This window comes from Lygodium microphyllum, chromosome 5 (assembly GCF_053477565.2).
Source record: "Lygodium microphyllum isolate KBCC chromosome 5, Lygodium_microphyllum_v1.1.10, whole genome shotgun sequence".
Classification (NCBI taxonomy): Eukaryota; Viridiplantae; Streptophyta; class Polypodiopsida; order Schizaeales; family Lygodiaceae; genus Lygodium; species Lygodium microphyllum.
Window position 1 is genome coordinate 150,519,623 of NC_141139.1, and position 144,179 is coordinate 150,663,801.

A 144,179-nucleotide genomic window follows, 5' to 3' on the forward strand; every position below is an offset into this window, starting at 1 on the left:
GGTTTGGATAGAAGATTACATGTTCACAAACACGTACAAGAGAGTTTAAACTATTGTGGCATGTACCATGTCGTAATACAATTAACAAACAAATGAGTTCATGCATCTATTCACAATGGGCCGGTAACACAAAGGTGTCGCGTAAATCCGTCCATTTTTTTTCGGAATCTATTTCGAGAAATCTAGATGGACCTTGTCGAACTGTTGCTCCAGCTCCTTCAAGTACCACTTTGAACCACTGCACATCGAATAGTATCATGGAGAAGCTACGGTAATCCACCATAACAATACTTTGCAAGTTTCCAAAATACTCCATCTCATCTATAACTGTGTTTGGATCCGTTGCTCGTCGCTGGCTCTCCTGCTCGAACCTTGCCATGATACCACAGTCCATTGTGGAGCGCATTTTGTCAATACGCTCCACGCGAAAATGCCATCAGCGCGACCACGCTGCGCTATATATTTTGTACTATACATCGAAACATTCAAATTAGTTGTCGCATATAAAATATAGATACGACAAATCCTAAACACCTCATCACCTTTGGAGTACATCTCCTCGAGAATTCCCAATCCTCCATTGAGACCTCTGCCCCTTCGCGAGATGTTACGGTCAAAGCTCCATGCAACCATTGCGTTGACATGAACCGCGGCATCTCCTCCATGCCCTCGAGATATCGAATCAGTCAATGATGCGTACTACGTCAAAATTCAGATCACGCTTCCTCTCGATCTTGCCTAGAGATCTGGTACTTGGCGAGCCACATCTCCATAGAGGCATGGTGCAACATATAAAAGCGATTCACCTTCTCCTCCATTGCAGCATCCATTCTTTTTTCTACCCCATTTCTAACCACCACATCTCCGGTCAGTCTATCATCGTCCTTCAATGAGACCATAGCATTTTGTTGTCTAGATCCACAGTTGGTAGCCATTGTGAAATACGCACTAGCGCCGCAGACACCAACCAACCTTCATCCATGCTACCTTCTGGCCGAGCTCGTTGTCGCACAAAGCCTTTTAGGGTTTTCATGAAGCGCTCCAAGAAGAACATCCATTGCATATGGACATGTCCAGCAATCTCCACTTCATCTACAAGATGCACAAGAAGGTGGATTTGTATCGTGAGCATGCTGGTAGGCAGGTATTTCTCAAAGAGACAGACCGTCTACACTACTCCCCACCTCGCGGATTCAATAGAGAACGTCCTAATCTCCTTCTATGAGATCCATTGCACCAAAGTTGACAACCTGTAAATGGCCTCGCATATTTCTGGAGTAAGGCATCCTGCGATCGCGATCGATAGTACAAACTGCCACAAATGAGAAAGCATTATGAACAATGGCTACACTCCAAATAGCAAAATGCGCACGCCAATTACAATCCATTCATAGTACAAACTTGACATATCTTATGCTAGTCATGGGATTTTAGCCTTGATAATTGGTCGTCTTTAGAAAATGCAGACTTGAGAGAATGCATCATACCTGTCGAAGTGCGGATAGACTTGACTACTTGCTTCACGATGTGCTCTTCTTTAGTGGACAAAACCCAAGGAGTGCGAGGTAGCTGCACGCGACCATCAGCACTCGACTACGGCCAAAGCGCCTCCATCTTGCCTACATCCTTCAAATCCATTCGTGCCCCTATAGTGTCTCTCTTTCTTGTGATGTGGTTCCATAGCAAGTTGCCCATATTCTTAAAAATATGCATGGGATCCAACAAGTGGTTGACCTGTAAGTGGGTCCAATACGGCAACTCGTAGAAAACTGAGAACCACCGCATTCCGTTTGGATGTGACTCCGCGTGGACCATTTTCGGCTCGTACCAGCTTGCGGCATTCATACGTATTGGAGGTCGTCCAAGGAAACCTTCCCTGAGTTCATGACCCTCTGGCAAGAAAGCGGCGTGTCCTTGATATACCATCTTCTTCATGGTTTGTGACCTTTGGGAGTCTAATCGTGGCCCACACAATGGACATGCATGATAACTTGAGGTAACCAGACCTGTTCCAACACCACAACCCAGTGAATACAAGTTTGAACGAGATAAAATATAGATATTACCAACGAGAATGGAAGCCTATTTACCTGAGCACTCTCTGAATCCCAAAAAGTCATGCATCGTCCATATGAGAATGGCTCGAATATTGGTGGACCGTCGACCATCATGCTTGCTCATATCTTGCACGGTGACCCCCTTCTCCCACAAAATCTTAAGCTCATCGACTAATGAACGAAGATACACGTTCATATTTTTGACATAGTAGCGATCGGGGACAAGTAAGCTAAGGATGATATGTCCTTTCTTCGTAGAAAGCCATAGAGGGATATTGTAGTTGACAAGGACTATAGGCCACACATTGTAAGAAGTTGAGCGCAGACCGAATGGGTTCACACCATCCATTGCAAGACCGAGCTGAAGATTCCTTGGCTCTCGGGTAAAGCCTGGGAAGGTAGAGTCAATGTGACTCCATGCGCGTAAATCTGCTGATATTCGTTAAACTCCATCCGTGGACCTATTCTGTGCATGCCACGTTGTCAAGCTCGCCATGCTGGACGTACGAAACATGTGGTTTATGCGGGGGATAAGCGAAAAGTGTCTAAGAACTTTTTGAGGGATGGTTTGCCCTTGCAAGTCCTGTCAATACCTGTTAGCATCACACTTTGGACATGTCTCCACAGTCTCGTATTCTCCTCGAAACAGTATGCAATCGTTGATACATGCATGGATGTTATTGTAGTCCATGCCAAGCTTTCGTAAAACATGTCGTGCATCATCACGAGACTCAGGCATGGTATTTGCACGTGGTAATATATGATATTTCAATAACCTGAAAAAAATCATAAAATACCTTAAACAGCACAAATGTTTTTAATAATAGTGCCGAAAAGAAATCAACGAAGCGTATGTACAAGGTACCTGAACAACTCGGCCACACTCGCATTGCTCCACCCGTATTTTGCTTGCACACTTAAGAGTGCAAGCAGTGTCTTCAGGCGAGATACTCGGCACCCACCATCATATAATGGTATGGATGCTTCCTCTCTAAGCGGATCAGAAGTCTCGACATCCATGGGAATCAATGCATCGATCATTGCCTCCATCTCAGGCTCCAAGATTGTAGGTAGGTCTAGAAGGCTACCTGTCTCCTCTAGCATTGACGGTATAGATTGGCCTTGCAAGTGGTGGATTGGCTCATGCACTCCATCCATCGCATGCCCACGAACTCTTCTAATTGGCCTCAAAGGGTGCACTCCTCCTTGGGACGAGACGTCACCTCCCTAGATAGAAAATTTGCTAGCCAGACCCAATCTTATTGTACATGGTATTCAATTAGCTTGCGAGTACAATGCATGATTGATATTAACTTTTCTTACCGTTTGCTGAAAATCTGCAATTGCTTGATCAATGATCTCAGATTGAAACTCGCCAAATCGTCGTACGTGTTCTATAGACAATCGATGTTTTCGTCTAATTGCCAGCTTGCATTGAGAGCAAGGACATGGGACACGCTGATTAAGATACGCCTCGCGATCTTGAACAACAGGACCTTCATCGTTTTCCATTTTGTCTAGTTACGATAAACAATTTATTTTTGTTATCATTTTTTCTTTCTTTCTTAAATTGTTCTCATCTCCTTCCATCTATCTCTTTTTTTTTTCTTTCTTAATTTGTTATCCTCTCCTTCCATCTCTCTCTCTTTTTCTACGTTATGACTATGACCACGACCACGACTACGACTACGACCACAACCACGACAACAACCACGACCATGACCACGACCACGACCACGATGACCATGACCACGACCACTACGACCACGACTACGACCACGACCACGACCACGACCACTATGACCATGACCACGACCACGACCATGACTACCACTACTTATATAGAGATGAAGAGACAGACAAGAGTTAGGGAGAGAGTAAAGTTAGAGAAGAATAGGAGAGAAGTGAGAGAGGTAGAAATAAAATTGCACTCACTGAGAATAGAATTGGCGATTCACCTCATCTTCTCTCCATCATCAATAGAATTCTCCTTTACTATTTACAACTCACCCACCTTCTCTCCACACTATTGCACACTACAATCTCTATGAGGGCATGAGATTGGGATCTCCACAGATACCAAAGCATGATCTCTAGCTTGATGGTTGCATATATACTACTACTACTCATGGAATAAACCTTAAAATAGTTATTATGCTCAAATGTATGCTTGTTAGAGCAGAAATTTGTTCCTAAGACTATTCTAAGGAAGAAAGAGGGTTAATGATAAAAGAGTGTCCTTCCTTGTAAGTGATTTTATATTATACTTTTTAATTAAAATTGATAGTTGAAGATGAGTTTCCTAAGAGATATTGTGGTGATGCTGTTTTAGTTTTGCGAAGTATATGAATGATACTGTTTTAGTTTTTGTATTTGTCTTCTTAAGAAAAGATTGATTTTTATGGAATATCCAAAGTTATTTTTGGATTTACATTATGAAAAATGAATGTTTTTTTAACTGATAGGCTGATTGTCTTCGTTGTATACTTGCGTGGTGGAGGCTAGGACAAGCCCCATGTATGAGAGATCTCTTTGTAGAAAGAACATTATGCTAGGAGGCACAAGTGTGCTAGGGTTCTCTAGCCATATATTCCTTAGGTTTATTGAGGATCGGCCTAACCCCTATGAGCCTAGGATGAGCTTATTGTAAGGTCTTATTTCCTTTTCTCTCTTTCTCTCCCTCTCTCACCCTCACCCTCTCTTTCTCTCTTTTCCTATTAGGTTTAATGATTTTTCTCTCTTTTTCTCTCTCCTCTCCCTCTCTCATTTCCTTTTCTCTCTTTCTCTCCCTCCCTCACCCTCACCCTCTTTTTCTCTCTTTCCCTATTAGGTTTAATGATTTTTTTCTCTTTTTTTCTCTCCTCTCCCTCTCTTTTTTTTCTCTCTCCTCTCCCTCTCTCATTTCCTCTCCCTCCCTCACCCTCACCCTCTCTTTCTCTCTTTCCCTATTAGGTTTAATAAATTTTCTCTCTTTTTCTCTCTCCTCTCTCTCTCTCTCATTTCTTTTTCTCTCTCCTCTCCCTCTCTCATTTCCTCTCCCTCTCTCACCCTCACCCTCTCTTTCTCTCTTTCCCTATTATGTTTAACATCTTTTCTCTCTTTTTCTCTCTCCTCTCATTCTCTCATTTTTTCTCTCTCCTCTCCCTCTCTCACTTCTTCTCACTCCCTCTCCCTCTCCCTCTCCTTCTCCCTCTCTCATTTCCCTATTATGTTTAATGTCTCCCTCTCCCTCTCTCATTTCCTCTCCCTCCCTCTCCCTCCCCCTCTCTTTCTCTCTCCCTCCCTCCCCCTCTCCCTCCCTCTTCCTTTTCCATTTCCTCCCCCTCTCCCTCTCTTTCTCTCTCTCTCCCTCCTTCTCCCTCTCCCATTTCCTCCCTCTCCCTCCCTCTCTCTCATTTTCCTATTATGTTTAATGTCTCCCACCCTCTTCTTTTCCCATTTCCTCCCCCTCTCCCTCTCGCTCTCTTTCTCTCTCTCCCTCTCTCTCATTTTCCTATTATGTTTAATGTCTCCCTCCCTCTCCCTCTCCCTCTCTCATTTCCCTATTATGTTTAATGTCTCCCTCTCTCATTTCCTCTCCCTCCCCCTCTCTTTCTCTCTCCCTCCCTCTTCCTTTCCCATTTCCTCCCCCTCCCCCTCTCCCTCTCTTTCTCTCTCTCTCTCTCTCTCCCTCTCCCTCTCTCATTTCCTCTCCCTCCCTCTCCCTCTCCCTCTCTTTCTCTCTCATTTCCTCTCCCTCTCTCAATATACACAAATTATACAAAAAACAAGTAAAAGAGAGAGATAATGCACTCTCCCTCCCTCTCCCTCTCTCATTTCCTCCCTCTCCCTCTCTTTCTCTCTCATTTCCTCTCCCTCTCTCAATATACACAAATTATACAAAAAACAAGTAAAAGAGAGAGAGAATGCACTCACCGTAAAGACTGGAAGAAGGGTTTGGCGGCTCCTCTTTGCCCTCCGTACACCTCCTCCTCTTCTTCACGAATAGCGGCAACGGCAGCAGTGAGAAGCCTTCTTTCTCTCTTTCTCTCTCTCTCTCAGCAAGGCGGTCGCTCTCCCTCTCACTCTCTTTCATGAATGTGCGAAATGAAACGCACTCGGGTTTCGGCCCACGTTTTTTTGCTCTAGGTACGGTCGCTATTAGCGATGCAAATAGCGACGCCTCTATTTGTCATCGCTAATCAACGTCACTATGGCATGATATCCTTGTAGTGTGTGTTTGGCTAAATTGTGGAGATGTGAGACTCAAGTGCAAGGATTAGTTTTGTTTGGTAAACATTGTTGTCGGAATGGAAAAGTAATGTTGCCACTGTTGCAACATCCACCGCAGCCACCATTGCATGATTTGTTGCATGGTATACATCCTCAAAGTAGAGTATTTAAGAATAATATATGAGCTTATAATAGTGCTCTTGCATTTGTGTCACTTGGTGCCAATGTTGATGAGTTGTTATCTGTTGCGGGGAATTCTTATATCTTTAGAGTGCATGGCTCCATTTATCATCGTATAGGCCCTCTGCTTCCTAATGTGCAACGACAGGAACAACCAAGATTTGCACAACTTTATGTTTATGATATTAAGCATGAGTTATCTAATCGATTGGGTGTTATGTCTAATTTATTGCCAAATTTACTTGGGGAGCTTCAATCTATGATGATTCAACATAATGTATATGCGCAAGCTTTTAGATCCGTGGGTATACAATAGTAAAATAAGCCCTTGCATGATTTAAGAATGACTATTTTTGGCATTTAGTAGGCTAATAAACAATACTCAACTCCAATGTCAATTGAAGTTGCAGCTATCATGCTAGGACAAGGCGATGAGAATAGTCTTGATCATCGAGATATACATGTTTATAGTCGAGATGGATGATGTATTGCTATTTCGAACTTGCATAGGGCATATATGCCAATACTATATGTTCTTCTTTTTCCTATGGGTGATGATGGTTGGCATGTAAAGGTGCCTTATAGCAATTTTAATATTCCAGTTAATGTACATGAATAGTCTAATAAGGAATGTGTTACTCATATGCAATTTTATGCATTTTGATTATACAAGTGCATGAGGACATTGAGGTTTGCATAATGTGTGGTGGTCGATTGTTGCAACAGTTTATTGTTGATGCTTATTGTAGTGTAGAGCAATGTAGGTTGGCTTGGTGTTGTCAGAATCAATCAATTTTACGCTCGAAATTTATAAAGACTTGGCAAATATGATGGGATTGATGGATAATGGGCCATTACAAGTTATTGGTGCCTCTATTGGTAAAAGGGTGGTTTTGCCATCTTCTTTTACTAGTGGGCCAAGGCACATGTATCAATTGTATCAAGATGCCATGGATATAGTACGGAGTAAGGGAAAATCAGATCTCTTTATAACAATGACACATACTCCAAAGTGGTTAGAGATAACTCATGCTTTGTTGCATGAACATACTACTTATGATCGTCCTGATTTGACTGCTCGGGTCTTTCATAAAAAACATGCTGATATGATGCATATATTGTTGAAAAGGAATTTGTTTGGAAATGTTGCAAGCTATGTTAGTGTGATTGAGTTTCAAAAGCGAGGGTTGCCACATTCTCATACTTTGTTGATTTTGGAGCACCCATTTAAACCCTCTTAAGCATGCCATTATGATAGGTTTGTTTGTGCTGTTTTTCTTGATAAAGCAAGGTTTTCAGCTTTGTTTGAAACTATCTCAAAGTGCAATGTCCATGGTCCTTGCAGTGTGCTGAATCCCAAGAGCCCTTGCATGCGTGATGGTTAATGCACTAAAAATTTTCCTCAGAGGTTTGTGAATGTGACAACTGTTGATAGCTGTGGCCATCCTATTTATAAAAGACGTGATGCCAAGAGGCATATTCCACGGTGGATTCCATGAGGTTTTGCAGTGGATTCCGTAAAACTATATTTGTTTGTTGGGGCTCGTATACAATGTGGATTCCTTGTGCGAGAAGTTGACGGGGATGCCAATCCTTTTCGGGCGTCAGATTAATTTAATGTGCACGTGGGTGGTTTTGCAAAATACATATTTAAATTAATGAACGTTTATGAGTTTAGAGTCCACTTGTATTAAATTAAGGTTAGGACAGAGTTCCAACCTATTTATTTATTTTGTAGCTAAAGATTGCTAGGCATTCACTTTTGTCGATTTAATTTTATTATTTTCTAACAATTGTGAATGCTTTAGTTGATATGTAGAGAAGGCGGCGATAGCGTTGGGAAGCATTGGGCGATAGCATATATTCAGATTACCTAGAAATTATCATTTTTAATGGGCGCATGCCTTATCATTAAATGTGTGGTGCTAATATTTATTTAGGGGCGCTTATTTATTAAAGCGCTTGACAAATATTTATTATTTTGCAAACACAAAAGCCAAAGCATACTAATTATAAATTTGGGCTATTTTTTAGCTTGGAGATTAATAAATTTATAAATCCATGCCTTGTGGAGCGCTCACACAAGGCATAGGGAGAGATTGTACCCAATTTGTCTTTTTACTTCATATCGTGCAAACTCTCTTCTTGCTTTTATGAAGTTCATGTAGAGTTATTTGTTCTTGGTGACTTTCCGATGCTCACTACGCACGCATCCAACATCCGATTTATGCGCCAATGGTATCAGAGAGAAGTTGAGATCAAGGGCTTCTAATCGCTTACCATCTCACGCGAAGACGAAGCTCCTAGAACAAACGATCTCTACAAGCTGTCTCGCGACGAGCTGGCAATACCATTGTATTCCTAACATGAAGAACCCCCTGCTATGCTGTCTGATCTCGAAGAACCACTCTTTGGTGACGGAGGACCACTTCCCAAGCTCCTTTGTCAACACCTTTTTCTCAAAAAAACAGAGAAGAAGAAGATTAAGCTTGGAATTTTTAAAAAAGCTTTATAAGCTTAAAAAGACTTAGGAGCTTCCAATTTCAATCGTCAGCGGCGGCGGCAGAAGGATATACTAACAAGCGACGAATTCGGCGCCAACATACCGCCGTCTTGTAGGTTGACTTGACGATTTGGTTAAGCTTTTTATGAAAAAGCTTAAGTTTAAGGTTTTAAGCTTAGAATAAAGCTTAAGGATTTTACTCTTAAATCTCCTGCATAGTGGAAGTTCACACAGAACCAACCCTGAACCTGTTTTGCACCTTCAATAAGTCTCTGTTCATACATGTACCGTGACAAAGTCAATTTCCAAAAAGTAGACTATCAAACATAGTCTATTTCTCGAAGAAGATCGACATCAATTATCGCAACTGTAAAAAAGTAACATCGCAAAAAGCCATTTTTTAAATTAAAAAAAGCAAGCCTTCTAAACCCAAACTTGAGCTACGCTCATCCCTCTAACAAGATTTCGAGTGTGTGAGGTTGTTTGAGATTTTGCAGGATGTCCGATCAAACCATGGAAGATTTTATAGTCGAAGGTGATTTATCGGAACCAACAATGGAGCAAAAATTGGACATAATTATGATGTAACTTCAAGAGGAACGAAGAGCACGTCAAACTTTGCAAGCACAACTAGCAACACTTCAACAATCCACTATTAATCAAGATGGAGCACAACTCAAAGATGTTGTACGATGTACGATCGATCCGACACTCAAAGCACAATCTCTCAAGAAAGAAGCCAAGATAAGTAAAAGAAATTTCAAATTCCATACTTTTAATGGGCTACGTGATGAAAAAACTGTTCTCACTTTTATCAATTAGTTTGATGATTATTTTCATGAAGAGCAATATGTTGAGAAAGATAAACTCAAATATATCACTAACCATTTAGTGGACAGAGCATTGTTATGGTGGACTGTTTTCCACAAGAGTATTGATTGTCCTACTACCTGGGAGGTCTTTCAAAAGAATTTTTTGCAGGATTTTCTTCCACCTCAATTCCATGAAAAAGCAATCAAACAATGGGATCTTCTGTAACAAAGAGATAGTGAATCCATATCGCAATACACTGAGCATTTTTGAAGTGCCTTACTACAACTTCGAATGCTTGAAGATGTTTCTGAAAAAGCAATCAAACAATGGGATCTTTTATAACAAAGAGATAGTGAATCCATATCGCAACACACTGAGCATTTTTGGAGTGCCTTACTATAACTTCGAATGCTTGAAGATGTTTCTGAGGCGATCCACAAGCGCAAGTATATGTCTGGTTTGCTTGGTCACTTATATGCGGAAGTGAACATGTTCAAGCCAAAGACTTTGGAGGATGCGATTTCTTTGGCCCATGATATTGAAGACAAAATTTATGGATGAGAAAAGAAACCACAATAATTTTCAATTAACGATAACTTTGGTACAAAGCAATTTAATTCTAACTTTCGAAGATTCAATCAAAATTGCTTTGCTCCTTCTTCTTTCCATAAATCTTGGACACGATCCCCTGCTTTACCATCAAACACAAATTCAAATCCTAAGCCTTCTCTCCAACCGAATCCCAACATACCCAAACTTCGAGCCATTACCAATAATGTTTCCAAAGCAAAATCTATAGTTTGCTACAAGTATCAACAACCTGGACACTTAGCAATAAACTGTCAATCCAAGAAGCCAACTGTTCACATCAACTACTTGGGAGCGACTGAAGACGAAGACCATGAAGAAATGCCAGATTTCATGGAAGAAGATGACGATAACGTTACTACTTCAGATATTTTACCAAGTATGCCAAATCTTCATTCATTATTAACAATAAAATGTATTGTGCATGGTTACAAAAAGATTGTTTTACATGATGATGGGAGTAAACATGATTTTATTTCTGCAAAGTTAGTAAAATAATTGAACTTATATATTGTTCCAACTCATTATCGCATAAAAGCTACATTCTTGGGCACTAGATACAATTGTACACAAGAAGTTCATGATTTAGAAATTAAAATTGGCGATTGTGTTAAGCGCAGAAATTTATTGGTTGTGCCTTTGCAAGCTAGTGATATTATTTTAGGAATGCCTTGGCGTCACAAATATAATCCCGACATAGAATATTCCACACATTCAATGAAAATTCATTCTAACAGAAAACAAATCACATTACATGGAACGCATACCTTTGATAATTTGCCATTGCTTAGTCACACACATGCTAAACGTGCATTGAGAAAAGGTAGCAAATCATACTTAGTATGGGTGAATGAAATTGAAGCTAAGGAAAATCATATGCATCCTAGGCACGCACAATTTCTTTCACAATTTAAAGATCATTTTGCTATTGATTTACCCCTTGGTTTACCACCTACACATCCCAAAGATCATAAAATAGATTTAATCCTAGGTTCTCGACCACCATGTAAAGCACCTTATAGACACAATCAAATTGAATAGAAAGAAATCCAAGCACAAGTTGAAGAACTATTAATCCAAGGACTTATTAGGCCCAGTAGTTCTCCTTTTGATGCACTTGTCCTATTACTTAAGAAGAAAAATAATACCTATAAGATATGCATTGACTATCTTGTCATAAACAAGATCACTGTTAAGAATAGATATCCAATCCCTAGGGTAGATGACCTCATGGATAAACTACAAGAAGCCACTATTTTTAGCAAGATAGATCTCAAATTTGGATATAATCAAGTATGATTAGATACACGTGACATTTTCAAAACTACATTTAGAACTCAGTTTGGTCATTATGAATTCCTTGTTATGCCTTTTGGTTTGACTAATGCACTAGCTATATTCAATAGTATGATGAATCGAATATTTTTGAAGTATCAACATTGTGTAATTGTTTTCTTTGATGACATATTCGTTTTCAGTAAAAATGAGAATGGGCATTATGAACATTTATCTTTGGTTTTCAAATTATTGAAAGAGAATCAATTGTATGCTAACCTTGAAAAGAGTGAATTTTTCCAAACCCACATTGAATACTTAGGACATATTGTTTCTTCTTATGGTATTCAAGTTGATCCTAAAAAGATAGAAGTAAATTTGAATTGATCAATCCCTAAAAATGTGCATGAGTTACGTTCTTTCTTAGGTCTTGCTAGCTTTTACAAAAATTTTGTGAGAAAATTTTCATTACTTGCATTACCTTTGACAAATTTGTTAAAGAAAGGCGTTGTATATCATTGGTCTGATAATCAACAAAAGTCTTTTGATTTATTGAAACATGCTTTAACACATGCCCATGTTTTACAATTACATGATTTTAATCGACCATTCTTTTTAGTAGTCATCACTTATGCTAGCAGATTAGGAATAGGAGCTATCCTTATGCAAGATTCACATCCCATAGCCTATTCTAGTTGCAAACTTAAACCCTCTGAACTGAAGTATTCTACTTATGATAAAGAATTGTCAACTATAGTACAAGCTTTACGTCAATGGAAACACTATCTAATGGGATCTGAATTCATGATCAAAACTGACCAACAAAGTATCAAACATATCCTTAATCAGCCATAAATCTCTGACCGTCATATTAAATGGATTGCTTTCATTCAAAGTTTTCATCGACTTATCCAATATCAACATGGAAAAGAGAATGTTGTTGCCGATGCATTAAGTAGAAGACCAAGTATCCATAATATTTCCATTATATCTTTTGATTCCCTTAACCTTATGAACGATACCTATGACCATGACCCCAGTTTTCATACTGCTTGGAATAAATTAGTTGCTAATAACTGGATTCCAATTAATTCTTTGTCTTATTCTGATGGATTTATGTTTTATGAGAAAAGATTTTATGTCACTGTTCCATTTAGATCATTTGTGTTGCACGAAATTCATTATCCCCCATATTAAGGCCATAGAGATATTGTTTCTAATTTAAGAACATTGGTTGAAGATTTTTACTAGCCATAAATGGAATCTAATGTTTTTAACTTTATTTCTGAGTATTTAATTTGTCAAAGAGTCAAGCGACACCATGGTAAGCAATATGGTTTGTTAATGCCTTTATCAATTCTTGAACGACCATGAGAACATATTTCAATGGATTTTATAACTGGTTTGCCTAACACACAAGCTAATCATGATATGATTATAGATCGATTTAGCAAACAAGCATATTTCCTACCATGCAAGAGAACATTAACTACATCTCAAGCTGCACAATTGTTTTTGAAAATTGTTTTCATTGACCGTGGTTTGCCAACAATTATTGTTTCAAATCGTGATTCTAGATTCTATGATAATTTTTGGACTACTTTGTTTGCTAATTTAGGTACTAATATTGATTTCTCATCTGCATTTCATCTTGAAACTAATGGGCAAACAAAAGCTACTAACAGTACAATTCTAGATATTTTGAGTGCATACACAATTTCAAAACCACAAACATAGGATACACACTCGCATTTACTTCAATTTGCATGCAATAATACACCACACACGGCTACACAAAAAGCATCTTTTGAAATCATTTATAGATATAGATTGCCTACACTTGTTACATCATTGTTAAACAAAGTAAAAGCTACTGATGATATTGCCAATACTCATGCTACTATTTTTGTTGCCAATATGCATGCTGATGATATTGTCAATACACATGCTACTATTTTTGTTGAAGTTAATGATATAATTACGAAAGCCCAGCAATCGTACACTAAACAAGCTAATAAGAAAAGAAAAACCATGAGTTTCAATGTTGATAGTTATATTTGGTTACACATTGAAAATCGAAGATTGCAAAGTGTTAAAAAACATCCTATTGTTAAACTAGCACCTAGATTTTATGGACCTTTCAAAATCATTCACAAAATCAATGACAAAGCATTTAATTAGAACTACCCCAACACTGGAAAATTCATAATACTTTTCATATCAGTTTGTTACGACCTTTTAGAGGCGAATTACCTGTTCACCTTGTCTATGAAAAGTCTCATTTATTAGAAGAAGAAACAGAAATCCTTGAATCTGAAACTATTCTAGACACTGACTTTATGATTGCTAGAACTGGTCGTAGATATTCCAGATATTTGGTTAAGTTTAAAAATCATCCTGTTAAAGAAGCTTAATGGACGCACGCCTGCGACCTAAGTACTAATCCACACTGCTCACTCCACATTGAGCTAATAACAATTGAGGACCATTGATATCCCACCCCATGGGTATAATGCCAAGAGGCATATTCCACAGTGGATTCCGTGAGGTTTTGCGATGGATTTCGTAAAACTATATTTATTTGCCGAGGCTTGTACACAAAGTGGATTCCTTGTGTGAGAAGTTGATGGGGATGCCTGTCCTTTCCGGACGTCAGATTAATTTAATGTGCACGTGGGTGATTCTGTAAAATACATATTTAAATAAATGGACATTTATGAGTTTAGAGTGCACTCGTATTAAATTAAGATTATGACAGAGTTCCAACATATTTATTTATTTTGTAGCTAAAGACTGCTAGGTATTCACTTTTGTTGGTTTAATTTTATTACTTTCTAACAATTATGAATGGTTCAGTTGATGTGTAGAGCAGACAACGGTGGAGTTGGGAAGCACTGGACGATAGCGTGTATTCAGATTACCTAAAAGAAATTATCATTTTTGATGGGCGCACGCCTTATCATTAAAGGCATGGCACTAATATTTATTTAGATGCGCTTGGCAAACATTTATTATTTTGTATGCGCATAGGCGCTCGGTTTAAATATTTTATTATTGGACATTGTATTTGGACACAATCCAATTTTTAGAATGTCCAACCACTTTATTCTTTATTTGGGCAAAAGCAAACACAAAAGCCAAAGCATGCTAATTGTAAAATTGGGCTATTTTTTAGCTTGGAGATTAATAAATTTATAAATGCATGCCTTGTGGAGCAGTCACACAAGGCATGGGGGGAGATTGTATCCAATTTTTCTTTTTGCTTCATGTCGTGCAAACTCTCTTCTTGCCTTTATGAAGTTTATGTAGAGTTCTTTGTTCTTGGGGACCTTCCGGCACTCACTACTATGCACACATTCAACATCCGATTTGTGCACGAAGACGGGATGATAGAAACATAGTCACAATAAAGGGTAATACTATTGATAATCGATGGATTGTTCCATACAATCCTTCTTAAGTAAGAAATACAATACACATATAAATGTTGAGGTATACTCAACAGTGGCAACTGTTAAGTATTTGTATAAGTATATATACAAGGGACATGATCGTGCAACCATTAAGTTTTCTATTGGAAGCTGAGGGTTGAATGGTACAAGCATCTGTGAAGTGAACGAGATCGAGAGTTATTTAGATGCATGATATATTTTTGCTTTAGAAGCGTGTTGGTGAATATATGACTATTCATTGCACAATGAGAAGCATGATATATAACAATTGCAGGTGCACTTGCCCAGTGAGAATTGTGTGATGTTTCGGGATACAGACAATATATCAAATGTTATGCAAAATGAAGATGTTAAGAAAACCACTCTTACAGAGTGGTTTGCATGCAATCATGTTCATCCAGAGGCTTGAGCTATTCGCTATCAAGACTTCTTAGTGTATTGGGTATGGAATGCACAACGAAAGGTGTGGACAAAGAGAAAGCGTGGAGATACATATGATCAAATATATTTTATGCCACCTACATGTGGTGAGCATTATTACTTGCGAATGCTCTCAACAGTGTCTCACAGATGTACGTCTTTGGAGAATTTGTGTACTGTTGGCAATGTGATGTACAATACTTTTAAGGAAGCTTGCATTGCAAAGGGCATATTGGAGGGTGATGATGAGTATACTATGTGCTTGGGAGAAGCTGCCTTTGTACAGATTGGTGCCTAGTTACGTGTTTTGTTTGTTGCAATTTTGGTCTTTTGTGAGCTTGGTCAACTTTGGGATAGGTTTATGGCACTAATGGTAGAGGATATTTTGTATAAATTGCAGCTAGAGCACACACATGTATCTTCTGCAATTCTGCACCAAGAGGCATCAAATAAGCCTTTATTGCATCTTCATGACATTTTACGGCAACATGGGCGAAGATTGTCTGACTTTGATGGATTGCTAGAACATAGATTCTTAGTTGTATGCTAACCCTCTTTTAGAAGATGAATATGCATATGATATACTAGAGCAACATAGAGTTTATCTTTCTATGGAGGCAATGTTGAATGACAGACAGAGAGTTACATATACTACAATTATGGATGCTATTGGTGCAAACTCTAGGGATGTTTTTTTTTTTTGGATAGTCCTGGTGGGTCTGGGAAGACATTTATTTATAAGTGTTTGCTTGCCAGGCTATGCAATGATCGCCATATAGCATTGGTAGTGGCATCATCCGGCATTGTTGCTTTGCTTCTACAAGGTGGCCGTACCGCTCACTCGAGGTTTAAAATTCCATTGGATCTAAGTAATCAATCCACCTGTAATATTCCTGTTCAGAGTGATCTTGCTCAACTATTGAGATAGTCAAGCCTTATTTTGTGAGATGAGGCTCCCATGATGCATATGTATGCATTTGAGGTAGCTGATATAACTTTAAGGGATATTATGAGTTGTGATAAACCATTTGGTGGAAATGTCACTTTATTTAGAGGTGATTTTAGACAAATCCTATCTGTCGTGATGAAGGGCTCTCGTGAAGATATTCTTAATGTGACACTATGTTACTCTCATTTATAGTAGTGTGTTAAGGTGCTAAGGTTGTATGGGAATATGTGGACGTCAACCGTTGGTGATGTAATCGATAATGGGTTTATTGGTTGGATTTAAGGGATAGGGGATGGAGTGGGTATTACAGAGAATTGTGATAAGTTACATATTCCATCTGGCATGGTATTAAAAGGACACTTTTATTGAAACTGATGAACATTGTATACAAGGATGTGTTTCAAAAGATGCAATAAGGTGTATTGATTTTTTGGAGAGTGCAATGGTATGCTTGCTTTTTTACAGGGATGTATCCATTTATAATTGATAGCTTCATAGTCACTACTTGGCTCATATGTGAAATGGCCTTTATGCCACGTTCAGTTGGCATATACTCAATAGTAACTAATTATTTTCTACACTGTATTTAAGTGTTTACTCCACTTTTGCAGATGTCCACTCCAAGTTGGGGCTATTATCCAGCTTCTGGAGTATCAGAAGGAACTACAATGTATCTTACGTGCAGTAACAACGCATGATATTATAAGAAAAACGCTTGCAAGGGTCATTGAGCTTTTATATGATGACGTTAATATAGAGATTTTACTTCTAGTTTTTATTGAGGTGGTGCATTGTGGATATACTCTGTGTTTTTGAATGCATATGGGTGAAGTTGAATAGGATAAGAAGTTTCGACGATCTCACATCGATAGAATACCAAGGGGGTGGCCGACGTATGAATTTAAAGACCTCGGTTACTTTGTGATGCTACATCAAGCTATGACAATGCTTACTGAGTGGTTTGTGGGTGTTAGGCCAATTATTGTTATTCTAAAGTTAAGTAATCTTTGTCAATCATTAGACGCATTTACGTTTACATTATGGCTTTCTGAAATTTTAGGTGCAAGAAAGAGAGGAAAGACTGTCATGTCCCCTATAGCATCACCAAGGCGAGAAGTGGCAACAGGACTTGCTTCACCTAACCATGTTGTGTTGAAGAATGTAAAATTTCCTTGTGTTTCCTCGAAGAAAAGAAAGCTCTGTTTTGGTTAGGCTCCTTGTGAAATTTTTGATTTTTTTGTTTGCATTGGCGTAATCTCTGGAACAAACTTTGGTTTCAGACTCTACTTAATCTATGTGCATTATTAATATTGAGAGTTTTTTTGTAATGCTTGGATATACTTAGACTTTGTAATTGTGACATCCAAGGATAATATAGAGGTACTTCTAACTATTGCACAAAGCAAGTATGGATACAAGTTTACAAGTTTAGTGCATGGTCATTGCACATATATATGCGTGTTTGTACACCTACGTACAAATGCATTTTTAGCCTTTTATACATGCATATACGAGAGAGAGGGGAAAAGAGAGAGAGTGTGTGTGTGAAAGGAGGGGGAGAGATGGAGGGGTTGGGGGTAAAGGAGAGGGGTAAGAAAGGGGAGGGAGAGGGAGATGTGAAAAAGGGGGCGAAAAGAAGAGATAGAGGTTGGAGAGGGAGAAGAGAGATGAAAAGGGAGGAGGGAACGAGGATATATGTGTGTGTGTGTGTGAGAGAGAGAGAGAGAGAGAGAGAGAGAGAGAGAGAGAGAGAGAGTAAAAAAAGAGGGAGAGATGCAAAAGTGGTGTGAGGGGTTGCAAATAGAGGAGAGGGATAAACAAGGGGAGGGAGGGAGAGGTGAAAAGGAGGGGAGAGAGGAAGTGATGGGTGTTGGAGAGAGAGAGAGAGAGAGAGAGAGGTAACATATATGTGAGAAAATTCACAAAGAGGAGAGATGTGAAAAGGGTGGGGAGAGAGAGAGATTGGCAATAAATAGTAAGATAGATTCAAAAAAGAAACGACTGCTTACACTCGTGCAAAAGAAGAATATATGTTCATGCTATGGTTGTGCAATGGAAGCAAATTATATGGTGTTTTACACTCAAGGATGGCAAAATTACTATGCAATAAGGAAGTTCATTTCCCTGTTGCCTCGCTTTGCCACAAAGCGAGATAGTGTTCCTTGCGCGAAAAGGAAAGCTAGTATACAAAATATAGAAACTTCCGAGATCGAAAAATGTTTTGTGTGAGCGAAGGCTTTGGGGCTCGGGTGGCTTCGTGGATACCTTTTCCCGCGTTTGTAGACTCCACACTAAGGTACTAAATAGAAACTAGGTACTTAGCCACGCCACTTCTTCTTCTTCTTCTTCTCCGGCTTCGTTCTTCTACGGTTCATCCCATCACGTCAGTAGCAGCCATGTACATCAAGTCGGTAAGCTTCTTCCCTCTTCTCTCTGTGCACTCGTCCCTAATACATTCAGCAAACAATCTTGATAGTTAGTTGCGATGAATAATCTGCTCATCGAGGCCTAGTATTGAACGTCTTTGTCCCAAAATTGTCAGGAGATACCCTCACTCATGCTAAATAGGCTTAAATCCCTGCAGGCCAAATTTCTCGTCCTTGTTCCGAGTTTTGATTGTTTTGATCTTTGGTTGTTTTATTTAAAATTGTGACTGCTTTAATTTTGATTATTGCGGCATTATATATAAGAGCTCCATGGCCGCCTCCTGGAGAGGAAGATTTCCCGCTTCGGTCATCTTTACAGACGTTCTCTATATTTGGCACAAGGGCTTTGTAAATTACGCCTCGATAAGAATGGAATTCAAGTCTGCAGCATTCATTATGGGGCTACTTAGATGGCTGCATTGAACCTATAGACCTCACATATTGGTTAGCAAACTTTTGACACAACCTTGTACAAACATCCAAGAAGATGCGAACCAGCAGATTGCAACGTTTTTGACGACACTGAGGTTAGGACCGATCGCCCAAAGGAACATAATCTAATTGGAGGATTGCTGTTGCGGTCCCAGCAAATCCAACCTTCAAGGAGTGACACCATAAGAACCATGAATAAACTCCATGCACGAGGAAGTGGAATATCTCTACCACGGTCATTGGAGATACTTGAGCTTTACCACCAGCCTCAAGCCTTAAACATCTAGGCTGTTGCTTTTGAAACTGTTGTAGGGCCAATCCAAACAGATGGATTTAACTTGTAATATCTGATTGAATGTAGGCGAGCTCATTAAAAATGGCTAAATATTGGGGGGCTCGATTAAATTGTTAAGGTTCATGGTCCTAAACTATGTAGAAATGGGAGATGAAGATAGACTCTATAGACATAGTGCTTCCCCCTCTCTCTCTCTCTCTTTCTCTGTGTGTGTGTGTGTGTGTGTGTGTGTGTGTGTGTGTGGGAACACACACATACTGGTGCAGCGGTGGCCCCAGCCAAGCCATCATTATCAACACATGGGTGACATCTTGCATGTTTGAACTTGGCAAACCGTTGGATTAGTGTAGATTGTTAAGTTTATCCCTGACTTAGTCTTAGAAGTGTGATAGAAAATTAAGGAAGCCAAGGAGGAATTTAATTTGTTCAAAGGAAGTGTATCAAAGCATTTTGTTATCACATTCCATCTTATCAAAGAAAATGAATTATCCAACTGGAGAGGGTGAGAATGTGGAGCAGAAGAACAACAAGAACACGGAGAGAGAAGGGAAGAAAGAGACTGATACAAACACAAAAAATAGAAGGAAAGAATTGCATTGATTTGAATAGAGTGCTCAATACGAAGTAGACTGATCAATTGCTGCATGCAGCCCAAAGCATAAGTGAGGGCACCGGATCAGGCTGATGATGGGGAACGTGCCAAATGATGGAGAGAGTGCTGAATCTGCAAGTGCTGAAGCTAGAATGACCAGCCAAGTGTGGGGAGGGGCTGCTTAAATAGCAGCCCCTCAAAAACTAGCTGATTGCTGTCTAAAGATGCCAAAAAACTGGCCAACCAACATTTACTGCTGGTTATACCTGCCCAAAACTGCAAAAATACTGACTGGGTGGCTGCAATTAGTGCAGCTGCCTGCTGAAACCTGATCTCCAGCAGTCTATAGTATGAACATGCCAGTGGCAGCATAAAATCAAAGTGCACTAGCTGGAAATGAAGGACAGACAGTGTGAACATGCTAAGCAGTCTAAAATTGAAACACACTCAGATAGAAAGGCTGGAAACAGTCAGAGCTCTTACGTCTCCATCAGGCTTCAATGGAGTTCATGATCGGGAGATGACAACAGGAAATAAAAGAGGCTAACACCCCATTTGAGACCTTGGGGTGTGTCTGAAGACCTAGATACCTCATATGATGAAGCACGGAAACTTGAGACAAGGGGCTTTGTGAAGGTATCTATTGGATTGTCCTTTGTGGGATGATAGAGCGTTGCTTGTTTGGATTTTAAGATCCACTCCCATACATATTGGTATTGAACCTTTGTGGTTCCTACCTACTTTCTTTAGCATTTGGTTATCCATGTTTAGTTCTGTGGGTCTTGTTTGTGAAAGCCAATCTCCCCCAACATCGGGTAGATCCAAGTTGCCTCATGAATAGTAGAGTAGAGGGCACGAAGGCCTATATGATACTTAATCTTTGTAGAAGATAATGCAACGGTAGGTTGCTTCTCATTGCTGCACTAGATAGTTCCCAATCTAGGGGAGAGGGCAAAACCTATAGTGGAGCCTCGACACATCTCCAACCCAATTTGAGTCACTCCAATGTGCCGGAGTGGCTTCTCCATCGTACATGATCCCATAGGATCTAGTTGCTTGTAAATAGCACAAGATGCGCAAAGCGGCTTTTCAGTGAGCTTTCAAACGAGTCTTTATAAAAGACAACAAAAGTGTTGCCACATAGGAGATGTCAGGCCTTGTACGAATGAGGTAGATCAATGAGTGAAGAAGGCACTTGTAATGAGTGGCATTTGGAAGGTGATCACTTGTGATAGATAGTTTAGAATTTGGGTCCATGAGGCAGGAAATGGGCTTCTAGTGGTCCATATCAAACTTTGAAAGAAGCTCAAAGATGTATCTTTGCTGGAAAATGTAGATGCCCTATGCCATTTGATAGATCTCAAGATCGAGAAAGAAGTGGAGGACGCCCAAAATTGTCATATCAAACTTTTGTTGAAGTATCTATGGTATTTGATCCACCCCTTGTGAGTTGCTACGTGTAATGTTCAAATTATCCACATAAAGGATTACCAAGACACAAAGCTAGTCCACACATCGATAGTAAAGGTTGGGGTCATGGTTTGATTGTCAAAAGCCACTTTGAAGGAAGAACCTATCAATACGGTATTGTCAAGCCCTAGGAGCTTGCTTGAGGCCATAGAGTGCCTTCTATAAGTGGTAGACATGGTCCTCCTTTCTAGGCACATTGAAATTTGGAGATTGATTTTCATAAATCTTCTCCTATAAGATGCCATTTAGGAAGGTGGGCTGAATGTCCATTTGGTAAATAGGCCAATGATGGTGGGCCGCAAGAGCCAAGATAGCCCAAATAGGAGATATGTGGGCCATCAAAGTGAAAGTCTTTGAATAATCTAATCTTGGCCTCTTTCCAAAGTCCTTGGAAACAAGTTTAGCTTTGTGCTTGTCCAAGGTGCTAGCAATCAGGTATTTGGTCTTATAGAGCCACGTTAACCTATTGTTGAGAAGCCACTTCTTCTGTGTATCTACCTCAATTAGGGTTTTGCATGGACAGCCCCAAAAAGGGTTGGTGCCCTCATTCTGGGCACTTTATCAGTGGGTGCCCAGTCATTGGTGCACCACCCTAGACAACATAGGGTGCCTCTTCATTCATTCCACGCCATCACCCACACTCTTCCTAGCTCTTCTTCTGTCATCAGACACCCTTCCCTTCTCTCTCTAGTCTCTCCCATGCTACTCACATCTCTTTTTGGAGGACATTGCAGTTCGAGGTTCGTGGCTGTCTACTCCATCTTTTCTCTCTCTTTGGGCGACATCAACATTTGTGTTATTTTTGCTTTATGGAAAATGCTTGAACCTTATATGTATTGCCATAAATGAAAGTAACAAAATAATTTGCTCCACCTAATGACTTATAGGGCATAGGACCACATATATCGAATGAAAAAGAGCCAATGGTTCATCCATGCGTGTCATACCAGACTTTTTATGCAGATTATGTATCTGCCTACCATATAAACAATGGTCACAAGACTCAAAGAACTTATAGTCAAGGGGTAGAAGATACTGCAAAGTGATAAATATTTTCATTCTTTTCAAGGATATATGCCTAAGGCAACAAGACTCAAAGCACTTATAGTCAAGGGGTGGAAGATACTGCAAATCGATAAGTATTTTCATTTCTTTCAAGGACATATGCCTAAGGTGACGATGTCAAAGAGATACATGTGGAACTACATCCATATTAGTTTTTGTAGCCCCAAGTACCTACATTTTGTTAGAGCTGGACATTCCCTGGACAGGCAAGTGCAACAGGTACAATAGGCGGTAGCAGGTACAGTAGGCGGTCCATGTGGCAGTTGACACATGCCAAGTCGGGGACCTGACACATGTCAGGTCGGGCGGGTAGACTGTAGTCGGGATTGCCTAGTCGAACAATTTTTTTGTCTAGTTGGCTGCATTTAATGTAGGGGACCTGTTATTTCTAGCCCATTATTGCTGGCCCATATATTGGGCACGTTCTTCACATTCTCAATTAGTTGTGCTCTTAGTTTTTAGGCTGCAAATCAAGGAGATTGCCCTTGGGGTTGACAGAGAGGGAGATCTTTGAGGTAGAGACATACATAGACATTCTCTTTGCGCTTTGTATATATTTGCATCCTTATATAGCATTCTTCATTGTAGATTTTCTGCGTTTCATTGTTGTCTTTCTCTCTCTCTCTCTCTCTCTCTTCTCTTTCTGTTCACTCTTTGTCTTGGTCATTTGCTTCCGCACTACTTCACTTTGACATGGTATTAGAGCATTGAACGATTGACCTAGGGAGGAGCTACCTGAAGAGGAGATTTCAGCACGACACAAGGCTATGTTTTCAGCATTCAACGGCAAGCAAGAGAGTTGTGCATTAGAATAAGGCTGAGGTGACCATGGGCGTGTGAGAAAGGAGAAGATTTGCTGAAGTTGTTGCTGGCTTTTGCTGTTAGAGAAGGGAGAATGCTGCGTTTTGGGTTGTTAAGTACATATTTTACCTTTTCATTGCCTCTAGTAGGTGAAGGAGTGGGATGAGTGGTGAAGAGCCCTAGCAGGTTGCATTCTCACAGTTAGAGGAGACTGCTTTTTGTGTTTTGTGCATGCATTGTTGGTGCAGATGCCTTCTGAGATTGAGATAGAGTTTCAGGCGATCATGGACCGGAAGGTGTTCGTGTTACTGGCTCGTCCATCAGATCACCGCATCTGGCAGATCATGATGCTTGCCATTTTAGGGTCCTATGATTTAGCGGAGCTTGTTATGGAGGCTATTCATCGTTCTTCTTTACGAGACGAGTCTAGATTCTCTTCCAGTGATAAGGTGGAGTTGGCAAAGGCTCAGGCACATTGGGATAAACTCAATGCTTGTATCCGCTCGCTTTTATTTCTCTCATGCACCACAGCTGTTCTCTCTCATATTGAGCATTTGATGGTGGCTCGGGAGATATGGTTGGAGCTTGATCAGATGTACAATCATATGACCGTCACGAAACGAGTTTCTCTGGAAGTGCAAATGAGGACCATGAGTATCACCAAGTCATATTCTATGCGGGAGCATATTAATAAGCTGAAGCAGCTTCAGATGCAAGCACAAAATGCAAGAAAGGTAATCGCTTCTGAAGACATGGCGATAACTCTTCTTTCATAGTTACCACCTCGTTTCAATGGCTTTTATTTCGCCTTGATTGCTTCAGGGCAGTTCGATACTCTTTGGTGGGAAGAGTTGGTTTCTATGGTCTTCGACCAAGAGGAGTAGTTGAAAGGGACAAATGCTTTTAAATCTCAGACTTTGGTTTGTCAATCCTCTCAAAAGAAGGGAAAGGACCAAAAGAAGAACAAATCCAAGGACAAAGAAAAGGAGTCCACTTGTCATATTTGTGGCAAGACAAGTTAGTGGAAGAAGGATTGCCTCGACAAGGAGAAGAAGGATAAGGAAAAGAAGGAGAAATCTTCAAAGGATTCCAAAGTGGTGGTTGCTTCCTCACCAACTGCTTTCTTGCACTTGGAGGTGGTTGAGGAATCAATTTTGATGGCTTTTGATGCTGCGTTAACGGTCCCATACACTCAGGAGTCGATTGTTGACAGTGGTGCCTCATGGCACATGACTCCTTCAGTAGGTGTTACTCATTTGCGGCCTTCGCATGGCCAGATTCTCATTGGTGATAGTTCGTTTATTCCTATTTAGGGATGTGGTGACATGCATCTTATTCTAGATGGGCGAGGTGGTGCCCATACATTTGAGGTGCTGTATGTGCCAGCCTTGGGATACCATCTACTTTTGATGCACAAGATTTGTGTCCTCGGCCTTTTGGTTGAATTTGATGTGGATTCTTTTCGGATTCTTAATCTTGGATTGAGACAAGTTATTTCTTTAGGATATGAGGAGAATGTGGCCTATAAGTTTCGGTCTTCTTCTGCCTTGACTTCTCTTCTTCTTACCTCTTGAACTTAGTTCGAGCTTTGGCATGCTCGGTTTGGCCACCTCAACTATGATTACCTTTGGAAGGTGTTAAGGGGAGTTGATCTTGGTATGGCGCTATTAGGGCAACTTAATGAGGTCAATCTTTGTGGACCGATGAGGATGGAGTCTCTTTGTGGGAGCTTGTATTTCATGCTGATTGTGGATGATTATAGTAGGATGACATGGGCTTATTTCTTGAAGTTGAAGTCAGAGGCTTTCTCCACCTTTAAGGATTGGTTGCTCTTTGAGGAGAATTGATCGGGCTGGAAATTGAAGACCTTATGATCGGATAAGGGCGGAGAATTTGTTTCTAATGAGCTTGCTCGTTTTTGTGCAAATCGTGGTATTATCTATAATGGGTAGCATTTGCCAAAGGAGAATTGAAACGAGCTGTAGCCTTCCAATTTGGGTCCATAGGAGTCGTAAGAGACTTGTATCCCTCCATCTCACACGTAGTCAAGAGCTCTTGTACATATCATTGCTGGAAAATAAAGATTCCCCTTGGAGTTTGATAGTTTTCTTGGCTTAGAAAGAAGTGAAGAAGTCCCGTATCTGTCATCTCAAACTTCTCATGAAGTATTGCCTTCGTCTGCTCGACCATTTTGTGAAAAAGACGCGGGATCTAGAGCATGGCAATGGCTATGGTTGAAGATTAAGCTCATGATGACATAGACAAGACTTAACCTGTTACACAAATAAATTAGGTTCCAAGATTGAGACTTGGACTCATAAACACAATCTTGTGTATAAGACTGACAATAACCAAGACACTAACTGAAATGGGAAAGTATCATGATATTGCATTCATCATATATATGTGTGAAAGTGGTAGTCAAGTACAATGCTTTATAGTTGGATGGGTAGCAGTTTCCCTTTCTGTGCATATGGGATTCAGTCTGCCTGCATGTCCTAAGCCCAAAACTGCCTCATACAAAGAGGCCACAGTGGGTGTGATTGTAAATCTCAACACCCCTCCTCAATCACAACCAGAAAGTAAAAAGTGTGTAAAGGCTTTAGTGAAAGCAACACCTGCAAAGTGTGGGCACACCATAAACATGGCAAAACACTAAAGGCTGTCGCAGAAAAGGCTAAGTGTGGGTACCACAAACATGATAGACATCCAGAGGCTGTAACAGGGGCCTCACAAAGTGTATAGAGGCTGTAGTACAAGGCTACATGAGGAGTTTACAAGCTTATGTCAGAAGTATTAGGGCTAGGCATTACAAGGCTAAAAAGTCTAGTAAAAAATTGGGTCAAGGACCGTCAGGTCCTTGCAGTTTTCAGCATTTCTTTTGACATAGATATTCAATTCATTGCAGGTCTTCTTGTCGATGTAGTCTAGCTTGATCTTGTACTTATTCTTCACTTTGCTTGCCGCTTCAGTGTCCACCAGCTTGATATTTTTGTCCTCTTCTTCTAGGTTTTCATGGTCTTCTTCTTTATTGACTTTGCTTGCATTAGTTGCATTAGTCTTCATGTTCATGTCCCCCTCAAGCAAAGGTATCATCATCTTTGAGGCTGCGGAAATGACTTCAAACTCTTACACTATCTTCAAGGTAGGAGGCATTTCTTCAAATAGTGATAGCACTTGAATGCTCACATCTCCATCATTCCTTGCAAGTAAGACAAGCACATCTTCTATGTGTTTGAAATGAGCAACAAGAGTAATGTTACTCTTCGAACAAGATATCCATTTAAAATTCTTCATGCTTGACACTCTCATTAGTGAGGATCAGCGTAAAAAGGCTAAGAGTAACCAGCAATGACCTGATCTCGAGTGTGTCAAAAGACACAAGATAGTAGTGTGAAGACACACTTTGTATGTAGTATCAAGAGATACTATGATGATTGTTGCTTATACTCTTGTTGAACTTGAGTGCTTCTATCCTTCCAAATCCAAATCTTCTCTTGAAGTTGAGCTTGCTAAACCTTCAGATGTGAATGGTTAGATGCTTGAGTGTTGCAACAGATCTTTGAGTGGCAAAGATTGAGCTAAGAGAATGTAGTGAAAAATGAGCTCAATGAAGAACTTGGTGTTGATGTTGTCTTCAAATCTTCCAAAGTCTTCACAAATTTCCCTCCTTAATGAGCAATCCTTGTTGGAATCTTCAAATCAGAGTGGTAGTAACTTCAGTGTACCAAGAGGAGTGAGAAAATGAAGAAAATTGAAGCTTTTTGAGAAGTTGGCTATGGAGTCTGCATTAGGGTTTTTGGGGGCAGCCTGGTTTTTTAGCTCGTGTGAATTGGATACTTGATCATTTTTAAAACTTTTTATGTGGGAATGAAGCTTGTCTCATGGGCTACCAAAGCCCCATAGTGGCACACTGAATCGCGGCCTGCTGCATGCAGCGCGCCAGCAGTATGAACAGCAGCGGGCGCAATTCTGGACAGCGCAGCAAATTTCGTCAATGCTGCAACATGCAATAGCCAATGTTTCACTTTGAGATGCCAGAGAGGAGCCTCCTGAGTAGAGAAGGAGGTCCACAGAAGAAATCATGGGCTGATATGGCCTGTAGAGTAAGATATAGAAGCTCCAAGTGCTGTGGGTCCTGTTTGGCTATGGCTGCCAAACAGTGACTATGGGTTTCAAGTGAGAAATTGGAGTCATACACTCACATGAGCTGGACGAAGATGAAGAGGAGTTGAGAGGAGTGAAGGGAGAGCTAGGCCAGGCTCAATTGAGCTCTGATACCATGTGAAAAAGACGCGGGATCTAGAGCACGAAAGTGGCTATGGTGGATTGAAGATGAAGATTAAGCTCATGATGACATAGACAAGACTTAACTTGTTACACAAGTGAATTAGGTTCCAAGATTGAGACTTGGACTCATAAACACAATCTTGTGTATAAGATTGACAATGACCAAGACACTAACTGAAATGGAAAAGCATCATGATATTGCATTCATCATATGTAGTCAAGTACAATGCTTTATAGTTGTTGGATGGGTAGCAGTTTTCCTTTCTGTGCATATGGGATTTAGTTTGCCTGCATGTTCTAAGCCCAGAACTGCCTCATACAAAGAGACCACAGTGGGTGTGATTGTAAATCTCAACACATTTGAGTATGGTTACTTGTCACAATCAAGTCGTCCACATAAAGGACAAACAATACATGACCTCCACCTGAGGTGTGAACGTAAATATGGGGGTTGGCCGTGGAAGGCCGATACCCGATTTCTCTTGGAGGAACGAGTCAATCTTTTCATTCCAAGCATGGGGAGCTTGTTTAAGGTCATAGAGAGCCTTTCTCAGCCTGTACACCTTACCATCACTGTGATACTTAGTCTTGAAGACCCATTTGACTTCAATGATCATTTTATCTAAGTGCCATTTCTCTCAATTGACTTCAGCTTCTACTTCATCGCTCTGTGCTAATGAGCATGTTGTAAAGCCTTCTTTATGGAGGTGGGCTCTCGATCTTGCATGACACGAGTCATTAAACGGTAATTAGTGTAAACAAGCTCGGTGTGGTGTGCTTGGTTCCTCCAAGAACGTTGCGGGCCATCTTGCAAGTTTGGATCCTCTCAATCCTTGCATCACGAAGAGTGTCATGAGCCCAATGAGGAGAAGGCCGGATCTTGCCTTGTTGCTTTCCATTTGCTGAAGTTTATGGAAGGTCCACCGACAGCTAGGGAGCAATCAATGAATTTGGTGGTTGAGAACTGAGCTCCTCATTTGAAGAAGAGTCCTCAAGAGGCACAGGTTGTAGAGGAACAGTTGCTCGCGCCTAGCTATCATTGGGATCTCCAAGAATAGGGTGTTCCTCAGCGCCTTTGAGATTGGAACTTCCACGAACCGGACATCACGACTCGTATAGACATCCCGCTTAACGGGATTATACAATTAGTAGCCTTGAGACAGTGAGCTATAGCCCTTGTCTTTTAGAAGCCGCTTCAAATTTGTCATTCTATGTTTTCGGGATGCGAACATAGGCATCATATCCAAAAACCCTAAAATAAGAAACATCTAGCTCAGACCCAAAATATGCCTTCTTAAAGGGTCATACTAACAATAGCGGAAGTAAGGGATCGATTAAGGATGTGAACTGCAGTAGCCATAACCTTCATCAATAGACATTGAGGTGTTTGATGATGCTCCATCATGGTACGAGCCATCTTAATTACACTACGATTCTTCCTCTTCGATATGCCATTCTCTTGAGGGGTGTGTGTATTGGCAAAACTCTTTGTGAATACCACGATCTGCACAAAAACGAGCAAGCTTATTAGAAACAAATTCTCCGCCCTTATCCGATCGTAAGGTCTTCAGTTTCCGGCCCAATTGTTTTTACTCAAAGAGGAACCAATCCTTAAAGTTGGAGAAGGCCTTCGATTTCAATTTCAAGAAATAAGTCCATGCCATCCTATTGTAATCATCCACAATCAGCATGAAATATAAGCTCCCGCGAAGGGACTCCGTTCTCCCAATTGGTTTTCCTCAAAGAGCAACCAATCCTTAAAGTTGGAGAAAGCCTTTGACTTCAGCTTCAAGAAATAAGTCGATGTCATCTTGCTGTAATCATCCACAATCATCATGAAATACAAGCTCTCGTGAAGGGACTTCGTCCTCATTGGTTCACAAAAATTGGTAAAAACAAGCTCCAAGGGTGCTAAAGATTGCTTTGAAGGCTTGCTGGGATGATCACGAGTCTGCTTCCCATGGATGTAGGATACACAAGGTTGCTGGCTCACCACAATATCTGGCTTTCCTCAAACTCAGTTTGAGTTTTGGCATGCCAAACCTCACCCATCTAGAATAAGATGCATGTCACCTTGTCCTTGAATAGGAATAGATGAACTATCACCAATGAGAATCTAGCCATGCGAAGGCCGCAAATGAGCAACACCTGCCAAAGGAGTCATGTGCTGTGAGGTACTACTGTCAATAATTCACTCCAGTGGATGGGGCTGTCAATGCAACATCAGAAGCCGTTGGTCGATTCATCAACCATCTCCAAGTGGAGGAAAGCAGTTGATGAGGGAGCAGCCACTGCTTCGGAATCCTTTGAAGATTTCTCCTTCTTCTCCTTGTCCTTCTTCTCTTTGTCGGGGCAATCCTTCTTCTAGTGACTTGTCTTGCCACAGATGGACTCATTTTCTTTGTCCTTCTTGGATTTGTCCTTCTCCTCCTCCTTTTGGTCGTTCCCCTTCTTTTGAGAAGACTAACCGACCAAGGCCTCGGATTTAGAAGCATTGGTTCCTTTCAACTGCTCCTCTTGGTCCAGGACCATGGGAACCAACTCTTCTCACTGAAGAGTCTCAAATCGCGGTGAAGCAATCAAGGCAAAATAAAAGGCACTGAAACGGGGTTGTAACTGTGAAAGAAGAGTTATTGCCATGTCTTTAGAAGTGATTACCTTCCCTGCTTTTTGTACCTGCATCTAAAGTTGCCTTAGCTTGTTAATTTCCCTCGCATAGAATATGACTTGGTGACACTCATGGTCCTCATTGGCATTTCCAGAGAAACTCGTTTCATGATGGTCATACGATTGTATATCTAATCAAGCTCCAGCCATATCTCCCAAGCTACCATCAAATGCTCAATATGAGAGAGAATAGGTGTGGTGCATGCGAGAAATAAAAATGAGCGGATGTGAGCATAGAGTTTATTCCAATGCGCATGAGCCTTTGCCAACTCCACCTTATCACTGGAAGAGAGTCTGGACTCGTCTCATGAAGAAGGACGATGAATAGCCTTCGTAACAAGCTCTGCCAAATCATAGAACTCCAAAATGGCAAGCATTATGACCCGTTAGATGCGGTAATTCTTGCCATCAAGCTTTTGATCTGATGGAAAAGCCGATAACACGAGCATCTTTTGGTCTATGACCACTTGAAACTTTGTCTCAGCTTCTAAAGACATCTTCACCTACAATGCTTGCACAAAACACAAAAAACAGCCCACTCTAATTGTGAAAATACAGCATGCTAGGGCTCTTCACCGCTCGTCCTGATCCTTCTTCACCGGCGACAGAGGCAATGAAAAGGTGAAATCTGCACTTGAAGGTCCAAAACACAATCTTTTTCCTTCTCTAACAGCAAAAGAAACAGTAGTAGCTTCAACAAATCTTCTCCTTTCTTGCAACCCCACGCTCGCCTTAGCCTTGTTCTAATGCGCAGCCCTCCTACTCGCCCTTGAACACTGAAAACGTGGCCTTGTGTCTGGTTGAAATCTCCTCTTTAGGTAGGTCCACCCTAGGTCACCACCCTAGGTCAATCCTTCAATGCTTTGATACCATGTTAGAGTGAATCAATGCAGAAGCGAATGACCAAGACAAAGAGTGAACAGAGAGAGAGAGAGAGAGAGAGAGAGAGAGAGAGAGAGAGAGAGAGAGAGAGAATCTGCAGTGAAGAATGCTGTATAAGGGTGTAGATATATACATGGGTGCAGAGACAATGTTTGCGTATGTCTCCACCTCTAAGATCTCTCTCTCAAGTGAATCCTGAGGGCAGTCTCCATGGTTTGTAGCCTGAAAATTGAGAGCACAACTAACCGAGAATGTGAAGATTGAGGCCAATAAATATGCCAGCAATAATGGTGAGAAATAAGAGGTCGGTTGCAGCTACATTAAATGCAGCCAATTGGAAAAAAAAATTGTGTTGGTAGCAAGTATAGCAGGTGGTCCATGTGGTAGCTGACATGCTAGATCAGGCAGGCAGGGATTGTTCAGCTGGACAATTGTTGGCCCATTTATTGGCCCCGGTCTTTGCATTCTTAGTCAGTTGTGCACTTAGTTTTCAGGCTGCAAACCGTGGAGATTGCCCTCGGGGTTCATGGAGAGTGAGATCTTTAAGGTGGAGACATACGTAGACATTCTCTTTGCACCCATGTATATATCTGCATCCTTGTACAACATTCTTCACTGCAAATTTTCTGTGTTTCATTGTTACTTTCTCTCTCTCTCTCTCTCTCTCTCGCTGTGTTCAGTCTTTGTCTTGGTCATTTGCTTCTGCACTGCTTGTGACACATTTTTTGGTTGATAGGCTTTCACAAGCTGTGTTTACCCTCTAAGTGGCTGCCCCTTCATCTGGTGATCTCCATCTCATCAGGCGTTAGCTCACACAGGCCTTTGGCATCTACATTTGCAGCCTTGGCCGCCTCTTGGCATTTGAGGACTGCGCTTTGTTCCCTCGACAACTGGTGATCATTTTCTTCCTCCTTGATGGCATCAGAGGACTGCGATGTTGCTCTCTCCAGAGCTGTTGTTCACCATCAATATACATCTTTAATAGCCCATTGGCGGGAGGATTGCATTTTGCTCCCTTCACTGTGCAGATTCCCCATAGATGCTGCTGATTGATTTAGATAGGACAATGCAGTCATCTTTTGAGATTTGACTTTGTTGTATTAGCGTTTCTTCACATAGCATGATTTAGATTTTCATCATCTTGTTCTTGTGCTTTTGAGTTTCTATTTGTTAGTAGTCATGTTTGTCATGCCTTGTCATCTCTTGGCTGTGAGCCTCTTAGTCTGAGTTAGACCAAGACTTTAGGAGCTTTGACTTGTCTATCACTTGTTTTGACGGAGGAGGTAGCTCATTCTAGAGCACTTAGTTTATTACATTTCAGTGCATTTTTCTCTCTAGTTAGGATGTTTTGCGTATTTCTCGGGGCAGTTTCTACGTTCTTCAGCTTGCCTCACCTGTTGGACGTTGCTTACCCTTTTTGGGTTTTTTTTGAGCATTTTTGGCATTTTTACCAGCATTAAATTCTGGTCAGATATATTTTTGGCCCCAAATTTCAAGTCGGCCAGTTTTTGGGTTTTTTGGCTATTTATAGCCATTTCCCATTTGGCAGTCAGATATATTATCATCTTCCCTCCTTCCTTTGCAGGTGCACACTCCGACTTTGTCTTCAGCTTGCCTCACCTGTTGGACATTGCCCACCCTTTTTAGGTTTTTTTTGAGCATTTTTGGTATTTTTACCAGCATTAAATGCTGGTGGGATATATTTTTAGCCCCAAATTTCAAGTTGGCCAGTTTTTGGGTTTTTTGGCTATTTATAGCCATTTCCCATTTGGCAGTCAGATATATTATCATCTTCCCTCCTTCCTTTGTAGGTGCACACTTCGACTTTGTCATCTTCCTTTGTCTTCGGTGCTGTCGTCATCATTAGCCTGATCTGGTGCCCTCATTGATCAGTCCTTTTGTATTCAGCATTTGTTCCTTGTTCAATGTAGGGTTCTTTTCTTATTCTCTTGAAGATTGTCTCTCTCTCTCTCTCTCTCTCTCTCCCTTTGTGTTCGAGTTCCTTCTTTCGTTGTGCACTCTTACATGGTATCAAAGTATGGTATTTGAGAGCCACACAGAGTTCATGAGGCCATCCACATTTGTGTTTGCTGAAAATGCAAGCTCCTAGTAGCTATTGGCAAGTGCATCTGGTGCTCAAATGTCATCATTTGGAGGTAGGCAATTGCTTTTAGACTTGTAGCATCAACATCTGGCATCAAGTGTCAACATCTAGCATCAGGCGACATTAAGTCCATCATTGTTCTGCTCAAAATGCAACCTACGGGGTGGAGGTGATTGTTTATTGGCCAAGGCGATTCCTTCTGTAGTCACACACAACCTTTCAGGAGCAAGCGACAACATTCACATCAGCGTTTTTGGTGCTCCCGCATCCTTCGTGAACAATCGATAGCATTTCTCCCTCAGGTAGACCTTCTACGACGAGATTTGCATCTTGTAGCCGATTCCTCTCGTTTCAAGTCTATCCATAGCCAAACACAACTTGTGGGTGTTTTGCAGGTATATATGAAGATGTCTTATCAACAATTCTTTGTTGACTTAGAGGATGAGATATTTGTTCCTTTCTTTGAGAGATGGAGAGATTTTCGAGCTAGTTCACACGATGAGTAGAGGTCACCTAGCCCGTTTGAATGAGATTCCTCTCTTTCCTGTTCTCTCCATGTTTCACTGAAGGCCTGTTCTGCTAGCCTTCATATGCCATTCATGGCACCCTCTATACAGGTGCCAGTACTCCTTTCTTTGCCTAAAGAAGACCGGCTTGATGGTTCCACCTACTCGCTTTGGTTATGTAAGGTGGAGTGTATTCTTGGTACCTTTGATCTTTGGGAGTTCATTACCCACTCTATTCCCCGTCTAGTGGAGGATCCCACAGTTGGATCATCGATGGATCATGTGGCCTTTTGGGATCGGCTCAATTCTAGAGCTCGATCTTCCTCTTTATGAGCATATGCGATTCTATCCTAGTGCATGTGTGTAGGTTATGCAAAGTAGCGAAAGTGTGGACAAACCTTGCCTCTTTGTACCATTAGAAGATATTTACCCATTGGATTACTCCTGAGAAGAAATTATGGATGCTCGCTGTTGATGATTCTCCTTTCATGAAGGATCATATCAATAGGTTGGAGGATATAAGGGATGAGCTTGTATCCCTTGGCAGGATGATCTCTTTAGAGGATATGACTATGATTCTTCAGAGGATATGGCTATGATTCTTGTAACTCAATTGCCATCTCCTCGATTTGATGTCTTCTACCCTAGCCTTCTTATATCGAGGACGCATGAGAAGCTTCTATGGGAGGAACTTGCTCCACTTGTTTTGGAGCATGACGAGTGCTCCAAAAAGGTGGCTAGTGGATCCACCTCCACCAAAGCTTATGTTGTAGGTTTGGGAGGGGGGATGAAGAAGAAAGGGAAGTCAACGGCTAAAAGATAGAAGAGTTGTTCAGGCTTTGACTCCAACTTGGAGAAGCCTAAATGCCTATATTGTGGGCAGGGGACACATCTAGAGGATAAATGTTGGAAGAAGTACCCTCACCTTCGTTCGGGAGTAAAGGATGGAGCTAATGTATCCGAGCCTTCTACCTCTACTCTAATAGTTACCCATGAGTCAATGTTCATTCATATTGTTGACTTGGAGAAGCCTTCTTCAGTGGTTGCCTCATCTTCTGAGAGGCCTTGGCTGGTTGATAGTGGAGCTTCTAGTCATATGACTCCACGAGGTGATTTATTGTAGGATCTATGCCCTTCTGAGGGTTTAGTCATTGTTGGTGACATTGTTTTGGTGCCTATTTGTGGTGTTGGCACCTTGTCTTTATTTCCCGACCACGCGTCGAGCTCCCTTTAAGAGGCCCTTTATGTTTTAGATTTGGGCTTTCCACTCCTCTCAGTTTATGGCCTTACTAGGCTTGGTACCTGGGTTGTCTTCATCGAGCAGGCCGTTTGTATCGAGGATTCTTCTATAGGGGCTGTTATCGCAACAAGTTGGCAGGAGACTGGGCTTTATAGGATCCATTCCCCTTTTCTTGTGCAGGGTCCTTTGAGGCAGTTATCTATTGCTATACTTGTTCTTGCATGTGCACCATCTTTTTCACAAGTTCTTTCCCATCCCCCACCCTCTCCTCCAGTGGTTCCCTCGTATCCCCATCCCTTTCAGAGGGGGAAGATCTTGGTGATGCGGTTGCGGCTTTCCTCGCCCCTAGTGTTTCAGAGGGGGACTTCCCAGGATCATGAGGAGCTTCTTCATCGGTAGTTTTCATCGACGGACTTCATCGACGTTGGCATTCCTCTTGCCACCCTAGGATCTATTTCTCCCTTGACCTTTTGCCACATCTAGGATCAAGAGGGGGTGTTAGCAATCTTGTTTGTCATGCCTTGTCATCTCCTGCCTGTGAGCCTTAGTTTGAGTCAAACGAGGGCTTTAGGAGTTCTGACCTGTCTATTACTTGTTTTGATGGAGGAGGTAGGTCATTCTAGAGCACTTAGTTTATTGCATTTTAGTGCATTTTCTCCTCCAGTCGGGATGTTTTGTGCATTTCTTGGGGCAATTTCTACATTCTTTAGCTTGCCTCACTTGCTGGACATTGTCCATCCTTTCGGGATTTTTTTGAGCATTTTTGGCATTTTTACTAGCATTAAATGTTGGTTGGCCATATTTTTGGCCCCAGATTTCAGGTTGGCTAGTTTTTGGGTTTTTTGGCTATTTATAGCCATTCCCACTTGGCAGTTAGATATATTATCATCTTTCCTCCTTCCTTTGCAGGTGCATACTCCGAGTCCGTCATCTTCCTCCGTCTTCGATCAGCCTGATTTGGTGCCCTTATTGATGCTATGGGTTGCATGCAGGGACTGATCAATCCTCCTTTTGTATTCAGCATTTGTTCCTTGTTCAGTGCATGTTTCTTTTATTATTCTCTTGCACATTTTCTCTCTCTCTCTCTCTCTCTCTCTCTCTCTCTCTGTGTTCGAGTTCCTTCTTCTGTTGCACATTCTCACACTCTTTCCCCTTAGTGTTTGCCGTACACATTATGTTTCTCTTGTAAACCCTACCCTCTCTCTGTATCGTCGTATATTTTGACATGGTATCAGAGCATACCTATTATTCTGACACGTATCACTTTACACTTACCTGGACTTGGAACCAACTCCCAAGTCTCATTATGCTCGATGGACTCTAGCTCCTCTTGCATAGCACATTGCCAAACATCTTGTGCCAGAGTCTCTTTAGTGGTAGTAGGTGTGAGAGTGCGCTGTGGAAAAAGGAATACGAACACGGAGGGAGAGAGAGAGAGAAAGCAGAAAATAAGGAAGAGAAATCTGCACTGACTGAAATGAATGTTGAATACAAACGGGAAGGCGGAAGGAGACTGATCAGTCCCTGCATGCAGCCCACAGCGTCAGTGAGGGCACCAGATCAGGCTGATGATGATGGCAGCACCACCACGGGGAAGGAGTGTCGGAATTTGCAAGAAGACAAGTGATCAAGTGGGGAGGGGGGCTGCCTATAAGTAGGCAAAAGAACAAACCCTAAAAATGCCCTAAAATGGGCACCCCACATCAGTGACCAAAAAAGTGGCCGGGCAGCCAGTGGCTGCCCACTAAAAGAGGCCAAAAAGAAATGCACACAAATAACAGCAACACATAAACAGCCAGAGCTCCTCTGTCTCTTGCCAGACTCTGACAGGAGCTCACAACCACAAGGCCCGATACTCAGCCTCTGTAGAAGAAAGTGCCACAGTAGGCTGCTTCTTGCTGCTCCAAGAGACAGCACCGGATCCAAGGGTGAAAGCATAACCTGTAGTGGATCGTCTCGAACCCACATCACCTGCCCAATCAGAATCACTCAAGCCAGAAAGAGTAATCCCATCTCCATACATGATCCCGTAGGATCGAGTCCCCTGTAAATACCGAAGAACACGCAAGGCTGCCCTCCAGTGATCCGGTGTAGGAGTCTTCATAAAAGAAGACAACAAAGCCACCACAAAAGAGATATCCGGCCTAGTGTGAATAAGCCAGATAAGAGAGCCAACAAGGCACCGGTAACGAGTGGCATCTGTAAGGGGGACTCCATCTGCCAAAATCTTGGACTCAGGGTCCATGGGGCATGAAATAGGACGACTCTCGGCCACACCAAACTCCGAAAGAAGCTCGGAGATGTACCTGTGCTACGAGATAAAGATGCCCTGTGCCATCTGATAGATCTCCAGACCAAGAAAGAAGTGAAGGATCCCTAGATCCGTCATGTCAAACTCCTGCCGTAGAATAGCCCGAGTATGCTCCACCTGTTGAGTGTCGCTCCCTGTAATAATAAGATCATCTACATACAAGATAAGCAAAACACAAAGAGAACCCACAACCCTAAAGTAGAGGTTGGGGTCATGATCGGAGCGCTGAAAACCACTCTGTAGAAAGAAGCGGTCAATCCGTTGGTACCAAGCACGAGAAGCCTGCTTCAGGCCATAAAGGGCCTTCTGCATCCTGTAGACATGATCCTTCTTCCCTTGCATAAGAAAACTAGGAGGCTGTGAAACATAGATCTCCTCCTCAAGGACGCCATTCAGAAAGGCTAACTTGACGTCCATGTGATAAATAGGCCAACGGTGGTAAGCTGCAAGAGCCAAAATAACTCGAATGGTAGACATCCGAGCTGTAGGAGCAAAAGTCTCAAAGTAGTCCAAACCTGCTCTCTATGCAAAACCCTTGGCAACAAGCCTAGCTTTATGCTTGTCCAAGGAGCCATCTGCAAGATACTTGGTCTTAAAGACCCATTTCACACCTATCACCTTCCGTTTCTTGGGACGTGGAACAAGCTCCCAAGTATGGTTCCGCTCGATGGAATCGAGCTCTGCCTGCATAGCTTGTCTCCAAATATCCTGTGCAAGAGCCTCCTCCATGGTGGAAGGCTCTGAATCCTGAAGAATCTGAGACATAAGAGCATAGTTCACACAGAGTGAACTATCCCGCTGGGCCTGTAAACGGGCGGATCTGCGTGGACTTGTAGAAGAAGCAAGAAAGTGAGTAACACCTGAATCCTGCAGAAGCTGGCGATACCACAAAGGAATCCTAAGAGACTCCTCTTGCTGCCAGGGAGACCGAGTAGTCTCCGGAACCTGTAAAGCACCTGTCTTTGAGAGGGACTCCCCCTCACCAAGGGAAGGTAGATCCTCCTCATCGGAAGAAGGCTCCCCATCGGATGGCGGTGGATCCCTAGAAGACTCTGGAGGGGAGATTGAAGGGGTGGAAGAACTCGAAGAAGAAGGAGTCACATCCGCCAAAGGGGGAGGGGAAGCCGAAGTAGAAGGAGGAATGGGAGGGGGAGGAGTTGATGAAGAAGGAGGGGTGCTAAGAGGTATCCTGGAAGGAAGAGAAGGGAGAGAAGGTTGGGGGGGGAGTTCCATCGATGTCGAAGAAGCACCTGAAATAGAACCATCAATCGGAGCGTCGGAGGCCGAAGCCTCATCAAAGATCACATCTTTGCTCACCTCAATCTTCTGTGTTGTCGGGTCGTAGAGCCGATATCCCCTTGCTGCTGCTTCTTCTTGCCGCCACCTGTACCTGCAGTAAAAGCCTTGGTGGAGCCACTGGCTCCCACCTCTTTGAGTCGCTCGTCATGCTCCAAGACAAGCGGGGAAAGTTCCTCCGATAGGAGTTTCTCGCGGGTCCTCGAGGTGATGAGGCTGGTGTAGAAGACATCATATCGGGGTGATGGCAGTGAGAATCATCGCCATATCCTTAGACGATATCACATGACCAAGAGAGGCTAGCTTGCCTCGCATGTCCATCTTTGTGATGTGCTCCTTCATAGAAGAAGAATCATCAAGACTGAGCATCCGCAACTTCTTCTCCAAAGAAATCTTGTGGGCAAACATCTTATGCTGATACAAAGACGCAAGCTTCTTCCACACTTCCGCCGTGGTCTTTAACCTGTGAACATGTACAAGAATCGAGTCATGAAGGCAACACGGTCCATAGAGTTGAGCCTATCCCACAAGGCAGCACGGTCCATAGAGGCTCCATCTGACGAATCTACGGGGGGACGGTCGATGGGTGAAGAAACAAGCTCCCAGAGGTCGAATGTATCGAGTATGCACCCCACCTTGCACGATCAGAGGGAGTAGTTGGAACCATCCAACTTATCTTCCTTCGGAAAGGAAGGGAGAATAGGCACCTGTATAGAGGGAATCAAGGAAGGCATCCGGACATCTGAAGCAGTCTTCACGGATGGAACCTTCATGGTAGATGGAACCCTCTGAGATGCATGGACTGAAGAGGGACGAGTGCGAGGAGTCTCCTTTCGTCATTGAAATGCCTGATAATCCCATCTCCGCTCAGAGGAATGATGAGAGAGGAGCTCATCCTCTGAGTCGTCAAAGCCTGAAAACTGGTAAGACATCTTCCAATCTGCAAAACACCAAACACCAAAGAAAACCTTGCCGATGCCGAAGAATGACTAGCAGTATGGTCACCAATCACCAAAACGCAGGCTGGGGAGGCCTAGTGACACCCGGAGCTGCAAAACGCAAGGTTGTCTGATGAATATCACCAAGACAGAAGCTGCCAGCACCAAAACGCAGCCTGGGAATAGGTCGCCAGCAAGAGAAGAGCCGCGTGGAGATGGAACGACAGCCAGATCAGCAAGGCGCAGGCTGGAGGAGTGTCGCCCAGCTGTAGGAGTGGCCGCCCTGATTGAAAACGCAAGTAGAAAGAGGTTGTTGATGACGTGGCAGCCACTGGAGAAGGCGCCAGCAGCAAATGCAAAGATTTGGGACCTCCTGGAAGGGCCGCCTTGGCTGTTGGGGATGACGCCAGCAGCAAATGCAAAGTTGTCTCCCGCGTAAATCTCAGCTCCGTGTACTCTCCTTCGGCTCTGATACCATGTGAGAGTGCGTTGCGGAAGAAGGAATACGAACACGGAGAGAGAGAGAGAGAGAGAGAGAGAGAGAGAGAGAGAGAGAGAGAGAGCAGAAAATAAGGAAGAGAAATCTGCACTGACTGAAATGAATGCTGAATACAAACGGGAAGGTGGAAGGAGACTGATCAGTCCTTGCACGCAGCCCACAGTGTCAGTGAGGGCCCCAGATCAGGCTGATGATGATGGCAGCACCACCATGGGGGAGAAGGAGTGTCGGAATCTGCAAGAAGATAAGTGATCAAGTGGGGAGGGGGACTGCCTATAAGTAGGCAAAATAACAAACCCTAAAAATGCCCTAAAATGGGCGCCCCACATCAGTGACCAAAAAAGTGGCCGGGCAGCCAGTGGATGCCCACTAAAAGAGGCCAAAAAGAAATGCACACAAATAACAGCAACACATATAAACTGCCAGAGCTCCTCTGTCTCCTGCTAGACTCTGACAGGAGCTCACAACTAGGAGATGACAGACTGAGAATGAAATAGAGCAGGCTAACAGTAGGCTCTCTATCCTCCAAGATTCGTCATGTGGGGAATTGTAAAGAAATACTTGTCTATAGATAACAAACACAATGGTAGGACGAAGCATAGATTGATAAAAGAACTTAGTCAGGTTAGGGTAACTTAGAGACAAGGAACATTGAAGATGAATGAAGAATAATGTACAATGCTCATGTAATAAACACACTATATAGGTCAATATAAAGCGTCGAACTCTGGTGTCTAGGATGGGGCAAAGAGTGTTAGTTGGAGAGAGAGTCATCCTCTGACAGATCTTGAAATGCAGTAGACAATATCTGTATGTGATGAGCAGCAGCAAACATAGATCAGGGTGATGAACCTGTTCGAATTAGGCTGATCATAGGCAATAGCAGTAGGGTGGGATGTACAGAGTGAAGACGGGCAGTGTGGCAACCAAAATGCAGGTTTGGCAGCAAAAGACAAATCAGCTTGTAGTGGCAGCAGCACCTGAGGAGAGAGATGTCGGGTGGCTGAGCAGAAAGCTACAAATGTAGTCTTTTGGTTGTGATGTTGGTGGCTATTCGTATCATTAGAGTCGGGCTGATCAGGATGGCAGCAACAAATAGGATCAAACACAGGTTTGAAAGAGCTCCAAAATGTAGTAATTGTTAGCCTGTCTATGTTAGTCATGTCAATTTGTCATCTCCTGGTTGTGAGCTCTTGTCAGAGTTTGACAGAGACATAGGAGCTTTGGCAGTTTTAGGTGCGCATTTCCTTCAATTGTTGGCTTTCTATGTGCATTCCTAGGTCAGTTTTTGCGTTTCCCAGTTTGGTAGCTGGCTCTACCTTCCGGACATTGTCCTTGCCATCCAAGATTTTTCTGTAGCCCCATGATATTTTTTTGGCATTTCTCCAGTGGGACCATCATTTAATGCTGGTTGGCCAGCATTTGTTGCACCTACTAGTGCAGGTCGGCCAGTTTTTGGCATTGTTGGCTATTTATAATCTGCCTCCCTACTTGGTAGACACACACTCCTCTAGTCTTCGTTCTATCATATGTAGGTGCATATTGTGGCACTCCGTGCTTGGTGCTGCTATCGTCATCAGTGTGATCTGCGGCATTGGTTTTTGATACCAACAAGTAAAGGTTCGAATCTCACTGATGCTGTGGGCTGCGTGCAGGGACTGATCAGTCGATGCCCTTTGTATTAGCATTCTTCTTTAGTCAGTGTAGTAATCTTCCTATATCTTCTGCGCTCTCTCTCTCTCTCTCTCTTCCCCTTCCCCCCCCCCCCCCTCCTCCTCCTCCTCTGTTTCTCTTTGTGTTTGTCTCTCTTCTGTTGCGCACGCTCACATGGTATCATCCCCTAAGTGAGGATACAGTTTGGAGATTTCTTGCAGAGGAGTAGGTGATCTCTCACTGAGGAGCAGTCCAGTTCCTAAAACACAAGTTTTCAAGCTTGTGTTTGCTGAAAACGCAGCCTTTCCAGGAGGTTTTGTGCAAAGTTGATTGCATTTGGTAGCTAGGTGACACAATTTGTGGCTTGTGATACCTTTAGGAGGCCAGGCAACAACTTTTAAATGTGGGCGATTGCTTCTAAGCATCAAGTGGCCCCTCTCTCATAGCGTTTTGTTGAAACACAAATTTTTTGGTGGTGGCGACAATTTCTTGGTATAGGCAACATCCTTTTGATGGCAAGCAACAACATTCTATGTGCAGGTGGCACATCTACATCCACTATAGTTGATTGCTTCATGTCTTCCGTGTTGTTTCCATCAAAACCTAGTCTTCTGGGTGATTGTAGGATCGAAGATGTCTTATCGATTTACAAGATTTGATGACTTAGAGGAGGAGCTTCTTTCTAGAGACTCTTTTGAGTGGAGATGCGATTATCGCGACTATTGTTGGCAGGAGGAGTCTCCCATTCGCACCCGTCCCCCTCCTATTTATCTGTCATAGAAGGATACATCCGAAGTGAAGATGCTGTCCTTGATACCCTCAATGCAGGTGCTTGTTTTACCTTATTTATCCAAAGAAGACAAACTGGATGGTTCAAACTATTCATTGTGGTCGTGTAAGGTGGAGTGCATACTCAACACCTTCGATCTTTGCAAGCTTGTTTTTGATCCTATTCCCTGTCCTAAGGAGGATCCCATAGTTGGGACCTCTATGGATTGTGCAACTCGTGGGATTGGCTCAACTCTTGAGCAAGATCCTTTCTCTTTATGAGTTTGCAAGATTTTGTCCTTGTGCATGTTCGCAGGTTGAAGATTGCGGTGGAAGTATGGAAGAAGCTTGCGTCTTTGTATCAACACAAGGGGTTTGCCCACAAGAAATCCCTTAAGAAGTTGCGGATGCTCAGTATTGATGGCTCCTCTTCCATGAAGGAGCATATCACTAAGATGGAGGACATGAGGGGCAAGCTTGCCTCTCTCGGTCGGATGATATCCTTTGAAGACATGGAGATGATTTGTTTGACTCAGTTGCCATCTCCTTTGTTCGTTGTCCTCTACATGAGTCTTATCACAACAAGAACGTGTGAGACACTCTTATGGGAGGAGCTTTCACCACTTGTCTTGGAGCATGACGAGTGACTCAGAGATGTTGGAGCCAATAGTTTTGGCTTTACCAAGTCATTTATTGTAGGTACAAGTGGAGGGAAGAACATAGTTGCACTCGTATATCGTAGGGTATTGTTCGTACAATATGATTTGTATCGTATGGTACCGCACATATTTGTGCAGTTTCGTATGAAAAAATGGGCCTTTCTTGGCCACTGTCTGCCGTGTCTCCCCATGCTCTATGTGTTTTGTTTGTGTGTGTCTCCTGTGTGGCACTTTTGGGGAGGTGGGAAGCCTTGGATACTTCAGCCCACTCCCTTTTCCACCTATACATTCCATCTAGCTAGCAACCTTGTTTGATTGTTGACCCCACTTTGATTGTTTGACCCTTCTCTCATCTACAAAAGGTGCTCCTCTCCTCCATGCTTCCACACCAATTCAGCAAGCATCTGCCATTCTCATCTACCTCTCTTGGATCTTGAATTGATTTGTGATTTGTGAAGCTCTAGCCTCTTACTCTCTCCTCTTTCAAGCACCCTATTAAGGCTCAAGGCTCAAGCCTCTCCCATCCCCTCTCTCTCATTCTTACTCTTTCAAATTTATCCCAACCATCTCCCTTTCTTTCAAGTTTCAATAGTCAAGGCTCAAGCATCTCACTCTCCCTCCCTCCCCCTCTCTCTCACTCTCCTACGTGCCTCTCCATTCATCATTAGCACCATGACTCATGAGAAGCACGAGGCCTTTAATTTGCACGCGATCCATATGAAGAAGGACACAAAGAACAACTTCCACCATTGGATGTGCAAGTATTATGGGAAGTGCTATACAAGTGGTGCAACTTAGCTTCTCCAACATCTTTCCAAGATGGGGGATAAGTTGCTCCATGCAAGAAAAAAGCTCAAAACATTGCGGATGAGATTCTCGCCAAGTTGAGAGGGGGATCTAGAAGAGGAGGAAGTGGCGTATCGGCATCAACTCCTATGCCTACAAATGAGGAAGCATTGAATGTGGGCGTATCTTCAACCGATCATTGGTGGTGGGGGCTGCACATCCGCATCATCCGGCTCTTGCAAGAGACAAAGAGTGGAGGTTCATGCGGCACCGGAGAGACAATCCTCTCTCTCTCAAGCTCTCGGTCATGTGCGTGGATCGGTTGCCTTTCTTAGAGAAAGGCAGTGACTTGCGGATATTGAAATTGCACGCACGGTGATTGAGTGCAATGCTGCATTCAATGTCCTAAAGCAAGAGCAATGAAAGAAGATGGTAAAAGCCATTGCTAATATGGGTGTCATGGGGACGTGAAATTTTGAGATGCTTTAATTTTGCTAGTAACATTTGATTAAGTTATTAATCAAATGTGCAAGGTTGTTTAGCACATGTGATGCACACGGCAGTTATTTCATGGAAACGGGCCAAGGACTCCGAGGATGCAGTGGGTGTTAAAGGCAAAAGTTGTGTTAAGTTATACCAACTGGATTTTGGTGGTCAGTTGGTGCCAGGTTGGACCCTAGGACAATTGTTTGGCCATTAAGTGTCAGCGGTGACACTAGGGACTAGCATTAATTAATTAATTAATGCTAGTCTAAGGGTCAATAGAGGTTGGGAACTACTCCAAGTTGCAAATGGCCTAGCCAATTTCATTATAGATGGGTATGTTTAATTTTGGACAGGGTCAAAAGGGCTGAAATTAATTTTCAGAATTAATTAGTTCTGAAAAATTAATTTAATGGCTGAAAATGCATTAGGAAGGCTGCCACTTGGCAAAACTTTCCCATGCAACTAGGGAGAAGGCTGTTGGAGGATGGTGGAAGCTGAAATGCAGCCATTTTGAGCTTGGTGGAGGGGGAGGAGGTGATCAAATTTGGTTTTGAGAGGCGACGACGACTGATCGAGCGCCGTGACAAGACAGGGGGCAGCACGTTTTCTCTTCCTCCTCAAGAGAGGCGACGGTAGAAAAGGAAGGCTCGCCAGCTGAGCTGAGCTGATGTTTTATCTCCCTTTTGAAGCTGTTGGTGCCATCAGATTTGTCATCAGAGCTACAAATCAAAAGATACATTTTAGCTGATTTTCTCTCTCTCTACAACATTCTCTCATCTCCTCTAGTCTATGCTCAAGCATTCTCAGTAATTCTCAGCCATTGGTAGCAGAGTACAGCCAAATTTGGTGTACAACAGAGAGTTTACTGCTGTAAACCCTAAATTACAGTAGTAATTAGGGTTTAGCAGCCACCTTGGGACCCATGCCATTAGTCAAAGGCATTGTACACTGAAATCATCACCGGAAATTCGTGGAATTGTGAGGATTTCAGATGCCAGCCCATCTATTGTGAATTTGGGGCAGCATTTGACCAGTTGGGGTTCCATTAGAGCAAGTCTTGGGTGAAAATCAAGGGTTAATTTGCTCGAATGCTTTGCTGATTATTGGAACAGCAAGGGGCTTTTGAATCAGCCAAGGAGATCGTGAAATCTTGGCTTGTAATTTATCCATTAGCAATTGAAATTAAAGAAATACTGAAAGGGGTGCCAGTTTTGGAGCCGACAAGGTGTCCACTGTCCAAGTTTATGAAGGTAAAGTGAGCATTTTAGTTTATGTTCATTTGCTGATTGTTGTAATTAAGTGCTTAATTAAGTTAAACCACCCTATCCGAGAAGATAGGTTGGTTGCAGTGGATCCATGTGAAGGATGGACTAGTGTCACATAAAACGATATGAGGACGAAAAAGATTGATGAAGAGAAGGAGAGGATTGATAGAGTTCGTGATCCTACTCAGGTTGCATGGATAAAATATTGTTGCTCCATTCTCATTGACTGATGGAGTGATTGTAAAAAACGGGGCATCATCAACATACTCATCTCATGTCCACTTGTCACTTACTTTTTGTAGGCCATAGATATTGGCAAGAGGGGGAGGAAAATGACGGGCGCATTCATCTATTGTCACATTCGGTAAGCTATCATTGAGGTATACATTGCCTTTTAAATTTGTTTTAGTGTCTTTCATTATAATTTATGCATAACTATCTTTCTCTCTATTCTCTCTAATGTCTATCTCGATTTTCTATTTTTCCCCAATCCCCATCTCTCTTTATTTTTGAATCTTGAAAGTTGAAACTTGAAAGGCTCAACTCTCTCTCTCTCTCTCTCTCTCTCTCTCTCTCTCTCTCTCTCTCTCTCTAACATCCAAGTATTGTTACTTGTAATTTGTGGTTGTAGGTGGGCCCCTCGAATGTTGTGCAAGTTGTTATTGACAATGCATCGAATTATCAATGCATGGGCCGTTTGCTTGAGGCCGAGTTTTCCACGATTGTGTGGACTCCATGTGCAAGTCATTATTTGGACTTGCTCATGTAGGACATTGGAAAGTTGAAGTGGGTGAAGAGGGTGGTCTGCAAAGCTACATTAGTTGTCACCTTCTTCACGGTAAAGGTAAAGGTGCTTGCGATGTATCGTGAGCATAGCATGCTCGAGTTGAAGATGTGAGAGTGCGCTGCGGAAGAGGAAATACGAACACGGAGGAAGAGAGAGAGAGAAAGCAGAAAATAAGGAAGAGAAATCTGCACTGATTGAAATGAATGCTGAATACACTGAAATGGACTGATTAGTCCCTGCACGCAGCGCACAGCGTCAGTGAGGGCACCAGATCAGGCTGATGATGATGGCAGCACCACCACGGGGGAGAAGGAGTGTCGGAATCTGCAAGAAGACAAGTGATCAAGTGGGGAGGAGGGCTGCCTATAAATAGGCAAAGGACAAACCCTAACCCTAACCCTAAAATGGGTGCAAACCCTAAAAATGCCCTAAAATGGACGCCCCACAACAGTGACCAAAAAGTGGCCGGGCAGCCAGTGGCTGCCCACTAAAAGAGGCCGAAAAGAAATACACATCCTAAGACAGCCAATCAAGAGTGACTAGCCTCCCCCATCATAACACATGACAGACATGTCAGAGCTCCTAATGTCCTCGTCTGACTCAGACTGAGGCTCACAGGCAGGAGATGACAAGGCATGACAAACATGACTGCTAACACCCCCTCTCAGATCCTGGATGTGGCTGAAGGCCGAAGAGGAAATAGATCCTGGGGTGGCAAGAGGAATGCCAATGTCGATGAAGTCCGTCGATGTAGACTGCCGCTGAAGGAGCTCCTCACGATCTTGGGAATCCCCCTCTAAAACACTAGGGGCCAGGGAATCCACAGCTGCATCACCGAGATCGTCCCCCTCTGAAAGAGATGGGGGGTACGAGGGAACCACCGGAGGAGAAGGTGGGGGATGGGAAGGAACCTGTGGAATAGAAGGTGCACAAGCGGGAACGGGTGTAGCAATAGACTGCCGCGGAGGACCTTGCATCAAAGAAGGGGAATGGAGCCTGTAAAGCCCGCTCTCTTGCCAACCTGTAGATAAGACAGCTCCTGTAAGAGAATCCTTAATAACAACGGCATGCTCGGTGAAGATCACTCGTGTGCCAAGCCTTGTAAGACCATAAACTGAGAGGAGGGGAAGGCCCAAATCCGAAACATGTAGGGCTTGTGAAAAGGAGCTCGAAGGTCGGTCGGTAAACAAAGGCAATGTGCCAACACCACTAATAGGCATCGATAAAATGTCACTAACAGTGACTGAACCCTCTGATGGACGGAGATCCTGTAACAAATCACCTCGGGGAGTCATATGACTCGAAGCACCACTGTCCACTAACCAAGGCTGTGCAGAAGACACTGCAGCCACGGAAGAAGGATCCTCCTCCAAAGCATGGATATGAAGGAACACTGACTCATGGGTAACAACGGGTGTAGAGGTAGAAGAAGGCTCCGATGTAGATCCACCCTTCGCTCGTGGACGAAGGTGAGGATACTTCTTTCAGCATTTCTCCTCTGGATGTGTCCCTTTTCCACAGTGTGGGCACTTCGGTCTCTCTGAATCTGAGTCAGAGCCTGAAGAACTGTCCTTCTTCGTAGCCTTTGACTTCGTCTTCTTCTTCTTCTGTCCTCTCGAACCTGCAACAAAGGCTCTAGTGGAGTTAGATCCACTAGCACTGACCTCTCTGAGTCGCTCGTCATGCTCCAAGACAAGCGGGGATAGCTCCTCCCATAGAAGCTTCTCACGGGTCCTCGATGTAAGAAGGCTGGTGTAGAAGACATCAAACCGAGGCGATGGCAGCTGAGTCAAAAGAATCATAGCCATGTCTTCAGAAGATATCGTCCGACCGAGGGATGCAAGCTCATCCCTCATATCCTGTAATCTGTTGATGTGGTCCTTCATGGAAGGACTATCATCAATAGCGAGCATCCGCAACTTCTTTTCGAGAGATATCCGGTGGGCAAACGTCTTCTGTTGATAGAGAGACGCGAGCTTTCTCCACACGTCTGTTGCAGTCTTCAACCTGTGAACATGAACAAGGACAGAATCGTGCAAACTCAGAAAGAGGAAATATTTGGCTCTAGAATCAAGCCGATCCCATAAGGCTGCACGATCCATAGATATCCCATCTGCGGGATCCACCTTAGGCCGGGGAATAGGAACAGAAACAAGCTCCCAAAGATCGAAGGAGTCCAAGATACACTCCACCTTGCAAGACCACAGAGAAAAGTTGGAGCCATCCAACCAGTCCTCTTTGGGCAGCTGAGGAAGTACGGGTACTTGTACAGGGGGTACCAAAGGCTGCATCGTCGGCCCACTGGAAGGGGATCGCCGAGATACATGAATAGAAGGGGGACGGGAAAGAGGAATAGACTCCGGACGACGGTCCTCGTGATAAAAATCACGCCTCCGTTCAGATGAGTGTCGAGACAAAAGCTCATCATCTGAGTCATCAAAGCCCGTAAACTGATGAGAAGACATCTTCGATATCTGCAAACACCAAAACACAACAAGGGAAGGTTGCCGGTGCCAAAACACAAACACCAGAAGCTCCTGAGCTGGCCGCCTTGCACAGAACGTAAGGATGATGTCAAACGCAAATGCTAACGATGCAATCACCATAGAAAAACAGCCTCCTGCCTCAAAACGCCAGTAAGGAAGATGTCGCCCAGCTGTTGGGAAAGCCGCCTGGCTGAAAATGCAAGCAGGAAGAGGTTGATGATGACGTGGCAGCCAGTAGAGAAGGCGCCAGCAGCAAACGCAAATATTTGGGACCTCCTGGAAGGGCCGCCTTGGCTGTTGGGGATGACGCCAGCAGCAAACGCAAAGATGTGACACCAAAACAGGCCGCCTTGATCAAGAAGATGGTGCAGAAGGTGATGCCTCAGCTGTTGGAGACGTCTTGACCAGCAAACGCAAAGTTGTGGGTGTTCTCCCGCGTAAATCTCAGGTCCGTGTACTCTCCTTCGGCTCTGATACCATGTGAGAGTGCGCTGCGGAAGAGGGAATACGAACACGGAGGGGGAGAGAGAGAGAAAGCAGAAAATAAGGAAGAGAAATCTGCACTGACTGAAATGAATGCTGAATACACTGAAATGGACTGATCAGTCCCTACACGCAGCCCACAGCGTCAGTGAGGGCACCAGATCAGGCTGATGATGATGGCAGCACCACCACGGGGGAGAAGGAGTGTCGGAATCTGCAAGAAGACAAGTGATCAAGTGGGGAGGGGGGCTGCCTATAAATAGGCAAAGGACAAACCCTAACCCTAACCCTAAAACGGGCGCAAACCCTAAAATGGGCGCAAACCCTAAAAATGCCCTAAAACGGGCGCCCCACAACAGTGACCAAAAAGTGGCCGGGCAGCCAGTGGCTGCCCACTAAAAGAGGCCAAAAAGATATACACATCCTAAGACAGCCAATCAAGAGTGACTAGCCTCCCCCATCATAACACATGACAAACATGTCAGAGCTCCTAATGTCCTCGACTGACTCAGACTGAGGCTCACAGGCAGGAGATGACAAGGCATGACAAACATGACTGCTAACAGAAGAAGCCTTCTTTGACTCGGTTTGCTTGTATGTGGTTGTTACTTGAGCACCTTTATGAGGTGTGGTCTGCGTTAGTGGTGTCCACTCTATGGAATGAGTGGGATGATCCGTGACAGAGGAGGCTAAAGCCATGCAGTGCTTGTGCCTTAATGAGCAGTTTTGGCAGAAAGTCCATGTCGTTGTCATTTTTGTGACTCCCTTTTATAGGGTGATACGCATGAGTGATTGTGAGGGGTTCACCATGGACCTTCTCATTTACTTCTTTTGAGTAGCATTGGTGGAGGCATGTGATTGCACGGTGATCCCATCCATGGTTTAGTGGCATTGGAACATCCAGTCTAAACAAAGTTCATGTGCATGTCCTAGTGAGCTTGCCAAAGTAGCCCATGAGTTGATAAAGATCGAGCATCAAGGCTTATGAGATAGTAGAGTTCACATCCTGAGTACTTTTCCAAACTGTATCACTAGAATGTACCTTCAACAATAACAATATGCTATGTGAAAACCATGTGGTTCTCTAAACTATAACAAAAAATAGCTTAAAACCTAAATCAGAAACATAAAGAATTTTCATAGAAAAATCCTAATGACCATGCGAACAGGTCTTATCCCTATCGGAATTGCATTCTAAGGCAAGAGTGTACATCACAAGGTGGAGAGGGAGGTGGACGATGATTTTTGCAGAGCGACACTCTTTTGAGTGTATATCAAGAGGTGGATGAGGAGGAGATGATTTTTGCAAAGCTCTATAGAGAGCTTATAGTAGCAGATACTCTTGACAATCGCAGTCAGCATGCTTGTGGGTGAAGAGTTTGAGTAGGTGGTAGTAGGGGCACGGTCATTGGGCACCCTTCGACATCGAGGAGGGGTGGTTTGAGTGTCTTGCAAACATATGTAAGGCGGGGCTTTGGTAGGTTACATCTTGTGCCTTATGATGGCATTCCCCTCTTGCCTACACAGCCAGCAGCTAGGGAGCCATCATTTGATGATGATAGTAACCTCATTAGTGAGGATGAGTATGAGAGTGTCTCATCATTCGATATAGAGGAGTCATCTTTAGATTCGCTTGATGAGCACTCAGATGGTTTTGATGGTGATGATAGTGATATACCTCGTCATAGATTCATAGGTCTCATCTTTAAATTCTCTTGATGAGCACTTAGATGGTTTTGATGATGATGATAGTTTTGAGAAACCCTTCACCCTTCACCTGCAGTTTGCGTTTAGGGTTTGCAGCCCCAAAAAGCGGCGCCACCCTAGATTGACTGTGCCTATTTATAGGCCACACTCACTCATTCTTTACGGCTGATTCATTCAGTCCGTCACCTCTTCTTTCCAGCGTCTCCACTGCCCTCACACCCCTTTAGGAGGACATTGCGGTTCGTGGTTCGTGGCTATCTTCATCATCTTTCTTGTGCTACGGTACCCTTCTTCCCTTGTATCACATTCACTCCATGATTCAAAATTTCATCATTCCATTCATCTAAGTTTTTTCTCTCCTTTTCTCTTCTTCATGTTTGTTGAGTTCACTCTATGTTTCTCCCCACAAGCCCTACTGTCTCGCTGGTATGTTATCTTTTGACATGGTATCAGAACTGGATGTGCTCAAGCAGTGGCAAAGATCCTCCACTCCAGTGATGGCAAAGACCAGTGGCGGGTTCATCGGCATCCACTTCTCTTCTTCTTCCGTTGCATCAAAATCTCGGTTTTGTAGGTTTTAGGTGTTTTCAGCTTGTTGTCCACACCCTTTCACTGAGGACATCCTAGTCTTAGCTGTCCCTTGTTGTCATCTAAAGTCTAGCGCTTGTTTCCAGCCTTTCACCTATAGTTTGCAGCTGTTTACAGCAGAGCGACTGTTGCTGATCACTCTCCATTCAGAAAACAATCTCGTTTTTGCAGATTCCAAGTATTTCAGATTGCTGCCCGCACTCCGGACGCAGAGGACATCGCGGTCCAAGCTGGCTGTTGCTGTCTACAATAGTCTGACACCTGTTTCCAGCTTACCACACTGTTTGGAGCTGATTTCAGCATGTTGATTGCTATTGCTGGTTTTTTCTGCGTTTTTAGTCTCTCTCTCTCTCTCTCTCTCTTGCAGCCTGCATTTACTGTTTTCTCTCTCCTATAGCCTGCGTTTTAAGTCTTTTTCTCTCCTCACTTGCGGTTTTCTACTGGTTGCAACCTCTTATTGCTGGTTGCATCCTCCTCCCACTAGCAGCTCATTTCTAGCTCTTCCAATGTCCTCCCGCCCCTTGCGACGGACATTGCGGTTTGTGCTTCACACTGCCCTCACACCCCTTGAGGCAGACATTGCGTTCGTGGTTCATGGGGCTGACCTCTTCCACCTCTTCCTTCTTTAGCAAGGCACATTGGTACCCATGGCTTCTTTACCAATAGATGACCAAACTACTGGGTGCTTCTACTGTGGCATCACCAAACACACCACCGATGCTTGCCGACTTCGACCTTTGCTCCCCACCCCCTCGGAGTATATGCATCTTCCACCATGCACTCCTTGTGCTACCTCTCCTTTCTGGGCCACAGATACCGTTTTGTATTGGCTATCAAAGTACTATGCTCAAGGCAATAAGACGCATCCGATGCGCACTAAGTCCTTTCCAGCATATGGAGGATCGACTGGCGTTACGACCTCCTAGAGATTGTCGCAATGCCAGCGGCAGTCTTCTTCCATCTATTTTCGGGTATAGTGGCTACCACAGCCCACGGTTCTGCAGTTTGCTCCATCAAGAGACAATGATTGTTTGATACTATCTCCTCGTCGGTCCGCTCCTTTGAGAGACAGTGGCTGCTCAACTCCTTCCTCTTCTTCGACTTCTCGGTATGCTCCATTGAGAAGAAGCGACTGTTGTCCACTCATTGCTCAGTCTGAGCCCCACCCTTCATCCTCACCTACTCAGGTTCGAGAGGCCGCCTTTGGGAGTTCTTCACTACCCGAGATACCTTCTTCGGAACGACTGGCGGTACTTCCTTCATCCTCAGACATTTCGGAGTCCATGATCCATGAGTTTTTGGATTCCCTATCTACCTCAGAGGGGGATGATCTTTCTTTGCCCTTGGAGGGGACATCTACATCTATTGCGACTTCAGAGGGGACTCCTATTCCTCTAGTTTCATAGGGGGTCCCCACCTACTGCTCAATCCTTCGCACACCTTGGCGGGCCTTTTACCTTTTTCTTCTACCCTTGGATGGGATGGCTTCCTTCCAGCGGTCATCTCATCTATTGATACTCAGGATCTCGAGGATCTACCTATATCAGGGACTTGGAGGTTCAGCTAGATTTGCTTCGTATTCCTTCTTGTATGGATGCACAGAGCTAGTGGCTTCTCTCCCGAGGTTGAGTTTTGGGTTCTCCAGTTCACTCTATCTATTGTTCTTTACTACAGGTTACCTTTGAGGTGTAAGCCTTGGATCTTAGGGATCCTCTACATCTTCCTTTTCCTCCTCTGCATTGCATTTTTTCATCATCTTTGTACTAGGGCGCTTGGGCAAGTGAACAATTTTCCCACAAGGGACACCGTCCAAGTGGCACTTGTTGCATGAGCATTCTTCAACATGTAGCATTCCATCTCCGCCTCACTCTTCTTTTCTTCCCCTTTTTGGGCCTAAGAGGGGGTGTTGAGAAACCCTTCACCCTTCATCCGCAGTTTGTGTTTTTTTGCGTTTTTGCGTTTTGCGTTTAGGGTTTGTAGTCCCAAAAAGGGGTGCCACCCTAGATTGACACTGCCTATTTATAGGCCACTCTCTCACTCATTCTTTACGGTTGATTCATTCAGTCCGTCACTTCTTCTCTCCAACCTCTCCACTACCCTCATACCCCTTCAGGAGGACGTTGCGGTTCGTGGTTGTTTTCACCATTTTCCTTGTGCTACGACACCCTTCTTTCCTTGTATCACATTCACTCCATGATTTAGAGCTTCATCATTCCATTCATGAGAGTTTCTCTTCTCTTCTCTTCTCTTCTCCATCTTTGCCGAGTTCACTCCGTGTTCCTCCTTGCAAATCCTACTGTCTTGTTGGTACGTCATCTTTTGATAGATAGTGATGCCTCATCATAGATTCATAGGTCTCTCTCTTTTTTGTGTTTACTATCATTGTATCCACATGCCACTATGATGTTTCATCTATGGATCATGTATGTACTAGACTCTAGTTGTATCGCATGTTGTGCGTAGCCCATGCAATTGCGATGGCCACCATCATGTATTCATCTTATTTTGTAATGAAATGGCTATTTTCACTTTAAACATGTGCATTGTGTTCTATCATTTATTGATTTGTGGTTTTTAAAAAAATCATGTTAATTTTTTTTCGTACTAATATTGTACTTTACCTTATAAAATCATAAGGTACCATTTAGTACCATATTTTATTGTATCATAATGTATTGTACCTTTCGTACTTGACAACTATGGAGAAGAAGAAGAAGGAGAAGGTTAAGGAAAAGAAATTAGAGGACAAGAAGGATGAGAAGAAGGAGAAGCAGCCCAAGTGCTCATGTTGTGGGAAGGGCAATCATCTCGAGAAGTGTTGGCAGAAGTATCCCCATTTGAAGCCGAACAAGAAGGATTGAAGGCCACCCGAGCTATGACAGAGTTTGTCTTTGTGCATATCTTTGTTGAGGAGGATACAACTATTGCTTCTTCCACACAGGAGAAGCCTTGGCTTGTGGATAGTGGGGCATCTTTTCACATGACCTATAGACATGATTGGCTTTAGGACATGAGTACCAGAGGGGGCATAGTCACCATTGGTGACAACTCTACTGTTCTCGTGTGAGGAGTGGGGACTATTCCTTTATTGCTAGACAGACAACCTTCTTTATCCAAAGTCCTCAATGTACCGGATTTGGGTTTTAGCCTATTGTCTGTTCCATGGTCTTACATGGCTAGGTACCATGTTGTCCTTACACAAGATGCAATGACCATGGAGGATGCTTCTACAAGTTTCGTTCTTTGGACTAGTTCATAGGAGAATGGTGGGCTTTACACACATAGCCTTAGCTGTGAGGTCTTCCCATGAGCTTGGGCTACTTTGGTATGCTCTTTATGGTTATCTAAATATTGATGCTATTTGATGGGCTTCTCGGAAGAAGATAGTGGAAGGTCTTTCAGATTTCCCTCTTATTCATAGTTTATACCCTAGTTATTTGAGGGGCAAGCAACATAGGCAGCTACATCCATAGGTTGCCAATAGGAGGGCTTCTACCTTGCTTGAGTTGGTACATACCGACCTTTGTGGACCTATGGGCACGGTCTTCTTTGGGAAGGCCAAGTATTTGATGTTGATTGTGGACGACCTCAATTGTTATGTGTGGCCTTATTTTTTGAAGTACAAGAGTGAAGTGTACTTCCAATTCTACGAGCAAAAGGTATTTGTGGAGAAGTAAACTACTTCCAAAGTTCGTCACCATGAAATGTATTATCATACCCCTCTCCCCACTTGCTAGGTTTGGCCATCCCTTGTCGTCATCGCCACTCCTTTTCCTAGTCCTTGTCCCCGTTCCCATTCTCATTTCAATCCCTTGTCGCATGTCTCTTTCTTGCTATTATTATCATCATGGTTTGCTTTATATTATTTGTTCCTATTTATGCTTTATATTGTCTTGTTATTTAATGCATGATCTTGTAATGTTGTAAACACACTCTCTCTTTCTTTCGATCCCATACTCTTATAAATTCATCACATTGCCAACAAAGGGAGGACCAGTGGGGTGAAGTTGTTTCTCAATTTGGAAGGGTTTTTAATCACTTGAGCATTTTGAATCGATCAATTGTTTAGATTTAAAGGCATTAATTGACTCAGCTCAATCTCTGTGCCATAGATTTTTGGAAAGGGGACTTTGTATATAGACTTATGTACAAGGAGAGTATTTGCTTCAAAGTGATGCAAAGGGGCAGGATATTCTTGAACCTATGCAAATGTCTAAGGGCCATGAAAATATTGATTGGGAGGTTTATGCAATGTTGCTTAAAGGATGAGTATTAAAAAAAGTACCAAGGCGAAACAAACTAAGTTTAGATCATGTTTTTAACCTATGTTGAAGTTTCTAGATCTTCAAGCCATCTGGATGAGCCTTATATTTGTAAAGGGATCGTGTTTTGCTAGCATTTTTCCAATCACAACCATTCTTTCCACTTTCAAGGATCGTTCTTCTTAGACCTTGGACACCTTTCTAAAGACAATCTATGAATTTAAGAGACCCTCGGACCTCAAGCGTGCACGTGATGGATGAGCCTTAGGAGAGTGGACAAATTTTAACTACATGGTCCCTATTTGGGTAGTGTTTCTTAAAAATACTTAAAAGGAGATGAAGTGGAATTGGGATGCTTTGGAATAAAATGCATAGCATCTTACTTTTGCAATATGTTGCTACTTATAGAGAAATATTATTTTACCTTAAATACACAATGGCTTCTACAAAAAAAGGGATTTCATTAGGGGGTTGGATAAACCATCTGAATCTGGTTATTTTATAGTGTAAATTTGGTGGCATTATAAGCTAAATGACTGAAACAGAGACCATTTAAAATCTAGTCTTTAATGATAGCGTAAGTGTGGTGGCTTAATAAGCATAATGAGTTGAAGATCATGCAATCCTTATTTCTATTGTAGTCTTGCCCTGTTTTATAATTTGTGCCGGTTATTCTATTCTTTTCCTTTTTTTGGACACCAGGTTATAATTGAAGGATTCAAAAGTTACAAGGAGCAAGTCGCTACAAAACCTTTCAGTCCCAAGCACAATTGTGTTGGTACTATGGAAAACTGTTCTTGTCCTATGCAATAGTAACTCAAATAGTTTGAAGCTATTAGTTTTGCTCTTCTTTTCATGTCATGAGGTTTGTGCTTGGCTGTGTAGACATATGAACGAAAAAGAGGTTACACATTTATTTCATTCTTGCCTTGTGCTATCTTGCAACACATTGTTGGCAATCAAATTTCATAATAATACTCTATGTTACACTTGATCTTGAAACATCTTGCTTGCATGCTTGTAAAAGCTAGACACCAAGAAATTAAAGCGATGTATCAGTCTAACCCCCACTTAGGGCCCAAAGGGCCCCAAAGGGAGCTTTCCGCTAGTCAGCTGAGACTCAAATCCTTTGTCTACCACTTTTTAAAAGTTTAGACTTTAGTCTTCCACTATATAGGTCAGGGCTGTTGTTGGCATCTACCTGATTGGCTAAGCGATTACCCTGCATCAACACAGGGTTAGGATTGTATGCATATCCATTTAAGTTTTGTAAGTCATTTTACATAAACATTCCACCCATTGGCTAATGTTGGGGTTAAGTAGACCATCTTGATAAACTTTGTCACGGGAATGTCTTTCAAATTAGGGTTAGGGCTAGTAGAATACCCCAGGTAGTCACAGGTTTTAGTCATGTGTGAGAGTTGATCAAGCTTCTTTGGTTTGAGTTAGCTCTTAATATTTAATCACCAACTTTTGCAATGTCAAAGGAGCAAAACCTCTCACTGCGGTGGTTCCTTAAGTGGGTTACTGCCCTTTGCATTTGGAACATTGATTTTGCATGGGCTTGTGTACAGTTAATGATAACGATATTATATGACAGAGTCTGATCGTTTTCTGCACTTCTGGTTTGTTCTGTTTATTTTGTTCAGCCATTCTGCATGTTTTGGTACTTGGACAATACCCTTTTTTTTTGGTGAAAGTTCCACTTCTTGCCATAAATTCATCGTTATCTGTTTGACCCTCGTGAATTTCAAGAAGTAAAGGCTTTGGAAACGTTTTGAAGGATTATCAACTTACCTTGTTTGTTTTAATTGTATGCTTTTGGTCGAGAAATCAGTTGGAGCAAATGGTTCGGGCAAGACAAATTTTTTCCATGGTAGGGTTGGCTGATTTTGTATAGAAACATCTTATAGATTTTCAGTTATTTCTTACGTAGCTGATGATGTGTTTTTCTGGCCCTTTGCGTGTTTCTGGGGTGTTCAGCTATTCGGTTTGTTCTTAGTGACCTTTTTCAAAATCTACGAGCTGAGGACAGACAAGCCCTTCTTCATGTTAGTTGATTATACTTCGGTTCTTCTGTTGCTTAGAAAAGACCATGTATACATGTGGTGGAAGCAAGTGCATTTGAACAAACACCAATCCTGTGATTTCACTTTGCTTTGATTTGCAGGAAGGTGCAGGGCATCAGGTGCTGTCTGCTTTTGTAGAAATTGTCTTTGACAACAGCGACAATCGCATTCCTGTAAGTTCTTCCAACAATGCTGATGCATACCACTGCAGAGAAGTAGATGTTTCTTGCTGTATGCATCTCCATTTTAGTACCTCGGAAAGACGGCAATGTTGCTTTATAAGTGAGCTGAGAGAATTATGTTGATATTATTTATGGATAATGGATACCTCAGCTATTCCTGTTTTAGTCATTTTGGATTTGCTGCTTGTTAAACAGGTTGACAGAGATGAAGTTCGCTTGAGAAGAACAATTGGGCTGAAGAAAGATGAATATTATCTGGATAAGAAGCACATAACGTTAGCTCAGCATTATCATGCTTTAAAGTAAAATTCATGTGCTTTTGTAAATGATCAGTGTTCATGAATCTATCCGTTCTGTGGATGACAGGAAAACGGAGGTTATGAATCTTTTGGAGAGTGCTGGTTTTTCTCGATCAAACCCTTACTATGTTGTACAACAAGGAAAAGTGAGCCCAACTTTGTCAACATGACAGCAGTCCGGGATAATATTCTTTCAGTATATAGCTGAAAGTCTTTTCCTTTTACAGATAGCATCCTTGACATTGATGAAAGATGCAGAGCGGTTAGATCTGCTCAAAGAAATTGGTGGGACTCGTGTATATGAAGAACGCAGAAAGGAAAGCTTGAAAATCATGCAAGACACTGGCAAGTGCTCAAAAGCCTGTACTTGAGTTTTGGCAGTTCAAGTTTGCAGCTGATTACTGGAGTGCAAATGGATAAGAGAAGGGAATGGCGTGTTTATTTGTGTCAAGTGCTGATTGCTAGAGTTCTCTGAGAGAGAGAGAGGGGGGGGGGGGAGGGGAGGGGAGGTCTGCATATTGCCCCAGTACTACAGAGTCTTTGGCAAGACTAGAGATCTCATGATGTTTGTGTATGGACTCTCGAGACATGCATGTTGAATCTCCTTGTATGGCATAGTGTGAGTGGTTGGTGCAAAATAGCAATGCTTCTAGGCAGATGGTTGTTGATCTTCCACTATTTAGATCTGGATTTGTATAAAGTGTGCCTTCTTGTTTTGTTCGACCATGCTGATTACATGCTCCTCTATATCCCTTACTACATGTGTCTTGGATCAATGCATTACAAACTACAATGCATCTCTATGGACCGTATAAAGTATAAACATGACGTGCTACGTGCTACATGCCTTCTTAAAGAGCCTTGCTTCTGAGAGAGAGAGAGAGAGAGAGAGAGAGAGAGAGAGAGAGAGTTATATTAACGTCTACAAAAGGCCAAGTTGGCCTATGAGACCAAAAGGTTACATACAAAATGTCTAGGAAGTTTTCCAAGTCCCAATAAAGCTACTATCTAGTGTTATGGTGAACTAGGTGAGTAGGTACAAAATGGTATACAGACTCGATACAATCTAGATGTACTTCAAGTGCAGTGTGAAATTGCTCATGGAGCATGGTCATATTAAGATGTCCTGCATGGGCCTGTCTAGCACGGAGAGGCTGAAGCGGCGGGGTATGGCTCCTTGGTGGCGCTGTAGTATCTGCTGTATCTGTAGGTGCTCTCTCTTGCGGGGGTGTGGGCCTGTTGGGTGTGGGCGGTGAGCTCTACCTCTCTCTGTAGCTCTTGTTGAGCTAAAATATGCTTTACTTGCTGATTAGCCTCTTAAACAGCCCCAAAACACACTAAAAATGCTCTTTTAGAGTAAAACCCTGAAATGGGGAGCGGTTCGAGAGAGTTTAGTGGAAACCCTTATTTTTGGGGCGCCCTTCCACATCTATAAATAGACAGGCTGCCCCCATTCAGCCATCATCCTTGTTTGCAGGTTACACCAGCCCACACACCCTCTACTGCTGTTGGCGCCCAGTTTCCAGCCTGCAGCCCGCCTCTATCTGCTGTCCAGCCATCATCGACTGCAGCCACATTATCTTCAGCCTGTCCATTGCTGTAGACGACAGCTCTCAGCTGCTGGCGACTGCTCCAGACTGTTCCAAACTGCTGTTCAGCCTGCTGTCCATTATCTCCAGGGTCAGCCAGCCTGCGTTTTCAGCATTGCAAGCTCTGACGCTCTCAGACACTGTTTCAACCTGCTGTTTACAGTTACAGCAGACTGTGCACAGTTTCCAGCCTCCGATCGGTGGTACACTGCTGCGTTTACCAGTTTCCAGCCTCCAAACTGCTGTGTTTTGGTGAGCAGCCTGTTGCCATTCACTATTCAGCACTCCTACACTCCGATTAGTGGTCACAGACTTGGGATCCATCTTCGATGGACGTCACACTCCGACATTGCTTTGCCCTTGAGCACACTGTACACTCTTACATTCATTTACAGCATTCATTCACTTCAGAGTTGTGTTCTCTCTCTCTCTTCTTTTGTTTGTGTTTGAGTTTTTGTTGGAGTTTTGAGTTTTGTGTTTAGGGTTTGAGTTTTACCCTCCGTGTCTGTGTCTGTCTCTTTGTGTTTCTGTCGTGGTCGTACACTCTGTGTGTCCTCAGTGCAAACCCTAGCAGTTCCCTTCACATGGTATCAGAGTCGATACTCTTGTAAAGAGTATCCTACGGATATTGTGGAGAGCTAGTCTTTGTGCGAGGCACACAATACGACTCGTAACCGAATCACAATGTCTCAGACACTTTCTTATCCAGTTCCTATGATGTCTTATTAAGCTTCTCCATCATTGGAGGCCCTGAGATGGCATTATGGACTCGGTGAGGAGGACGACACTCCACCTTCACCAGATTTCACTAACATGATAGAGGAGGACTTTGAGGAGTATTATCGCAACAAGTATGGTGATGTTTACATCCCTCCTATCAGTTTTGCTACCACATCCGGACCGGTTGGTGAGGTTGGCCACCTCTCCGATTATGGAGGACATACAACATTCGGAACGTTTAGCGATTCATCTTCATCATCTCAGCCAGGTCCAATGTCAAGTTTGTACAATTCTTTTATGTTGCATAAATCAAAATCCTCGCCTGTTTTTTCTTTTGAGATACAAGATTTGGATGGCTTTGCGTATGTGAACTTCAATAGACGGGGACTCACGAAGCAGACAAAATTCAGGTATATCTACATCTTTTGTTTCATTTGAGCATATTACACATACTTCTCACTTCCCTCCCATCCCATCCTCTTCTATATCACACCTCTCATCATCTTTCCAAAACCTTGAATTACACTTCACATCTGCATCACACACCCTAGGGGTTGGATCTTCCGTCTCCGCTCCTAGCACCTTTTCCTTCTCCACCCCATTCTCTATCTCTTTGCACCATGGTTCTTTGTTAGGGGGAATGCTACCCTTTAACACAATGCCTCTCACCTTTCAGTACATGAGCACACCCATAACTCCTAGGACGACTGTGATGGGCATCCCCCTCACTATCCCCAGCTTCACATCTCCCATGACCACTCATACGTAGGGGTTTTCGTCCTGAGCTTATGGTGCGTCTTCACACTCTTCTTGGGTTACACCTACGCAGGGATTCCCATCTTCTGCTCACCGTGTTCCCGTTCGATCTCGTTGGGTTTCTCATGTGGCTACCATGTTTTATGCCTAGTCAACCCATCCCTACCTATGGATCCACCTTGCACACTACACGCATGCCTGGTGGGCACTCTGGGGCTCATTTTCAAGTGTACTTCACTCCCCCATTCTACCCAGACTACACTTTTTCATACTATCCATCTTTGAGCACTACCACTCTTGTTGCAAGGGCCAAGAATGCCTTCACGGATAAGACACGTTTTAACAGGTCAAATTTCACCACTTGGTCTAATTTCATGTAACAGGTGCTTTAGTCTCAGGGTCTTTGGGACCTCGTCATTGGTCTAGAGTCTATGTCGGATCCTCGACTAGCTCACCATGATTACATCCATCAATGGAGAGTCCGTAATGCCACAACCAATGTTGAGCTGATGTAGGGATTACTTCCCGAGTTTCACTCTCAGTTGCAGCACTTTCCGCTCGCGTCAGAGCGTTGGAGTCACGTGCTCGACCACTATGCGGCTTGTGATCGTACTCGGCGCATCAATCTCGACTTTGAGCTTCAAGAGTTCTCTATTAAGAAAGGGGATGATCTGAAAGTCAAGCTAGCTGAATATAGGCGGTTACTTACCGAGTTTGCTACTACTGGCTCTCCAAAGTTAGATGACGATCAGGTTACATTCTTCTTGAATAAGTTGCCTGGCAGTATTTCAATTTCATTCAACATATCATCTCCCAATCTAGATTGCCAACCTTCTACGAGTTTGAGTGTCAGTTCTTGCTTTACCCGAGGCTGTATGATCAAGTCCACAAAAAATCCTCATCACAGTCTTATTTAGAGCAAAGGGGGTTGGTTGCCTCTTCTTCATGAGGGACAACCACTAGTGGCAAGAACTCGCTAGATGCGAAGGCAAGCCAATCAAAGGGTAACTCCTCTTCCTCAGATGGAACCAAAGAATCTAGATCTATCTGGCAGCAACTCCCTAAGAAAAACCGGCTTTGCACACATTGCTAGAGAGCAGGCCATGTGGATGAGGAGTGTTGTTCCAAGGCCTAAGGTCTTCTACCTAAAAAGCCTTAGCAGACCGCTGTGATTGCATAGTCTAGTGGGGCTACGCCCTCCGCTCCTGCTTCATTTGCTCCTTCAGCATCCGTTGTTGCTGCTGTTGGACATGTGGCTCGAGTACAGCCTCAGCGGCCCATCTCTTTCACTACCCTTGACGATCCCGTTGCACTTCATGCATCCATCTCACCTTCCTTCCCACCTCGTCAAGTGTTCCCTTGGCAGAGCCTTGCTACTTGACGTACGCGATGGTGGCCACCTTCTTAGACTAGCATGTCTCTAGGTCCTTTCGAATACCCTAGGTCAGTCTAGCATTCATTTTTCACACTCTTAGAGTTGGGCCCATAAGATTCATTGTCCTTAGCTTTTCCATTCTTTTGTCTTCCGCTATATTTACTCACACAGATACACATTCATTGCATTTCTTTTGAGTTAGATTTTCTTTCTGTTCTGTTTTGCTTTGGAGCATCTCACCACTAATCTCTGTGTTTGCAGATTCTCATCTCTTTTGCAAGGTTTTGTCTTTCAGTGTAGGGCTAACTTGCAGATTGCTTTGGTCCTCCTTGGGCTAGAGATGTGGGGATGTGCACCGTTCTTTTCATGGTTTCATCATCCTAGGAGTGGCTGCTCTTCTTTAAGCATGGCGGTTTCCCCTCCCGAGGCGGATCGTGCAACATCTCTCTCGATGCTATCATGGCGGTGACTTCTACCTTGCTCTTTTAGCAAGGTGCTTCATCCACTTCATCTTCTTTCCTTCCTTATGGTTCTCGGTACCATATGAAGATCGATATCAAGCTTCTCTTCCTTCTTCGGCATCTCCATCCAGGTTGAGAGGGGGTTCCTACCCTTCTTGGTATTCTACAGCTTCAACACTTTGTCTTCGACATCGGCTTCTTCCCCCTGCTGTACCTTACCCTTTGCATTGCATGATTACATCATCCTTGTACTAGGGTGCTTGGGCAAGTGAACAATTTTTCCACGAGGGACACTGTCCAAGTGACATCTGTTGCATGAGCATTCTTCAACATGTAGGATACTTTGCATCTCATTGTGCAGAGCACCACTTGTGCAGATCCTAAGCTGTTTCCACCGGCAGTTGTTGCTACCATACCACCATCCTTCTTCATCACATGGATACCTTATCACCTATTTTTCCTCGTCATTGATACCCTGAGTGGCTGGGCTAGCATGTACTGTTTTGTGATGGGTTGGGTGTACTCTCCCTACTCCCATCTTCTGGGTCACTTTTACTCAATTGGCCATATCCCATCAAATTTACTTCAATTGTTCAAAAAAAAAAAAAATCCATGTAGTTCCATCCGCCTTTGTAGGGCTTGGTAGGCCACTGGGCAGCCGACGTGCATCCTTTGTCCGATGCCTAGTCCTCTCTGGGGTGACTACTTGGATTCCCTTGGTAAGATAATCATCGCCTCTGTAGTCTTGGTAGGCCACTGGGTTGCCGACGTGCACCCTTTGTCCGATGCCTTGGGTGTTTTGGGGTGGGACGCCTTGGGATACATAAACATCACAATGGCTGGCCTAACCTTTCAACTTAGTTTTGGGCTTGAGAGGGGGTGTTAAGCTAAAATATGCATTACTTGCTGATTAGCCTCTTAAACAGTCCCAAAACACACTGAAAATTCTCTTTTAGAGTAAAACCCTAAAACGGGGAGCGGTTCGAGAGAGTTTAGTGGAAACCCTAATTTTTGGGGCGCCCTTCCACATCTATAAATAGACAGGCTGCCGCCATTCAGCCATTATCCTTGTTTGCAGGTTACACCAGCCCACATACCCTTTGCTGCTGTTAGCGCCCAGTTTCCAGCCTGCAGCTCGTCTCTATCTGCTGTTCAACCATCATCGACTGCAGCCACATTATCTTCAGCCTGTCCATTGCTGTAGGCGACAGCTCCCAACTGCTGGCAACTGCTCCAGACTGTCCTAGACTGCTGTTTAGCCAGTCTGCGTTTTCAGCATTGCAAGCCTTGACACTCTTAAACCCTGTTTCAGCTTGCTGTTTACAGCAGATTGTGTACAGTTTCCAGCCTTCGATTGGTGGTACACTACTGCGTTTACCAGTTTCCAGTCTACAGACTGCTGCGTTTTGGTGACCAGCCTGTTGCCATTCACTATTCAGCACTCCTACACTTTGACTGGTGGTCACAGACTTGGGATCCGTCTTCAGCGGACGTCACACTCTGACATTGCTCTGCCCTTGAGCACACTGTACACTCTTACATTCATTTACAGCATTCATTCACTTTAGAGTTGTGCTCTCTCTCTCTCTCTCTCTCTCTCTTCTTCTGTTTGTGTTTGAGTTTTGAGTTTTGCGTTTAGGGTTTGAGTTTTATCCTTTGTGTCTGTGTCTGTCTCTTTGTGTTTCTGTCGTGGTCGTACACTCTGTGTGTCCTCAGTGCAAACCCTAGCAGTCTCCTTCACAGCTATATCCAAGGTGACTCCTCGGGGTGGGGTCATTGGTTTGTTGGTTGTAGTCCTTGTTGTAGAGGGGGTGGCCGAGGAGTCTTTAAATACTGAAAATTAATCTAATAATTATTTCGGTGCCCTAAAAAATAATTTGACAGGCCAATAATTAAATTGGCTAGGCAACTTCTGTTTTCGAGTGTCTCTACGCTATCTTTGACCATCAGATTGGCATTAGGTACCATTAAACGCCACTTTCCTAGTGTCGTTAATTGACACTTATGGCCAAATGAATGACCTAGGCCAACAACTGACACAAGATACCACCACGTAGCTGTGCGGCATAACTTATAACAACTTTTGCCTTTGACATCTCGTGATTTTCTCGGGTTGCGGCCTCAGAAATTTACTCTAACCCCAGTTACACCTCATATGTGCAACATTTACTTAACCATGTGATTAAAAATTAATCCACACTTTAAGTGAGGTTTCAAAAATACATGTCCTCATGACATGAGAAATTTACCTTCAATAAAATGGCTTGCTTTTGTATGGGGAGAGAGGGATCCATTAGAACTTTGTAAACATCAATACCTTGCAAGAGAATGGAGTCTTGGAGCGAAAGAGGAGGATCATTGTCAAGATGGCGAGGACTATGCTAGATCGTTAGATTGTGCCTCATGTTCTAATGGTAGAGGTTGTAGCCACAACTACCCATATTTTTAATAGACCACCTATGCATGAGCCCATTTGAGTTGTACTTTGGTGGAAACCTTGATGTTTTTTATTTCAGGTCTTTGGTTGTGACACATATGTGTACATTTTGAGAAAGGAACATGATAAGATGGATCCGAAGTCCATTAGGCAAGTGTTTGTGGGCTATAGTTCCTAGGTAGTAGAACACCACATTTATGATCTGAGTCCTAGGATGTTTGCATGAGCAGTAAACACGGTTCGTAGTGCTTCCAACTGTAGAGGGGGACTGAGGAGTGCCTCATGCTCAGACATCCAAGTGATAGGTGGTTGTCGCAACCAATTTAGGTGGAGTTGTTAGAGTTTGTGACATCTAGGAGAAGATTGCACTACTATTAGATTCCTAGTCAGTGGTTCATCAAGAGATAAGAGTTTGGGATTAAGGAGCAAGGGGAGTATCGTTCTTCTCCTAACAAGTTTCTTAGACCCTCCATGATGCAAGCTTTGAGGGTATTCTCGAGGAGTGGGAGGGGGAAGGTGTTGAGAAACCCTTCACCCTTCACCCTTCACTCGTAGTTTGCGTTTTTGTGTTTCTGCGTTTTGCGTTTAGGGTTTGCAGCCCCAAAAAGAGACGCCATCCTAGACTAACTGTGCCTATTTATAGGCCACTCTCTCATTCATTCCTCACGGTTGACTCATTCAGTCCGTCACCTCTTCTCTCTAGCCTCTCCACTACCCTCACACCCCTTCAGGAGGACATTGCGGTTCGTGGTTCGTAGCTGTCTTCATCATCTTCCTTGTGCTATGGCACTCTTGTTCCCTTGTATCACATTCACTCTATGATTCAGAACTTCATCATTCCATTCATCAGAGTTTCTTCTCTCTTCTCTTCTCTTCTCCATGTTTGCAGAGTTCACTCCGTATTCCTCTCCGCCAACCCTACTGTCTCGTTGGTACGTCATCTTTTGACATCAAAAGATGACGTACCAGCGAGACAGTAGGGTCGGTAAACATGGAGAAGAGAATAGAAGAGAGAAGAAACTCTGATGAATGGAATGATGAAGTTCCGAATCATGGAGTAAATGTGATACAAGGGAACAAGGGTGCCGTAGCACAAGGAAGATGATGAAGACAGCCACGAACCACGAACCACAATATCCTCCTAAAGGGGTGTGAGGGTAGTGGAGAGGCTAGAGAGAAGAGGTGACGGACTGAATGAGTCAGCCGTGAGGAATGAATGAGAGAGTGGCCTATAAATAGGCACAGTTAGTCTAGGATGGCGTCTCTTTTTGGGGCTGCAAACCCTAAACGCAAAACGCAGAAACACAAAAACGCAAACTGTGAGTGAAGGGTTTCTCAACACCCCCTCTTAGGCCCAAAAAGGGGAACAAGAGAAGAGTGAGGTGGAGATGCAATGCTACATGCTGAAGAATGCTCGTGCAGCAGCTGCCACTTGGACAGTGTCCCTCGTGGAAAAATTGTTCACTTGTCCAAGCGCCCTTGTACATAGATGATAAAATCATGCAATGCATAGGAGGAATGTCGGACTTTGTGTGGTGTCGAGAACCATAAGGATATGCTCGTACTCGATCTCGGGAGGTGGCTCCATGCTGACTAAGGAACGAAGGCAAAAAGAGAAGAGGAGGAAGATGTAGAGGATCCCTAAGATCCAAGATTTCCACTGGAAAGGGAACCTGTAGTAAAGAATAGTAGATAGAGTGAATTGGAGAACCCGAAACTCAACCTCGGGAGAGAAGCCACTAGCTCCGTGCATCAATGCTGGAAGGAATACGAAGGCCTCGTCACCAAGTCGCGGCTGAACCTCCGAGGTCGCGATCTAGGTGGTACCTGAAGATCCTGGTTATCGGTAGAAAAGATGACTGGTCAAAGACAGCCACCCCAAGAAAGTAGAGGATGGGTGTAGAACGTCATGTGGAGTAGGTTTCCCATTTGAGGTGGGAGGTGAAGGGGCCCCCGCTGAAGTTGAAGAAGAAGTAGATGTCCCCTCTGAGGGCAAAGAAATAACATCCCTCTCTGAATCCCCCTTCGAAGTAGAGAGAGAATTCAAAAACTCATGGATCATGGACTCCGAAATGTCTGACGACGAAGGAAGTGTCGTCGGTCATGCTGAAGAAGATATCTGGGGTGTCAAAGAGCTCTCAGAGATAGTCTCTCGAATCCGAGTAGTCGAGAGTGGGGAAGGGTGGGGCTCAGAATGAGCAAGAGGTGGGCAACAATCGTTGTCTCTTAGTGGAGTGGACTGGGTAGCCGAAGAAGAGGAAGGAGTCGAGCAGCCACTGTCTCTCGAAGGAGCAGACTGACGAGGAGACGGTATCAAACAATCACCGTCTCTCGATGGAGCGGATTGCGGATCCGTAGGTCGTGGAAGCCACTGTACCTAAAAATAAGTGGGAGAAGCTTGCCGCTGGCATTGCGACGATCTCCAGGAGGTCGTAGCGCCAATCGATCCTCCATGTCCTCGAAAGGACTTAGTGCACATCGGATGTGTCTTATTGCCTTGAGCATAGCACTCTGATAGCCAATGCAGAACAATCACTGTGGCCCAGAAAGGAGAGGTGGCACAAGGAGTGCCGGGTGGAAGATGCATATACTCTGGGGGGTGGGGAGCAAAGGTCGAAGTTGACAAGCATCGGTGGTGTGTTCGGTGATGGCACAGTAGGAGTACCCAGTAGTCTGGTCATCTATTGGTAAAGAAGCCATGGATACCAGTGTGTCTTGTTGAAGAAGGAAGAGGTCAGCCACCATGAACCACGAATTGCAATGTCCACCTCAAGGGGTGTGAGGTCAGTGTGAAGCATGAACCGCAATGTCCGTCTCAAGGGGTGGGAGGGCAGTGGAAGGGCTGGATGTGAGTTGCTAGTGGAAGGAGGATGTGACCAGCAGTAAGAGATTGCAACCAGTAGAAAAACGCTGGTGAGGAGAGAGAAAGACTAAATACGTAGGCAGCACAGCCTGCAAGAGAGAGAAAGACTAAGAACACACGCAATACAGCTTGCAGGAGAGAGAAAGACTAAAAATGCAGGTAGAGAAAGACTAAAAACGCAAGCAAGACAGCTTGTAGGAGAGAGAAAAACTGAAAACGCATGCAGGACAGCTTGCAGGAGAGAGAAAGACTAAAAATGCAGGCAGCAGGACTATGATGACGTGGCAGGCTGTACGGTAGCAGGTCTGCACAGGAACAGCAGTTTCCTGGCTGGAATCAGCTCCAAAGTGCGTGAAGAGGGCTGGAAATTAGGCGTCAATTGATGGAGACAACAATGGACAGCTTTGGCTGAGATGTCCTCCACGAACGGAGTGTGTGCAGCAAGCTGAAACACTTGAAATATGCAAAAACGAGATTTTGATGCAGCGGAAAAAGAAGAGAAGTGGATGCCGAACCCGCCACCGGTCTTTGCCTTCACTGGAGTGGAGGATCTTCGCTGTTGGGTGAGTAGATCCAGTTTTGATACCATGTCAAAAGATGATGTACTAGCGAGATAGTAGGGTTGGCGGGGAGGAACATGGAGTGAACTTGGCAAACATGGAAAAGAGAAGAAACTCTGATGAATGGAATGATGAAGTTCTGAATCATGGAGTGAATGTGATACAAGGGAACAAGGGTACCGTAGCACAAGGAAGATGATGAAGACAGCCACGAACCACGAACCGCAATGTCCTCCTGAAGGGGTGTGAGGGTAGTGGAGAGGCTGGAGAGAAGAGGTGACGGACCGAATGAATCAACCGTGAGGAATGAATGAGAGAGTGGCCTATAAATAGGCACAGTCAATCTAGGATGGCGCCCCTTTTTAGGGCTACAAACCCTAAATGCAAAACGTAGAAACACAAAAACGCAAACTGCGGGTGAAGGGTTTCTCAACACAAGGAAGGTAGAATGTTCTCGTCATAATCAAACACATATAGAAGAGTTTCTACATACCGATTATGTGTTGGTGCCCCGTGCTATGGCAGCTAGGGAACCCACATTCGTTGGAGAGGCACTACAACATGATTATAGGCATAGGGCCATGGAACATGAGTTGGAGGCTATTGAATAGAATGGCACATGGGAATTGGTGCATAGACTTGTTAAACACATGATGATTGGAGTAAAGTGGGTCTTTAAGACCAAGTACTATAGCAATAGAACTTTGGACAAACACAATGCCCACTTGGTGGCCAAAGGATTTGCTCACAAAGCTATGGCCGTGATTTAGATATTGCTTGCCATTGCCAGCCATAGGAGATGGCTGGTCATGAAGTGACTTAGTGCGAATGCACTAAGGGCACTTTGGGGTTATGACAACGAAATCCTATTTGTAGAGCTCATGGCCCTATTGTGCACATTTATTGTGTGATCACCACTCTTGGACTCTTGGTCCAATTGTTGACGCATCCGTACACAGGGATGGTGTGGGTTGGTGGTATGGGATGCCAACCCTTGGAACGTAGTTGTGACTCGTAGCACTGCTAGCTTCTAGGCTCGGGGGTGAGCTTGTTTGGCTCTATGACTGGGAGGTGAGTTTGATGTCTAGTCCCTTTTATTTGTGGATATGGCTTGTGTCGTGTCTTGTGTGCAGGTTGGATCCTGGGCTGATGCTCCATTGGTATCAAAGTGTCAACATACAATTGGATGCGAGATCCGATGACATCCACAAAACCATTTTTGCTCACGGAACCGTGATGGTTTAGGCCTAATAGATATGCCTTTATCTCGTCTAGGGTGGTATGGGACATTGCTAGCGAGTTGGGGGTTGCACGGGAGACACGTGTTGCAGGGGGTGGCTATGATGACAAGGTACGTTTTTTGTTCGATACTTGCGCTCGGGTTTTTCTTAGTGGGATGATGCTTGTGCGCAAGAATTTCGGTGGTTTTGATGGTTGGAGTTTGAGGACGTGCCACTCTAGGGCTATGGGAGACCATCATTGGAAGCTGAATTCTTGTAGCCCGAATAAACATCAGTATTTTGATTGATTGTGATTTTTGTTAGTTTAATATTTAATGTTAATTTTATCATTATTTTAATGTTAATGTGACGCAAAAATGTATTGTCTTTTTGATATTTAATATACTAAGTTAATGCTATTATTAATTTTAATACTAACACAGTGTTTGGACAAACGCTATTGTCAATTTGATGTTTGTGTTAAGGAGAGAGAAACACTCAAAACAAGTTGGAGAGAGAAAGACTTGTAAACAGTTGGGGTGTGAACAACTAGGAGGCAGTTTGCTATCGAGGAGAGAGAAGCTCTTTAGAAAGAGAGAGAAAGGTGCAATAGTAAGAGAATCTCTCGTCTCTATTCATGAAGGGGCGGAGAGAGAGAGAGAGAGAGAGAGAGAGAGAGAGAGAGAGAGAGAGATTTTTGTTCTTGTGTGCTCATATTGATAGAGAGTGAGAGAGTGATCAATCAGTTTGAATGATTTCACACAATGGGATAAGGCAGCCACAAATAAGATGATGGTGTAGAATGGGATAGAGTAGCTGCAAATAAGGCAAATGGGGCAGTTGTAGATTGGTGGATGGACCACACAATGGGCAAGCAGACATCTCATGGCCATGTAACCACCCTTGAATAGTATTCATTGTTCGTAGAGGGGAGCTTGTGTTGTGATGTGGAAGGTAGGTTTGGCAGCAAATCTTTTAATGTCACGATTCAATTTATTTATCTTGGAAAGAAAGAGAGATGGAAGCTTCGTTATAATTTTTTTCTCCTCTTTTTCTTTTAAAAAAACTTCTTTATTTCAACTTTTAAATTTTTACCAAGTTGCCTCATTCTTACACCAACAAAAAAAGGGACCGAATAGATTTGCATTAAATGCACTCTGTTTATAATCTTGTTATTTTGAGTGCCATTTCTCTCTCTCAATCTTAATCAATACTTATTCTTGAGTTTTTTCCAAATCCTCTTATTCTCTCTCGCTTTATACATTCAGTCTCATCATCAGGACTTCTTTCGAATTCGAACACACGCATGAGCAATATCTCCAAGCTTCTTCTTTCATCAAATTTGATGGAGATTTGTCGCTAGTGGCGATTCTCTAGGGCTTACCCAGTAACATGGTGAATCATGATAACTTTCTGAATCGTACATCCTCGGCGCTGGTGATGCTTCATTCAAATTTATGCCCTATGTCCTATCAACTTTTGATGGTAAGATAGAGGTCTATCATGATGGTGATAGGTGATGAGAATTAGTGTTTGGTTTAGAAGAGGGAGCCTAAGAAATGGCTACCACATCCAAGGAACATAGTAGGCACGTAAATTACCCAATCTTTATGTGGGGATATTGGGCTTTTACAAGGCTAGTAATTGGAATGAATACATTTTAAATTCCTTAATGAGGATCCATTGGTGGGTAAATCTGGTGCCAATAGCTCAAATCAAGGACATGCAACGGCAATTAGCTGAGTTGTGTACTTCCTATTTCCCATTTGTGCCCCTAGCCATGAGGATGTTGCCTCTTCAGATCCAACCTGATCCCTTTAAAGGGAAGAAAAAGGAATGCGATGAGACGAATATTGATTCATGACTATCAAATGGATGGCGTAGTTTGATTTGTATTAATTTGATGATGTTCAACGTATTGGGTTGGTATAAATCATGCTACAATTGAAGGCATCTGCTTGGTGGGTGGGCCTATGTTCCAAGCCGAAAACGTGGTAGATTTTCAATTTGCTTTTTGGAGCCGGATTGAAATTTCAGTAAATTATTTGAGTTAGATATAGGGAAGGAGAGATTGGATATATATTCATAGGAGTTTAAAGATTTGTTACATAAAATAAAAGCCTTGGATGATCCTCAAGCACTGCTTTGCATACAATATCTTTTTGGATTGCCGTCAAATGACAAGACTAGAACAGGGGGCTTCCATCGAGCCACCTCTATCTTTAAGTCAAAGCCTCGGCAACAACTTGTCAACCGTCTTTGGAGTTGCATAAGAAGAAAGATGGTAAGTGCAAGGTCACTTGTAGGGAGGATCACTCAAAGGGTTCTTGTTTTGCTTACATCAAATGGGTCACTTTCGTGGCAATCAAGAGCGCTCCAAGTATAAGAAAGCAAAGTCTACTTCTAAGACTTTGGTGAACACTGTTGAAGCTCCAAGTATCCCTTTTGAGTTTTTATTCAAAGATTGTTTTGTTAATGTGAGTAGTTGTAATGGTTGTTCCATTAATAAAGCTATATTTGAACCACATGACCTTGTGAAGGTCACTGGGTATATAAATGGCCAAGAAGTCATAGCTTTGTTTGATAATGGCTATACTCACAAATTTCTTTTTTCTTGATTGGTGCATAAATTGTAGCTCCACATGATACCTGTTGATTGAGTTTGTCGTGCCCATTTTGTAGAGGGTCCTACTGTGGATCACTGGGATAAGGTGGTACTCACTTTGGATCTTTTGATCCAGCAGTATCGTTAGCTTATGGAGTTTTGACTTATGAGTCTTGACCATGTTGATGTCATTCTTATCATGCCATGGTTTTTTTGTGAATATTTTTCTTTGTACATAAACTACAAAGCTCATGTACTTTTTTTTGAACTTGATGGTCGTTTCCATGTGATCGAGGGCTGTTTACTCTCTAAGATTACATAAAATAATGTGTACGATTTTAGTATTGGAATTTGGTGAACATTTTTCTGATCCAAATATTACTACTAATACTTTTTTAAATTGAAAAAGTAGAATCATTTTATTCACAAACGTAATTGAATTTCTTATAGTATTAATGTTAATGTGAATTTAAATGTGAGTGAATATTTTTCCGTGTTAGGGCAGCTGAATCCTATACACTGGGATGGTGTGGGTTAGTAGTATGGGAAGCCGACCCTTGGGATATGGTTGTGACTTAGAGTGATACTAGCTCCTAGGCTTGGGGGTGAGCCCATTATGGTTGGGAGGTGAGTTTGATGTGGAGTCCCTTTTATTTGTAGATATGGCTTGTGTTGTGTCTCATGTATATGCTGGATCCTAGGGGGATGTTTCTTTTGACCTTGTTATATTTTATCTTGTAGGTACAAGAGACACTTCTTTGGTGTTGCATGGATGGACAAATTTTGACTTGATTGGTGATGTTGATCTTTGTAGATTGACTCCAGTTACTGCTGCTTATTTGGTGCAGGTGCTCTCTCTTCGAGTACCAAGAAGCAACTGGCGTTGGCCCTATCTTCTATATAGGCTGAGTACCAAGCAGCATTGACTACCATGTGCGAGGTTGTGTGGCTTTGGAGATCGTTGGGAGAGCTAAGCTGTCCTCAGAGCCATGCTGCCCGCCCCTCTCTTGTGTGACAATTAGAGTTTCATAGCCATTGGGAAGAACCTTTGTTTTGTGCATGGATGAAGGGCATAGAGATCTTGTAGCATTTCATTCGGGAGAAGATCTTGGATGGCATAGTCATTGTGGAGTGTGGCAATACCAAATAAAACTTTGTGGGTCTCTTCACCAAATCCCTTCTTTGGGCCATTCTATGCCAGCACTCTATATCCTTGAGCTCCTGCTGCATCTAGGATTTAAGAGTGGGTGTTAGAGGTAACCTCTTGGATGGGTAGGTAGGCTGGGCAAGCACTGTGGGTAGGTGGGTACTCACATCAGGTTGGGCAGGCAGTACAGACTGTGTCTAGGCAGGTGGGCAGAATCATGGGCAGATTGGACAGAAAGTGACCTGTTGGACAGGCCCGCCACATCACCAGCAGCAGTGGGCCAGCATTTATGGCCGAGCTGCTCCCATTTTTGATGCCCTGCTCCCTAGTTATTGGTGTCAGCCAGGATGTGGTCTCATCATTGATTGTACTTGGAGTGTGGTTATAAGCTGGTGTATACCGACACAGCAGCCTCTTGTACAGTCAAGATTATTCAATGTACAGCATTCTCTTTTCTGAGCTCTCTCTCTCTCTCTCGATGGAACAACACTACACATGGTTCAACCCTAGTATAGCCCCATCGTATAGTTATTTTCAGTATTGTTTCATAGGCCACCCACTTACTTGTAATGTTATCTTTACCTTACTGATGAGATGACATTAGACATGGATGTACTCTGGATTTTGTCTCATAGGCCACATTGACCTTATGTAGACGTTAATATATCTTTCTTTTTTTGTTTCTTTCTCTCTTTGTGCCACCATCTATTTCATTCAGCCTGTGCATCTGCTTCTGCAATGCTGCACTCTGACAAACACTGTGCTAGAGACAAGTGTAGGCTGATTCAAGACCAAGGCACATGGGAATTATTGGCATTGAAAGAGTGCTGGTTTGTGACAGCAGGTCACTTGCTTTTTGTGTAAGATTTGAATAATGATAAAGAAATATGGTAAGGGGCCCAACTTTGGGGCCTATCGTGTGTCATCTACCATGCAAGAACATTCTAACTTTCTTGTTCAGTGAGTCTTTTGTTTATTTGTTGATTTATTCCATGTGTGCAAGTTAGTTTATGTTCAATGCCTTATAACTTACACTCAAACATAAGGCTAGCTTGACAGAGCAATGTGGCCTATTCTTCCTGTGTAAATAGATTAATGATGTGCAGAGAGACACTTTTACTCAGACAATGATTTGCATAACCTTGACAATGGGTGTAAAGAGCAGCGATTGCATGAAAACAAGTGATAAGAGTAGGTGGGCTTGTTAGTCACACTAAGGTAACATGTGAAAGGCTCAAAATGTATGACAAAAATATATTTGTGAAGGGGCACCAATAAGCAGCATTAGAAAAATTGCTCACTTGGAATGTTAATATATAGAGGAGTTCTTCAGCCTTTGGACTCTCTTATTGCATGCAGAAAATAGGAGGAAACAGATTATTGAGGTTGTACAATATATTGAGGAAAGGTTGAAAGAGCTAGATGAGGAAAAAGAGGAGTTAAAGAAATATCAGCAACTTGACAAGCAACGGAGGTCATTGGAGTACACCATATTTGAAAAGGAGCTTCATGATGCAAGGCAGAAGCTTGAAGAGGTGCTGTTCAAGTCCTGGGCTTATTTTACTGCATGTGGTGTTTCTGAGACTTTTGCTTTACTTCATTTAAAATCAAATTACTTGTTGGTTTCTTGTGCAGGTTGAAGAAGCTCGTGCCAAGGTGTCAGAGAAATCAAGTGCCATGTACAACAGTGTGCTGGAATCACACGAGCGACTAAAGACAATGGAAAAAGATCTGAAGAGCATCAACAAAGAACTCCAGGGGTTGCAGAAGGAAAAAGAAGTAGCAGATAAGCAAAAAACAGATGCTTTGAAGGCATACACAAAAATTGAGCTGGATGTGAAAGACATTCGGGAAAAGATGAAAACTGAAGCTCGAACTAAGGTTGGTGATCACATTTTTTGCAACTCAGTTCAGGATTTGGGGATTTTCTCTCGGTGTATCTGAAGTCCTCGTCTTATGTGTGTTACCTGTTTGCATGTTTCTCATCTTATCAAATGTCATGCTCCTTGAAGCAAGGTTCCACTATCTACTTTGTGAAGTCCTTCCATGCAAACTTTATTCTACGTAGAACCTTCACTGAGCTTTCTGAATTGCAAAATTCAGTAATAAGCGCAACTAAGAACAATATCTATGATGGATGAACAGAATGAAGCCCTTCTCAAATCAGCCTTTCTGGCAAAATTTTCTTGAGTTGCAAGTAGTGAACTACACAAGAAAGCTAGGAACATGCTGAGTGTGCTGGAAACCATCCTGAAAAGACCACAAAGACTAGAAATTTTCATCTTGAGTTACAGATGACATGCTGCAGGAGTGAGGCACCAGTATAATGTGCCTATCCAGGTGCATGCTGAGGAGATGGTTGGATTGTCCTTTGTGCACTGAGAAATTCTGCTTCTGCAACATGACTTGCCTCATGAGGGTCTTTTATGGACTATCCATTTGCCAATGTAAAAGAGGATGGAGTCATATGGACCGCCTGAACATTTGTTTCAATTCTTAACATGTCATATGCATGTTAGGGACGTGAAGTTAACGAGCTAGGGTTTTCTAGCAGATGCTTATCCTATGTGTTTGTCTTTTATCTTTCAGGGAAGAGAATGCCAGTAGGGAAGGCTGCATCAACTGAGCACTCTCTGGAGTAGATGCAGAAGTGCTAGGAGCTAAGGTTGGTAGTTTAGAGAAGCCCTAGTGCTTCAGGACACAGGTATAGCCCATCTGCATGCAAAATCTGGAGGCTCTAGCAGCTATGTCATGGCCTGATGGAAGGCTGTTGAGTCTCTGGGTTCTTCACATGAGTATTGTGGTTGGGTAGCCAGCATGTCTGCACCAAATATCTATCTCTCATGCTGGTTGTGGTGAGAGTTTGCTGTGTTTTCTGCTGTTTCAGAACTTTGGTTCTCAGGGTGGACTGTGGTCTTTTTAGGGGTATTAGAGCAACTTTCAGAAGGAAGTCCTTTTGCTCAGATTGTTCCATGTTTTTTTCTGGTTATGGCTATGTTTTATGTGTGTGTTTTTGTTTTTTTGTTTTTTTTTTTTTGGGGGGGGGGGGGGGGGAAAGAGAGGGAGGGAGGGAGATTAATGTTTCTATCTAAATGTGCAATAAGTGTAGACATCATCATCTGGGAAAGCCCTCAATGGATACAACTATGTATCTCTATCTCTAGCTGGTGTGACGATACTTTGGAGCTGGCCTATGGCAACTCCAATGGCCTGTAGCATGTAGCAATCCATGTACAATGGTTTAGTAATGAGCCCATCCTCAGTGAGGCTCATGAAAAGGTCTCTAAAGTGCTGCATCTTCGTGGGGAGAGAGGCCTAGGGTGCCACCCATGTGCTGTGTGCGTGCCTCTGACACAAGTCCTGCTTGATGATCATGTTCCTCTCTATTTGCAAGAGCTGGAAAAAAGGTGAATCAAGGTCATACTGGAAGGGAGGGAGGCTTGTCATGTTGATGTCATACCTAGCCAACAGTTGCTCCGCATGGAAGTACCATGAGCTTTCACATCCCTCATGGGACATGTGTCTAGAGGCCTCCAATGCCCTCCATGGTAACCTGTTAGATGTCATATCATGAACATGCTGTATAAAAGTGATGATCTGGAAAAGGGCCTCTATCTCCATGGGTGTTGCAACAAACTTTGCTCCTAAGTAGCTTGTGGGGCATTAAGGGTTTGTTGTGTATCATGCGTGCCAACAAAATAATCCAGGGCCACTCTATCTGTGTCCAAACTGATGTGGCTAGTCCAAGGGCCCAAACAACTGTTGAATACATGAGAATAGGAGTGACCATGGTGTCAAATAGCCATTGCCTAGTGTACGGCTCTTGCAAGCATGTCTAGCGGTACTGTCTCTCTAGAAGCGCCAATGACGCATATGTTTGGTGGCACTCTCTCTATGGAAATGCCAATGATGCATATCCCTTGGTGAGACAATCTTGTGCCGCTTGTGCCATGGAAAAGCGGCCTGATATAGTAGTAAAAGTGACTCCCAAGTAAACATATGAGCTCACCACCTCTACTGTCTGTCTTTCCACAATGAAGAATGATCCTGTGTGGACTTGGCGTGATGTGTGGAAGAGGAGGATCTTGGTTTTTCCAAGTTTAATTGACAATGCTCTATCTAGACAAAAGCTGTGGAGGGCTTTGAGGTGTCTCTGGAGTCCCTCGCGTGTCTTTGAAATCAAAACAATATCATCATAATACAACATAATGTGGATATGAATACTTGCCAAGTTGAAGCAAGCTCCTCCTCCTACCATAATCTAAGAGGAAACATTTGGCTAAGAAACAACCAATAACCGGAAGGACTAAAAATTATAGGGATTTGATACAATATAGAACTGATATGGTCATTATCATCCCATAATCTTTGTCATGGGTCTATTGGACACACACACACACACGAGAGAGAGAGAGAGAAGGGGGGGGATGTATTAATATCTTTAAAAGGCCAAATTGGCCTCAAACAAAAATATATACATTTGGAATTCAAAGAACTATCATTATCATGTCCCCAAGTGGAGTAAAGTGACCATAATCTAAGAGCAAACATCTAGCTAGGAAACAAGAGCCAATTGGAAGAACCAAAAAACTAGGGGTGTGATACAATATGGAATCAATATGACATGCTATAGAAAAAAAATGAGTTGTATCATTTGCCTTGTGTTGAGCTAAAACACACTTTACAATTGATTAGCATTTTTAAACAGCCCCAAAACAGGCTTAATTAATGAAAAACAGAAATTTGGTGTGTGGTTTGAGAGAGTTTTAGTGGTCCCTCAAAACCCTAATTTTTGGGGGCAGCCTTCAATATCTATAAATAGATAGGTTGCTCACCATTCAGCCTCATCCTTTTGTGTAGATTTCTCACTCTACCGTGTAGATTTCAGTCATCATCAACTGCCTACCTCTGTTGTCGAGCCATCACCAACTCCAGCCCATCACTATCCAGCCCTAAGCTGCTTGTTTTCAGCCATGGCCTTGTTGTTTGGAGATCTCCATCTACTGTGTCATCGTAGCACTTCATCAGCCTGCGTTTTCAACATTTGGTGCTAGGCGACATGTTGTTGCCATCTCTTCCATTAGGTGATTCTTGTAGTACCTACATTTTTGCTGTCGAGTAGACTGTCTATGTCGATACGTCTCCTGTTGTCGCCTCAGTTCCCTGACACTCTGATGATCAACGTTTGATGTTTTCAACACTTTGATACTCTATTGGTGATCACAACACTTGGGATCCATCTCTGGTCGACGTCACTCTTCGATACTACATTGCTTTGTCCTTGGACGTTTTGTATATTCTTACATTCATTTACTTCAAAGTTTTTTCTCCTTGTGTTTGTCTCTATGTTTGAGTTTTTGCGTTTTGCGTTTTGCGTTTTGTGTTTTGCGTTTAGGGTTTGAGTTTTGCTTTGTCTTTGTCTAAGTCTTTGTGTTTTAATCTTGGTTGTACATGCTAATTTTTCTCAGTGCAAACCCTAGCATATCTTCACATGGTATGAGAGCCGGTACTCTTCTAAAGAGTATCTTGCGGTGATTGTAGACGCTAGTCTTTGTGCGAGACTCGCACATGACTCGATTCTGACTCATAATGTGCCAGGCACCTTCTTCTTTGGATCCTATGATACCCTATCAAGCTTCTCCATCGTTGGAGGCTTTTGAGAAGGCATTATGGTCTCGAGGAGGAGGTAGACACACCTTCATCTTTACCATCTTCTTCTTCTTGTTTTGGTCATCTTACAAATGAAGAGTTTGAGGAGTACTTGCGCATCACACATAGTTCGGTTTACACTCCTCCAACGAGTGCTATTGCTCCGTGTAGACCAATTGGGGAGACCGGCCATCTCCCTGATCTTGGAGGGATCACGACATTTGGCGCATCTGGTGGATCCATCTTCTTCATCACAGACATGCCGTATGTCAGGTTTGTATAGCCCTTTTGAGTCATATGAGCCAAAGCCCTCTCTTGTTTCTTCTTTTAGTGTGCAGGAGCCAGATGGTTTTCAATATGTTAGCTTTAATAGAGAAGGCTCTTGAAGTAGATACCCTTCATCAGGTATAACTCTACCATGTATTTCACTTAAGCAAATAAACCACACTTCTCAACTCCCTTTCATCCCACCACTATCTTCTCCACATTCTAATCTATTCACATCTTCATTCCAACATCTTGGATTACATTACACTTCTGCTCAAAGCACAATAGGGGTTGGATCTTTCATCTCGGCTCCAAACACTTTCTCTTTTTTCTTTCCATCATGTACCTACCCTTCATTCACTCCATCTCTTGGTGCATCGTTAGGGGAAATGCCATCCTGTAACACTATACCTTCCACATATCTCCACTTTACTACATTCTTCCACTCTGGGACTGTTGTGATGGGCATTCCTCTCACTACCCTCGAACACTCGTAAAACCCCCACATGAACTTTCAGATGCAAGCATATCCATCCTCTGCTTATGGATTGTTGTTCCATATCCCTTGGGTCACTCCTATGTAGGGATTTCCATCCTTTGTTGCCTGTGTTCTTATCCCTCTATCATGGGCTCCACAGGCAGTTAACATGCCTTTATCCAATCCGCCCTTGCTCACATTTGGATCCGTTGTGCACACTTCTTGTATGCATGGTGGGCACTCTGGGATTACTTTCCAAGTGTACTCCACTCTATCTCCCTATCTTCCTTATCCCCATTACACACCTTCTCCATCTCCTAGCACTTCCACTCTTGTTGCAACAACCAACAATGGCTTCACGGATAAGACTTGTTTTAATGGGTCAAATTTCACCACTTGGTTAAACTTCATGTAACAAGTGCTCGAATCTCAGGGACTTTGGAACCTTGTTGTTGGTATTGAGTCTATGTTGGACTCTGAATCAGCTCATCTTGATCATATCCGTCAATGGAATGCCCGCAATGCCACATCGTATGTTGAGTTAATGCTGGGGTTGCTTCTTGAGTTTCACTCTCAATTATAGCATTTTCCCCTTGCATTTAAGCGTCGGGGTCATCTCATTGATCACTTTGTGGCTTGAGATTGGACTCTACGTATCAGTCACGATTTTGAGGTTCAGCAGTTTTCCATTAAGGAAGGGGATGATTTGAAAGTCAAGTTGACTGAATATCGACGGTTGCTCGCCCAATTTGCTACTACTAGCTCCTCAAAGTCAAATGACAATCAGGTCACGTTCTTCTTGGACAAGTTGCTCCACAAATACTTCCATTTTATCCAGCACATAATCTCACTACCTAGATTAGTGACCTTCTGCGAGTTCGAGTGTCAATTCTGGCATTACATGAGGTTGCATAATCAGGTTTACAAGTCGTCCTCCACACACATTCATTTAGAGGGGCGAGCTTGGTTGCCTCTTCTTCGGAAGGGAAAACCAATAGTGGCAAGAACTCACAAGATGTGAAGACAAGCCAAAACAAGGGTGACACCACTTTCTTCTATAGAAACAAAGAAACATAACCCCTTTGGCGGAAAATTCCTAAGAGAAATACATGTTGCGTACATTGCTGGAGGTCGGCCTATCAATAAATGATTGAGTAACCAGAGACAGTAGGGTTTGCAGGGAGAAACACGTGTGTACGGTAAACACTGAAAGGAAAAAAGAAAAGAAACTTAGATGAATGAATGAAATAATGAAGTGAATCTGATGGAAGGGTGCCATAGCACGAAGAATGCCCTGGAGCAAGGAGATTGCCAAAGAAGCCTCTGAGTTTGCAAGCGTCGGGATAATGAGGTGTTGCTTGGAGCAGACAGACTGTTATCAAAGAGGATCCTCTTAATCCACAACGCGCGGATGATGATTGGTGATGCTTGGAGCAGGAAGACTGTTGTCAGAGGAAGAGGAACCTTTGAGTTTGTAAATGCAATCCTGAAGACTGATGCCTGCTGCTGCTAGAGAGTGGTACAGTAGGCGAAGGAGTTAGAAACTGAAAATGCAAATGTAGCAGCCTCTGATGTTGATGCCTGGTGGAGGAGAAGGTCGCTAACAGTGAAGGAGATCCCAGATGCAGCAAACACAAATGGGTGAAACCTCTTGATTGCCAAATGTAGGGTGTAGGGGTTGGTAATCTATCGCCAGGTGATGAAGGAGCCAGCTGGACAGTCAAACGCAAATTGATGAAGCTGCCTAGAGGAGGAGTTGTTGCCAGCTGTTAGAAGCCAACACCACGAGAAGTGTTGTTGCCCATTGTGTAGGGATGTCACCAACTGAGGAGGAAGCCACTGCTACCATAAATGCAAATCTGGGAAGAAGATGATAGATGCTTGACAACATAGTAGATGGAGATGGTGGAAGAAGAGGAGAGAGAAGGTCTAATTAAAAGAAATGAGTGTGGTGAAGAATAGTTGGGAAGTGCCCTACATATGTAGGCATGAACAATCTTGAGTCTTGTCCACTGAAGTGTCTTATACGGCGCTTTCACTCTCGGAAGACCCTAGAAAGCCTTTTTGGGATTGGAAAAACCAAAAATGGGAATAAAAGGGAAATTGTACGGAATGATGTGGTTTTCCAACACCCCCTCAGGCCAAAAAAAAGAGCACAAAAAAGGAGCGAGGTGAAGAGAAGAAGATCCACTCTATAATCCGAGAATGCCACATAAAAGGAGACCTAGAAGATAGGCAAGAGACCAGATTAGCAGTAGAACATGAAACACAACCTTGGGTGAGAAGTGACTAGTTCCGTTACACCATGTTGGAAGGAATATGAAGGCCTAGTCAGAAAGTCGCGGTGGAAAATCCTAGGGTCCCAATCGAAGATAGATCCGTTGAAGATTGGGTAGGAGTAGAGGAAAGGACTGCTCAAAAGAAAGCCACTCCTCGAAAGTAAATGACGGTGGGTGAGGAACTTCGAGAGTAGTAGGGTCCCTCTCTGAAACTAGAGGAGTAGGAGCTCCTTCTGAAGCCGAAGAAAAAGGAGATGCCTCCTCTAAGAGCAAAGGAAAAAGATCCCCCTTTGGAGTCCCCGTTGAGATAGGTAGCGACTCCAACTCATGGATCATGGACTCCGTAGTATCTGATGATGAAGAAAGTACCGCTGGTCGTACTAAAGAAGGTATCTAGGGCTTGGAAGAAGCAGAAACTAGAGAGTCCCCAAAGGTATCTTCTCGAATTTGAGGAGAAGAGGGTGGGATAGAAAGAGGCTCAAGGTGAGCCAAGGGTGGGGATTGGGAGCCACGGATCCGAAAATGGGTAGGGGAAATCGCCACGCAGTGTGATGGTCACCATGAGAACTTATCGCCTCGTGAGGTTTGAAAGCCGTCGGTTGCTCATGGGAACTTAGTGCGAGTCGAATGCGGCTTATTGCCTCGAGTATAGTAAGATGAGAGTTGATGCAAAATGATCTTAGTGGCCTAGAAAGTAAGGTAGCACAAGGAGTGCTTGGTGGTGTTGGAGCTCAGTTGGAGGAGTGAGCAACAGTTCGAGGAGTGAGAGTGACAGAGAGAGAGTGAAAGTACGATTCGACTTTGGGTGTACCAACAAAGTTGTTGGTACACAAAGAATATAATGTATTTATACTTAGGGCATATAAGGGTGCATGCATATGTACATGTACAACTAAATAATGTATGTGTACTATACACGGAGGTGAAAAAGGGCCTTTATCCCAACAACCTCCCACTTAAAGGGCCGAAGTGAACCTCTAACCAACTCCCACTAGTCACATGTAATGCTCATGCTGAGCTTTGTTGAGTCTTTTAGTGAGAACATTTGTAGGGTTGTCCTGTGTTTTGATCTTGGTCAATGTGATTAGACCATCTTCCAGATTTTGTCTGATAAAGTGATATCGCACATCTATATGCTTTGTGCATGAATGATACATGGCATTCTTAGCTAGATACATAGCAGTCTGGCTATCACATCCCAATATTGTAGTATCCATAGATATGTCTAGATCCTTTGCAAGTTTGCTCAACCATATAGCTTCCTTAGAAGCTTCAGTAGTTGATATGTATTCAGCTTCAGTAGTACTCAGTGCTACGATGTTCTGCAACCTGGAACACCAAGAAACGACCCCACCAGCACTGTAAAGATATACCCGCTAGTGGACCTACTAGTGTCTAAGTCACCTGCCATGTCAACATCACAATAACCTTGCAAACTAAGTGCACCTTGCCCATAGCAAATACACTTTCTTTGTGTACCCTTTAGGTATTGAAGAATACACTTGACAGCCTCCCAATGTGTTTTGCCAGGATTTGACATAAACTTGCTAACAACTCCCGTTGCATGGGCAATGTTTGGATGAGTAGCAACCAAAGCATACATAAGAGAGCCACAAGCTGATGCATAAGGGACTCCCTTCATATCATTTGCTTCCACGTCATCTTTTGGGCTGTTGGCTTTCTAAGCTTAAGGTATGGAGATAAGGGCACCCCAAAAGGCTTAGCTTCAGCCATGTTAAATCTGTCCAATACCTTTTCAATGTACTTTTCTTGAGATAAAAACAACAATTTTTGCGTTTTATCCTTGCGAATTCTCATGCCCAATATATGCTCTGCATTCCCTAAATCTTTAATGGAGAAAGCTGATTTCAGCTGATCTTTGAGAGCGTCCAAGCTAGTCTTTCTCTTCCCAGCTAGCAACATATCATCCACATACAAAACATGTATGATGGGGCTGCCATTTGTATCCTTTTTCATGTACAAACAATGATTTGCATGGCTGCGTGTAAACCCATGAGATAGCATAAAAGTGTCAAAATTTTTGTACCGCTGCTGTGGTGCTTGCTTCACCCCATACAAGCTGCGTTTTAGTGTGCACACCATCAGCTCTTTTCCAGAAACTATAAAGCCGTTGGGCTGTTTCATGTAGATTTCCTCATCAATGTCACCATGCAGAAAAGCTGTTTTCACATCCATTTGGTATAATTCATCTTCAACCCTCAATCTTGTCTCCATTACTTTTACATTTTCATGGCTGTAATTTTGTGAGTAATTTTCATTTTCAGCTTTAAGTGTTCATTCTCTTTTATATTAAATCTCGAAAACAAGCGAATATCATAATTGTTAAGCATACTACGTTGTTCGGGGCGTTTACAGTAAGTCCAATACAACAGTGAGAGCAAAAGGCACACGTAGGGTGGTCATTTTCACAACAGGTGAGAAGACCTCTTGGAAGTCAATTCCTTCCTTCTGTGCATACCCTTTGGCAACCAGTCTTGCCTTGTACTTGGGTTTTCCATCAACTGTCTTTACTTTGTAAACCCATTTGTTTGGAAGAGGTTTTCTTTCTTTGGGCAACAACACAAGATCCCAAGTATCATTAGCATACAGAGATTTAATCTCTTCCTACATAGCTAGGTCCCACTTATTGCTGAATTTGCATGACTTGGCCTCTTTATATGTAAGAGGTTCACCCTCATCTGTAAGCATCACATAATGCAAGGAGGGGTCATGCATATGTGGTTGCCTTCTTACGCGTGTAGACCTGCGTACCCAATGATCTACATTTTCAGGAATTGGGTCTACATCTAAAGGTATGTTATTTTCATAATTTATTGGCTGCTGTAAGCCATTTTCAGCATGCTTTTCATGCTATACAGCACCTTCATTTTCATTACCAGCACTTGCATTTTCATAATCAACAAGTCTTTCTTGCTGTCCATGACCTCATTGTGTTTCTATTTGCTGTCCATCATCATCTAGCTCAAAAATAACTAGCTGATCATTAGTTTCAGCGTGTGGTATAGCACCATGAGGCTCGTCATCAGAAGTAATAGGTGGCTGCAAATTCTGAAATTGGACCTTTTTCATGTCTTCATTGGAGGCTAAAGTACCTTTCAGCAATTTTGTCTCATTAAACACAACATTGCGACTGCGAATATTTTTCTTAGACTGAGGTAACCACACTCTGTAGCCAAATTCACCCTCATCACCATAGCCCATGAAAATGCCTTTGGTGGATTTTGGGTCAAGTTTGCTCCTCAACTCATCTCTAACATGCACAAAAGTATCATAGCCAAATATGTGTAAATGGTCATATGAGGCTGATTTGCCAGACCAAACCTCCTCAGGGATGCCATTATTTAAGGACCTGTTTGGAGAGCGGTTGCAAATGTGAACCGCGGTTTTAAGTGCCTCTTCCCAAAATTCATGAGGAAGATTAGCAATGGACAGCATGCACCACACTCTTTCACATAAAGTGCTATTATATCTTTCAGCCACCCCATTTGAAGAAGGGCTGTAAGGGGCTGTAAGCTCCCTCTTAATTCCATGCATGTCACAAAAAGACTTGAACTTAGTAGATGTGAACTCACCCCCCTTATTAGTTCTCAAGCATTTCAGCTTTCTACCTGTCCTAGTGCAGCTGGCTGGAGAGTAATGCTGGAGGTGGAGGAGTTAGAAGCTAAAAACGCAAATGTAGCAATCTTTGATGATAATGCGTAGTGAAGGAGAAGGTCGCCAACAGTGAATGAGATTCTAGATGCAACAAATGCAAATGGGTGAAGTCTCCTAACTACCAAACACAGGGTGCTAGGGTTGGTAGTCTATTTGCCAGGTGATGAAGGAGCCAGCTAGACAGCCAAATGCAAACTGATGAAGCCGCCTAGAGAAGGAGTTGTTGCTTGCTTTGTTAGAAGGCAATGCCAGGAGGAGAATGTGAAGGAAACTGCTAGGGTTTGCACTGAGGACACACAGAGTGTACGACCACGACAGAAACACAAAGAGATAGACATAAACACAGAGGGCAAAACTCAAACCCTAAACGCAAAACTCAAAACTCATAAATACAAAAACTCAAACACAAATAGAAGAAGGGAGAGAGAGAACACAACTCTGAAGTGAATGAATGCTGTAAATGAATGTAAGAGTGTACAGTGTGCTCAAGGGCACAGCAATGTCGGAGTGTGACGTCCACCGAAGATGGATCCCAAGTCAGTGACCACCAGTTGGAGTGTAGGAGTGCTGAATAGTGAACGGTAGGAGGCTGGTCACCAAAACGCAGCAGTTTGGAGGTTGGAAATTGGTAAATGCAGCAGTGTACCACCGATCAGAGGCTGGAAACGGTGCATTGTCTGCTGTAAACAGCAGGCTGAAACAGTGTCTGAGAGTGTCAGGGCTTGCAATGCTGAAAACACAGGCTGGCTGACCCTGGAGATGATGGACAACAGGCTGAACAGCAGTCTGGGACAGTCTGGAGTAGTCGCCAGCAGCTGAGAGCTGTTGCCTACAGCAATGGATAGGCTGAAGATAACGTGGCTGCAGTTGATGATGGCTGGACAGCAGATGGAGGCGGGCTGCAGGCTGGAAACTGGGTGCCAACAACAGCAGAGGGTGTGTAGGCTGGTGTAACCTGCAAAGAAGGATGATGGCTGAATGGGGGCAGCCTGTCTATTTATAGATGTGGAAGGGCGCCCCATAAAATAGGGTTTCCACTAAACTCTCTCGAACCGCTCCCCGTTTTAGGGTTTCCACTGAACTCTCTTGAACTGCTCCCCGTTTTAGGGTTTTACTCTAAAAGAGCATTTTTAGTGTGTTTTGGGGTTGTTTAAGAGGCTAATCAGCAAGTAATACATATTTTAGCTCAATAGAGAAGTGTTGTTGCCCACTGTGTAGAGATGTCACCAATTGAGGAGGAAGCCATTACTCCATAAACGCAGATCTGGGAAGGAGATGAGTGAAGCATGGCAGCACAACAAGTGGAGATGGTGTAAGAAGAGGAGAGAAGAGGTCTAATGAAAAGAAATGAGTGTATTAAAGAATGAATGGGAGGAGCCATATATATATAGGCACGAATAGTCTGGAGTCTTGCCCATTGAAGTCTTTCATACGATGCTCCGACATACTTGGAAGACCCTAGAAAGCCTTTTTGGGATTGAAAATTGAAACCAAAAATGGAAATCAAGAAGAGAAACTGTACAGAATGGTGTGGTTTTTCAACGTGATGTGGTTTCTCAATAGGGCCATGTGGATGAGGAGTGTTCTAGAAAACCACAGCAGACTGTTGCAATTGCCTCCAATCCGGCTAGTTAGTCGAGTGGGACTACACCTTGCACTGTTGTGCCATCTACTCCATTTGCCCTTGTGGCTACTCGATGTGTGGCACACAAACAACCTCAACAGCCTATCTGCTTCACTACTCTTGAAGGATTGACTGATTGGTTTGCTAGTGGCTTACCTATTGCACTTTACGTATCGATTCCTAGTACATCCACTGCACCTTCTAGGACCACTTCCTCACCTTGTCGTATACAATAGTGGCCACACACTTAGTCTTTCTATTTTTAGACTTCCTTTGCATACTTGCATACTCATTGCATTGCACTTAGCTTTGCTTTTTTTTAATTTTTAGTTTTGTTACTCACATTTGTGCTTGTAGATTTTAATCTCTTTTGTAGAGTTTTGTATTTCAATGTAAGGCTAACATACAAGCTTGCACAAGTCCTTTCTAAGCTGGAGATAGGAGATGCGCGCCGTTTCTTGTATGGTTCCATCTACTTGGAGTTTTGTTGTTTTACCAACATGGAGGCTTTCCCTTCCACGGTGGATCATGCAACATCTCTCTTGATGCTATCATGGCGGTGACTTCTATCCTTGCTCTTCCAATAGGGATGCCTCATCATTTTCATCCACATGGTTTTCTCGGCACCACATGAAGACCAATATTCTCAAGCTCCTTTTTCTTCTTCGGCATCGACATCCAAGTTAAGAGGGGGTTTCTACTCTTCTTGGTATTCTACAGGTTTCGATACTTGTCTTCGACATCGGCCTTTTCCCCCTGTTGTACCTTATTCTATGCATTGCATGATTTCATCATCTTGGTACTAGGGCACTTGGGTAAGTGAACATTTTCCTCAGGAGGGATACTGTCCAAGTGGCACTTGCTGCATGAGCATTCTTCAACATGTAGCACACTATGTATCCCATTGTACAAAGCACCATTGAACGGACCCTAAGCTATTTTCACCAACGGATTATACCACCATCCTTCTTCCCATGATACTTCATCACCTTCTCGTTATCGATATTCTTGAGTGTTTGGATAAGCTTTTATTGTCTTCTAGATCATTGTTACTTAATCGGCCGCCACCCCTAAAATTAGTTTTCCACAAAAAAAGAAAAAGAAAAAAGAACAAAAACAACACAAAATGTTCAATTAGGTTTCATCTGACTTTGTAGGGCTTGATAGGCCATTGGGCAGTTGACGAGCACCCTTTGTCCGATGCCTTGTTCTCTCTGGGGTGTGCTAGCTACTTTGGGGTGGACGCCTTGGGGTAAACATTGCCGACCTTTCCTTTTAGACTTAGTTTTGGGCTTGAGAGGGGTGTTGAGCTAAAGCATGCTTCAGCTGATTAGCATTTTTAAACAGTCCCAAAACACACTTAATTAATGAAAAATGCAAATTTGGTGTGTGGTTTGAGAGAGTTTCAGTGGTCCCTCAAAACCCTAAATTTTTGGGGCACCCTTCAACATCTATAAATAAACAAGTTGCCCACCACTCAGCCTCATCCTTTTGTGCAGGTTTTTCACTCTACCGTATAGATTTCAGCCATCAGCCACATACCTGTTAAGCTAAAACATGCTTTATATCTGATTAGCATTTTTAAACAGCCCAAAACACATTTAATGAATGAAAATTACAAATTTGATGTGGGTTCGAGAGAGTTTTAGTGGTTCCCCAAAACCCTAATTTTTTGGGGCACCTTTCAACACCTATAAATAGATAGGTTGCCCATCATTCAACCTCATCCTTTGGTGTAGGTTTCTCACTCTACCGTGCAGATTTCATCCATTAGCCACCTACTCCTGTCCAACCATCATTGACTGTAGCCCATTACTATCCAGCTCTAGGTGGCCTTGTTGTTTGGAGGTCTCCATCTGCTGTATCATCATAGCACCTGATTAGCTTGCGTTTTTAACATCTGGTGCCAGGCGACAAGTTGCTGCCATCTCTTTCACCAGGCGACTACTGCAGTATTTGTGTTTTTGCTGTCAAGCAGTTCATCTACATTAGCAAACACCGGCCTTAGCTCCCTAAGACTCTGGTAATCATGATGCATTTGGTGTTTCTTGCACTCCAACACTTCGACAGGTGGTCACAACACTTGGGATCTGTCTTCGATAGACATCACTCTTCGACAGTGCATTGCATTGCCCTTGGGCATTTTGTGCACTCTTACATTCATTTACAACATTCACTCACTTTAGAGTTTATTCTCTCTGTGTTTGATTTTTTGTGATTTGTGTTTTGCGTTTAGGGTTTGAGTTTTGCTTGTCTTTGTTTGGTTCTTTGCTTTTTAGTGTTGGTCATACATACTGTGCTTTCTTAGTGCAAACCCTAGCATATCTTCAGATGGTATTAGAGTTGATGCTTTTCTAAAGAGTATCTTACGGTGATTGTGGAGGCTAGTCTTTGTGCGAGACTAACACGTGACTCGATTTTGACTCATAATGTCTCAGGCACCTTCTTCTTCGGATCCTATGATGCCCTATCAAGCTTCTCCATCGTTGGAGATTGTGAGAAGGCATTATGGTCTCGAGGAGGAGATAGACACACCTTCATCTTTACCATCTTTTTCTTCTCGTTTTGGTTATTTTACAGATGAAGAGTTTGAGGAGTACTTGCACATCACCTAAAGTTTGGTTTGTACTCCTCCAACGAGTGCTACTACATTTGGTCTGATTAGTGAGACCAGCCATCTCTCTGATCTTGGAGGGAACACCAGATTCGGCATATTTGATCCATCTCCTTCATCTCAGCTAGGCCTTATGTCAAGGTTGTATAACCCTTTTGAGGTGTATGAGCCAAAACCCTCTCCTGTTTCTTCTTTTGTTGTGTAGGATTCGGATGGTTTTCAATATGCCAACTTTAATAGAGGAGGCTCTTGAAGTAGATACCCTTCATCATATATATCTCTACCATCTGTTTCATTTGAGCAAGTAAACTACACTTCTCAACTCCCTTTCATCCCACCACTATCTTTTGCATTTTTTGATCTACTCACCTCATTTCAAAATCTTGAATTACACTCCACTTCCTCTCAAAGCACACTAGGGTTTGGATCTTCCATCTCTGTTTCTAGCACTTTTTGTTTATCCGTCCCACCATCTATCTACCCTTCCGGTTGTTCCAAAGTAACATTTTCTTACTGAAACTATGATATTTACTGAAATTATGATAATCATGGGCAATTTCTTGCTGATCAATTCTAGCACCATTCCTTGCGTTTATAGGGTCATTTACGGCAGGTATATGCTGTTGTACAGGGGGCACTCTTTGTTGTCCTATAGGTATTTTTTCTTGGAACACAACCCTTTTCACTTCTTTTGTCTTTTTGGGCTATTTGTGCATGCGATCTTCCCAAAAGATTAGATCATTGCTGCGTATAATTTTCCTTTTTTTGGGATGCCATAACTTAAATCCCATTTCTCCCTCCTCACCATACCCTAGGAAAATGTATTTACAGGACTTTGGCTCCAATTTGCTGCGTTGTTCTTTGCGTATGTGCTCAAATGCTTCGTAGCCAAACACTGCCAAGTATGTATACAAAGGTGGCGTGCCTAACCACACTTCTTGAGGAACTCTTTCCCCCAAAGATTTGCTTGGTGACCGATTTATGGAGTGTACGGTTGTCATATTAGCCTTTGCCCAAAAACCATGAGGTAATGCATCATGAGACAACATCCACAGGGTACCCATTTGACTCTCATGGTAAAAAGCCCTAAAATTTCTCTGCTCAAACTGCTCAAATGACATCAAACATAACTTCCAAATGGATTGCACAAGCCAATTTTGCCAAAATTTCACAAGTTTTGCAAAAGCCCCAAATTTGTTCAAGGTTCTATATGCTCAATTTTCATAGAAACTTCATTGCAAGTACATATCAAGACCAGATTTGATCCAAATTTTACAAAAGCTCCAAATTGGGGTCCAATGTGTCAAAATTCCAAGAATTGCACCTGTCCCACTACAATTTCTGCACATGCATAAAAAGCCCTAATTTTTTAGACATGAGAGTGTTTAAGAATGCACAAATTTTACTTTGACGAGTAAAATCTCCCGTGTATGCCAAGATCCGCAAATTTCGAGGATAGAAGCTTGCTCAATCTTTGGGATTTGTTGGACTGTGCTTGTGTGCATGTGAAGGGCCACAAAGTCCAAACAAAGGATAGACCTTTGATTAAAACAAATGATTTCTTAAAAAAAAGAAGACGTGACGAGCGATGACTGATTGTCTATTGATTCTTTGCCCACGGTGACTTGTCCACCCTATTGAGGGCGTGTCAGTCACCGCATGTTTGACCAGGGCTGATGACTTGCAACCTGATTGCGACCTACAAGCTTCAATTGTGATACTAGTTTGTGATGGTTGACGAGCCGTGGAGGTTCAATGTTAGGCAATGGCGATTTCAGAGAGAGAGAAAGAGAGTGAGAGAGTGAACAACAGTAGTAGGGAGTGATGCACAATGTGTGGATACGAAAAGACCTACCGCTCTTTAGGTCTTTGATAGTTATATATTAAGGACCAAAGTACAAGTGCAAAGGTGTGTTCACACCTAAACACGTATAAAAGGCATGCTGACCCTTTATTCCCAACAATAGAGATACACTATCACTTCATACAAGAGATGATACTTGTAGGGTAGATAGATCTTTGTATGTCACGATTGAAGACCAAGTAGTTGATATCTTTACTGAGTCACTAGGTAAAGATAAGTTCAGTCACTTTAGAGAGCTGCTTGGGGTACAAGGTATTTTTGAGCTTGAAGAGGGGAGTATTGAAGATCAAGCTCATTAGCTCATCCAACTTATCAAGCTATGTCGAGTTGTAACGTAGTTGTACTGTGTGTGTGTGTGGTCAATGAGTTGAGTTAGTAACTCAATCACAATTAGACCTTTAGTTAGTGGTAGACCTAGACAACAATACTAGTATGTGCGTCTCTTACTGTGTTGAAGACCAATGAAGTCTCTTACTGTGTTGAAGACCAATGAAGAATAATGAAGAAGAAGAAGAATGAGAGCTGACTGCTCTGCTCAATGCTCCAACTCTTTGCCTCTGTTCTCTCCCCTATTCTTTCTTACGAGAATGGTCTACTAGCTTACTCTCCTTCATCCAGTTGCATTTTTTCATAGGTGAAACAATATTGAAGATTCACCAAGAAGAATATGGAAACTTTATCTCTAACTTTAGTTTCCTCAAAACCTCCGCTAGGCTCTAGGCCTTTTTCCCCCTTGAGCATTGCGATGCTTTATACTTTCATATTGCTGCAATTCTAGCTTAACTAATATGCAACATTGCATCTAGTTGACTAGCCCCTCATGTGTACTTGATATACTAGGAGTACTAGATGCATTAGGAAACATTCTTGTTTGCATATGTTGGACCATTGCGATGCGATTGTGCATGAGAATTTGCATACTACTAGCCATATCAAGATACATTTTCCCATATATTACATGCATTACTAGCTGCATTTTTTTTTGATGACTAACACTATACGGAGCATTTGCATGACCAACATTGATGCCACGAGTCCCAAACATAGTGGGCTATATATATGCATCGCCAAAGTTGCCACTTCGTACCCGAGTATCATGCCAATATTGCTATACATGGGGTTATGCATATTATCAGCCATACCCATGTACATTGGGTGTCACCAGGTAGTGATACTTTTTGCAGTTGCTTTCCTTATTTACTTATATAAATATTTTAATTTTCTTTTCTTTAGTTGTTGTTGCTTTTTACACCCAGAGTTCTCTTGGATTAAGCCGGGATCTTTGTATGGCTAGAAGAGACAGCCATTGGGTCAAATTGGATTAATGGTTTGTCTGAGCCTGGGGACTAGTTCCATATTGAATGGGCACTGAAGAATAGAATGCCAGTGGTTTGGGACTGTGTGCTTAGCCATTGGAGATGGTGCAGGACAATGAGCTTGGCCAAGACAGAAGATGCACATGTAAGAATGCTCACGGAATAAAAGTCATCGTAATTAAGCCACATTACACTTTTAGATGTGGTTGCAATGATAAAGATTGCTCAGAACAACTTGAGGAATACAGGGGTCACCATTCCTAAAATTTAGGGAGTTACTATTTTTAAACCTTAGAATTTGTTCGCGTCATTATCTTTTTTTTTGCATGAGGATTAATTCTTTGGTCTGTGCTAGGGTCAAATTTTGTACTGATCATGGAGAAATTTAGACCGGAAGGTTTGAATGGGAAAATTGTTACATGTATGCCATGTGGCATAAATTCCCAAAAGAGAGAGAGAGAGAGAGAGAGAGAGAGTATTTAAAAATAGATGTAATGGACATAAGGGGCAGATCTGAGAGTGAAGCTTCGAGGAGCTGAGGGTAGATTGCTGCAAGTACATCAGTTATGGAGAGTACTTCGTCGTCTCTGACTCACGTACGGAGGTAAAACTTGCTTCCTTTGGTCAACTCTCTGTCTATTCTCAGTGTTCGAGTTTAGGAGCAGCTGTTGGCTTCTCCAATGCAGGAACTAAAGAAAGTGATGACCATGCTACACAAGAATAGGGTTTTTCGGCTCTGATTTAGTGCTATTTGTGGGACTTTTTTCTTATTGGAATGATACTTTTCTAAAAGAGATGTTATTCTTTATATGTTGGACAGTAAGAACAGTAAATACAGAGTTCTACAGACTGCAATTTTGCACATGAATCATTGAGTTATGGTCACAGAAAATGCTTTCCTAAAAGGGATGTTGTTTTGGTCATGTTGTATTGTCCTTATGCAACTGGGATTTACTCAGATAAGATGGAAACCAATTGTTCACAGGTTATGTATTTTGGAACATTTTATTTTTTTAACTTTCCATCTTTTAATTGATAAAGAAATACCGAGAGGGGCGCTGGTCTTCGGGACCAATTTGGTGTTGAGAGAGGGAGTGAGGTCTCTGTTTGTGTGTGTGTGTGAAAAGACCAGGTATTGATTGAAGGAACTACCGCTTTATGTGAGTCATAGACTGGTTTCATGGTTCCATTGCCGAGATTTGAATTCTTTTCTATAAGAATTTAAGCTCGGACAGTTTCGGGTTAAAGGCCATCCACACAGGTTTTACAGAGATTACAAGGCTAGAGAGATGGCAGACATGGATAAAGGCAAAGGAAAACTCCCTCATGAAGAAGAGAGTCCTTCTTTTGCTCATAGACATCGAAGAGAGAGTATTGGTGCACAGGTGTCAGCACCTTCTAGAAATGACATTCAACCACAGGATGAGGAGCAAGAACAAGAGGACTTGTTTATGGCACAACTCCTCAGTATGGTTGGCTCTTTCCAACAGTTTGTAAAGAATCCTCGGATGCAAAAATTTTTGAAGTCACGTAATGAGGATTCTTAGGCTAAGTCACCACATCATACCATGGAGCGCTGAAGGCAAACCTTTAATGTGCGTGAGCATGTGGGAAAGACACCAAACATGGAGACAGGTCCAGTGCAACAAGAAGCACAAACACAAGATCAGGGAGTGAATGGTCAAGGTAGTTATGCACAAGTGACACATCAAACTATTCCTCCTCAGTTTGCTACTTATCCTGGTTACTTTGGTGGTGGGTTAGTTTTTCAAGCAATGGTTGGATTACCCATGGGTTATCAGGGATACTTGCCAAGAGGGCCACCAGCAATGATGCCTATTGAGGCAGTGAACCCACTTTATGCTAATATTGGTCTACAGCCCGGTTATCAGACTTTGCAAAGTCCTTATATGATGCCTAGAGTACAAAATGCAGTGGCTGGTTTTTTTCAGCCTAGTGGGTATATGGCAGCTAAGAAAGGTGAAGTGAATGCTGATAATGCGCCTAAGGGACTCTCCTTTTTACAGCTACCTGTCTATGACAACTTGACACCAAAAAGTGCCAGTCCTAAAGACTATAAAGAGGGTGGTTAGGCATTAAAGTTTGAAACCTTCAGTGGTATGTAAGATAAGCTGAAAGCTTTGACATTTATATAGTAGTTTGATGTAGCTTACACTGGAGGGAATTTTATTGAGACTTCTAAGGTACGGAAGGCTGCAACTTTTTTGAAAGGTAATGCTTTGCAGTGGTGGAACATATTGTTGATGCAAGGATATGCACCTGCCACTTGGGTCCATTTCAAATAGTTGTTTGCAGCCTCATGGTTAACTAACATGTTTGAAGTAGATGCCATGACTGCATGGCATAAATTGGATGCGGAAAATTGTGCGGATTTAGAAGTGCACAATAAGAAATTTTGGGAAGCACTTTTGCCCGTGAGTTGTTACAGGACAGTGCCCCTGTCAGAACAAATTGAAAAGTAATGTTGTGATTTGCTTGAAGCCATCAGGGATTCTTGTACCAAGACTAGGGTTACAAATATAATCTAGTTATTTGAAAATGCTAGTGTGGCAAATGCATTGTTGAAAGGAAAAGCTGATAGTTTTAAAGACATTGAAAAGAAAGATTCTCAGTTTAAGCAGAATATTGGCAAAAAAAAAAAAAGCAATTTCCAGAAAAGACCAGCTTTACAAAGAAGTCTTTTTGGAAGAAAAGATTTCAGCAGCAACCTCAGACTTCTTTTAAATAGGGCAAAGGATAGAAGAGGCCACTTTTTGGCAAATCATTTGAAGAAAGAAAGGCTTTAATGATGGCTGGGAAATGCTTTATATGTGAACAGAAAGGCCATATTGCTTTTAAGTACCCACAATAATCTTCTAAAGATGCGGAGGATAAAGATGCGCCAAGTAAAAAGAAGCCCAGCATTGGCTTAGTGCCTAATATGGTGGGAGATCAATCAACTGATGATGCTACAGAATTGTGCGGAGCTTGGGGAAAGATTAGAGATTTCACAGTGCTTATTTTCTTTGATCCTGGAGCTCGTGCAAACTTTATCACCCCGGCATTGGTAGCTAAGCTGGGTATACGTCCCGAGGAAATGGGATCAGTTGGACAAATTGATTTGGCATGCCCAGGACATATTGACCTGTCACCCCCATCCTTGGTAAACTCTGTATGCACATTTAGAGCTATGTTGACAGAGGAGTTCCATATTATGCCTTTAGAGGGCTGTGATGTTTTGTTGGGTATTCCATGGTGCCACAGGAAGCATGTTATCTTGGATACTTACAATAGAACGATTACTCTTGTACATAGGGGCAAGACTCGTGTGTTAGATGGGAAGCTTAAAGGAGAGTCTGTCCCAGTTGTTTTTGCTTCTGCAATTACTTTTGTAATGAAAAATCATATTTCTGCGTACTTGGTTTTTGCAAAGCAAGTTAGTGAAGTTGATAATAATGTGTTTGTACTAGATGAAAGTAGAAGGATTTTTTTGGATAAATTCTATGTTTGTTTCTTAGATTCGTTATCAGGAGAGTTACCCCCTGAGAGGCTTAAAGATCATACCATAGATCTTATTCCAAGGACTAGTCCGCTCAATAGGCCACCGTATAGGGTCAGTGCAATGCAGCAGAAAGAGATTATGACACAGGTTAATGAGCTTTTAGAGAAGGGACTAATTCAGCCCAGTAGTTCTCCATTTTGTTCACCTGTGTTGCTACTTCAGAAAAAGGACGGCTCTTGGCGAATGAGTATTGACTACAGAGCCTTGAATAAGAACATGTTCAAGAATAGGTTTTCGATTCCGAGGATAGATGGCATTCTTGATCGATTATATGGAGCAAGAATGTTTAGTAGGATAGATTTGAAAAGTGGATACCATCAGATCAGAATCAGGCCAGAGGATATCCATAAGATTGCTTTTAGAACGACATTTTGGTCTCTATGAATTTTTAGTCATGCCGTTTGGATTGACTAATGCTCTTGCTACGGTTAACATGATGATGGATAGAATTTTCCATCCTTATCGAAGTCTCGTTGGCACATTCTTTGATGATATGATTATCTTTTCAAAGAATGAAGAGGAGCATATAGAAAACACTTAGTTACAGGCTTTAATGAGCTTAAGCATAACAGATTGCTCATTAATGGCAAGAAGAGTGAATTCTTTTTAGAAGAGATTCACTTCCTTGGGCACATAGTTTCTAAAGATGGTGTGAAGATGGATCCCGCAAAGATAGAAGCAATTGTCTCTTGGCTAGACTCGAGAACCGTTCATGATGTCCGCAGTTTCCTTGGCCTATGCTCTTACTAAAGAAGATTTGTAAGATACTTTGCAGAGATTGCTTCTTCTTTACATGCGCTTGAAATGAAGGATGTTAAATGGCAATGGACTTACAAAGAGAAATCAGCATTTAGATGTTTGAAGGGGAAAATGACTACAAATCCAGTACTTATTTTGCGAGATCTGTCTAAGCCATTCGTAGTGCAGTGTGATGCATGTGGAAACAACTTTGGTGTTGTATTAATGCAGAATGGTTGAGTTGTGGCATACGAGAGTAGAGTACTTTCTGTCATTGAAAGGACTTACTAAATTTATGAGAAAGAGTTATTGGTTGTGATCCATGCACTTTCTAGTTGGAAGCACTATTTGCTTGATGTTGATTTTATAGTACAAATGGATCATCAAACACTTAGATACTTTCTTACACAGGCTAAATTGTAAGAGAAACACATGCGATGGGAAAATTTTCTATCTATGTTTCATTTTTAGATAGTGCATGTGGAAGGCAAGAAGAATGTAGTTGCAGATGCTTTATCTCGCAAACCAGGTGCTTGAATTTCTTATCACCATGAATTGGATGATATGAAAGAGCAATATGCTGATGACGAAGATTTCTCTGAAATCTATGAACAATTGATCAATGGCCAACATCATGATCATTATGTGTTCAAAGAAGGCTTTATCATGATGCATGGAAGACTATGCGTTACAAAATAGCTAAGGCCAAAAGTTTTATTATTCATGCTCCACCATATGCAGAATATCGTGGTATTGATGCTACAATCAAAGCAATAGAGACTTTCTTCTATTGGCCAATCTTGAGATCTAATGTTGATGCATATGTTAGATCTTGCCTTGTATGCCAAAAGGTCAAATTTGATAGATAGAAGGCACCAGGGTTATCACATCCACTGCCTATTCCAAATAGGCCATGGGAAAGTATTGCCATGGATTTCATTTTTGATCTTCCAAGAACTTTTTCAAGGAATGATGGAATTTGGACTATCATTTGCAGATTCAGCAAACATGCACACTTCATTCTTGTAAGGATAAAGGTTAAGTCAGAACACATGGTAAAGATATTTATGCATAATATCTTCAAGTACCATGGAATGCCACGGTCAATTGTGAGTGATAGAGACCCAAGAATGACTAGCTTGTTTTGGAAAGCATTGTTTGAAAACATGGGTACTACGCTGAAATTTTCATCTTCTTTCCATCCACAAACTGATGGACAGTCTGAAGAAGCAAATTCGATTGTTTTAGATCTACTAAAGTGTTATGTTTCAGACCATAAGACTTCTTGGGAACACTACTTGCCATTGGTTGAGTATACATGCAATAATACAGTACACTCATCTATTGGCAAAGCATCTTTTGAGATTGTGGAAGGTGGTAAGAAATTGCCTCCCATTTTGCAGACAAAAGATAACATTTTTGAAGTAGATCGTTATGTAAACGATTGGGAAGAAGCATATAAAAAGGTCAAGTATGCCTTAGAAAAGTCACAAGCTAAACAGAAAAGAGCCGCTGATAGTCATCATTGGGAACTCTTGTTCAAAAAGGATGATTGGTTTTATTGCGTTTTGAAAAGGCACGTTTAAGAAGATAGAAGGGCAAGGAACGTTTGTTTCCAAAGCTGAGTATGCGTTACTATGGCCCTTTTTAGGTCTCAAAGAAGATCAATGACGTGACATATAGGTTGAAATTTCCAAAGAATTGAAAAATTCATAATGCATTCCATGTGAGCCTATTGAGGTCTTTTATTGGTGAATGTGCCAGAAGATATGGTTCAAGAGGAATAGCCTGAAGTAGAGGAATTAAATGAGATCCTAGTTCGTGAGCAGATCGTGGCACATAAGGATAGGAAAGTGAAAGGTAGAGTTATAAGAAGATTTTTGGTGAAGTTTAAAAACTATTCACCAATGGATGCCAAATGGATGGAAGAGGCTGAATTGGCAGATTTGCCTTAGTTATTGCAACTTTACCGAGAAGCTTTTTTACTGGAATCTACAATGACTTAGAATGCTTTTTGAAGCAATGTACATTCTCTATTGTACAGTTGAATGCTACATCTCATTGAATAATGCACAATGTATGGTTTACACTTAGCATTGACATGTGTATCATTGAATGAAATCTCAGTGCTTTGAAGCTGTATTTGTTACACTTCAGTTGAATGATTATACATGTTGTGATACTAATAGTTCGGGGATACGTGCTATTGCTCTGTGTTGCATCCGGAAACATGTATATTAGAAAGGCTCCTAGTAATCATAGTTGGATACAAGATGTGATCCTCCACCTATATGAGACTTAAACTTGCAATGGCACAAATGGTAGTGGGGAAACTCTTACCATCGCCCCGTGTCATCTGTTAGCAAGTGATACATGCGATGAGACTAATAACATGGAGACTCTTGTTATCATCTTGTATCATCCGTTAGCATGTGTGGCATGTAATCGAGGTTGCTTGCTTCTTTCAAGAGGGGGGTATGTCACTAGGTGGTGATACTTTTTGCAGTTGCTTTTCTTATTTACTTATATAAATATTTTATTATTCTTTTCTTTAGTTGCTATTGCTTTTTACCCCCAAAGCTCTTTTGGATTAAGTCGGGATCTTTGCATGGCCAGAAGAGGTAGCCATTGGGACAAATTGGACTAATGGTTTGTTTGAGCCTTGGGACTGGTTCCATATTGAATGGGCATTGAAGAATAGAATGCTAGTGGTTTGGGACTATGCGCTTAGCTAGTGGAGATGGTGTAGGACAATGAGCCTGGCCAAGACAGAAGATGCACATGTAAGAATGCTCACGGAATAAAAGTCACCGTAATTGAGCCACATTACAGTTTTAGATATGGTTGCAATGATAAAGGCTGCTTAGAACAACTTGAGGAATGTAGGGGTTACCATCTCTATTTTTAGGGAGTTACTATTTTTGGACCTTAGAATCTGTTCGCGTCATTATCTTCGTTTTTGCACGAGGATTAATTCTTTGGTCTGTGCTGAGGTCAAATTTTGCACCGATCATGGAGAATTTAAGATTGGAAGGTTTAAATGGGAAAATTGTTACATGTATGCCATGTGGCACAAATTCCCAAAAGAGAGAGAGAGAGAGCATTAAAAAAACACGTAATAGGCATAAGGGGCAGATCTGAGAGTGAAGTTTTGAGGAGTTGAGGGTAGATTGCTGCAAGTACATCAGTTATGGAGAATACTTTGTCGTCTCTGACTCATGTACGGAGGTAGAGATTGCTCCTATCAACTCTATCTATTCTTAGTGGAAATGCTCTGCATGATGGGCTGATTCCATGGAAGGTATAATTCTGTGTTTTCTTTGCACTTTTGCAGAGGCAAGAGTCTCATTGTCCAGGTTCAGGAGCAGCTGTTGGCTTCTCCAATGCAAGAACTAAAGAAAGTGATGACCATGCCACACAAGAATAAGGTTTTTCAGCTCTGATTTAATGTTGTTTGTGGGACTTTTACTATTGGAATGATGCTTTCTTAAAAGGGATGTTGTTTTGGATATATTGGACACTAAGAAGAGTAAATACAAAGTTCTGCAGACTGCAATTGTGCACATGAATCATTGAGTTATGGTCATAGAAAATGCTTTCCTAAAAGGGATATTGTTTTGGATATGCTGGACAGTAAGAACAATAAATACAGAGTTCTACAGACTGCAATTCTGCACATGAATCATTGAGTTATGGTCATAGAAAATACTTTCCTAAAAGAAATGTTGTTCTAGTCATGTTGTACTGTCCTTGTTGAGCTGGGATTTACTCAGATAAGATGAAAACCAACTGTTCATAGGTTATGTATTTTGGAACATTTCATTTTTGTGTACCATACATCCGCACATGTGATCCTTGACCCACCATAGCATGGAAACTAGTGCCTCCATCAAAGTACCCTGGCTGCTCCTTATTGCATGTATGCCTTGGTGTCTAAAAAGCATTGGATCAGCACTTCCAAATTGGCCTTGCATATGCATTAATCGCCTTATTAGCATCATTTGCTTATGCTCACTATTCACATTTGGAACATCATGTTGTTGCATTGGCTCTTCCTTTGGTGCATCTTGCTGTCTTGAAGTTCTTTGAAGACAACTTCCTATTCTTGCATTTGTTGCCCTCTTGAAGGGGACAAAAAGTGCATAAACCTGGGATCATTCACCAATAGCATATTTATTTCAATTTCTGTCCTTAGCTGATCTTTAAATTGGTTATCAAATTGCTCTTCTTGATGGTCATCATCTTCAAGAGACCTAGAAGGACCCACCACCTCTTGTCCAACTCCCTCGTTCTCAGCTTGCTAGTCATGCTGCGTGCCTTGCACATTCTAAACCCTGTTTGTCCACTCGCTTGATGTTGGTGCATCTCTACGCATTTACTTAGTTGATGCTCTAGTTTGGATTGATAGAGCTTAGCTAGCATATAGTTGGTTGTGATGGTGCTATAGTAATAGGAACCATAGGATCTCTAGCTTCTAGGATTGGTACTATAGTATTAGTTGACCAATTGGTAGAGAAGCCTTCACAAATGGCTTTGTTGAATAGGTGGCTTGAGAGTGGTAACAATACGTCCCTTGCTGTGATAGGTGTTTTGCTACCAGTCCATAGTGGTCTTGTGCTCGACCATTGTAGAGTTTTTTGATAGTGTCTTGGACCATAGCTGTGTTGAAGAAGGTGGAGGAGGTGGGTTTGCCCTCTCATGATCTAGGGAGATGAGGTTGTCTAGGCATTTGGTAGAGCAAGATTGTGCGTGCTTGACCATGTATATAGTGCCCTCATGCTTCCTCTTGCTAGAGAGGAGTGCGAGTTGCTTGACATTCATTATTGTATCAACTTATTTGTTGGATATTCTTGCTTAGGGGGTGAGAGAAGGTTGGGCGTGAAAAAAGTACATGGTAGCCAAGATATGGAGTGTGGAAGCAAGCTATGTTGTGAACTTCTTGAAGGGTATGTATACTTCCATGTCTTGCAAGTCCTAATACAAGCAATTGGAGTAACCAATTGCCATCTATTTGGTAAAATGGTACTGGAGGTATTGCTTAGGTCATTTCCATGGTGGTGTTGAACTATTCAGCAGGTGATGTTGAAATCATAGTCCAAAGTGATGGGCATTGTTGGGCTTGAGGATTTGCGTGGATGGTAGCTTCTATTCATGCTATGTCTCATCCCATGTCACTATGTAGTCATAAGTGACAACAATTCCTTCCTATTCCTGTCCCATGTACGTGTCCCATTTTGCATCACTTGTGACTATGGAAAGCATGTAAGAGTATCGAATCTTGGCCATCTAGCTAGGCCATTAAGAATGGCTAGTCCATGTGCTTCTCCTAGAGTCGAGAAATGGTTTCCATATTTTGTGCACTAACAGTGTCATGTGATGTTCTACTGAATCCCCCCTCATTTGATGCACATGCATTAAAATTCCGAGCTAGTAGAACGTCCCCTATGCTGAGGTAACGCACAATATCCTCTATACTAACATGGGAGAGCAATTTTCTAGCTTGCTGTCCAGTCATGTCCCGTCCCTATACCACTCTAATTTGGGAACAAGATCATTTCTAAGATTTGGAAACAAAGATAGCTTCAAAGTTTGTGGAACAGCGAGTTCCAATATAAATTTTACAATGGAAATAATGGAAATTTCCAATAAGTAAAGGGTTTTGACTGTGGTCTTGTTTTTTCCCCTCTAAAATAAGGCACTCTCAGACACCAATAAGGAAGAGGAAAAGGGGGGGGGTGCTTCAGGGCATCTCCTCTTCACATTGCACTGTATTCTGGGGCAAGTGAGAGACTACAATGTAGAAATATTTCTTAGAGAGTAAAGTCTTGTTCAATGAACATGGAAACCTCCCTTGGATCAAGAAAAAAGTTCAACAAGTTGATGTTTCCTAAATTTGGTTTCTATTTGGAAGTAGGGAACAGAGGCTTTTTGAGTTAGAAAGTCAAGGACTCAATTTATATTTCAAATTTTGGGAAGGGAGGACATTCGAGTTAGAACCTTATTCTGTTATTGGGAGGGTTTGGTTACTTTACTGTATTTGCTGCTGCTCGCAGTTCTTCCAGGTTCTTGGATTTTACTGGGTTCTTGGTACAGTATAATATGATTCATGATGTGTTAAAATGTCCACAAGATCTAGGAGCTTTTGTCTCTTGTGATATTGTAAAATGTGTTGTGTGCATTATGGAAACTAAAACAGCAACTTGCTAAATGGTCCTATCCACACGTGACTTGAATACTGGAAACATTTCCTTAATGAACACAGCTTTCAGGAAGTAAGTGACATTTAGAATGAACTACTTTTTCAAAAGTTGATTTGCTGGAATGTTTTGAGAACTTTGTTGTACTGATGAAGTGGCTGCTCTAACATCTAGCCAATAATTTGTGCAGGAAGAAGTTGCCAAAGAGCTGAAGGCTTTGGAGAAGGAGATTCAGAGATCCAAAAAGGAATTGGAGAAAGTGAAGCCATTGTATGATAATCAGCTGGTTGAAGAAGAGGAGATAACAAAGGGGTATGTACCCACTCTGAAGTTCAGTTTTTTTATTGCCAGAGTGCCACACGGTTTAATGGTTTTAATGTTTGTAGAATTATTGAACGAGAAAAGCAACTCAGTCTTCTTTATCAAAAACAAGGTCGTGCAACTCAGTTCACAAGTAAGGATGCAAGAGATAAATGGTTGCAGACAGAGATTGACCAGTTGCAATCTGTTCGTCTATCAAATATCTCACAGGTTTCTAGCTTACCATTCAGTGCCTTCTCATTATTATTTTGGTCCTCGAGCTTGTGTCCAGAATGCTGAACTTGCAAATCACATTCAAAATTTAAACCGATTGAACATGGCTTCCAATTTTTGTGGAATTGTATGGCTAGAAAAAAGATGCATCGTTTTATGTAGGAACTTTTGTTTACAAAGCTACTGTCATTTGCTTAAAGAGTTAGGACATGTGATGTCAGGCAGAAAAGCTTGAGGAAGAAATCAGCCGTATGAATGAAGATTTGGCACAATTATCACTCAGCAAGGAAGTGCGTGCCAAGGAGTGCCAAGAGTTGGAAGCTATGATTCTGAAGTGCCAAGAACAGTGTGCTGCTTTGAAAGGGCAACGTGATGAGCTGCAGGAAACTAGAAAGTATTAGCCCTTGTCGCTGGATCTCCCATGTCTTTTTATTTCCATGTTTTGAAAAAAGGTGCTTGGATCTTAGCTTAAAGCTTTTGGGTACTTAAGCATCAAGGAAATGCTGTTGCACCAGGAAGCTTTGGAAACAGGAAAATGATGCAACTTCTGAAGTCGAGAAACTTAAAACTGATATCATGAAAGCTGAGAAAAGTTTGGATCATGCTGCACCAGGGGTAGATCTTGGCTCTTTTCTTATCTTTTGTAGTGCTAATAGTTGTAGCTGAATGCAAATGAATGGCAAGGTTTACTCAACAAAGATGTATTGAATGCCTTGGAATCTGGCCAGGATATCAGAAGAGGCTTAAACTCAGTGAGACGCATATGTAAGGACCACAATATTCTTGGAGTGTATGGTCCACTTTGTGAACTTCTTGATTGTGATGAGAAGTTCTTTACAGCAGTTGAAGTCACTGCAGGCAACAGGTATGATGCGCACACTTCAACAAACTTATGTCATGTGAATCTATGGTGATGATGCAGATGTTTCACTTTACTGGGAAATAGGTTGGCATGAGCAGGGCTTATGATGTTGATTTTCCTTCCTATATGCAAATGTATAGTTGTCTTTTTCTTATTTTGCGATAGTCAAAGATGAGGATTTTCACAGAACTTGCAGTCATTTGTGAAACTTTTGAGTATCTGACAATTTTCTTTGGTGCTGTGCAGCTTGTTTCATGTAGTAGTTGAGAATGATGAAATTTCGACAAAGATAATACGTTATTTGAGTGCTGAAAAAGGTGGAAGAGTTACATTTATGCCTCTTAATCGTGTGAAGGCTCCCAGAGTTAATTATCCAAACAGTCCAGATGTGGTCCCTCTTTTGAAAAAGCTAAAGTTCCAATCTCATCATATGCCAGCTTTTGCTCAGGTAAATTGCAGTTACTAGTGACAAGAAGCTTAAAAAGCAGGAAAAGTTACAGGGCTAAAATATATCTGCCAAAATTTACAAGCTAACCAGAGAAAGTGCATCACACCTTCTGTGGCTCACTGAAAGGTCTCTTAATTACAAGACTCAAGGATGAAATGAGACCCTTAAACTTGCTCCTTTTTTTCTTTTTTGGTTGTGAGTGGGTGGGGTGCAATAGGTATTTGGGAGAACTGTTATATGTCGGGATCTGGATGTAGCGACAAATGTAGCTCGTACTGCAGAACTTGATTGCATCACCTTAGAAGGTAACCTGAAATTAAAATGCACAATTTCAAGAGCTTGCAATTGGCTTAAAAATTTTATGTGGCCTATCTGTGGAGCAGGGGATCAAGTAAGCAAGAAAGGTGGTATGACGGGTGGTTTCTATGACTACAGACGGTCAAAGTTGAAGCTTATTAATATTATTCGGGAAGGCACAAAATCCATAAATTCAAAGTACGATGAATTGGAAAAGATTCGAGCAGCTCTGCAAGATATCCTTCCACATTGTGAAGAAAAGCAATGATGATTCTTAGCTCCTTTAATACAGTTTCTGGAGCTGAGGAGTATGTACTGCATAGTTATAAAATGCTGAACATTCTTATTTGCTAAATTGCAAAGTAAATAATCACACCCCGCAAAATCCAGAACATTATGCACAGCTGGATCAGTTAATGTTTTCCCTTTTTGAGATTAATGTTTCTTCACTTTTTGTGCATGTCTATCTTTTCATTTTTACAAACCTTTTTGTTGTCCTTTTTCGAGGTTCACTATTCTTAACTATTCACACATACTGATCAGAAAATAACAGCTGTTGTTAGTGAACAGCAAAAGCTAGAGGCAAAGCAAGGCCATCTCAAGTCTGAGTTAGAGCAACTGAAACAGGATATGTCAAATTCGAAAAAACAAGAGGCTTCCCTAACAAAGTCCTTGGAGAAAAAGGTTGGCTGAGTGGCAGTTTTACCAACCATTACATGGGACCTCTTTTCAAACTGAGGCATCTAACTTTTGTCCTTCTGTCCATATTTAGAAAAAGCTCTTGCTGAACGCTTGTACACACATTGAGCAGTTGGAGTCTGCTTTGGCTACGAAAGCAGCAGAAATGGGTACAGATCTTATTGATCACTTAACACCTGAAGAAAAGGCATTGCTCTCATCCTTGAATCTTGAGATCACACAACTGAAAGAGAAGCTCATTAATGTCAAGACTGCAAGAATGGAGGTAAGCTAGAAGTAGTGGCCAGATAAATACGTTGGGCTAGGTGGATCCACCTTTTCTAGTCTTCTTTGTTTGGGTGTTGCTTATTTACTAATGCAGGCATCTCACATTAGGTTATTGCTTGTGCAGATTGAGACTAGAAAGCTTGAGCTTGAAACATCTTTGTCAGCAAATTTATTAAGACGGCAACAGGAACTTGAGGCTCAGCTTTCATCCACTGACCCAGAACTTTTGACAGCTGACCTTGAATCAAAGCAGCAGGACTTGGAGCAGGCAAAACTGGTCGTGGAGGACGCAACACAAAAATTGAAAGGTGAAGCAAGGTGTACATGTCTTAATTTTGTGTAAGAAAGCTGAAGTAGTTGCTTATTTAGGCAGTTGGTTAGGGACCACAGCATTCAACTATCAGATCGATGTGCAGTAGTTTGATATCCTTGTTAGCATGCTAGTGCAAGGCATGTGAGAGTTTTAGACGACTGTATAGAGTGAATGGAAAATGGAAGCCTGTTTTGGGGTCCTCAATCATGTGCATGTGCACAACTCAGTTTTCAGTGGTTGGGATGTTCGTCTATGTGCTAGAAAGAGGGCTAAATCATGTTTCTCAGGCATGTTTCTAAGAATCTAAAACCTGGGCCAAGTTTTATGTATCAGATAATGATCGTTCTTTTGATGTAGCAGCACCTCCAATGCTAAACAGATTCCTACCATGCATATTCTCTATGGAATAAGATTTGCATATTCTCTATGGAATAAGATTCCGTCAGTCACCTTGCTTGTATGTGTTGTTTTTCAATCTTTACTATGATACCAAGCTACATAGAGACACAAATGAATATAAATTGACATCTGATGGTGAATGTAAAACAATTTAGTCCTTGCTTTGTGCACCTGTAGATGTAAATTGCATGGTTTTACTTCTGCGACAAACAATAATTGTCACCTGTATCATTTTCTTGCAGTCCTGATTGACCAGATTGATAAACATACGAAACAAGTAAGGGATTTGAAGGCAGCAAAGGACGAACTCAAGGCAAGTTTTGTGAAGGGTTGCAGGTTGCAAAGGGTTATGTGCTTTATATCTAAGTTGTTGATGGTCCCTGCAAGTTCAATAAATGGAAATTTTGCTTCAGGGTTTGGAAGACAATTATGAAAAGACTCTTCAGGATGAAAGAAAAGATCTTGAGCAACTTCTCAACAGGCGGAACCTTCTCCAAGTAAAACGAGAAGATCTCATGAAAAAAATCAGGGATCTTGGATCATTGCCATCAGATGCATTTGAAAAGTAGGGTTGATCTAATCTTGAGATGTTCCTAATATGCACTGTAAGGGTTTTACTGCTTTTTCTTCTTACACAAACATTGTGCCCAGGTATCAAAAGAAGAGTCTGAAGGAGCTTCATAAAATGCTTCACAAATGCAATGAGCAGCTGAAGAAGTTTAGCCATGTCAATAAGAAAGCTTTAGATCAATATGTTAACTTTACTGAACAGAGGGAAGAATTGCATAAACGGCAGGCCGAACTTGATGCTGGAGATGAGGTGATTTACATTCGATCCAGGCCAGAGGTTTATTAGTCATGAGTGAGAAATCAACTCCTGAAATAAGTTTGTTCTGGTACATGATTTTGTTCAGAAAATTCGAGAATTGATATCTGTTCTAGACCAACGTAAAGATGAATCCATTGAGAGAACGTTCAAGAGTGTGGCTAAGAACTTCAAAGAATCTTTTGCTGAGCTTGTCTCTGGAGGGCATGGATCCTTAGTCATGATGAAAAAGAAGAAGGTAGTTGCAAAAATGATAGTCTGAATGTATTTCGGAACATCTAGCCATATGATCTTTAAATTGTCTGTTCGCTCTTTTTTTTTTTTGGTGGGGTTGGTTGCAGGCTGATGAAGTTGATGATGAGGATGTTGATGAAGACGGTGAACGCAATGCTGACAGTGAAGGGCGAGTAGAAAAGTATATTGGAGTGAAAGTGAAGGTAATAAACTGAACATCCTTGTCAAGACGTGATTTTGTTGTTTACTTTGTAGTGGTGGGGGGACGCCCACAGAGGGGGGACACTGAAAAAGTGAGCAGGTTGGAAAAGTGTAGGGATATGCATCCATCTTTCACCTTATTCTGTTTTTTCAGGTGTCATTCACAGGCCAGGGGGAAACTCAATCAATGAAACAGTTATCTGGGGGGCAGAAAACTGTTGTGGCCTTAGCTTTAATATTTGCTATTCAACGATGTGATCCAGCTCCCTTCTATCTCTTTGATGAGATAGATGCAGCCCTGGATCCCCAGTATAGGACTGCCGTTGCAAGTATCCAGCTGGATGGTTTAATTTTTTTTTCAATTTATGGTTGTTTAGGGTTGTTATCGTTGTTCTTTGCTTACTACAGAAGGATGTTTGGTGTACGATTTCTACCTTGACCTGAGTGTAGATATGATAAAGAGACAAGCAGATACTTCAAATACACAGTTCATTACCACGACATTCCGACCAGAATTAGTAAAGGTTGCAGACAGGATATATGGTGTCTTCCATAAGAACAGAGTCAGCAGGGTGGAAGTTATCAGCAAGGAGGATGCATTGCATTTCATTGAGCAGGATCAAAGTCACCAGAATGAATGAATCAGGGCAACTAACACGTTTTTGTATAGTGTACATTAGCACCATGAGTCTTACCTATACTAATGAATTGGGGCAATTAGCATTTCTCTGTACAATGTACGTTAGCATAGATGTCATCTGCAAATTGCAATAGCTGTCCCCAACGGCTATTTTTTGTATCATAGAACTGTCAATGTTATACTGAATTCGTCTTCATGATGTTGAAAGTACACTCAAGTTGAGGTTGCAGCACGCACATGGGGTGATTTGGAGAAACTGTGCAATTCTGTTGATTAGAATTTCTTATATAAGGACCTTGGCAGCTTGAAGAGAGAACATATCAAGTCCTTGGTGCATTGTAAGAGAGATGTTTTATTGCTGACAGATCTTCTCATACAGGGAAAATATACAGCAGTTACTGCCTCTGCACATAAGAGAGTTTGGCCTTTTTGTTATATAATCCAACTTACACAAGCATGAGCAGCAGTAAGCATGCACGATCAATCTTTGAGTTTGATGCTCTACCAATTTTATACATGCATATATAGTATATATGCACAATCTCACACACTTTTTTCTAATCGCGATGGCAACTTGCAAGTTTCTCACCTTTGAGATGGGGCATTTCTTTAGATGTTTCTTAGAACTTCATTACACGTTATAAACTTAGGAGGTAATGCTGTTGCTATTTGGATGCAGTTAATGTCGCTCTTTGCACAAGCCATCTGATGTGAGATTTTTGCGGTCTTTTTTGGATGGCAATGTCCTTTACATTCACGATATGGGTTGTTATCGTGGTGGTGTCAAATATTTTGTTTTTTATTAAGAATGTGAGCATTTTATTATGGTAACTTGGAATACTTTCAGTATTAATAGGGCATTAGGTAGTGGGCTTACAAGTTTAAGATCATAATCCAGCCAACAATTTGTGGAGTTATAACGAATTCTTAGCATCATCTTTTAATGTTTTGCCATTGTCTTTAAGATAATGTACTATATTTTGTCCGTCCGGAGTGTGTTCACTCATTTACTAGTCTTCTAATCAATCTTGATCAAACAATGGTTAGTAAACAAATGATATTTTGTAGTGATAATCGCAATTAGAAAGAACAAACAAACCAGATGGGATCCATCATGGCAATCAACACACATCCCATTTCATCAACTCGCCATATTTCATAACTTGTGCTTTATAGACGTCACCTTTACTTTGCTTCGTAAGTGCCTCCTTCTCTAGCTCTTCTTTAGTTTTTAGGGTTTATGTTTTCATGAAAGAGAGCTGAAGATGCTTAAACTTGGTATCCACTTAATGCTTCAAATGGTGACATGCCCATACTCGTATGATGATTATTGTTCTACCAAAACTAAGTAACTTGTCATTGATTCCAAAAGGTTTGGATGTCATGACAGACATATTTTAAGTATACTTCTAAATATTCTAGCCAATTATTAACCCTTTTTGTTTGTCCATCCATTTGGGGAAGTTAGATAGTACTTGGAGTCAAGTTAATGCCTATAAAAGCAAATAAAATCTTTCAAGAATTGCCCATGCACTTCGAATATCTATCAAAGATAAAGTTCAAATGCTCCTTTTATTAATTGATTTGTTGCTTGCTTTGCGACAAATTGGAGTTTGATTGGAAGAAGTGGGTTGATGCAAAGCACTGTAGTTTGACCTTGTGTTTATAGGCACACGCTTTACCTGCCTAAAATATTCAAAATTGGCTCTTTGCTTATCTCCTTAATAAAATTGAGGCTTCCAATGCTCATGTAACCCTTGTATTTCTTGACTCCCAAGGTGTGGCCTTCTTTTCCCTGCCTATTAGATAGTTCAATCAACTAACTCTAGCTCTCCATGTGTCTCCTTTCCAACACCAATCCATATGACGTGCCTAGGGGACCCTACACTTCCAACCATGTCAATTGGACATCTATATTAGTGATGTGGCTCCATCTATTTTCACATAATTTGAAGGCGATCACTTTTGTGATTGTGGGAGTTCTAACTCAGCCTTCCCTTTTTGGTCTTAACTCGCCTATTTCATGCACTACATGGATATCATCTTCTTCCTTTGAGCCTTTATCTATACTTGAACTTATGAGATCTCTTCAAGATATTTGTCAATCAACCATTCAACTTGATGCCCTTTTGGCTAAATTAGATCCACTTAATTGTGCCTACCTTTCTACCTCCCTTGCTTAATCTTCATCAGTTGTTGATGTCAATCTATTTTATCCATTGGATCTTGAAGATCCCAATGAAATAGGAAAGTATATAGATTGACTTTACTGGGTTAACTATTTTCGAGTAAGCATGTTGTTCCATAATGGTGATGATTCACCAATAAACTAAAGTTGTGCATTTTATATCAAAATTAATAAAATTTGTATAGCCACACATTAAATAGTATATTTATGGAAGAGTTTGTGAGGTTACATGACAGTTCAAGGTCCTTTGTATGCAAAAACAATCCAAGATTCATGTTGAGTTTGTGGGTTGTTTTATTTGAAGTTATATGAAAGTATTGATGTGTAATGTAGCTTTTATAAAGTATTAAGCGTAACATAGATTGGCATCATGAGATAATGGCCATATTGAGAGGAAAAATGAAATCATTGAGGACAATTTGTGTTCCTATTATGCTTGTGAGCCAAAAGCTTGGATTGAGTTATTTATTCATTGGCCCAATTTTCTTATATTGTGCTTATTGATGTTGAATATAGAATGGTTGAATGAATTGTTAGCGATTGGTGTTGTTGGTTAATGCTGTGGATAATGGAGATATGTCCAGATGGACAATTTGCCATCTAAAAGCATGACCAGATGTGTGTACATTGGTATTCGATACTTGTTGTATGTGGATATGTGATAAATTATATGTTTTTGGATGCATTTAGATGTGCTTTGATATTCCATATTTATATGCATGTGACAATGTAGTCCATTGTTGACTAGATCTCTTTTTGACTCACAAGGTTCTAGATCTTTTAGTTCATCTCTTGATCTTACTATTCTTAATTATGGTGATCTTTGTGAGATTTCATGTTCAAATTGCCACCATAGCTACCTCCTACTTTACCACTCTTGCTTTTGAAAGCAAATTCCATCTTGAGAAAATTTAGGCAATTCCTTGATGGAACCTAATAGCAACAACAATAGTTTGATGCCACAATTTGTGTTAAGCCCTCAAAGGATGTCGATGTCTATGTCACTCTTTTTGAAAATGCTTTTACCATTAATTATTTGCTTATGTCTTAGACAGTAAAACATTAGGAAAAAAATGTACTTGGAAATGGGTTTTTAGTGCCCCCCCCCCCCCCCGCCCGCTCTTCCTTCCTCTCCTTAAAACAAGGAAAAGAGAAAAGAAGGATAGTAAAATAATCCTGTTCTCTCTCCACTTTTACAATTTCATTTTGCATTTTTAATATTATCTACAAAGGATTTGCTTAGATTTCAAAGGAGTTAGTTATGGGAGTTTGGTGCTTGGTTTTCAATGCAAAATTATTAATAGATACAAAATAATTGATATTTGTTCTTTTAAAGATATTTTGGGGATTTTTGGGTAAAAACAAACCAGTTAATCAAAATTTCCATTTTTTATAGATGTTTTTGAAGTAAATTTGATTTTCTTAAAATACGAGCACTCTTGGATACCTATACTTTGAGTCACTTTTCTCCATTTCTTTATTCTCTCATGGCTCTACTGTGACCTCTTCTCTCTGATTATGCAACCTTAATTAACATGGAGAACTACTTACATCTCTCTTCCTCACAATCACTCGTCCATAATGAAAGGTGAGAAGGATCGAAGCTTGCACGCGAGCTATGGCGGGAGAGCAAGAGCAAGAAAGAGAGAGACAAGAAATGGGAACTCCAACAGTCACAATGTGTGACCGGGCCTTCCTTTATTCAAACTGTCACTAAAAGAATAAAGAATAAAGTGACGTGACGGGCACCCGCCACCTGCAGTGTGCAGTGGCGGGTACTGTCAGTGTAGTAATACACGGGGAGGCACGGCGGAGGCGCCTTTACCCCCAACAACCTCCCACTTAAAGGCGAATCTGCCCTAGTGAGAGAGAAAAGAAAAAGAAAAGACAGTACAAATGTACATAGGTACAAGGGATGAGGAAAGGTGACATCTCATCCAACGCCCATCAACCTCCTGGGGAAGGCAAAGCGCTCAGTAGTGAGGCTCTTCGTGAGCAAATCTGCAGGATTCTCGTCAGTGGAGATCTTGACAAGGTCAACAGACCTGTCCTCCACGACACCACGTATGAAGTGATACCTCACCTCAATGTGTTTCGTCTTCGCATGGAAGACCGGATTCTTAGCCAACTGAATGGCACTCATAGAATCCGAATGCAGTGTAGGTGTAGCATCAATCCCAAGGTCAGCAACTAGACGGCCTAACCATATGGCCTCCTTGCAAGCCTCAGTGGCTGCAACATACTCGGCCTCAGTGGTAGACAAAGCCGTACACTTCTGAACCCTGGACATCCAAGAGATAGCCCCTCCAGCATAGGTGAATACATAGCCAGAAGTGGACTTCCTACTATCTGCATGTCCTGCATAATCGGAGTCAGTGTACCCCACGACCCCTGTATCCTGGCTGCCATAGCAAATACACATATCTGCTGTGCCCTTCAGGTACCTCATGATACCCTTCACGGCATCCCAATGTCTGCTGCCAGGTGTAGCCATATAGCGTGCCACAACACCAACTGCATGTGCAATATCTGGACGAGTGGCTATCATGGCATACATCAAACTGCCCACGGCTGATGCATAAGGGATCTTGGCCATCTCGGCCCTCTGCTCATCTGTCTGCGGACAATCGGCCTGTGATACCTTCACATAAGAAGGTAATGGACAGCCAATAGGCTTTACGTCCTGCATGCGGAAGCGCTCAAGGACTTTATGAATGTACTCCTGCTGTGAGAGATACAAAAGTCCCTGATGCCTATCGCGCTTAATGCGCATCCCAAGTATATGTGAGGCTTGTCCCAAATCCTTCATCTTAAAGCTCTCCTTTAGCTGAGATTTAAGAGCATCTAGCTCATCATGAGCTTTCCCTACTATCAGCATATCATCAACATAGAGTACCAAGATAAGCAAACTGCCATCACGGACTTTCTTCGTGTAAAGACACGGATCCATAGCACTCCTGGTGTAGCCCTGTGACTGCATAAAGGCATCAAACTTATGATACCATTCCCTAGGTGCCTGCTTCAAGCCATACAAGCTCTTCTTCAACTTGCACACTAGGTGCTCCCTGCCAGGTTCTGCAAAGCCCTTAGGCTGATCCATATAGATCTCATCATGCAAGTCCCCATGTAGAAAAGCCGTCTTGACATCCATCTGATATAGATCTAAGTCAAGCTGTGCAACCAAAGCCAAGACTAAGCGCAGGGTGGTCATCTTAACCACAGGAGAGAAGACCTCATCAAAGTCCACACCATGTTCCTGCTTAAAACCCTTTGCTACCAATCTAGCCTTGTATGCCGGCTTGGGGTGTCCAGGGGTACTTTTCAGCTTGTACACCCACTTGCATGGCAAAGCCTTCTTGCCCTTAGGCAAGGCAACCAAATCCCAAGTCTCATTCTTATGCAAGGAGTCTATCTCAGACTGCATAGCCCTCTCCCAGGAGTGACTGTCACCCCTGCGCATAGCCTCATCATAAGTGAAAGGCTCTCCTGCATCTGTAACCAAAACATAATGCATAGAGGGCTGAAATCTGTCAGGTGGACGTCTATCTCTAGCAGACCGTCTCACCGCAGGCTCTGCTGCCTGTCTAACTACCTGTCCAACATCCTGGCCCTGTGGAGGAACTGCTGCAGGCTGTACTACTGGCTGTGCTGGAGCTTTAGGCTCCTCCTGAAAGATCACTCTGCGGATCTCAACCACCTTCTCAGGCTACCTGTGCATCTTGTTTTCATGGAAGACGACATCATGGCTGCGTACTATTTTCCGCGCCTGCGGATCCCATAGGCGATAGCCCATCTCTCCTGACTCACCATAGCCAAGGAATATGCATTTAATGCTCTTTGGATCCAATTTACTCCTCTTATCCTTGGGCACATGGCAGAATGCCTCACATCCAAAGACACGGAGATGCGCATAAGAGGGTGGCTTACCAGCCCAAACTTCCTCTGCAACCTGGAAATCCAATCCACTGGAAGGTGATCGGTTTATGACATGCACTGACGTACTAACTGCCTCAGCCCAAAAACTCGGGGGTAGGCCTGCATGGCTAAGCATAGAGCGCACACGCTCCTGAATAGTCCTGTTCATGCGCTCAGCCAAACCATTCTGGGGTGGGGTGTAAGGGGCGGTCAACTAACGCTTAATACCCCTGTCATCACAAAACTGCTCAAAAGCATGCGAGACATATTCTCCCCCATTATCTGTCCTAAGGCATTTCAGCCTATACCCAGTCTGGTTCTCAACAAGAGCAAGCCATCTCTGAAAAACTGCCAAGACATCGGACTTCTGCTTTATGGGATAAGCCCACACTTTCCTAGAAAAATCATCAATGAAGGTAACGAAGTACTTCGCGCCACCCATAGACGTGCAAGGCATAGGCCCACAAACATCGGAATGCACCAATGCCAAGGGCTCACTCATGCGTGGCCTACTCGATTTCTTATGCGTAGACCTATTCTGCTTACCATAAAGACAATGATCACACGAGTCAAAACATGCATAATCCAAAGGCGGAAGATACTGCAAACCAGATAACATTTTCATTCCTTTCAAAGACATATGCCCCAAACGGGCATGCCAAAGTGATACATGTGGGATAGAGCCCACTGCCAAAACATGGTCTACAGAAGACCCAGATACAACAAGAGGATAGAGGCTGCCAGCCTTGGCGCCTCTAGCAAGCACAAGTCTGCCTTTGGTAATCTTCCAGGCAGAATCCCCAAAACAGACATGAAATCCTGCATCATCCAACTGTCCTGCAGACATAAGACTACGCGTAAGCGTAGGTACATGACGTACATCCCTGAGCAAAAAGGAACTGCCAGTGGAAAACTGCAACTGAATATCTCCACAGCCCACAATATCAAGAGACCTGTCATCTCCAAGTCTGACTGATCCAGATACAGTATGGTAAGAGTGAAACCACTCACGGTAAGGCGTCACATGGAAGGACGCACCTGAATCCAATAACCAGCACTGTGCATACATACTAGGTGTCTCAGTCAAGTGTGAAGCATCAGAAGAACTAGCTGCAAGTATAAACTCATCACCACCATCGGACTCTTCAGTCTGCGTGACATTAATTTCCTCAATCTTGACGTTGGACTTCGCAGGTACTATGCTGCGATCAGAGGACTTCTCCTGCACTTTATCTTTCCCCTTATCCTTGCGCTTCTCATTGCGCAACTCATGACACTGTGGTCTAATATGGCCCTTTTTCCCACAATGATGACAAGTGACATTTGCATTGCGTCCACGCGACTTACTACGCGACTTGCCACCACGAGATTTAGACCGACCCTTCTGCGAGTCACGGCCTCGGCCATTACCACGGTCATACCTGTCATTCCTGCCTCTAACTGTCAAAGCATGACTACCACGAGAGGCATCCAAGTTTTTGCGATTCACCTCTTCCTGAAGAAGAGCACTCTCAACATCTGCCAATTTTAGAGTAGCACTAGAGGCACAAAGAGCAGTGCGGAATACATCCCATGACTCATTCAGAGTTCCAAGCAAGAAAAGAGGAGTTACTTCCTCTCCAAAGGTGATATCCTGCGAAGTCAGGTTCTTCAGTATAGCATGGAACTGGCTCAAGTGAGCAGACATAGTCGCATTATCCTTCATGCGCAGATCCATAAGCTGCTTCAACCAGTACATCTGACTCGCCGGACTTTTCTTATCATAAAGATTCTTGATCTTATTCCATAGATCCCATGCACTCTGTGCTTCCTCAAATACATTATAATGTACCTGTTCAGTGAGAGACAATACAATCGTGGACTTGCATAGCTCATCAAGTTCAAGCCAGTCGTCATTGTCCATAGTTTCAGGCTGCTCCCCACTCAACCGAAGTGGCTTAATCTGAGATTTCTGCACCAAAACCTGCCATATTTGACTCTTCCAGTAAGAGTAGTTGGTACCATCCAACTTTGTAATGTTAAAGATGGCACTATCATGCGAAGATGACGCCATTATGCAGGCTGGAAATGCCCAAACAGTCCAAAACGGCTTGCTGTTTTACTGCAGAAACTGCCCAAAAATGACCAAAACGGGGTCCAAAGGGCGAGCAAAGTGTGCCAAAAGTGGCTGCCCACTTAGTACTACGTGCGGTACACCAAATCAGGATATTTCAGCATGAAAAGTACACCTCAGTCCACCAATAACTGCTTGCTGTAATAAATTGCAGGTATGCAGTCTAGAGAGCAAACTGTCCCAAAATAGGATCCAATGTCAAGCAAACAATGCTAGGTCCAAAGCCGGCATGAAATGGACATAAGCAAGGCCAATGACAGTGAAAAGAACATGAGCTCAACACCAAGCATGTCAAAATAACATCTGCCAGTGAAAGGCACACCCCCAGACACTCTAGGCAAAGTGTTCCTGTAACTGCCAAAACCTGACACAAATAGGTATCTGCTCAAAGAGAAAGATCCAAATATGAGACTCAGCTCATAAGCATCCTGTGAACCAAGAGTACATCAATGCATATCCATAAAGATTGGAGTATGATCCCAAAGTCTCAATGTGTATGTAGCTGCTCAAGACATAAACTGCTCCAAATACATGTAAGTGCTCCAATAGCATGCAACTGTCAAAGGTCAAGAAAGCATGTAAAATGCTCCCACTGGCACAAAAGGCGTACAAAGCGAGCTCAGAAGCTCAAACAACCCAAGAGAAAGCACCAGTGATAAGTGACCCTGTCAATGCATCAAGCGCATCCGAGAGAGCATGACATACATGAAGCACCGGTCGTATTAACCATGAAGCAATACATAAGCCCAAATAAGCTCTCGGTCAACTCAATGACATCCAAATAGCAACCAAGATCAGTGATCAAGTAAGCCGGGAATGCTCAAATACATCCAAATCCAAGCTCCAAATGTCGGTATGGCATACACGAACCAAATAGCATATGTCACGAACCAAAGCATGTAATGCAAAAGCCTAATTGTCAAGCAGAGACATGAGGCATAGGCGGTCCACGAGCATGCCGAGTCGGTCCAAATGCCAGTGAAGACGGAGCTAATGCGAAGCTCAAAAGCATCCCATAATCTTATACATATGCTCCAAGTCGTCCCCAAATGTCAGAGATATCATGCCAAAGCTCAAAGCATACATCCGGTATCGGTAGGTAAGTGCCAAAGCATGTAAAGTACCTTCAGCCCACTGTTATTCCAGCATGTATTTACTGTTCTAAACAGTAGATTTCAGCCCCAAATTCAAGCCAAAATCATGGTCAAACCAAATGCATACATCCCCAATACATCCGGGTAGGAAGTAGACCGCATACGGGCATCAAACAAGGTAACCGGAGTAGAGTATAAGCATTAAATGCCAATGCCAAGTGTGGCTGCCCTGTTTCCAGCACTGTATAATAGTAAATAACAGTCCCAAATCAGCCAATATTTCAAGCCAAAATCATGGCATAATCATGTGCATACATTCCCAAGGCACTAGGCATCATGTAGACCGCATACGGGCATCAAATAGCACAACCGGAATGGAGTATAAGCAACAAATGCTAATGCCAATGGTGCTGCCCTGTTTTCAGCCTGTTATGACAGTTTATGACAGTCCCAAATCTGAAGAAATCAGCCCCGAAAGATCAAGACCAATGCCCAAAGCTTGAATGACATCAAACATGAAGTCTATAGCCCTCTTGATCAAGGTAGAGAGCAAGAAGCAATGGCCAAGTGTGGAGCTGAAGTAGATGAGTGCTCACAGCCTGGAAAAAATGATGCAATCTGCCCTGTTGGTGCTGAACTTGCTGCTGCTCCACATGGGCTGAAAAGGGGGTAATGGGGGGCTCAATGATGGCCCAAGGTAGGCACATACCAAGCCATGAAGGCCCAATGCAAAGGGGAGGGAAGATATGAGTTATGGAGCTCAAGAAGAGTGGCTGCCCTTTGTTCCTGCCCTATTTCAATCTGAGAATACACTCAAATGCTTGCAAATGCTGAAGCAATACCTCAAGGGCAAGGCCCTGATGAAGCTCAAGAAGGCCAGGATGGAGCTCGGGAAGCCGGGGAGAGTCGGGAGCTCAAGAGGTCGGCTATGGCTGCCGAGATGGAGACCCAATGCGTGAAGCGAGTCGATGCGAAGGTCGGGAAGCACCGAGTCAAGCTCGAGCAAGAGAATGCCAAGCTCTGATACCAGTTGAAAGGTGAGAAGGATCGAAGCTTGCACGCGAGCTATGGCGGGTGAGCAAGAGCAAGAAAGAGAGAGACAAGAAATGGGAACTCCAACAGTCACAATGTGTGACCGGGCCTTCCTTTATTCAAACTGTCACTAAAAGAATAAAGAATAAAGTGACGTGACGGGCGCCCGCCACCTGCAGTGTGCAGTGGCGGGTACTGTCAGTGTAGTAATACACAGGGTGGCACGGCGGAGGCGCCTTTACCCCCAACACATAACCACTGTATGCAATCTATTTATGTATGTTTATCTATCTTCTATGAGTATACTAAGCTATCTCCTTCCCTTTGATACATTTGTGTGTCTCTATGTGCATCTCTACTTTATATTCTAAGACAACCAAGCATGGCTCTCCATTTCTATTAATATCTCTGTGCATCCCCTCCAACCTATTTTCATATAGATAACAAATCAACTATTTCCATTTATATGTCTATCTCAGTGTCTCTCTAGTTTATCAATGTAAATTCAATAGCCCTATTCGTATTAACATATAAGTGTCATTTGGCTGCTCTCCACTTTTAACTCTCTAGATAGTAAACCTCATATTCTCATTAGCATTTCTATGTAATCAATTCATATACCTACAACTAGGGCATAATCAATAAAAGTAAAATGAATATAGGAAAGGAGCTGCATATTGAGGCAGAGGTTGGATATATCCCATCGTTTAAAAGGACCATATGTACCAATGATAGCACTAAGGTTATACAAAGTTACAAGCATATGGGTTTGAAGCACTTGGACTTGTGAGTTGATGCGGAAATCTACCCAATCGATCTTGTAACCAATAAGCCTTCAACTTTCTCATGAATTACAAATTTTCTAAAGTATATGTGTGAGGGTCATAATGGGTTGCTTAGTTATGCTAAGTGGCTCAATGATTAGGCATTCAAAGTGTTTATAACCTGCCAAGAAACCATAAGAAACTGTCATGATATGATCATTGCACATCTTCATATACAATAGCTCATGTGACAAATGGCGCAGTTGAATGAGTTGGCCGAACTTAGAAAGATTGATAGCAAACTAATGCATACAAATGAAAGAAAAGGCCAATCAATGAGTTAATTATGAATAGCAACTAGTGGAAGGGATGCATGAAAGCATGTAAGGAAGCTCAAAGTGAGAACCTAGGTGAGGGTGAGCATGGATCATCTATTAGAAGATTGCTAAAGGTGAGTACATTGGAAAACACTTTGAGAAATTCAAAGTTCAAGGCTATGAAGGAGAAGGTGATTGAGTTTATATTGAAGGATGTGTCAAACAAGTTCTCAACTATAGATATACAATCCATTTGTGACATGACTAGTATTTAGTACAACTTAAAAATATTCAAGGGTGTGAAGGTTGGGTTTAGCCATGTGTTGAAGAGAAATAGAATCATGCCATTTTTCTAGACCTTCAAAGTTAATAGAGGCCTAATGATAACTTAATGCAAAGATTTTGGAGTTTATAGGAGATCCCATGCATATTCAAGGTGTGGAAAGACTAAAGGTTGGGACCAAAAAAGCATATGAGGTGAAGTTTATCAAACTTAACAATTTTTATCTAGATCTATACAAGGTGGAGATGGCAAGGGTAATGTACTACAATATGTCTATTGAGGAATATAATGGTAAACTGTAGTTTGTGATAAAATTAGATGAAAATGAGGTCGTCAAATGAGTAAAGCTTGAAAGAGTTAGTATAACTTTGATGAATCAAGCTTTAAAATTCGACAAGAACGATCCATGGAACTTTAGTATTCCATTAGAGTGCCATGTGTGGTGGCTTGCTGCATTTGAGGTTTCTAAGGAAACATTTAAGGTGCTACAACAATTATTTACACACACAAGTATTCCAAATATCATCCATTGTTAGGAACATGGTGAGATACTCTCAATTGAAGGGTATGGTAAATACTTGGTGGATTGACATTTTATAGGAGACTTGAAAACTTTAAAATGCATGTGTGGAATCTCCAATGGTGCAAATGCAAAGCATCCACATCTATATTGCTTGACAGAGAGGGTGGAAGGAAATGATAGGAAGAAGAATTAGCAAAGGGTGACAAGTATTGCACTGACGCATGATAAAGAAGATCCCACTTGGAAACCCATCTTCAATATTTCATTGGATCATATTTATATTTGTTCATTGCATGCTTTTGTCAAAATCATGAAAAAAATTGTATATGAATATATTTTCTTTGCTTATAGGATACAATCAAAAAAGCCATTGCAACATGTAAAAATATGAAGTGAGTGCTATCAGAAATTGGGCTACACAAGCATCAAGTAATAATTGAAAAAGATGAGAAGAGATCAATAAAAAATGACAACTTAGTATCCATTAGTAAGGAATGAAATGTCATAGTTCGTAGGTTTCAAGATTAGGATGGGTGGAAAAAGTTTCATTTCGTGGTTCTTGATCGAAGTAATGGAGGTAAAACAAGGTTGGACAAAGCCAAGGTTTTGATTAGCCTCAATAAATTGACTCCCTTGCTTTGAAAGATGGTATTTGACAATGGAGATAAGCAAGCGTTTATTGATGTTGTGCATAGCTTCTACGAAAACATGGTGGAAACGTGGAACAAAAGTTCTATCACACATTACAAAGTGCATACTAAGTCAATACTTTAAAAGTATATGAATTGTATAAATTATTGAGCATATTTTTACTCATGTGTGATATCTGCCTTTGTAGCATATCTTTGAGGCACATATCCCATACTACAGAAAATGGAAGCATTAGCATTTGGTCCATGCAAGGGATAGAAAATTCACATTGGATAGAACGTGGTACATACCAAATAAAAACTGATCATGGTGGAGGAATGAATAGCAACAATCCAATGATTCAATAGTTGTCTTGGTGGCAAAGGATCGTAGTAGTGGATGAAGCTTAACTCTTATAAAAGAGAGCAAACAAAAGTGTTGATGAATTGGCTGCTCCATACATGATTGAATCTCTTCATGTCACTAAAAGAGTGTGTTATGATACCTCAAGTGCCAAAGAAAACCATGCCAAGTGCCTAGAAATAAGGCTTTGAGAAGGTATCAAATTATTTTGAAAAGAGCTAAGATAGTAAGATGAAGAATGTGTTCAGTGTGAATACAATTCATTATTTAAGAAAGAAAGAGAGTGTCTGTCTATGTGAATGTGTCTTAAAGTTTAAGCACTATATAATAGGATTTTAATTTCTATCTTATTCATTGAGATTTCAAATCTCTTGTTGTGTGGGAAAGATGGCTAGGTTGAAGGTAGCCATGAAGAAGCTTCTCCTCTAAGCCCCATATCATATTTAGCTTCATGGGGTATCTACTAGCTCAAATACAATCTTGGAAAACAACACTTCATAGCATAACGAAGAAACCACCCCCTTCTCAACCAAACCCAGCTTCCTCAAGCTGCCTTGAGAGGGGTCCTTAAAAAACACAAGTAGAATTCAGGTACAGTGGCCATAAGAGAAATCAGGAAGTATTAGTGCTCTTTTGATCTCGTCATTCCGAACGTGCAAGTTTCTTAAGACTTGTTCATGAGATTGTACAAGACCTGTACTGCATAGATAGCAAGAGGTGGTTTTCAGCACAAGGTCAGGATAGACTTACTTGCTTTACAAAAAAATGCCTTCATGCTCTGTAGTGTGTTGTAGAGGCCTTTTTGGTAGACTTAATGACTAATGCTCAATGTTGTGCGATATATGCAAAACGCATCACTCTTAACTTCGAAGTACTTTTAACTTGTAAAAAATCTTCATTCATAATTTTAGTACAAGATAATTTTAAAAATACCAATTACATTTTTGAATATGACTAAACTTCACATGCACACCCGTTAGGTAGCCAAGAGATCGATATATTTTTTTTGCCAAAAAAAATCCAGGAGATCCCTTGTCCAAAGTCTAGTGTGTTTGGAGGCTATAAAAGTGGCTCAAGATGCCAAACTTTAGACAAGGGGTCTATTGAATTGTTTGTTTTTTCAAAAAGAAATAATTCGACTCTTGGCTACCTAACGGGTGTATGTGTGAAACTTTGTCGCATTTTGATAAAATATTATGGATTTACCATCACATGATGGACCATGCATATGAAGATGCATTAACTTGATTTTTAGGTTTAAATGGATTAAAAGTTTATTTTTATTCTCATCTTCACATTTTTCTTTCATTAGTTCCTTTATTCTCACATCCCCAACCTATGCCTCTCCTCTATCCCATCCTCCTCGAGCTTGCATGACATGCACCAAGCAAGCTACTTGTTGTTTTGGCTTTGATCAGCAAATGCCATGGTCCACCTCGAGCACAAGGTGGATCCTCCTTTGGTGTAGCAGCAAGTGCTCCCCCTCGACCACAAAGATCACCATAGAAAAAGAGGAGTTGGAGACCAAGGATTGTTGCCCTTCTAGAAATAAGGAGAATCCAACATGGTAATAAGCTTCTCATCCCAAAACGATCCTTCCAAAAGTTTGTTCAATAAATATTATAGAACATGCGGTTGAAAGTGCTAGAAAGGTTTTGGGCATGAGTACCTAATGACCCATTGCCACAGAAGTGGAGTGCTATAGCCATGAAGGCCATGCAAACATTTACAGAAGGATTTCTCATCAACCTATTTGATGATACACAACTAGCGGCCATCCACTCAAAGAGCATCACAATCACAAATGAAGACATGTACTTTATCGTTCTAGCTATGACATGACAAAAGCACTCCTCCATAGGTTTTTCCATGAGTTGTAAGCATCATGATAGTTGGAAATCCAAAACATTTTGTACACTCCGTAACATCAAAATATATTTATTTATTTTTTAAATCTCATATGATGTGTACTCGATCCAATTATTTTAAGTAAAGTTGTTTTGTTTTACTTCTTGGAATGAATAATGCTTATTTTTTGTTTAACATACATGTACATCAAAAGTAGCAGAAGGTACAGATACAAGTTATGTTATCACGCCTACACACAATGCAACTATACGTACTATGTATTGACATAATTAATTCAAATTATATTAATGTATGTGAATACATAATTAACATACTACATATTATCGTCACACTTACACAAATCACACATTTATTTAATGAATATTTATTTATAGGGATAAAGAAAAATGTCTTATATTCATCAAGAAAAATACATGCAACAGTTGTTTGTGATGACAAATACAAAGAGCGGATAGCCAATAAGAACTCTCATTCATTCCTTGGCTTTTTCATTGGCAGAGAGGAGGGGCCAACTCATGATAAAAATAGAGGTTTTTTTTTTGCTTAAAAAATGATGCCCTTCCCCTTTGGCTTTGCCTTGCGAGCTCACCTAATGTAGCTAGCATATACATTGGTTCTTTAACACACTTGGTCAAACATGTAGAGAAGCTTTGATCGCTTCACTAGCACCACCTTCTACAAGCTAGATATGAGAGGTATCACTTGAAAAGGTCCAAACAGGGCTTGAATTTTCATGATTGCTTCCTCTCCTCATGGTGAGCACTACTTGTGGAAGACCATCAACTAGGCAACAAGGTTGCCAATGTACTCTTGTAGAGCTAAATTCTCTGTCGATTCACATGTTGACATCCTCCTTGCCTCAATGCAAACTCATCTATGCACAATATATCCTGAATGACTCGATTAAATCAAACAACATGATTAGTAACTGATCTAAAGTTATCGGGATGCAACAAGACTTAACCTTAGTGTGCATTGAATCTCCCCGAATCCATTAGTGAAATCTTAGCAAAAAATGATGCATGTAACTGCCCTCTAATGTTCGGGTGTCTGGGCCACTTTCTTACCAAACTTTGAATAGAGCAATTGTATGTGCTATTTTTTACCAAGATTTCACCAATAGACTCTCAAGGACCCGATGCACCCTATGGTCAAGTTTCATTGCATAACAATGCATGATAGTTAGAAATATCATGTTTTTCAAATCGTCTTATATCTTTGTTTCCTCATGTGTCAAAGGGACACCTCTCTAAACAGAGGCATCCACAAACTCCTTAGTAGAAAGTTGGGGCCTTTGTCCAAATTGATCATGCAGTAGAACTTCAAACTCAACATCACATGCAAGGTAATCTTCTTTAGCCAAGGTAATCTGCTCATGTGCTGCTATGATGGCACTCATGATTGAGAAATGACAAATTATGTATGCTCTAGGAAGAGATGTCCTGAATCCCATATGCAGAGTGAGGAGAGTGGAACAACCCAACTTCTATAAAGCATTGTACTTGACTATTACTTTCATATGATGAATACAATATCATGATGCTTTCCTCTTTCAGTTTAGTGCAATGTCAATCTAATACACAAGATTGTCTTTATGAGTCCAAGCTTCCATCTTGGAACCTAATTCACTTGTGTAACAATTTTCTACTCATTGTCCATGCCAACATGAATTTAGTCTTCATCTTCCAACCTTCATAGCTCATGCCATGCTCTAGATCCGACATTTTTACATGGTATCAGAGCTCAGATGAGCATGGCATAGCTCCCCTCTCTGCTCTCTCAGTTGCTCTTAACCTTAGGTCAGCTCAAATCCAGCTCATGGTTCCATTTCTTACTTCTATCTCCATTTGACCTTATGACAGCCATAGCCAAAACAGCACCTACCTGACTTTGAGCTTCTGGATCTCTCAAACCAGAGCATACCTCTTCAAGCTCTCTTTTGGAGATCTCTCCCTTGACTCCTTGGGTAATTTTCTATCACTTGAAACACTGACATTGCCTTGGCTATAGCTCAATATTGACGAAGTTTGAGCTCGTTTTTTGTTGAAACTATGCCTATTGACATTCGTATGGCTGCCATCATCTCCACGATGTGCGATATGTGCTACCACCACAGGTCTTTGGTATCCCCCCAAGTGGGCTAACCTCACCCAAGAGGGTTCCCCAAAATACTCTCTATGTTGATCACAATCTAAGAAACCGTAATTGTCATCTCTATGGGCAGCCATAGCCATTGACCTTCAAGGTCATAAAACCTTTCATTTTCTTACTCCTCTCAGTCCACTGAAGACTCTATCACTCTGGTTTTATTGAGCATTTAATTTCCAGCAAAGCATTACACTAAATCAACAAAAGTAAGAAGAAGATCAAGCATCAACATCCGACATTGAGCTCCAAGATAGTATCTTTTTAATACTCATGTAGTGTTGTTAAACACTAATTATCTTGTGTCTCTTGACACATTGAATTGTAACTCTTTTGCTGGGTAATTTGCCGCTAATAAAAAATGGTAGAGCTCGAACAAATAGCAAAGTTCAATGGAGAAGTCTTCCATGCTTGGAAGGAAAAGACCATGTACCACCTCATGAGGAAAGACCTCTTTGAAGGTGATGAAGGTGATACAGATAGCGGGAAAGAAGATTCAAAAATCAGGATCCTTGCAATAGCTCCACCAAGAACCAAATTATGGAAGAAGATGAATAATAATGCACTAGGAATCATTGCATGGGGACTAAGCGATGATGTGCTACATCATATCTTTGGCATCAAAGACGCTAGAAGTGCTTGGGAGGAACTTGATAGTATCTTTGGTACCCAAGCAAAGAATTCAAAGGTAAAATTAATCGTGTAGTTTTATAAACTAGATATAAAATATAGTGCTTCCATGACCATACACATTGACAAGTTCAAGAGCCTAAAAACTGAGCTTGCAACTCTTAAGAAGAATATTGATGAAGATGAAGCAATAGCCGTACTACTTGCAAGTGTAAATAAGAATCTATATGAGAATCTTGTGTCCACCCTAAGTAATGTTCCAAGTCTCTCACTCAAAGATATTGAGCACTCACTACTTGATGGAGAAAACAAAGTTAAAAGCAAGGATGCAAAGGAACACACCACCAAAAACAGTCTCTTGTATACCAAGGGCACATGGAGCAAAAGGCCGTGGTTGAGGACTCAACACCAACAACATGGATCGTATTATATGTCATTACTGTGGCAAGACTGGCCATACAACCAGTGAATGTTTCCACAATAAAAGAGCACAACAGATGGAGAATGATCACCACTAGAACCAGTTCATGAATGAAGAAGAAGATGCTTCCGCTACCATCAACAACTCTGATAGAATTATTCTAAAGAATTTTCATTGTATCTTTCATATTTTTTGCCCATAGCTGATCTCTATTTTTCCCTTAGTAGATTTGCTTTGTAAAAACCCTTGCCAAAGATGTAAAGTTTCAAGCTTTAACTTGTCTAGGATGCCTATGAACTAGTCTCCTGGGCCATGCCACCATGTAGCCTCGGGGGCAAAAGCCAGCAAGTGTAGAGACTCATCATTTGAGGGGGAGTGTTTAGAAATAACAAATGATGCATGCTCCAAGAAGAGATGGCGTAAATCCCATATGCACAGTGAGGAGAGTGGAACAACCCAACTTCTATAAAGCATTTTACTTGACTATCACTTTCATATGATGAATACAATATCATGATGCTTTCCTCTTTTAGTTAGTGTCAGTGTTAGTCCAATACACAAGATTGTCTTTATGAGTCCAAGCTTCCATCTTGAAACCTAATTCTCTTCTGTAACATTTGTCTAATCGTCCATGTCAACGTGAATCTAGTCTTCATCTTCCAACCTCCATAGCTCCTGACATTTTCTAGATTCAACATTTTACACTCACTATATATGAGCTTATGCCATCATATTGTCTAGCATTTGCCATCATTGGATGTACATCCACATAATCATAATCAATGAGGTCTTCCATCAAATCCCTAACTAGGATAGATAACAACTCTTCTTCCTTTATTTTCAAGTACTATAGAACATCCAATGAAAGAAAGAACCGCACACCACCTACTTCAATGGGTGTTAATGAGGCAATGTTGGGTTTGTCAACTTGTGGCTCTTCTATAAAGAGGATGGTATCGTGAGATCCAACCCTTGCTCCGCTATCACTTGAGGTTCCTCTTGAATATTTATTAGCCCTTCTTTCCTATATGTGATAGCAATAACTTGTGGAGTTGCATTTTTATCACTCTCCTCCTTTATGGGTGTATCCAACGCGAAGAGGTAAATCTTCAATGCACAATCATGCTCCACGAGCTCTAAAGGTGCTATACTTTGGTGCATTTCCTATGGGAACAATACATACTCTGTGGGAAGATTCCATGTGGGCCAAACACCTATTCGCCACTTTTTAGTAGTTCTTCCTTGCTTGAAATACCATAAGCTATTCCAGAGGCACCCAAGTCATGTCAGATCTCTCAATGGAGTATATGCAGGTAGCAATGGTGGTCACAAAGTCTCGACATAAAAGGGGGGGGGGGATCCAACAGTATGAGCACACATTTAAGGTTAAAGTTCTTTGAGAAGACCTCAAATATCTTGTCATCCTAGCTAGCAAGTAGAGTCTCATGGATCCATGCGTCAATGTATACATAAGCATCCATTATACCAAGGAGGAGGGATGTGGTGGATTTAAATAGATGAGGAGAGAATGTGTGAATGAAACAAGAACTAAAGTAGTTCCACCTTAAAAACCCTAAGGTATTAACCATTAAAGAACTATTCACATATGATGTTCAATTATAGCTTTACTTAGCGTATTTGTAAAGTTTACATGCGTATGCAAACGTATTCACGTGGGAATTGCACGTTGTATCAGCTATGATCTAGGAGCCCCCCCCCCCCCCCTTTTCCCTTCTATTACGTAGGTGTGTGTGTGTATATATTATATGTCAATAAAAGGATGTTATATATGTTCAAAACTTTCATTGTAAATTGTAAGAATACACATGCACTCTATCACTTAACATGGAAGAAAGGGAGACATCTTCTCCCCATCCTTGGGTGGATGCTTGGATATATGCGTCTTCGCTCGATTGTTAAAAAATGTATATGTGTTCAAAAGAATCAATGTTAGGGTAGGCATTTCTCTCTCCCAATGTGTAGTTGGGTGCATGCATCTTATCTCAAAATTTAAAGTATGTATATACATAGACATATATATGTTTGAATAGTTTTGAATATAATTACATAAACACATGAAAATTTAAAAATAATAAAAATTTAAAATATTACAAGCATATGATTTTGCAAAAGTGATAATATTTCATTGGCTAAAAAAGTCTAAAAGTTCTCAAGTGTTGGATATTACAACTTATGGAGTTGAAATTTTAAGGAGACTCTACAATTTCTAAAATATGTCAGAAAAATGATAAAGAAAAATACCTATAAATTTTTAAAGAATAATGCTTTTTGTAACAGTTGGTGCCATTAATTTTTATAAGAGTCAGATTCCCTCCCATGCAAATTGTATTTAACAACTTAGCATCATGCGTCTACTTTATTTTTCATTAAGATTGAAGTTTAATTATATGTAAACAAAGCCATGCACGAATGAAAGGACCACAAAAGGGACAGGATGCTACAAGGAGATGCAAAAACCCTAACCCTAACCCTAATTTTCTTGTATTTAAAGGATGAGAAAGAATAGAACATCCTATTCATGTGTGTGTAAATATTGAAAGGACCACAAAAGGGATAGGATGCCCCAGGGAGATGCAAAACCCTAATTGTAATTTTCTTGTATTTAAAGGATGAGAAAGAATGGAATAGGCTATTCGTGTGTGTGTAAATTTTGAGTTCTTAACGCCTTATTTTCCATTTGAGAGAGAGAGAGAGAGAGAGAGAGAGAGAGAGAGAGAGAGAGAGTGTGTGTGTGTGTGTGTGTGTGTGTGGGACCATGCGGGTGAAGTCTCCTTCTTGTTTCTCTTGAGCACTCTCTCATGCCTATACTCATGCTTCTTCCTTGCACTACCATCCAATTTCATGCATGTCTATGTGGGTTTCTAGACCCCTAGATAGATATATTCCATCTCTAGATAGGTGGAACAACCACTAGAGGTTCCTATTGACCAGTTTTATGTAGGTCTATGAGGGTTTCTAGATCCCTAGATATACATATTGTGGTGAGACTCTTGTTATACAAATGCTATAGCTAGGGATGAGAGTCATAAGTGGCACATGCCTATGGAATCAAATATAGATTCTTTTAAATATAATGATACCTTGGAGTTAGGTCCTTTATTTAAGGCCAAACATGCATTGCCATGTAAGTGGATCTACAAGCTGAAGATATCTCCATCTGATGCATTGACTAAGCACAAGGCAAGATTGGTGGCAAATTTACGTAGGAGAAGAAGGTTAACTTTCATGAGATCTTCTCATTAGTAGCTATCAAGGTATTCACCATTTATACGATTCTTGCTTTGGTTGCTAGAGAGGATATGGAGTTGGTTCGAATAGATGCAAGGACCACTTTCTTGCATGGGAACTTGCATGAGGATATTTACTTGTAGTAGCCTAAGGAGCTTGTTGGAGGCAAGGAGCAATTCATGTGTAAGTTGTGTAAGGGCCTATATGGTTTCAAATAGGCTCCTAGGAAATGGTATCATAAGTTTGTTGCCTTTATGCAATCTCAAGGATACATTAGAAGTGAGACTAGTTACTGCCTATATACTAGAAAGGCTCAAGATGGTAACCTTATAATCTTGATTCTATATGTGGATGACATGCTAATTGCTAGGAAGTTTGTATTGATGTGGATGCTTTAAAGATGCATGAAATCTTTCACATAAAGGACTGGTCACATTCATGGTATGCCATTATGTGAAATCTAGACAAAAGCATACTCTATTTGTCTTAAAAGGAATACATTGGGAAGATATTAGAGTGTTTCAATATATGGAGAGAACAAACGCTATCAATGTCCCATTTCCTCCATATTTGAAACTTCAAGTTAGATGAGTAGAAGGTTAAAATAGCTAGGGTTCCATATGTATATATAGTTGGTAGCAGCTTGATGTATATCATGGTTTCTACATGTCCAAACATTATCTATGTAATGGAAGTGGTTAGTAGTTATATTACAAACCTTGGCAAGAAGCATTGGAGGCAGTAAAGAGTATTGTGAGATACTTGGATGGCACTCGATCTATGTGCATGCACTTTGGAAGGAAGGATGCATCTGCTCTTGAATATATATATGCTGATTTGACAAGGAGTGTAGACTCTGGGAGGTCTACTATAGGTTTTGCCTTCACTTTCACAAGTGGTGCAGTCTCCTAGGTCTCTCAATTGCAACCATGCATGGCTTTTTCTACCCCTAAGATAGAGAATATTGCAATGTGACTAAGGTTTGAAAGGAATTTATGGCTTACTTATATAGTGGAAGACTTGAGCATCATAGGAGAGGTGCCTACATCACATTGTGATCAGATCAGCATGAAACCCTATCTTTCAAAGTAAAGACAAAGCACATTGAGGTGAAGTGCCATTTCATTGGGGAGGTCCTTGAGGAAAAGCACATTGAGCTTGTTGAGATCTATGTGGATGATAACCCTATAGATCTTCTCAGGAAGAGTTTACATTCTTAGTGCTTTGCATACTACATAGTGTTAATGGGCATTAGATAGTATCTTCGCTTTCTTCTTATACACCCATAAAGGCACATTAGCTTTTAAGTTGGAGGTTATTCACGTAAAGGCCAATGGTCAATAGCCAAATGGGAACCCCTTGTATATATACACATAGTACAACCATATATAAGTGAAGATGAGAAAGAATAATGGCATCATTTATTTTGCACCCACATAACTCTCTTATGTTCTCCTTTTCTTCTCAACCCTCTTGCACTCCATAGCTTCTACCAATACCCCACTATTGCTTCCCCCTCATTATTTAAAGAAAAAATCCTTGATATTTTTAATGATATACATATATATAGCAAGAGTAAAGAATATCATTTATAGCATGTAAGAGAAATCTTTGATATCTCAAGGAAGCATAGACTCTTTGCAAAAGAGAGTAAGTATACTCTCTTGACCAATGAGGTAGAATACATGGGGCACATAGCTAGAGGAAAAGGGATGATGGATCCCAAGAAGATCCAATGTGTCACAGAATAGCCTATTCCTACTAACTCTACTTGATTGAGAGGGTCTTTTGGTCTCTCTTTATTTTATAGATGCTTAATCACAAATTATGCCCGTACAAATTATGGATTGATTGAAGCATGAAGCCTTCTTTTGGGTTGCTACAACTACAAAGATTTTCAATGAGCTAAAATCACTTCTTATTTCAACACCTATTTTGGTATGTTCTAATTTTTCTAGAGACTTTACCATATGTGTGGATGCTAGTGGACATGACATCAAGGTTTTTAAATACCAAGATCATTGCATGAATTTCTTATGAGAGTAGCAAGCTTGATGAGAAAGAGAGACAATCCATATATATGAGCAATAAATGCTTGAAAGGTTGTTAACCCAGTGCAAAGAAAGCAAAAAGAAAAGTGAAAAAGATGCAAGGCAAAGAAAAAAAAGGCGGCCCAACAGAAAAAATAGGAGGAAAAAAGGCCAAAAGTGGAAGGACAACCTTAAAAGTTCAAGGCAAGAGTAAAAGAGGAAAGGCACATTTTAAATCCAAAGGTGCACGCTAAATTTTTGTAAGAGAGTGCCAAGCTCCCTCATGTGCAATTCCTAGATGTAGACAGGCATGGGTGAAAGCACAATACAAATAGAAAGGGAATAGGAAAAGAGAAGCTAGGCTAAAATGGTCGTGCATGTAAAAAAGGGATGGGTGCCCAAAGGGGATTTGGGTTATGTATAAAAAGGCAAAAAGTGAATGAAGAAGCTCATTCTTGTGTGGCCAAAACTAGCTCTCCTCTTCTTCTTCTTCTTCTTCTTCTTCTTCTTCTTCTTCTTCTTCTTCTTCTTCTTCTTCTTCTTCTTCTTCTTCTTGCTTGCTTGCTTGCTTGAGCTTATGCGAAGAGGGAGTGTGAGGGAGTGAGAGAGCGAGTGCATGAGGGTGAGGGATCGTGGTGGAGAAGCTCTCCATCTTCTCCTCTCTTCTTATTCTCTTCTCTTCTCTTCTCTTGTCTCGCATGCAGCAATGGAGCATGGAGCTTGACCATCTAGCTTGCTTGAGCTTGCACCTTGGATGATGGAGCTATTGGAGTGCTTGAGGGAGGAGGAAACTCAATCGAGCATGGAGATAAGCTCACTACACTCGTAGATGTGAGAGCATGTACAGCTCTGTGAGAGGTAGTCATTGCACTTGGCTTGAAATGCTTGAAATAATAAGCAGTCAGTGGGCCTTGGTGATTGAGCAAGAAGCTCCCACATTTTGATTCCATTTCCAAGACAACAAATTCAAGCTTTGAGTGCTTGTGCACTCCCAATCGAGCATTGAAGTAGGGTTTTCCCCGAGTACTTGAGAAAGGTAGGAAGTGAGGGAGTTGAAGAGGTATTCAATCTCCTTTGCAAGGTTTTTTTGTTTTTTGAATTTAGGTAAGTAGGTTTTGCTTGTGATTTGGATGCATTTAGGTAAGTTAAAATTGGGAAAAATAGAGAAACAAATAGTAGGGTTACTTCTATAAATAGGGTAGAACATGAATAAAAGGGGCTTCAATGTATTGAGAGAGGAAAGAGAGAAGAAGGGGAGTGGAAGACTAAAGAACAAGGGGTTTAAGAGGTAGGGAGAGCAAAGGGGAGCCTATTTTTGCATTCAAAGTTGAGAGAGAGAGAGAGAGAGAGAGAGAGAGAGAGAGAGAGAGAGAGAGAGAGAGAGAGAGAGAGAGAGAGAGAGAGAGAGAGAGAGAGAGAGAGAGAGGTTTGTTGCAAGGCAACAGTGAGGCAAGGAGAGCTTCTCTTCATGTGACCAAGGGCATTCGAAGGCTAAGGTGAGTTTTTTTAATTTGTTGAACCCTTGTTGTTTGATTCTGGAGCTTGCCATAGACTAGGAGGAAGCAACGAGCGTGCTATGTCAGATTTTCGACTAGTTTGCACCCATTTTCATTGATACGTTCAGACTGTACAATTCCCAAAATTGAACCATCCCACTGCCTTGAAGTTGTCCAATTTTCAAAATCGGATGCAATCAAATCCTTCAATTTGACCATGACAATCCACAATCAATTCTAGAAATTAGACGCAAAACCTACAAATCGGATGGAAAAATCGAACATCAAATTTTAACAAATTGTGGCCTCACTAAACCCTATAGAGGCCAAGCCCTAGCTATAGGACATCCTAGTAGATCCCCAAGTGAGGGAAAGGGGCAATAGAGCCGATTTACTCGAGGGTTGAGACCCAACAATCTAGGAGCAATTGCTGCGGTCACTGACCATACCCCAATAGAGACCTGGACGGACAACTTGAACCTGCTACCCTTCAAACCATGCTTCAAATGTGTAGCAGGGACCTAGAGTGGGGTCCGCTACAAGACAAGAGGTCGCCACTTGCATAGAAGATGTAGCACTAGCTGAAATTGATTAAGGGGAGTGTGGTCTGCATTTGATTATGATTGAATTCACACATTTCATCACATAAATACTTGGAGTACACCAAAAAAGCTAAAAGAAATTGAAGATTGTTTTGAATAACAAGGAGTTCATGCAAGATAAGATAAGCTGAATGAACTCACCAATAGGAGGAGACCCCTAGACATTGATATCCGGTTTGATCAATTTGATTAATGCTCTAGTTTCTCAAGAAGTCAACAATATGTCGAGAGCCAGCACCAACCCAAAAAATGACAAGCTTGACTTGGGAGAATTCACAGTCGACATCTAGCAACAACTGACGACCCTGTATGACCTGCAAACCAAAATGGAGCATCATAGTAGACCAACTAAAGATATCATAGTCGATCTAGAGGAAGAGAGAAGGTTGGCAAGGAAAGCACTGCTAAGTGTAGCCACCTATCACCAAGAGAAATGAGCTCAAAAGCTGAGTCAAGACATAGAAATGCATGGAGTCCAACATGTCTTAGCGCTCGCTAATTGAAATAGGACAAGACCAAATGCTGAGAGGAAGAGAGCACTAGAAGCCGATCTCACACTGAGCAAGCTTCTCACCAAGTGACTCTTAGACAACATGGCTACAGAATAGAGTGGATCAGTGCCTTCACAGCTTTGTTGCTAGAAAGACTAGGAATCACCTTGAATTCTGGGAGCCAAACCAAGATACTTGTGGTTGCTAAGCAACTCAACAAGTATCAGCCCAACAATGACCCATATAGCTTTGTGGAGCGATTTGAGAAAGTATGTGAGGCTAACAGTCTCATGGACCTTGCTCAACATGCACAAGCTTTTGGACTTTGCTTAGGAGACAAAGGATAGACGTGGTACACTAGTCTAGACAATGCCAAATGCAATGACTTCAATAACCTCAAGAGTCTCTTCATCAAGAGATTCTCTGAGGTGGGATACTCTGACAGCCTGTTAACCCTCAAATGAACAAGGTGGAAAAGCCAAAAAATCTAAAGCAAGAGACAAGGCCCAGGCAAAAGTGAAATAGAAGATGAAGGCGTGCCAAGAAGAATTTGGAAACATAAGAAGTGCAGAAATGTCTTAAATCAAGGAGAAAGGTGCACGAGAAAAAGCGCAAGTCAATACTTTTGTAAAAAAGACGCAAGGTGCACCATGATTTATTTTAAGAGTGACGTGCAATTTGTAAAGGTAGATATGCGGTAGGAAGGAAGCTAGGAAGATAGGAGGACAATGGGAAAAAGGGCCTAGACCATGGTCGGCCATGTAAAAAAGGGGATAAGGGGATGACCGCCCACAAGGGATTTAAGGTTCTGTATATAAAGTTGAAAAGTGAATGAGAAGCTCATTCTTGTGTGTGGCCAAAAGTGGCTCTCATCTTCTTCTTTTTCTTCTTCTTCTTGCTTGCTTGAGCTTATGCTTCAGAGAGGGAGTGTGAGACTGCAAGGGAGTGAGTGTGTGAGGGTGAGGGACCGGGGAGGAGAAGCTCTCCATCTTCTCCTCTCTTCTCTTCTCTTCTCTTCTCTTTTCTTCTCTTCTCTTCTCTTCTCTTCTCTTGCTCGTGGCAATGGAGCTTGGAGCATGGAGCTTGCTTGAAGCTTAAACTTGGATCGTGGAGCTACCAGAGTGCTTGGGAGAGGAGGTAACTCGAGTGGAAATGGAGGTAAACTCACTACACCCGTAGAGATGGATGGCACATCGGCTATGTGAGAGGTAGCCATTAGTGCTCGGCTTGGAACACTTGAAGCAATAAGCGGTCCATGGGTCTTGGCGGTTGATTTCCTCCATATTTTGGTTCCATTGCCCTGGGACCAACAGATTCAAGCCTTGAGTTCTTGCGTGCTTCGAATCAAGCATTGAAGTAGGGTTTTCCCCGAACCGGTGCTTGAGGTAGATAGGTAGGAAGTGAGGGAGTTTGAAGAGGTATTCGATCTCCTTAGCAAGAGGTTTTTGGTTTTTTGGATTTGGAAAAGCATGTTGGAGTAGTGTAGGTGTTTTCCTTGTGATTTGGATGCATTAGGGTAGAAAAAAAGAAAGAAAAAAGATAAAACAAGCATTAGGATTTCTGTTGTCATAACAAGGCATAGCTTTGATTTGGAGGTGCATGCGAGAGACCGTGACCTCAATCGTGTGGTTCGAGTGATTTATTGTTACGCTGACCAAAATCACACTGCGTTCGGCCCGTTCGAGTGACAGTGATTCTGGGCCAAGTGTGGTTCGAGTGATTTATTGTTACGCTGACCAAAATCACACTGCATTCGGCCCGTTCGAGTGACAGTGATTCTGGGCCAAGTCCCAGAATTGACCCTTGGTGGGCTGAATCAACCATTCAACCCACTCAACTCGGACACCCACTGCTCGGCCTGTCCAAGTCAACCAATCAAACAAACTTAATATTCAGCCCAACTCGGCACTGGACCCTCGGCCCTTTCCACTCGGCCCTCAGAGGAATCAGGTATTTGGCCCCTACAATTTAGACCTGCTGGACCAAATTTGGATTTTTTCAAATATTTAACCTATAAACCCCGAAACCAACCCAGAGACCATATAGAGCTAGAAGCACATCGTAGATCTATCACTAGACTGAAATCTAGACCAAGTAGTTCAAAACTTGGCTTCGAACAGTCCTTCAAAACGTGCATGGTGTTTACTGTAATGGCCCTGCAAGCCAGGGGGGATTGCCCCCCCCCCCCCCCCCCCGATCCCCACAGAGGGGGCTTTGCCCCCTTTGCACCTCCCCCAAATAGGTTGGAGAGAAAACACATGCCGTGACAAGTCCTGCAAATTAGATCCTAGGGTAGTGAAAGCTTTACACGAGCATAGATTCTCACTTACAAAACAGCAACCAAAAGTCCATACTCAAACAAAGACAAATAGAGACCCTAGAACCTCAATGGGCCAATCTAGTCAACAAGGGCAAAAAGGTCACACCACAAAAACATGTGTAGGTTGCATTCAGATTGCAACTAGTCAAAGTGAAATGCAACGACATCCAACTACAACTATGAGGATGACTAGACATGGCAGTCTTGATGATAGATGCACCTTGAACAGCACTGCACAGCCGACCCAAGACATTAGTAGAGAATCCACATCCGGTTGTGCAGTTGGGGACTTAAAGGCATGTATCAGAAGGCTTGAATTTACAAGCCAAGACCCTGAAGATGAAGATATAGTACCGCCTGCTTATCTTAGGGTCAAACTCATCGCAAAAAGAGAGCACATTGTCAATGCTCTCATCGATGAAGGAGCAGATTTTAATATCTTGACCTATGAAGCATGGACCCTACTAGGCCAACCAGAGCTCACACCAACTAATGCAACTCTTAGTCTGTATGGGGGACACCCACAAGCACTCATAGGAAAGTGCAAAATCCTAATAACTATTGAAACTGAAAGCTTTCCTATCCTATTCCATGTTCCTCCAAATAGCACTAGTTGTGGGGAGGAAACCCTCCTAGGAGGACGACCCTTCAAAAGGATGACAAAGTGTGAGGTGGATTACATAGCGTAGAGAGGATACACTTGACACTACCGGGTGTGAGGATAATCACAACATTTAGTAAGGGTGACCTCATCAAACCTCAAGGAAAAGACAAGGAACATTTCAACATGCCAAGCAAGCCTAGTGATAAAAGCAAGGACTTGTTGAAAGAGTTGCTACAAGTACATGTTGCACAGAGAGAACTAGTGAGTGAGGCCAGGCTTGAAACAAAAAGGTCAGGAGACAATGCCAAGTACAGGCTTTGGACTTACAAATATCGTAGAAGACCACAAAGGAAGCCCAAGCCTTATAGATGAAGGTATCTATGGAGAGCCAACACCACGCTACGATGGGATACCCAAAGCGTTGCTATGTGCTCAAGAGTATTATGCAAGTAACCGATGGATTTGGGTACCAAAACCCCCTACTAAACCACCTCTATCATATGAAGGCAAGATCGTGTCAAAAGCAAAGAAGCGAAGGAGGAAATCTAGATGAAAATTCAAGTCTTCACTCAACAAGGTTGGAGTGACTGAGCCCCTCACAAAAATCAAGAAACCAAATAGGACTATTCGAAGGGTAGATCCCAACCTAGCGTTCTTAACAAGCGAATATCATATGTACCCGTCGAGTGTGCACAAAAGCCACTAGTGCCCAAGGAGCCTTTGATTTCCCAAGAGGATAACGAGCATCATAGGCACAACATTTCTCATGGTAAGGTTAATTGCTCAACAAAGCAAATTACAGAATCATCTAACAGCCACGAGCAAATCATTTAGCCAGCATCAAAGCCACTTAGGAGTCCCTAGTCTCCTACACCCTCTTTCCCTAAATGGACACAGGAAGCACAATACTATTCGTCAAGTGCAACTGCTCAATCCCAATCTCTATCTCCATCTAAGCTTCCAAATGTCCAAAATGCGAGACATGACACCACCCTTAGCTCTCAACCTAAGGATATGCCTGTGCAATCCATCGTGACTAGCTCAACTAATGCTCGATTTGCACAGGTGAATACACAAAGGGTAACAAAAGACACGGCCACTTCTGATCTGCTTAAGGACTTGGCACTGCAGCCTACCAATAGTGGCCATTCCGCTAAACTAGCCCTTACTACTTCCGATCAGGAATCACAGCAGTCAGAGCCTTTGGTCGTGACGATGCCCCTTACGGAATGTATCCTTAGCCATTCACTGGTGAAGGAGGTCTTGTAACCAACATCCTTGATACCTCCAGCACTGTCGAAGCACCTAAAGCCTACGCTTGAGGAGAAACTTCTCAAAGATGTGGCCCAGGAAATAGCCCATCTCACCAATCAACCTAGAAAGGCTATTCAGTAGGTCACAGCTAAGTCCCATGAGATCACACCAAAGAAAGAGAGTGCTAAGGCCCAACCAATCACATAAATGGTGGTTGACCTAGTTTAGGGTCCTGACTCTTTAAGAAAGACACCTTCGTTGCCCATGAACAATAGGAGAACACATTGAACTCAACGGCAGTTACAAGTGGTTGTGGATTCCAAGAAGATTCAGACCAAGAGCACGAAAGAACTTGGGAATAAAGCATCGAGTCCATCCACTAACGAACCCATTGCCATCTCCCCTAACAGCGGTGAAACCTTAGAAACATCCGTGTGTTCTGATAAGTCAAAGCAACCATCATCATTAGCGGTTGCTTGCAACACTCAATCCATCGACAACAGAGCTTGCATTGAACAATCAAGAGTGAATACAACACTATCACAACAGGGTGAAAGATCTATACCAGTCGCATCCAAGGAGAACCATGATGCAGTAACAACAAAGCCTCAAGAGAAACATGGAAACCCCGAGGACATAAGCAATCCTAGAGTTGACCAATCTTGCTTGTCTAGGCTTGAGCCCCTAGCTATGCTAAAGCCTATGGAAACTCTTAGAACCTTGCAAGAGATAGCAACCGAGCAAGCCCTCATTGAACATAGAAGTGTCGCAGAATGCTTAACCGAGTTGGATGCTAAGCTCAAAGTGTTTGCACGTATCTACGTCCTTGCAGACATGGGCGCATTCCCTAGGAAGTAGCTTGAAGAATACTTGCAATTTTCCCTATCCTGAGAAGAGCAAGAATTTCTTGATGAGAACTATGACAAGCTCCTACATGAGCGCATGCAACTCATCTCTGACGAGGAAGTCGATGAACTACGCTTAATTGTGACATTCAATGAAGTGCTCTGCCAACCAAATATCTTAGAGATAGGGCAACTAAAGCAACAATCAGAGGGTTGAAGTCAATTTGAAAAATGTTAGTTTGAGAACCGCACTACAATGTTCGAACTGGGAGCCCAAATTAAGACGGTCTTAGAGGAGCCATTGGCCAAATGGCGGTCTCAAAGAGACCCAACCTATGTGGCACCAACTTCCTTTCGAGTGCTGATTGCCATTCGGGGTATGGACTTAGCCGAAACTAGCCAAGAAAACTCTCTAATTGATAAAATTCTCACTGAGGAGGAGCTACATGTCGCAAGTAGGCTCGAACAAGGTACCATGCTACTTGATGTTGCAAAATATCTATTGTTATTGAGTAAGCTGCCATGAGTACTGGATACATGTGCCATGCTCCAGTATAATCTTGAATTCTACAACTGGTTTTTATCCTTGCGAAGCAACATGGATGCATGAATTGTACATAAATGAACAATGTGTTTTGTGATTGTGAATAAATAATACCTAAGCAAGCACACACACAAGCAGTGATAGTCAAGCGCAGAGAGAAAAGTTTGGGTTTGATAGGTTGAGCTCCTGGGGTCCTTCTCTCACCACACGTCTAGAAGTCATGTGACCATTCCCGCCTCCGAGTAAAGGGAAGATAGTCCTCATGACCACCATGGGAAGCCATGACCAACACCTTTGAGGGTGTACACAAGGCACCGTCCCTTTCTATGGGCTCTCCCTCTGCTTTTGATCTCCCCTTTCGGAAATGAGTTCTACCTGAGTTCATCACAACCAGTTTGTGTGATTTGGGGTGAGCAAAGATCTGCTATTGGTTGGAATATGCCCCGCGGTTGAAGCGGGATGAATATTATCACGGGGGCCATCCCTCTACAATGACTATTATGTGCTTGATGATCCACTGGTTAATCACTGTCATGTGAATAATTCCATCCTACCTCAGGGCCTAACCCATGGTTCACTTTTTGCAGGTTTCCTCACAGTAGTCATCATGGAGCTCCCAGTGCAGCTAGCCTAGAAGGATGTTATCCATTGTCAGAGGGAGCATACGATGGCACAAGCTCCTTCGCCAGATTGCTGCGTGTCTACCCTTAAGAGGTACGCACCAAAAAGAGGCCCTAAGCGACACCGCCCTGGATGCACGCCAAAAACTTCATAGGCCAGGAAAACGAAGGCTCAAGGAAATGCCCGAGGGGTGGCAACCCTAGTCATGCAGGCCCTCACCAGACGCTCGAGAACTAGGTGCTCGAAAGAGAAGAAGACAGCTAGAAAGAAGAGGAAATTTGATGAATTATTTAAAATCATTCTTGAAACAGCTGCGGCCCCATGGACTGCACCATTTGGGTCCCAGCCGATATCTTCCCTACCCGGCCTGATGGGAGTCTCTCACCGGCACAGCCCCAATTGCCTGACCACTCAAACTCACCCCGCCTCATATAAATAGAATAGCCCCTATGTTGCATAATCTGCTTAACAAAGGCCAACTTTCCATAACTTTTTGTCCTTAAAGGGTTAAAGGGGCAAGCCCCCCCAACTATACAAACCTCCCTTACTACTAATACATGGCACGTCTTTAACAAGCGCCTATGAGATGCATCGCAGTCAACACCATAGGATTTAGATGAAGTAATATATTTTTACATTGCATCTGTTTATCATAATTGATGCATGTGATTTGCATATACTCTCACAAAGCGTCAAGTGAATGCAAGACGACATATGTCTTTGTACAAAAGTGGTTAGGGCCCAAGTCACCGCAAGACCACCAACCTCACGAAGAGCCATGGTAGAAGCCTCACTACGGAAAGAAAAAATCACCCTTTCCAACCACCTACATCGCGTGACCCAAAGCAGGATCAAGGGCCACTCTCTCTTTCTAGATTAAACTCTACACTTGGCACTCACAGCAGTTGTTACCTCAATTGTACCAACATCGCATGGTACAAAGAGGTTTTGCAAAATCTCCAATATATCTCCCCATCTCAACAACTGTTTCTCTAGCAACGAGGCTAGTAACACAATCATCTTTGTAATATCCATTTTTCACAACCTTTGGATCTCCACATTTCTCAATCCAAATGAAAGGCTGATAACCTCAATGTACTGCAATGGTTGCATTCATTTTATCCACACACAAAAAACAAACAAACAAAAAAAGAGAGGGAAAAAAAAAGAAAATAAATAAAAATAAAAGAAAAAATAAAAAATAAAAGAAGCACCCACAATCACAGCACAGCACCTAGGGGTCCTCAAATTAGGTATGTCCATTGAGCTTGGTCGGCTGGCTCCGTCCTTAGTCATCCACTCAGTAGTATGTTAGGAATATCCCCAAGTATGTGCAACAAGAACATACATCAATTCATTGCCCAAAATGCCTCAAAA

General features: G+C 42.1%; 1 protein-coding gene and 1 pseudogene across 1 annotated transcript; one reads left to right on the forward strand and one right to left on the reverse strand.

The window, feature by feature from the left end:
• Window positions 1–1,377: 1,377 nt before the first annotated feature.
• On the reverse strand, window positions 1,378–2,847 carry LOC148036532 (uncharacterized; annotated as a pseudogene).
• Window positions 2,848–18,663: 15,816 nt separating this feature from the next.
• TTN7 (Structural maintenance of chromosomes (SMC) family protein) lies at window positions 18,664–110,691 on the forward strand. The gene is made up of 28 exons (XM_087678520.1): window positions 18,664–18,860; window positions 56,896–56,971; window positions 58,031–58,069; window positions 58,177–58,244; window positions 58,364–58,435; window positions 58,640–58,719; window positions 58,811–58,889; window positions 58,971–59,088; window positions 75,836–76,011; window positions 76,112–76,357; window positions 104,930–105,051; window positions 105,126–105,270; window positions 105,495–105,667; window positions 105,789–105,888; window positions 106,002–106,138; window positions 106,382–106,583; window positions 106,801–106,888; window positions 106,967–107,116; window positions 107,413–107,564; window positions 107,653–107,844; window positions 107,971–108,154; window positions 108,801–108,871; window positions 108,972–109,123; window positions 109,210–109,378; window positions 109,473–109,622; window positions 109,726–109,821; window positions 109,974–110,148; window positions 110,270–110,691. The coding sequence occupies exons 1-28, from the start codon at window positions 18,846–18,848 to the stop codon at window positions 110,458–110,460; spliced, it is 3,618 nt and encodes a 1,205-aa protein (XP_087534646.1). The 5' UTR covers window positions 18,664–18,845; the 3' UTR covers window positions 110,461–110,691.
• The last annotated feature ends 33,488 nt before the right edge of the window (window positions 110,692–144,179 follow it).

What these genes read in the sequence shown, in the direction of transcription:
- TTN7 (XM_087678520.1), top strand. An exon ending in CAAGACAAATTTTTTCCATG is followed by an intron (nt 58,070 to 58,176) that starts GTAGGGTTGGCT and finishes TGGGGTGTTCAG; the next exon opens with CTATTCGGTTTGTTCTTAGT. An exon ending in CAAGGCAGAAGCTTGAAGAG is followed by an intron (nt 76,012 to 76,111) that starts GTGCTGTTCAAG and finishes TTTCTTGTGCAG; the next exon opens with GTTGAAGAAGCTCGTGCCAA.